The following is a 143,847-nucleotide window of genomic DNA, read 5'->3' on the forward strand; positions in this document are numbered from 1 at the left end:
TTTCAGGAGATGCGCCTGTTCTGCTCCCTGGACTGGCGAATCCTCTCGCCCGTGGCACCCCTGGCCGGTACCCCGGCTTTGGTGTGATTAAATAAATCTTAAAAAAAAAGACAAACTTTGGGTCGCGCGCACTCATCTGAGCATGCGCAGCTGGGCAGTATAAACAACGTGTGCTAATTACGAGGAGGCTTCTGAGCACCTACTGTGTGCCAGGGGCCCACCTTGCCCTCCAGAGCAGCAGCACTAGCTCCTAGCATGGTTTTTGAGCAGGAACCTGAGGCTCAGCGAGGGGCAGCCAGGAGGGGGCTCAGGTCTGGGACCCACAAGCCAGTCGTCCCGGCCCCTCCCCGCCTGGCAGCCCAGAGCCCCGCAGCCGTCGGGGCGGGCAGGAGGCCCTGTAACTCCAGCCGCCTCCGCCTCCGCCCCCGGCTGCTGGGCTGCCCACAATGCTCCCCATTCAGCGCTGCCGCCGCCGCTGCCCACCTGGGTGTGGGGCGGGCGCCCGCGGTGCCCCAGCAGGGGCCGGGCTGGACTCGCCGGAGAGTGCTGCGGGCCGGGCTGGCGGGGTGCGCGGCATGGAGTGGTGAGTCTCTGGGGGACGCTGAGTGGCCGCAGACAGGCCCCTGCGCCTCTCTGGGCCTCGGGTTCTCGAGCGTGTCCGGGGGCTCCCGGGAAGGCAGCGCGTCTCGGCTGCTCCCGGGGGCTGGTCTCGAGGCTCGCCCCGGACCCCTGGGCCCTCTGAGGCGGGACGCGCATCCCCAGGAGGACCTGCCTGCCCCTTGCTCGTCTCGGGGAGCCCACCGGCGCCGAGGGCCCAAAGGAGACCACGGAACAGATGGCGGGACCCACAGAGCGCAGAGGGGGGCGCCCGGCCGCGGGGGTGGTCGCCAGGGAGGGCGGGGTGGGCTGGGGTGGGGCAGCTCTGCCCTGGCATGGCCAGCAGGGCCCCGGGGGTGCGGGCAGCCTCAGGCCGAGAGGTCGGAGGGTTGTCGGTGGGGGGTCGGGGCCGTCCCTGCTTTGGAAGGGTCCCCTTGGGCTGTGGTCACGAGGCGAAGGCGGCTTCCGGGCAGGGCGGGGGACGGCGGGACGGCCAGAGACGCGGGGTGAGCGCCGGCCCACGGGAGGTGCGCGGGTCCCGCAGGAAACTCGGCACAGACCGCCCTGGGCACCCCCACCCGGCGCAGGCCGCGGGGCCCAGGCGGGGACAAGGGCGGTGCCGGGCGGCCCTGACCAGCCAGCAAGGTCCTCCGGGCTCCCGGCCGCAGTTCGTGGGCTCTCGGGGTGCGCCTGGCCCTCCGCCCCCCGCTGCCAGGCGGTGCTCTCAGGACCGGCCACTTGGCTGCCTGCCCCGGGACCCTGCTCTCTCCCTGCTGCCTGCACCGGGGACGGCTCCCCCAGACCCGGGAGCCCCCCCCCAGCAAATCCAGCCGGTGAGAGGGACTCCCCGGGGAGCCTCCGGGAGTCGGGGCCGAGGTGCAGGGCCAGGGCACTTTCCCGGGGCCTGGGGGGTCTTCCGGGAGCTGCGCCGAGCGGGCGCGGGCCCCCGTGACGCCCGGACCCCCCTGCCAGGCCCCGGAGCCCCGCCCCTGTCTGGGTGCTGCTGTCTCTGCTCCTGCCGCCGGGGCCCGCCCAGCGCTGCCCACCGGCCTGTCTCTGTGACAACCCCCGGGGGCACGTCGCCTGCCGGCACCAGAACCTCACGGAGGCGCCCGAGGCCATCCCCGAGGTCAGGGGGGGGGGGCAGGAGTGGCTGGGGGAGCCCTGGGCGAGTCACTGCTCCTCTCGGGGCTCAGCCCGCACAGCCACAGAATGGGAATAATCCCCAGCGGCGGGGAGCCGTGTCCTCAGCAGGCGGGCCCCGCGCGGAGGGCGACCTGGCGTGAGCCCCGGTGTCTGCCAGGCGCGCCAGCAGCTCCGGGAAAGGAGACCGTCCCCGGGCAGGGACGATTCCCCGGACAATGCGGGGGGGGGGGGGGGGTGCCCGGGGGGCAGAAGGACTCCCCGGAGGAGGTGTCAGGCAGCAGGACAACGAGCCTGAGGGGAGGAGGGGGAGAAGGCGCTCCCGGGGCGCCCAGGCCCGGCGCCTCTCAACGCCCCCTCCCCCGGCAGCTGACCCGGCGCCTGGACCTCCAGGGCAACGCGCTGACGGCGATTCCTCCAGCCGCCTTCCGAGACCTGCCTCACCTGACACGCCTGGACCTGCGGCACTGCCGGGTGGAGCGGGTGGCCGAGGGCGCCTTCCGGGGCCTGGGCCGCCTGCTCCTGCTCAACCTGGCCTCCAACCCCCTGCGCGCGCTGCCCCAGGAGGCGCTGGACGGGCTGGGCTCGCTGCGGCGGCTGGAGCTGGAAGGCAACATGCTGGAGGAGCTGCGGCCGGGGGCCTTCGGGGCGCTGGGGGCGCTGCTCACGCTGAACCTGGCCCACAACGCCCTGGTCTACCTGCCCGCCATGGCCTTCCAGGGGCTGGCGCGCACCCGCTGGCTGCAGCTGTCCCACAACGCGCTCAGCGTGCTGGCCCCGGAGGCCCTGGCCGGGCTGCCCGCCCTGCGCCGCCTCAGCCTCCACCACAACGAGCTGCAGGCCCTGCCGGGCTCGGTCTTGTCCCAAGCCCGGGGCCTGGTCCGCCTGGAGCTGGGCCACAACCCGCTGACCTACGCGGGCGAGGAGGACGAGCTGGCGCTGCCCGAGCTGCGGGAGCTGACGCTGGACCACGGAGCGCTGCAGGCCCTGGGCCCCCGGGCCTTCGCCCGCTGCCCGCGCCTGCACACCCTCGACCTCCGAGGCAACCAGCTGGCCACCCTGCCGCCGCTGCAGGGCCCAGGGCAGCTGAGGGGCCTGTGGCTGCAGGGGAACCCCCTGTGGTGTGGCTGCGGGGCCCGCCCGCTGCTCCAGTGGCTGGTGCGGGCCCGAGTGCGCTCGGGCGGCATATGCCGGGGGCCAAGGCGCCTGCAAGGCGAGGCCTTGGACGCCCTGAGGCCCTCGGACCTGCGCTGCCCAGGAGACGGGGCCGAGGATGGGGAGGAGGAGGAGGAGCTGGCCACCGCCCGGCCCCGTGGTCCTCCCGGCGCCCCCCGGGACGAGGAGGGGGTGGCCCGGCCATGCCCGCGCGCCTGCGTGTGCGCCTCGGCCACCCGCCACAGCAGCTGTGAGAGCCGCCAGCTGCAGGCCGTGCCCCGCGGCTTCCCCGACGACACACTGCTCCTCGACCTGAGGCAGAACCACTTCCCCGCGCTGCCCCGCGCCGCCTTCCCAGGCCTGGGCGGGCTGGTGTCGCTGCACCTGCAGCGCTGCGGCATCCGGGAGCTGGAGGCCGGGGCCCTGGCGGGGCTGAGTGGCCTGCTCTACCTCTACCTCTCGGACAACCAGCTCTCGGGCCTCAGCGCCGCCGCCCTGGAAGGGGCCCCCCGCCTGGGCTACCTGTACCTGGAGCGCAACCACTTTGCCCGGGTGCCGGGGGCCGCCCTGCACGCCCTGCCCAGCCTCTTCTCCCTGCACCTGCAGGACAACGCCGTGGGCCGCCTGGCCGCTGGGGACCTGGAGGGGGCGCGGGCCCTGCGCTGGCTCTACCTGAGCGGGAACCGCATCGTCCACGTGTCCCCTGGGGCGCTAGGCCCAGTGCGGGAGCTGGAGAAGCTGCACCTTGATGGGAACCAGCTGCGAGAGGTGCCCACCGGGGCCTTGGAGGGGCTGCCTGCCCTCCTGGAGCTGCAGCTCGCAGGCAATCCGTTACGGGCCCTGCCAGACGGGGCCTTCCGGCCCGTGGGCCGCTCGCTGCAGCGCCTCTTCCTGAACGGCAGCGGCCTGGAGCAGGTGGGCGCAGGGGTGTGGGGCTGGGGCAGCACAAGGCCCCACAGCTTGTGTCCAGCAGCGCCCACGGCCTGCTCTGCAGCGCCAGGCCTGGGGCTGGGGACCCCGAGATGAACCAGACCCCACAGCTGTCAGGCCTGTCGGGGTTGGGGGGGCAGGATCCATGGGGTTACCCACCAAGGGCAGATCTGCACCCCAAGAGCTTTGCCACTCTGGGCTGAGAACATGAACCGGGTGTTGGGTGACTTGCAGGCGGCGAGGGTTCTGGTGTCCCCAGGCTGGGTTTCCGTGCGGGCACTACCCTTCCTGCCACACCATCAGGGCTCTCCACTCCCCTTCGCTGGGGGGCAGGGGGCCCTCCCAGGCCCGGGGATGGGCCCCATAGGAGCTCACACTAGGGCCTGCACCTCCCCGCAGATTTCCCCCTCGGCCTTCTCGGGGCTGGGGCCCAGGCTGCAGAGCCTACACCTGCAGAAGAACCAGCTGCAGGCCCTGCCCGCCCTGCCCGGCCTCAGGCAGCTGGAGCTCATTGACCTCAGCGGCAACCCCTTCCGCTGTGACTGCCAGCTACTCCCGCTGCACAGGTGGGCACGCCCGCCCTGCCCGGCCCCGCTGCCTCCTGGGGCCCCTTGTGCGCACCGGGAGGGGGGTCCTGCCAGAGCCGGCGCCCCTTCCTGGGGAGCCCAACGTGCATGGGGTTGGGGGGCTCATGAATGTGTGTGGGCACCTTCATCCGGTCTGAGAAAGCAACAAGAACCCCCAGAGGCCCAGTGGGCTCAGGTCAGCCGCCACGACGGTCTAGCTTGGGCCACGCGACCTGGCCGTGCTCTTTCCTCACCTGTTTGGTTACGTCAAACCAGCGGGGAGGTTGACTCGCGGGGTCTGGCCAGCGGAGGCTCTCTCCCTGCTCCCCTTGCAGAGACTTGCTGGGGTGCCGTGACTGGTGAAGGGTCCAAGGCTGCCCCCAGGCTCCCTGGCACCTCCTCCCTCTCAGGGAAGCTCAGCAGCTTCTTGGAATCTTCTTCCTCCTCAGGTGGCTCTCTGGGATGAACCTGCAGGTGGGGGCCACCTGTGCCTCCCCACCCAGCGCCCGGGGCCAGAGGGTGAAGGCCGCGGCTGCTGTCTTTGAAGGCTGCCCAGGCTGGGCTGCCAGGAAGGCCAAGCGGACGCCAGCCCACAGGCCGGGTGCCAGGAGAACCCCCGTGAAGGGAAGAAGGCAGGGAGCAGACAAGGTTGGCCACCGGGCAGGTGGGGGAGGCCTTGCTGGGTGGGGCAGGTTCCAAGGCCCCGGGGCGGGCAGGGGTGGGGCTTCTGGGTTCTGGAGCTAGGCCATGACCCTGCTGGTTCCGACCGATAAAGCCCATCCTCGCCGCCCCGCCTTGGGCTGGGCCCAGGCCTCTCGTCCTGCGGGGCAGTGGCCTGAGTCTGCCTGGACCTGGGTGTGTCCATAAATCTGTCCTGCTGGCCCCTCACTTGATGCTGCTGACCACTTCCCAGCTGGCCTGGGGCCGCCCACTCCAGGAGAGGAGGGCAGGAGTGAGCAGCATCTATGGCGCCGCCCACTGCCTGTCAGCCAGGGTCAGGGGCCACTCAGGGCACCCCAGCAACACCTCTGAGAAGAGTGAGTGAGATCTGGGCGCCCCTCCCTGTGGAAGGGACGGAACAAGTGGGCACTGGGAAGCTGGGGGGAGGGCTCTGCTGCCCCTGGCCCCCCATTGGGAAGACTTGGGAGCCTGGGTGTGGCGCGGGCAGGCACAGGGCGGGCAGGTAAAGCAGCGTCCTGGAGGCCACAGGGGCTTTTTCAGGCTTTAATGCTCTTTCTATGCCAATGGTGGGGCGGGCGCGCCGGCTGGCAAGGCAGGCCTCCCAGCCCCGGCCCGCGCCTCTCTCCGGGCTCTCCTGGCGTGCTCTCCCCGCCACGCCGCCCGTCCAAGCGCCGCCGCCCTGCTAGCCTCCGCTTCCGGGCTCAGGTGTGCACTTACGCACGCCCGCCACACTCGGGTGCGCCCCAGGCGTGTGTGCCCGCGCCCACGCTCCCAAGCTCCTCCGCGTTCGAGGCCACAGGAGACAGCCGCGGAGCGCGGCGGCGTGAAGCCTGGGCGTCGTGGTCTCCCGACGCTGGGGCCGTCCGTGTTTGCACCAGCGCCCAAGCTAGAGCCGCCGCCGCGGCCGCCGCCACGAGGGGCTACAGCCCGGCCAGTGGCTGAAACAGGAGCCCTGGAGGCAGCGGTCAAGAGCCCGCGTGGGCGGCCGCACACTCCAGGCCTCTGGGGAGGGCCCTTCCGGCCTCTGGTCTCTTCACATCTTCCCGGCACGGCTGTCCATGTCCACATCGGTTTCATCAGGATTCATCATTTTTTTAAAAGATTTATTTATACAAGCACTGGGCACAGTCAGAAGCGCGGGAGGGTGAGAGAATTCACCAGAGCCAGAGCGGGGAGCAGAGCAGGCAGAAGGACCGAAGTACACTGCTGAGGGGAGCAGCGGGCGGCAGGAGAGGTCTGCGTGCCATGCGGGACCCTCGCTTGGCAGCCGGGGATCGAACCGGCGCTGTAGAGACTGTGGGCAGCTTTGCAGCTCAGCGCTCAACAGCTGCGCCACCAGGGGAGGCCCAGAATTCATCATTTGTTTTTAGAAGAACTGGGGTGTAGGCCAGAGGTGTGGGGAGCCAGAGAGAGTGGGAGCAGAACAGGTGGATCTACTGAGATACACTGCTGAGGGGAGCAGCGGGTGCGTCAGGAGAGGTCTGCTGCGCCGTGTGGGCAGCTCCCTGGCTGAATTGGTCTCGGGCCATCATGGTAATAGTGCTGAGACTTAATCCCTAGGCCACCAAGGAGGCCCCCAAATTCGAGTCATTTGAATTGGGAGCCCCTGATGACTTTCGTTGACTTGGTTGCCTCCGTGATGACCTGATTTCTAAACACGGCCTTGTTCTGAGGTACATCTTTTTGAGAGGGATACATTTCAAGCCCTAACAGCGTTGCTCGTGGAGAGGCTGTGAGGACGAAACTGCCAAAAAGACCCCAAGCTGAAGGTGACCGGCGGTTCTGACAGGTCCGACCCGGAGCCGGCACTGACAAGAGCAGTGTTTTCCCTCAGCTCATGGGCCCGTGCGGTGCTCTCTCCCACTTCACAGCCCTGGGCTCCCTGTGGGCCTTGAGCTGGGTGCAGGGGCCGGGGCGCGGGAGCCCCACCTTTTCTGCTCAGTGGCTGTGCAGGAATCAGGGTACTCCAGACCATTTCCGCCAGCCACTCTCCCTATCAGAGACTCCCCAAAGGTGTTCATCTTTGTGGGAGGCGGTGCTTCCAGGCACACAAAGAAATGGCCAGGAACAGGCTACGCTCTTGAGGGTCACACGAGGCCTTGAGCCCTGGCAGGGTGGTCTGGGCCGGGGGAGCCTACCTTGCAGAAAGGCACAGGGTGGGGGCCCCCACCTTTAACTGGGCGTCCGGCAGGTGGAAGACGCTAACAAAGCAAACGAGCGTGTGCTGGCTGCAAAATGGCAGCCCAGCCGGGCCTAATTGTTGCTGTCATTAAGTAGCCAAGTTACTACGCCACAAACCTTGCTTCTTCTCATCTGACAAATGAAATCCACGTGCACCCCACAGGGTTACTGTGAAGAAACAGACCGTGGAAACAAGCTTAACTTGTCCCGGCGTGGGGGCCTTGCTTCCTGATCCTCAGGCAGCGCCAGGGCCTGGACTAGGCGGCAGCAACGGTGTGGGCTGCAGGCGCCTTCCCAAAGTGTGATCTGGCCTAGTCTAGACCGGCAGCAGCAGCAGGTGGCCAGGCAGGGCCTACAGGCTGGGCCCTGCAGGCCCACGTTTCAACCACTCCCACCACAGCCCACCCCACTGACTCCCAGTCACCAGTGCCCTCCAGGGGTACAAGGCTCTTTCTACGCTGGGAGTAAAAATGTCCTGGCAGTGACGTGCTCTCACGTCACATACCCTAGTGGGGCCAACCTGTGTGTGAGCCGTGAGGGACAGAAAAGACAGGCTCAGCCTTGGGGGCACCCAGGGATGGGGAAAGGAGAGCGCAAACGAGACACAGATGTGGCGGCCTTGAGACAGCTCGTGGCGTCTTTATTCCGTGGCCCTCACGCGTGCACTCACCCACCTCCACTCAGGTCCTCAGGACACGCTCTCTACGGAACAGCACCTGACAGGCTGGACTTCGGCAAGTCAGAGTCCAACGGTCTCACGCCAGGTGTGGGGAGGCCAGTCCAGGGCTGGAAGGGCGGCTCCTTGTCCTGCAGCTCTGCCGCCGGGATGGGGGCGTTAGTGCCGGGGCCTCAGGCCTCACTTCTCTAGTCAGGCAGGCGGAACCACGGACCGTGGCACGTCCAAGCCGTTTTCCCAGGAGCTCTTCTCCCAGAACCGGATCCCAGCGAAGGGGTTCTGGAAGGTGGTGGCCCAGGCCAGGCAGCAGTTCCGTGAGCAGGCAGAAGGGCACCCAGGCACCTTCCTCTCCTGGAGGGTGAAGCCTCTGTCCTGTCACTGTGAATCCAGGGTGTGCGATGGGGGGAGGGAGGGGGGCGGGGAAGGGCCAAGGCCCTGCATCCTGAGGAATGCCCCGTCCTTGGCCTTCACATTGGTCCAAACTCAAGTCACTTTTTCAGTTTGTGGGGAATTCAGGCTGCACCAACACTGCTTTCTGGGCCTGGTTTGGCATGGGTGGCGCTGCCTCGTGCCTTAGCATGGGGTGAAGCTCTCCCTGAAGTGGGTGGAGATCAGCTCCCTTCAGGCTATCACCCCTTCCCTGGAATGACACCAGACAGCCTTGGTCCTGAGCAAACCCATATGCAAGTACTGGCCCCAGCAGTGCCACCTCTACCCAGACACAGAGCAGGAAGGAGTGAGGCTGGCAGCCCGTCTCCTCTCAGGGCTCCGGAAGAGGGTATGGAAGAGCTAGGACTGAACAGTCTCAAGGCAGCTGACAGAAAGCAAACTCCAGAATGTACTTTCAAAGCGGAGCAGAATCAAAATACATTAAGGGCTGGAGAGTGAGGAACAGGAAGCCCGGTACCCCTCTTCACACTCCTCCGGAGGCGCAGGTGGGGAAGGTGCCGCCTCAGCCAGCGGGGCTGACCAGCACAAGGTCCCCGTGTTGAGGCCCACGACCCTGTCAGGCCCTACCTGACTGCTTAGCAGAAGGGACAAGAACAGGTCCCAGCCCAGCTGGCTCCAGAGCAGGCCGCGTCCCCGCTCAGGTGGGCCGAGCCCACCTCCACTCTTGCTGCCCCAGCCTCCTCCTCCCCCCAACTCCCCCCAGGTGGCACAGGGGCTGGTGTGGTCTTTTCCTATCAAGGCCCCTGCAAGCCTCCCTACTGGGAAGCAGACTCCGCTCATGCCCCGTTGCTCCTAGGAAGTGGAGTCTGTACTCCAGGCAACAGGAAAAACGGGTCACCAAACCCACATCCTGCTCATGGCTTCCTGGCTGCCTACCTGAGCTGGGTACCTGCGGGTGGTTCCCCAGCACCCCCCCACCGCCGGGGCACAAGGGGATGCAGAGCAGCAGCCTAGGAGGTGAGAGGCCACTGCACTTGCTCAGTTTTCAGGCTGAGCCTGCACCCTCACACACTGGCTGTCCTGAGGGTCTCCCCTCAGAGGGCTGCTCCAGGCCTTTATTCAGGACTTGCCTGGGTGCATGGACACACACGGCAACAACTGTCTGGTCTTCCAGTGTGACTGGGGGCAGCCCCCACCCTCTGGCAGAGGAAGGATGTGATGGTGTGGAGGGAAACTTCTGTGAGGAGCAGCTTTGGGAGCTCTTGCTGGAGAGGGCAAGACTCACAGAAGAGAGTTTGGGGGCCTCAGGTGCCCCAGCCATGAGGCTTCACCAAACAGGGCAGAGGCAACAGCGTGGGTGAAAGCAGACCCCAGCTGCTCCTCAGTGCCTGGCCCTCACAGCACCAGGCAGGTTTATACAAAACAGCTCAGTGTCCAAAGTAATGGGGGTTGGAGGGGTGGTGGCAAGAGAGGAGCCCTGGGCTGGCTTCCGGGGGCGGCCATGCTGGGAAAGCTCAGTTGTCTGTCTCCTGTTTGATGCTCTCAAGGGGGACAGGCAGCTCTGGACTCGGGGCCTTGGCGGGTGTGGTTATGTCGAGATGCTCTTCCTTCACGCGCACGGCGATGACTGGAGGGGAGGGCAGGGGGCTCAGGATCTGGGGAAGGGACATGGCTTCCTACAGATGGGGGCCCTCAGGATGTGGTGGGCAGCAGCAGAGGGGTCCCGGGGCACACTTGGGCAGGAGGAGCCAGAGGCGTGGCTGCACGGGCCCGGCTCCTTGCAGAGCTGGGGGCTCGGGATGATCTCTGGGTCCACGGGCCGAGGGCTGCTTGGGACACGGAAAATTCCTTTCCACCTTGACTCTACTCTTCTGTGCCCAGGTGGGGAAGGAAAGGGGCCGCCTCTGAGCATCGGACCCTGCCCCCACCCTGCCCCCGAGGCTTACTGTCTTCAGGCTCTGAGGAGATCTTCTCTGCGGCCTGCGGGTCGTCCTCCAGCAGGGCCTTCTTGGCGCCTTGACGGAGGGGACGCGACTTGGTCGGCGGAATTCTTTTCCCTTTGAATAAAAGCGGAAATCAACCCAGCATTTGACTATATCCACGGGGGGCTGCAGTCCGGGTCCCATCCAGAGGTCGGGCAGAGGGGACAGGGCCAACTTGGGGGACAGAGGACCGAACTCGAGCTTCACCCCTCAGGGCTGCGGGCCTTGAGGCTCAGCGAGGTTCCCTCCACTAGGGGTCACCACTGTCCTCTCACGCTAAGCTTCCCTTCTCCAAGCTGTACTTTCTTTAGCAGCAAAGGGGGACCTTCCCAGTCCTATTGTTTTGAACTACACTGGGACCCCCTCTTGATCAACTACGTATCCTGCAGCATCCAGCCCTGAGGCCCTGTCCCGATCCTTCCTAGCCCTGCTGCAGGACGTCTGTGCCTGGCCCGGGCCGTGGCTCTGGGGACAGCTCCCCCCCTACAGCCGCGGTCCTGAGAACGGGGCCCAAACTGGGCTCAGGCTCTTTCGACAGTGGAAAACGACACCCACACTGGGGGGCTGCCCTGCCCAGTCCCCAGCAGCCCAGAGGAGGAGGACCGCCTCGGGAGCAGCGTCCACGCCCTCTCCTTCCCAGCACTGCAGCTGCGCGGCGCTGAGGCGGCCAGGTGATGCTGACCAGGGGCCAGCAGAGATGGGCCCCCCCAATACAACCTTGTCTCCTCGCCTCGGCATCCTCACTGTTGCCAGGACTACAGATGCCATTTATGCTCTGGGCCCCTAGGACAATGGTGGTGGGCACACGGGGTCAGAGGATGGGCCAGGGAGACGGGCAAGCCATGGGGAGCGCTGAGTGGGGAGGCCCAGCCTGCACCACTTACTTTTCTTCCCAAACTGTTTCTTTTTCTTCTTTGTGGCCTCTTTGGCCTTCAGAGGTGTGGCTGGCTCTGCTGTTGAAACAAAGACAAAGAGATGAAAAGGGTCCTGAGAGGACAAGTGGGCAGGGACGTCGGAGCGCCCTGCCTACCCCTCAGCAGCCTCCCCTTCGCACGGGATGCCCCAGGAAGGAAGCCGCAGTTGGGCTGTGAGAATGGGGGCGGTGGGGCGGGACTGGAGAACAGCGGTCCCTTCTTCCCACCCTTGCCACCAGGGCTGCTCGGAGGGCCTGGTTTACCTGGGCGCACAAGGGCACGCGCATATGACAGAGTGGCAAGGTCAAGGAAGGAGCTCTGCAGGCCAGAGAGGGAGACAGAGCAGTCAGGCGGGGGAGGGGCAGGCGGCCAGGAGACTTCTCCGGCTCGTGCCAAAGAACAAGGGGGGCCAGGGAGCATGGGCAGGAAAGAGAAAAGGAAAGTCAACAGACCCTCGGGACCCCGAGAGCCCAGACCTGTGGCCACGGGTGGCTGGAGCTGGTAGCCAGTGAGCTCGCACCAGCCGACGGGGTAGATGTCCGGGGACTCGCAGTCCACCCACTGGTCGTACTCGCTGTCCCAGCCGTCAAAGTGGATGCTGAGCAGCCGGTGCACCACCCGCTTCACCGTGGCCACACAGATGAGGCGCGGCTCCATCAGGTCCACAGCCTCCAGCTTCATGCCCACCTTGAAGCCATGGTTGGGGCAGTCCTAGGGTGGAGAGGACAGTGGCGAAGCAGCCAGCGCCCTGCTGCAGCGGGGCACAGTTGGGGTGCGAGGGTGGCTGATGACCCCACAGCACTTGGACCCAGTGCCCGAGCCCCTCTGGAGAGGCTGGCCGAGCCGAGGGTGGGCAGAGTGCCTCTGCCAGTGCCAGGGGTTCCTCTCCCGAAGGGCTGAGTGCAGTCACCCTCACAGAAAGAGAGGGTTGGAGAGGCCACCCCACGGTCCCGAGCCCGCCTCAGGCCCCTGGCTCCCTCCGTGGTCTTCTCACCATGTTAAAGAGTCTTGACGGAGCCGCTTTCGACTTGGTCTTCTCCAAGTAGGCCTCCCAGTTGAATGTGTGCATCTCGTACCCTGGGGGAGCAGAGTGGGTGTGGGGAAGGGGTGGTGGGGGTCAGGAAGGAGCACACAGCCAAAGGGGCAGGTGCAGTGTGGCCCTGTGCAGCCTGCCGTGCCCCCCGCAGCCCTTCCCTCCTCCCCAAGCTGCCCCAGGACATAACCCTGCTGCAGAAGTTGCTGCCTGCCCCAAGGGCAAGTGGGAGCTCTGCTCACCACACTACTCAGCAGCTGTGGGGCCTGGCCAGTGGGGCCCTGGGGCCTGCCACCTCTGCAGTGCCCCCTGAGGCTCCAAGCTCAGGGGTCTGGCTGGGCTTGCAGCCTCATCCTGCCCCTCCCAACTGCAAAGCCAAGTCTTACCTTTTGGGGGTGTGAGTTCAATGTCATTCTTCTGGCAGAAGGTGGCTGGGAAGATGGCGTGGGAAGAGGCATGATAGCAGAACCAGTCTGAGCCGTCTGTGGAGGGCCCCCCGTCTACACAGATCATCAGATAGCCGTCCAGGAGAACCTAGCCAGCGTCGGGTGGGCCAGGGAAGATTGCGGAAAGTCTCAGAACCTCCCAGGTGGCGCAGGAGGACGCATCTAACCGTCCTCTTCTGGGACAGGCTTGCGAGCTGATTTATCTTCACCAGACAGCAGACGCGTGCCAGCAGGGACGGCGCCTGTTGCCCGTGTCCTCAGGGGTGAGCACCCAAAGATGTGCTGGGTAAACAAGATGGCATACCCCCAGGAGGGCAGAGGCCTGCGGCCTGTAGCAGTCAGCCCGGCTGTGGCTCAGCCAGGCCAGCGCTCAAATAAGGCGGTGGAAAGGCCCCGGTGAGGGACCCGAGGGGCCGACACCCGACACAGAACAGGCTCCGGCGAGGTGCTCAGGAAACACCCGACCAGGGTGGCTCATCCTGACGTGATGAGTCTGAGCGAGGAGCAGAGCAGCGCAGTGCTAAGCTCAGGTGCTCCAGGAGCAACCAGTGTGTGGAGGGAAGGGCATGGCAGGCCAAGCTCTCCACTATCTGTCCCCTCAAAAAGCCAGACTAGGGGCTGGAAGACAGTCCCAGGCTCACCTTGCAGATGGTCGCCACACAGATGTTGCCCAAATTCAGGGGGTCAATGGCCTCCAGCTTCATCCCCTCTTCAAACCAACCACCTTCTGTGTAGACGGCTCGTACCTTAAAGGAATGGAGCAGCTGAGGAATCTCTGGGCTCACTCAGGTGAAGGGGGAGCAGGCCTCATCTGCTTGGGAAGCAAATGAAGGACAGGGCATCCAGGCAAGGAGCCAGGCCCCTGACAAGAATGGCTGACAACCAAGGTGAACAGTGCCCAAGGGCCGTGCCTCACCTTCTTGAACAGGTAAGGAACAGCATCACAGTAGATTTTCCGGAAGGTGGGATGGTGGGCCATGTCGCTGCGCCTCTCTTGTGGGGAGGTGGTAGAGCGGGGGAAAAGAAGGGAGTTGAAGGCGGCTGAGGGGGTCACCACGTCTCCCTCAGAAATGTGGGGGCTGCCCTGCATATGATCTCATCTGCATCTCAGCACCCCCACCCCACCTAGAAGACAAAACATCGGGCTCCAAGACCCAGACTCGCCCACAGGATTTTCCCATTTAGGTATGAGCTGAGTGACCTGGGTGAAGTCACCCAAGCTTTCTGGGCCTCAGATAGGCCACCCGCAGGTGGCGATGGTCATCGCTGCCACACACACCTCGTTGCAGCATGGAGAGAAGGACCCTTCTCGAGGCAGAAGAGCCATGGACACCCTGGCCTGGGGCTCCACTAACCTGACAGCTTGATGCCGTGGCCGACACGACGTGACCAACCCACTGGGTGGATGAGGGGGCTCCACATGTGACACCAGAAGTCATCGTCACTGTCCCCATCCTCGTAGAGGAGCCGCAGGCGACCCCCGATCACCGTGTCCACCACGGCCATGCGAGTCCGTGACACCTGGGACTTATCCACCACCTCCAGCCGCATGCCCTGCCGGAAGGGGTACTTCATGCTCTCCACCATCTGCAACGGCACAGAACACAGGCTGCTGTGTTTGCAAGGACCCCCACTTGGCTCCCTGCGCTGTCTCTTGAAAGCAACTAGGGTACAGGGAGGGTGGGGTGGAGTCACCCTGGACACTAAGGCAGCCAGTGGGCAGCTGTGCCTCCCATGCTGCCAGGCCCAACCCTGGCCCCAGTTCCTGGGACAAGGCTGAGAAGGAACACAGCTTCTAACACGAGCACAAGGGCGCCAGCAGCAGTGCCAGGAACCACACGACCCATCTCTGGTTAAGGAAATGTGCCCACCAGGTCACCGGCTTGCCCAGGGACACAGACTCATTAGTGCCAGACGGGCCTTAAACCTGGTCCCAGGTTCAGCCTTGTGTTCTTTCAGGGCCCTGCACTGACCCCACAGGCACCCCACACTCCCTTCCCTGCTCCAGCCCCTGCTGATGGCACACGCAGCCTTTCTAGAAGAGCCCCCTTCCATTCAGCTCGGAGTTCCCAGCTGTGGCAAAGGATGGCTCTCAGCACCTCAGCACTAAAGTCTTTCCCTGCGGCCTAACCAGAACAGTGACTGAGCTGCCCACAAGCCCCACCAGATCGGGGAGGGGAGATTATTCTGCTGTGACTTCATGGTGTCCTGCCTGGTGCAAGGGGATGGGGAGGTGAGCTCTGTGGGGCAGCGGCAGGGCACAGCTGGCTCAGGGACAGTCAGCGGGGGTTAGGCACCGTGGGAACTGGGCCATGCTGCAAACCCCACCAGCAGGGGGAGCTTCTCAGAGGTCACAAAGCAGCTACCAGGAACAGCTGATGGTCCCACCTGCTGATCCTTTAGCCCTCACCTCAAAGGACCCCCATGGAGATTGCCTGACCCACTTAGGAGGGCAAAGCCTGGGTTGGGGCCCCCTTAGGCCCCCGCCCTCCACCGAGCCTTTGCTGACACACACCTTTCCTCTGTGCCTGTCCAGTGCAGCCCACAGCCCAACACCACATCATCGCCCTTGTCTGTGTACGGGGCACTCGGGAACTTGACTTCTGGAAGGGCAGAAGTCAAGTTCACTGCTCACTTACTTAGAGCCTCAGCTCTAAGTACAGAACAAGGCACAGAGTTAGTGCTCAGTTCATGCTTTTTTCCTTAACTCAGCAAACACATGGGAAAGAGCAGCTGCATTTGACCCTGGCTGATGGGTCACTCATTCAAAGGCAAAGCTTACCATCTCGCTGGAGGACAAGGAAACACAATTAATGACCTACCTAGAGAGCAACGACCAATGAGTAGCAGCCTGGAACTCTGAATGAGGGAAAAATCACTTCTCCATTAGGGGGGGAACCCAGAAAAGGCTGCCCCAAGGGGCTTGCACCCACTCTTAGCTCTCTCCCAGTTAAGGCCCTCAGTGTGCACAACCTTCTCACCTGGCTGGCATGCAGGGTCTTGGGAGAGAGCCCCGACGGCCACCCCATTCTTATTTTTTTTATTTTTATTTTTTGGGTTTTTTTTTTTTTTTTTTTAGATTTATTTATTTATACAAGCACTGTGTACAGTCAGAAGCGCGGGAGGGTGAGAGAATTCACCAGAGCCAGAGGGGCGAGCAGAGAAGGCAGAATGATGAAGTACACTGCTGAGGGGAGCAGCGGGCAGCAGGAGAGGTCTGCGGGCCATGTGGGACCCTCACCCGGCGACCGGGGATCGAACTGGCGCTGCTGAGGCCGCGGGCAGCTTCACAACCCAGCGCTTAACCGCTGCGCCACCGGGGAGGCCCCCATTCTTATTTTCTATGCCACCCAGTCCCTATCCATCGAATGGGTATCTGAATGGAAGTCAAATGCCAGTTTCTTGGTGAAGCCTTCCCTAGCCTGCTCCTCCTGAGGCCACAGACCACTTCAATCGTGGGTCATGGCCGCCCCTGCCCTATTCCCCCTTCCTGGCCCCACTGCTGTGGCTCACTCAGGAGGGGGAGTCTGCACATGAGGGGGAGAGTAAATCCTCCTGTACACCCTTTGAAACCTTTTGGATTTTACCATGGGCAACTCTCTCTCTTCCTATATATATATATATATATATATATATATATATATATACACACACACACACACACACTAATTAAAATTAAATGCCACACAAATGATTCTGAGGCACATCTCTGGTTCAGAACTAGGCTATTTTACATCTATTCCAGTGCCTGACTTCATTTCTTTTGCCAGAATGGAAAGGCCTAGATGACAGGGCCTGGCCTCTGTGTTCCCACCATGCCTTGTATACAAGTGTTTAGTAACATCATCTGAATGAATGTGCTATCAGCAAAGGGAAGGGGCTGAAAGAGCAAATGGAAGACAAAACAGGACCGACATGGAACTGCAAGACTAGCAAGCACAGGGAGTACTAGGAGAAATGTTCCAATGAGTTGCAGGAAGGAGAGATAAAACAGGAGGCGCAGGAAGGAGACCTGTTAGGACACCTAAAGGGTTCACTGCCAGACCTTGATATGGAAATCCACAGGCAGCGTTCTGGAGCCCACCAAGCGTTTCATGAGGTAACCCTTCCAGTCCGTGAACTTGGCATGGATGGCTGTGGAGACACCAGCAGACCCTGGTTAGAGACTGACACTCCCACCAACAGGCTGCCTAGCGGTAAGTGGAAGGGCCTGAGTAACTTACTTCTGCCCATCAGGCCAGCCATCACCCACCTTAGAAAACCACACTCCAGGATCCAACTTGGATCTGCCAGGGGGCTCTGGGGCAGGGGAGGACAGGAAGCAGGAGACAAGTGGGTTCTGTTCTGGCCTAAACTAAGACAGGGGCCACCCCCTTCTACCACGGGCCCTAAAGCAATCAGGGCAGGGGCCATTATCAACTCACTCCGAGGGGGCACCAGGATTTTGCTGTTGACGGCGCACCAGCCAATGGGGTGAACATCCACTGTTCCCAGGTTGCACCAGAAATCATGACTGGCGTCATTTTCAAAACCTTCATACCGGAGCAGCACCCGATACCCTGGAGGGAGGGAAAGGGTGCCAGCGAGGGGCGGGGAGGAACGGGAGAGCGTATTTGTAGCCTCTCCTCTCCTCTTGTCTAAACTGCACTTCCTGCTGCCTATTCCAAGGAGTTCTTCCAGGCGAGGAGGGCCCCTGCCATCCACAACCGTCACAGCCCAAGCAAACTGGCGCTACCCATGTGGAAAGCAGGATGGCATGTGGTAAGAATTAATTTCTATGGCCTGATCATCCCTGGAAGAAACTTAAACATCAGAGTTTCAAAACTCACCAGGCTCTATGGTCCCCTCTAAGGTAGGCAAGGTAGGCGCATCACCAGAAAGGAGGCAGAAAGTCCAGTGGGTGGACTTTTTTATTTTATGAGGCCAATTTCCATCTACAGCATTGCCCACCCGTTGAGAGGTGTCCTTCTGCAGGCCCTGGGCTGCCTGGGCCTGGGGCCACTCACCTGCTGCCTGGATGACGGAGGCGATCCAGTACACGCGGCTGGGGAGCACAGCGTCACTGTTGAGCACCTCCACCTTCATCCCCTTCATCACATCCTCCCACTGGTCATAGAGCGGCACCTGTGTGGGGAAGAGGAATGTGAGGGGGGGCGCTGAGGTGCCTGGGTTGGCAGGGAAGAGGAGCTGGCCTCCTGGGTCACGGCATCCTTCTCTACACCTCAACTCTTCACATCGCTCACTGGGCGCAGGAAGTCAGGCATGGAGAGGAGCAAGACCTGTCCCATGTGGCTGAAGAGCGGGGCCATGGGCAGGCACATCACTCCTGCACCGGCCTGTGTCACAGGAATGACACCTAACACTTTCTAGGCTACCATATGCCAGGCACAGTTTCTGGCACACATACCACCTCCATAAGCCAGTGGGGTACCCCATTCCAGCTCTCTGGCCACAACGATGGAGTACAGCGCCTAGCAGTGGCTTAGCTGCCTGTGCACAGGGACAGGCTCTGACAGAGCGCATGAAAGCCTGCGTCCAATCAGCATGATGTACTCCCTGCAGTGAAAATGAGGGACTGCGAGAAGTCACGGCAAAAGAGATCCCCCCACTAAGAAATCTGTGGGGCTTCGCCAGCAATTGGAGGAGTAAGAAAGTGCCAAGTTTTCATGGTTTAGGGCCCTCCCCAGAATTCAGCAGCTGTTCAGTGAGGTTAGGCGTGGATTTATCCTGGTTAGACTGAGACTTCTCTGGATCTTCTGGGGCTTAAGGACCTGGAAGACAAAGCTGGGCCCCTGGGGCCGCAGGCTGCCCTGGGCTACAGGTCCAGCCCTGAGGATTCCACTCAGCCCCGCCCTCTGGCCCCGCCCTCTGGCCCTTTCTCATTGACTGGGGAGCCAGGAGCCTTTTGCAGAAGGGGGATCCAGGAGTTATCCACGTCTGCCTCCCCGGAAACCACAGGGCAGTTCGGCTTTCAGTGGGAAAAAACACAAGTGGGAAGGGGACCAAAGGGCTTCAGAGCCGGCTCTTTAACATCAACTAGCACAAAGCTCCACCCCGGGAAAAAGCAACGCAGGGGCCGCAGAGGCGGGCGTGTTCGCAGGGTGCTTCTCTTTTAGGTGGACGGAAAGAGACTGGGCAGTGGTAAAGGCAGGCCGGGGCCGCAGGCGGCACCCCGGCTGTCTGTCCCGCGCCCGCGCCCGCGTCCAGAGGCGGGTGGGAAGGGCCGTGCGCAGTAGGCTCTGCAGTCGGCTCTCGCTCGCTCAGCTCCGGGGCACTCACGTGTTTGAAACAGCTGACAGGCGCAGCCTTGTAACTGTGGTCCTTCAGGAACTTCCCCCAGTCGAAACCCAAGACCAGCGCTGCGGGGCGGGAAGGGGCGAGCTCAGGCCGGGAACCAGCGGCGGCCAGGAACCTGGAGCCGGGGGACCCGGTCCTTCCCCACCCCACCAGTGTTCTCAGCCCCATGTCCACGTGGAGGCCACCTCTCCCCAGCAGCCCCATACCTGCCCCACCAGTGGCCATCGGGGCGGGAGACCTTATCTAAAGCCGGCCAGATTCCCAGGAGTAGAGGAAACATTCAGACAGACGTGCCTGACCTTTCTTCCCGAAAAGAAAAGAAGGAAATTCAAAGACCCTTGAGCTAAAATTCCTCAGACCTCCCCCAACTTCTCATTGGTCAAAGGCGATCTGGTGGGCGGGAGGCGCACGCACCTAGGCCCTTGACCCGCTGGCAATGGAGCTCAGTGTGGGCTGACTCAGACCACGTCGAGCAATAGCTGCGTGCCGACATTTAATTGGCTATGAAACTGCACATACTCAGAAAATGACAGAGGTTTCCTCACCCGCCATACCTCTCTCCACTGCCCCAGGGAAGAGACGCCTTAGGGCTATAAGCCTTGAAAAACAAAAGAAGCAAGTTCTTGGCTTTTCCATTATCAAGAGTAGGGCTTCTGGCTATTTCAGTCCCCAGACTGAAGACATTTCTGGGGGTGATTTCGACAATACCCTCCAGGTGAGGAAGATGCAGTCCGTTTAGCCTGGCCACCTTTTCCACGCCTCCGTCCTAGGGAGGCCACCCCAGCCCAGACCCCCCACCCCCACCAGCCCTCTGCTGTCTCACCGTCCTGCCCGGTTGGCGTCCCATCTGCTAGCTGCCCTGTCCCCTGGGAGTGGAGAAAGGCTCCGATTTTGGCAGACCAGGCCGCCTTGTGCAGGACTTTGGCTTTCTTAGTCGGTGGCTTGCCCTGGAAGGAGAGAGAGGACGAGTGGACCCAAAGGCCGCCTGTGAGGCTCCCAATTTGAAGCGCTTGAATTTAAATCTTGGTGTGGATGCAATTAACCTCTCTGGGGCTTGTTTCACTTGTAAATCAAGATGATAATAACAATGCTAAGCTGGGGGAGGATGCAGGGAGGAGAGAGACTCTAGGGCCCGGCCCTCCGCCCTCCAACTCCGCCCTCCAACTCCCGGCGCTCAGCTTTGGTTCCATTGGGGCGGAATGGGGTCAGCGGAGCTGCAGGTTAGGAGGGATACCTGTTCTGTTTTTTGTTTGTTTGTTTTTTAAGATTGATTTATTTATGCATACAGGAACTGGGGTACAGGCCAGAGGTGTGTGTGGGGTGAGAGGATTCACTAGAGACAGAGCAGGGAACAGAATAGGCAGATGTACTGAAATACACTGCTGAGGCGAGCAGCGGGGCGACACAGGAGAGGTCTACACCACAGGGGATCAAACTTGTGCTGCAGTGGCTGCGGACAGCCTCATAGCTCAGAATGAACCCCTTGTGCCACCAGGGGGTTAAGTTGTTTTAAGCCTCTTCCAGAAATGTCTCCCCCATGACTTCAATTTTCAGCCACCTCTCTCTGCCCAGCTCCTACAGATATATGGCAGAGAAAGGGTCTCCGGACCCTGAGTCAGGTGCAACATTTTGTAATACATGCATGTTCTGGGAAGAGGGTCCATGGCTTACATCTGGTGCTCACAGGAGTCCCCACTCCCCCAATGATCTGATCTTAAGCATTAATGAAAAAGACCTAGAACAGTATTAATGGATCAGAAATGTGTATTTAAATCCCAGACGGACTTGGGGTCCAATCCCAGTTCTTTGATCTTTATTTGTGTACCTTTAAGTTGCTAAAATTTTTTTAATTCTTTAAGTAGAATTTTTAAAAATCCATGTTTTAGGGCTCATTGGGTTAGACTGAGACTCAGTCCTTAGCACCTACCCTCAAGCTGCAATTGTAACAATAATGTTAGGTGCCTAGGAGAGGGATTCTTTTGTGCCTTAACTAAAATCCACAAAATGAGGGAAACAACAGTCATTGTCTCACAAAGCCAAGAGATAGTATAGGAAGCATTGAACTGACCCTGACACCCTCAACTTCAGTGACCACCACAGCCCTGGTTCTCAAGCTTTACAATCACCTGAGAAGCTCTTGAAAGCTACTCTTGTCCAGGCCACACGGCATTTTTGGGAGCTGGATCCAAACATCATAGTTTTAAAACTTTCCAGCTGAGCCCAGCAAGCGTCAAGTTGAGAAGCGGTGGGGGTGGTGTAGAAGGCGGCCATGGCTACCACGAAGTGACACGAGGCCAGGCACCTGCGATTAGGGTCCAGCCTTGGCTCTGCTGCTCTCCTCGAGCCCCTTTCTCAGGTGAGACGCTGCCCACACTCTGGACCACTCTCTCAGCACACTTGTCATTAAGTGCCTGGTTTAAACAACACATTCTAAGAACCCTTCCATTTCTAAAAAGTCTATGCATGCTAAGAATTAAGTAACAATTGGTAAGACTTTCTATGCAGCTGCCTATGACACCGAGTCAGGGATGCGGCACCAACTTCCTAAGCCCAGTGGGCTGGTGAACCACAATTGTGCCCATTCCCAGCTTCTTCTCAGAGCATTTATAGTAGGGTGGTGTGATGACTGGGGGCATGAGACACCCCTGAATTTCTTGTTTAGCCCCTGGTGGCAAGGGTTAAAGTCTCAGCACTATCAAGCTATCCGCAGCCACTGCAGCACGAGTTCGATCTCAGCCAGGGAGCTGACCCACATGACACAGCAGACCTCTCCTGTCTCCCCACTGCTCCTCTCAGCAGTGTATTTCAGTAGGTCGCCTGTTCTGCTCCTCACTCTGTCTCTGGTGAATCCTCTCACCCTCCACACTTCTGGCCTGTACCCCAGCTCTTATATGCATAAATAAAATCTTTAAAAAAAACCTTACTGAACATAATAGACTCTAGAGGTGAGAGGTGGAATGGAGGGGAGTTTCAAGAATCTGCAATTTAAGGAGCTCTGTCCTCTACGTTTGAGAGCATAGTAAAATACCAGGAAATTCGTGACCTCTGCAGCCCACAAGCAAGGTTCTTCCCAAGCCCTCTTGGGCCCTTGCCATCAGGCAACAGATTGTTGTGTCTCAGTCCCGAGCCCAGGAAGGCTCTCCCAAATGACTGCTTCTCACCTGTAACCTGGCCAGGATACTGGCTTTCTTGGAGTTGGAGGAGTAGCTCCTGGAACAGGAGACGCTGCAGAACCTCTTGGTCTTGGAGAAGAAGGCCTCCCTGGTACCCACGATACCACACATCTCACAGACAGCTGGGAAGAGAACTTCACTTAGCATATGACTCACCTGCTACGGTCACACACACACACACACCCCTGAAATCAAACAAACAATGGACCCTTCAAAATCTGGGGCATGGCATTAACCAAGTGATCCCCCACTAAGGACAGAACTAGAACAGGCAGAGGGAGTTCTGGTGTGTACCTCTGAATCTGTTTCACCCAAGATAAGAGACTTGGCATCCCCATGGCTCTCTGTGTCAACAGTGGGGCTAAGGAAAACCCATGAGGACTGGGGAAACAGGAAAGGCTGGAAACTTTGCAAAGAAAGAAAAGAAGTGGCCAAGTCATTAACTTCCATGGCTCTCTCAGCTCATCTCGAAAGAGACCACACTAAATCAGTGTTTCCATCTTGACTTTACGTTAGAATCACTTGGGGAGCTTTTAAAAATGCCCAAGTCTAAGACTCTAATTGGCTGGTCTGTGGTGGGACACTGGTATGTGCAGTTTGTTAAAAAAACTCTGTCCCAGTGAGTCGAATGTGCAGCCAGGCTAGAGAATGCCTGGAGTAGGTGCCAAGGACCAGGAGTGTTCAGAGACAGTACACTGCATAGGCAATCCCCTTGCCGGAGGTCTTGACGCTGGTCTAGCAGCTGTCCAAGCGTCACTTCTCTGAACCCATCTGGCTTCCAAGTGATCAATGGATTCTAATCTGCCCACCCCCACCCTAATCCTTTAGCTAGAAATCACTTTATTCCATATTTCCTCCCCCTCACTTCAGCCCACTAGCTATTTCTTGTCTTTTCCTGGAGAGCAACACTTCAGTGTCCTATATCTCAGCATCCAGGCTTAAAAGCCCATCAGAATTCATACAAAGGAGCACCATGTCAGTGAGTGGCATCTAACATGTGCTGAGGAAGCAGCTGTATGAAAGGAGAAATTAAATCACAATTTGAAGTCAGACTGACAAAGGAAATGATGCCTGGGGTTACCTGGGGTGATTGTCTCCCCCACAGGTCTTTAGATATCAAATAGCCCTTAATACCTGCATAGCTCTACCCACATGGCCTATATCCCCCACTTCCTCCATAGCCTCCCAAACCCTCCTCATCTTCAGGGGACACTCTGAAGGCACCTGGCTCAGAACCACTGCCGTCCAAGGAGCGGGGAGTTCCAGGATTGAGCAAATGCAGTGGGGAAGTGGGTAACTCCCCTGCTTCCCGATCCTCATTTTCTGCTTCACTTGATTCTTCAAGATAGGAGCTGCTCTCACTGCCCGCACTGCTGTTATAGCTCCGGAAACTGTCGTAGCCTCCAAAGAGCTCCAATTCATCCTCTTCCTCTTCCTCCTCCATTGGTTCTGAAGATGGAGTCTCCTAGTGGAAAGATGACACAAACCAGGCAGAAGGAATCATGGCTGGCTTAGGTTATGGGGTGGGAGATAACGGATCTGCTCATCTGTTCTTTATCAAGTCAACACTTTCGTGTAGAGTTGCAAACAGAATCAAGTAACCCTTTTGCAAACACTAGGATCATTATTCTTGTTTATACAGTTCTTAACCACAACTCAGCAGAATAGTTAACAAAATAGAAAACATGTATCAGGAATTCACCAAGCTCCTTCAGTGGATTTACAATTGATGGTACTTTGACATGATTCAAATAGAATACAAAGGGGCCTCCCTGGTGGCGCAAGGGGTTAAGACACAACCTATGAAGCTGTCCGCAGCCACCGCAGCACGAGTTTGATCCCCTGGCCCGCCAGGGAGCAACCCACATGGCGCAGCAGACTTCTCCTGACTCACCCGCTGCTCCCCTCAGCAGTATACTTCCGTCTATCTGCCTGTTCTGTTCCCCACTCTGTCTCTGGTGAATCATCTCACCCCCTGCACCTCTGGCCTGTACCCCAGCTCTTGCATGCATATATAAATAAATAAATCTTAAAATAGAATACAATGATGTAAAAATATGCTACATGACATGTCTCGTGAAGACTTTATAGCAAGATGTATATTAGAAACTTGTTCTCTTTTCAGCATATACACATGAATACAATTTCAACTCAAAAAACAAATCAAGTCAGAGAAAAATTAATTTGTGACCTAAACTGTTCTAAGAAGGTCTTGGCAGGCAGATAACATGGACAGCTATGGCAAAGTGGTAGAAACCATAGCTTTGGGATCAGCTGTACCCTAACTTGCTATGGGTTCTTGGGCAAGTCATTTAACCTGTCTGGGCCTCAGTATTCTCATCTATGAGAAAAATATTTGGGGCACAGAATGTGAAATGTGAGACACTGTATATGAATCGCTCGAGTATGTATTAGAAAATGTGAGAAGAGTCTGGCTCTAGGCCAGGACTCAAATACCACCTCTACTGGTTATCAGCTATCTGACCTGCAGCAAGTCCATCTCTCCAGGCCTCGGCTGCCACTCTGTAAATAGGATAATACCCCCTCTTTTGTAGGCTTTGGGGGAGAAGTAAGGGTCAATACAGGTAAAGCACTCTGAACAGTGACTTCTACCTACTAAGTGCTCAAAAATTTTGGTAGTTATTACTGGTTAAAAGCATGGGCCACAAACCAGGTTTACTTGGGTGTGAATCCACATTTACTAGCTGTGATTTCTGCAGGACATTTAAGCTGACTGCTCTGTCTTCAGCACAGAGACAAAAGCAAGCTCTTTTTGTAAAGGATTAAGATGGAAGGCCTCCTTCGGTTTCCACTGTTATGGACAGCTCTAAAATTGGGAACTAATAGTTTGTTTGTTTGTTTATTTATTTATACATACACACACACATACATACATACAAGCACTGGGTACAGTCAGAAGCGCGGAGGGTGAGAGAATTCACCAGAGCCAGAGCGGGGAGCAGAGCAGGCAGAAGGACCGAAGACCTCTGCTGAGGGGAGCAGCGGGCGGCAGGAGAGGTCTGCGCGCCATGCGGGACCCTCCTCTGGTGGCCGGGGAGCAGCCGGGGATCGAACCGGGCAGCTTCGCAACCCAGCGCTCAACCGCTGCGCCACCGGGGAGGCCCGGGAACTAATATTCTTCACCTTATTCTTCTCCTTCTCCCCTGGAGAGTTTTTGATTATTGCGCTTTACATTTACAACTAAACACTCAAGTGTGCTAGAAAGACGACGGAATTCAAATATACGGTGACCAAGAAGCCGGATGACTAAAGGGTGGCTGGATGAGACTGGAGGGGAGGAAAAGCCTCACAGGTGGAGTTTTGGAGCCTTTCAGACTAGGTGCCTCCTTCACCTCACAGCTGGGTGACCATCCCCCCCTGCCAGCCGTGCCCCTGCCTGTGCCCCAGTCGCTCCGTGACCAGGAAACACTAACTGGATTGCTGAGTTCACTGGGAGACATTGCCCGAGGACGCCCCAGGCACGGAGTAGGTTGTATTGAGTTTCCACCTCCTCCCTGGCCACCGGCATGTGACAGGCCTCACGGTCCCTCAAGAACACGACCTCGAGACAGAGAGGGCAAAGAAGATGCAAGAGCTCTGAGCTGGCTCCGAACCCGGTGCCTCACCCCGGGCCTGGGAGGCTGCACCGCCCCGAACTGCCCGCGGGCGTCGGGCCCCAGCGAGGGAGCAACAGGCAACGCCCGGGCTCCGCGCCACACCTCAGTTTCCCCATCCTCCCCCTCCATCCTCCAGGCGTCGCTAAAATGCCTGAGGGGTCCCCCGAACGAGGCTTTCTCGCAGTTCCCTCCCCCCCTCACAGGTAAGTCCTCTCACTCTCACCTCAGCGCCCCGCGGCTTCTCCATGAGACCTAACAGTCTTCAACCGTCACCAGGTGCGGGAAGCCATGTTGGCCTCGCCGCTGTCCGCGGGCGCGCTCATTGGCTGCCTTCCGGAGCCACCGACCAATCCCGCGGCAGGAAGGCGGAAAAGCCCGTCCCGCCCCCTCCTGGCACCCTCCCGCCGCGGGGGCTGGGCCGCGGGCGCTTGTGGGGGTTGTAGTTCCCGGTGCGCGCGCGCGGAGACGCGTGGCCGCCGCGACCCGAGCATTCCCCGGCGCCGGCCGAGCGGCGGCTAGCGGGGGCGGGGACTGTCCTCCGTTCCAGCCTCTTCCCCTGGTCCCCACTGCGTTCTTCATTAAACGGTTATTGAGCACCTACGCCAGTCAGGTGCTGTTCCAGGCGGGAGGAAACCTCACCTTTTTCCCGATTAGAAATGGAAGGTGTTCTTGGACCAGGACGCCTGAGTTCGGGTGACGCCTGTGGAGAAGAGGGCCAGAGGCAGCTGAGGGCGACCCTTGTGGCGCAAGCTGTTAAGACGCAGCACGACGAAGCTGTCCGCAGCCTCTGCAGCACGACCGCCATCCCCCGCCGGGGAGCTGCCCACAGGGCGCAGCAGCCCTCCCCCGTCTCCCCGCTGCTCCCCTCAGCAGGGGATTTCAGTAGATCCGCCTGTTCTGCTCCCCACTCTGTCGGGTGGGTCCTCTCACCCCCCACACCTCTGGCCTGTACCCCAGCTCTTGTATGCATAAGTAAATAAATCTTTTTTTTTTTTTATAGAGGCATGTTTATTTCTTTATTTATTTGTTTTGTTTGTTCTGTTTACACAAGCACTGGGTACAGTCAGAAGGGGGGGGCGGGGGGGTGTTAGAGAATTCACCAGAGCCAGAGCGGGGAGCAGAGCAGGCAGAAGGACCGAAGTACACTGCTGAGGGGAGCAGCGGGCGGCAGGAGAGGTCTGCGCGCCATGGGGGACCCTCCTCCGGTGGCCGGGGAGCAGCCGGGGATCGAACCGGCGCTGCAGAGGCCGCGGGCAGCTTCGCATCCCAGCGCTCAGCCGCTGCGCCACCGGGGAGGCCCACAGAAAATTTTTTGAATGAACAACTCTTGAACTCTCTAATGTCAGCTTGTTACCCTGCGCCTCCGCAACGGCCTTCTACATCAGCGGGGGAGGGTCAGACAGCAATGAGTGACATGATACAGAAAAAAGCATCCAGTTTGCGAATCTTTGATGTCGGGGAATTAATTGACCCACTGTTTGGGTAAGAGAGGAAGCCAGCTAAGAGGCGTCAGTGGAATCCACAGGATAGTGGTCTGGATTTAAGTGTGGCAGCAGGGACAAAAAGAAGCCAAAATTGTGCCTCCCTGGGGGCGCAAGGGGTTAAGTGTCAGCACTATGAAGCTATCGCCAGCCGCTGCAGCACGAGCTCGATCCCCGGCCAGGGAGCTACCCACAGGGTGCAGCAGACCTCTCCTGTCTCCCCACTGCTCCCCTCAGCAGCGGATTTCGTTAGATCCACCTGTTCTGCTCCTCACTCTGTCTCGTGAATCCTCTCAACACCCCAACCCCCCCCCCCACACCTCTGGCCTGACTTCTCAAAACCTTCTCAAAACCTACCTCAAATATTTCCACTTCTTAAAAAAAAAAGATTTAGGGCCTCCCCGGTGGCGCAGCGGTTGAGCGCTGGGTTACGAAGCTGCCCGCGGCCTCTGCGGCGCCGGTTCTATCCCCGGCTGCTCCCCGGCCAACGGAGGAGGGTCCCACATGGCGCGCAGACCTCTCCTGCCGCCCGCTGCTCCCCTCAGCAGTGTCCTTCGGTCCTTCTGCCTGCTCTGCTCCCCGCTCTGGCTCTGGTGAATTCTCTCACCCTCCCGCGCTTCTGACTGTACCCAGTGCATGTGTAAACAGAACAAACAAAACAAATAAATAAATCCTAAAAAAAAAATTTCTGTGTGCTCAGTGACCTGCGCATGGTGGCTGCAATGCTGAATGGCGGACGGCACAGTTCCTGCCCTCCAGGAGCTTCCTTCCTGTATGGGCCCTAAGAAAGAAGAGCCACACTTTCTGGCCCCTAAAACGCCCCCATGCACCCCTCCTCGGCACCCCGGAAGGTGCTGACGTCTTCAACGCCCCGTCTGCACCTGGGCCCTGAGCCACCTCGGTCAGCCGCATGTGCAGAATGAGCTCAACGCGGGAGCTCCCAGCCCCGGCGCGCGGGTGGTGGGGGGTGAGGTTGGGGAGGAGCGAGCGAAGCGCGGCGCCACACCTGCCCGGCGCCGGCCCCGGCCCCGCCCCACTCCTGGTGCAGGGGGCGGGGCCGGGAGTCACGTGGTCGGGCGCCGACTCCGGCTGCCCGACGCCCCGCCCCTCGCCCCGCCCCGCCCCCGGAAGCCTGCCCGCCCCGCGGGACAGCGGGCAGCGCGGCGCGGGTCGCTGGGGCCTGGGGGTCTGGTTTAGGGAGCCAGTGGCGGCGTGGATGCGGGGGGCGCGGGGGGCGGGACGGGAGAGCCCGCCGCGGGTCTGGCGCCACGCGAAGGGGGAGGGCCCGGCCCGCCCGCCCGCGTCCCGCCAGCCTCGGGTGAGGGGCGCCGCGGCCCCCCCGCTGCGAGACCCCGCGTCCGGCCGGGCTGCGCCCCGCGGCGGGGAGGACGGCGTCGGGCGTGCGCCCCGGCCCGCCGGGTTACTGCCGCTCGAGCCGGCGGGGCGCACCTGCGGCCGACCCGGCGGCTCTCTCCGGCCCGCGGGCGCGGCTCGGGGGACCGCGGGGGCGAGCCGGGGGACCCCCGAGCGCCGCCAGGCCCGGGAGCACGTGGCGCTTTCTCGGCCACTACTTTAAACAAGCTGGGTCCTCCTGCCGGTCCCCCACTATCAAGAACCGTATCTCAGCAGCCCAGGTCGCCATGGCAGCAGTTTTAATCATTTTTTTAAATTTTTAAAAAAGATTTATTTATGCATACAAGAACCAGGGTACAGGCCAGAGGTTTGAGGAGTGAGAGGATTCATCCGAGACAGAGCTGGGAACAGAACAGGCAGACGGACTGAAATACACTGCTGAGGGGAGCAGCGGGGGGCCAGGAGAGGTCTGCTGGGCCCTGGGGGCAGCTCCCTGGCCAGCTGCAGAGGCTGCTGATTGCTTCATAGTGCGGTGCTTAACCCCTTGCGCCACCAGGGAGGCCCTAATGATTATTTTTAAACGTATTATTGTTTAATAGTTCTTACTGAATCTGTTATAGGACAGGGAGAGGGGCAGCCCAAACCCCGCAAACCTGCCTATTCTAAATGGGTTCTGCCATCCGCCGCATCAACACAAAACATAGGAGACTTTAATGGGAAGGAACTTTAATACAACTAGGAAACAATACAGGAAAGGCAAAGAGTCTAGTTTCTAAATCAAGCACCCAAAGTTACCCGTCCCCTCGTGGGTAAAAGTCCATCCAAATGGGATAGGCCCAGAGCAAGGCCCCAAAGCCTGCCATGAGTCTAAAGCACCTTCCAGTGGGGACCCACAGCAAAGGGTCAGAAACAGACAAGCCCAGAAGGAAAAGAGCAAAATCAACATCAAGATAAAAGCTGCCATTGTCACCTCCCCACAGGTCTCACCCACATCTGTGTCACCCAGTCCACGACCAAAAGACAAGCGCAGTTTCTTCACATGTCTCTAGGCTCCATGCGCCTCCTCCAGGTCTCCTGGCTCCATCCTGCTTCCTTCCTCAGTCTCTTCTGCAGCTTCTCCTCCTGCTCAGCTCCACCCTCCCTTGGGTGGGGCAGGGAACGTGGAACCTCCCCCTTTCCTGGGGACCACCCTGTTACAGTTCCAGCTGAACCAAGTATGAGGCGTCCTTTAGGCCAAATCAGAATTGGGAGTTAGTTGGATGGGGGTTGATTGACTCCTTAAAATTCCAACTGAATATTTTGGAGTTTCTAAGTAACAATTCTTTTGAGGGCATAGTGATAATTTTTGTCCTAGCTGTTGACAGGTCTACCTTCTAGCAAATTATTGGAAGGAACATGAGAAATGTAAGTAGGGATTTTGAAGTATCAGTTAAAGGAATAAAGTTTACAGAAAAATGGCAGTTAATTTGATACCACTTCTGGATGTGTAAAGTTAATTGGCACATGCTATCAAATGCCCATTTTTGAGGTGTGTGTATACATGCAGGGGGGCTATGCAGGTGGCAGCCTGTTACCACAAACACCTGGAGATGCATGCTGTTGTTTTTTTCCCCCAGTCCTCACAAGCCTGTGAAAGGGGAGGCAGTAAAACCAGTTCCTGTTACCTGTGATGTGTGCCAGGTGGGCTCAGTATCCCTCCCCCGCAATCCTGTAACATTGACATCCTCCTAAACTTAAAAGGCAGCAGGAGTTCTTATCCCCTTTTATTTTTTTATTTTTTTTTTATAGAGGCATGTTTTTATTTATTTATTTGTTTGTTTGTTTGTTTGTTTGTTCTGTTTACACATGCACTGGGTACAGTCAGAAGTGCGGGAGGGTGAGAGAATTCACCAGAGCCAGAGCGGGAGGCAGAGCAGGCAGAAGGACCGAAGTACACTGCTGAGGGGAGCAGCGGGCGGCAGGAGAGGTCTGCGCGCCATGTGGGACCCTCCTCTGGTGGCCGGGGAGCAGCCGGGGATCGAACCGGCGCCGCAGAGGCCGCGGGCAGCTTCGCAACCCAGCGCTCAACCGCTGCGCCACCGGGGAGGCCCCTTATCCCCTTTTAGAAACATGGAGACTGGCTCTTAGAAAAGTTAACTAAGCCCCATAGGTGCCAAAAAACTTAAACTTTTCACTATTGTCCCTCGCTTTTACATTGTCCATCCAGGCTCTGAGTGAACAGATATTGAAGGAACATCTATGTATGCCGGGTACTTTTGAGTATTTTACTGAATCCCTGTGCAACCCACCATTGCCTGTTGCTCTTTTCAGCTGAAATGAATTAGCATATCTTAGAAAAAAAACAGGATGGGAGATAAGCACTTTAAATCCTCAGGGAGGTCACAGCTCCCTTTCCAAATGTGATGTGTGCTGGGGGGACAGTGGCTGCAGTTCCTGCAAGGCGAGCCTGACATCTCAGAGAATGTAAGACAAAAATGGGCACCTTTTGTGACAAATTGCATTACAAGAGCATTTTCTTCCACTGATAATCCATTAAATATGAAAATGTCACTGGTTTCCTATCATAAATGCATGTAATATTGATTAGTAGGACTAACCATTGATCTGGCATTTGCACCATCTAGATGTTAATTATGAGAAAGCAGCACATGGAAAAAAAATTTTTTTTTTTTTTTTTTGTGGGACCCTCGCTGGCAGCAGGGGAACAAACTGGTGCTGCAGAGGCTGCGGGCAGCCTCGCAGCCCAGTCAGTGCTCAACCCCTGCGCCACCAGGGGAGGCCCTGGAAATTTTTTTTAATAGTATGTAGAAATTCTTTTTTTTTTTTTTTAAGATTTATTTATGCATACCAGAGCTAGGGTACAGGCCAGAGATGCGGGGGGTGAGAGGACCCACCAGAGACAGAGTGGGGAACAAAACAGGCAGATTGACCAAAGTACACTGCTGAGGGGAGCAGCGGGCGAGTCAGGAGAGGTCTGCTGCGCCATGTGGGTTGCTCCCTGGCCGGCTGGGGATTGAACTCGCACTGCAGAGGCTAAGGCTTGCTTCATAGTGTGGTGCTTAACCCCTTGCGCCACCAGGGAGGCCCCAGCATGTGGAAATTCTAATGTAGGCAGTTAAGAAAGATGATTTGTAGATTGTTGAAAGGCCTTCAGATACTAAAATCTGAGCATCAGGGCCTCCCTGGGTGTGCAAGCGGTTAAGCGCAGCACAATGAAGTTATCAGCAACCTCTGCAGCAAGAGTTGGATCCCTGGCCGGCCAGGGAGCAACCCACATGGCGCAGCAGACCTCTCCTGTCTCCCCGCTGCTCCCCTCAGCAGTGGATTTCAATCTGCCTGTTCTGCACCCCACTCGGTCTCGGGTGAATCCTCTCACCCACCACAACTCTAGCCTGTACCCCAGCTCTTGTATGCATAAATAAATCTTTTAAAAAAATCTGAGCATCAAGGGGAAAAGGGACTGAGGTTGTCTTCAATCTTAATCCCCTTCTAACTGATCTTTGCAATCTGAGCAACTTTTTAAACATAAATCTTCTGAGGGCATTTTTTTGTTTCTGCCTTTAGTGGAAAGGTACACTTGTAGAGTCAGGAAGGAGATCTGTGTTGCCTGGGGTAGAGGTAGGAGCTGGAAATTACTGCAGACAGACCAGAGATGACATTTTGGGATGACTAAAATCTAAGTGGATTAAAGTGATGATTGCACAACTTTGTAAACGTACTAAAAATCACAGAATTGGGCCTCCCCGGTGGCGCAGCGGTTGAGCGCTGGGTTGCGAAGCTGCCCGCAGCCTCTGCGGCACCGGTTCAATCCCCGGCTGCTCCCCGGCCACCAGAGGAGGGTCCCACATGGCGCGCAGACCTCCTCTGCTGCCCGCTGCTCCCCTTAGCAGTGTACTTCAGTCCTTCTGCCTGCTCTGTTACCTGCTCTGGCTCTGGTGAATTCTCTCACCCTCCCACGCTTCTCACTGTACCCAGTGCTTGTATAAACTAAGCAAACAAACAAATAAATAAATAAAACATGCCTCTATAAAAAAAAAATGAAATTTAAAAAAAAAATCACAGAATTGTACACATCGAGGAGATGGATTTTCATGGCATGTAAGTTATACTTCAATGAAGTTAAAAAAGAAAACTCCTTTGGTTCCCCATCTCTTACCCAGTCAAGGCCCTGAGCAGTCCACCCCTCTGGCCTCTCCCAGTGTGCCCAGCCCGTCTCTTGCATGCAAACCCTTCACAGCTGGTTGCAGGTTTTTGGATGAAACCTCAGTTACCTCGATGCCTTTGCACATGTTGCCTTTCTGCCTGGGGACACTCACTGTCACTCTCATCCTGTAAGGCTCAGATTGAACTTCTCCTCTGCCAGGAAGCTTTCTCAGTGCAAATGCCCAAGGCCTGCTCATTCCTACACATGATGCTTCTCCCCAAGGCTTGGGAGCCCATAAGAAACACAAGAGGTTAAGTCGTAGCACTATGAAGCTATCCGCTGTCACTGCAGCACAAGTTCGATCCCCCACCAGGAAGCTACCCACATGACTCAACAGATCTCCCCTATCTCCCCACTGCTCCCCTCAGTAGTGTATTATAGTCAGTCTGCCTGTTCTGCTCCCCACTCTGACTCTGGTGAATCCTCTCACCTCCCGCCCCTAGCCTACTCCCCAGTTCTTGTATACATAAAATAAATAAAAGTTAATAAAAAAATTTCAAACTTAGGTGAGAGTATTGTATCACTACTCAGCATTAATTTTTTTTAAAGATTTATTAATTTATACAAGAACCAGGGTACAGGCCAGATGTGTGGGAGGGTGAGAGGATTCACCAGAGACAGAGCTGGGAGCAGAACAGGCAGACTGACTGAAATACACTGCTGAGGGGAGCAGCGGGCGAGACAGGAGAGGTCTGCTTTGCCATGTGGGATTCTTGCCGGCAGGCCAGGATTGAACCCACGCTGCAGAGACTTCGGACAGCTTTACAGTGCAGTACTCAACTGCCTACGCCACCAGGGAGGCCCTGAGTATTTATTTTTAAAGTTAATTATTTTTTTTCTGATGTCTCTTTCTTTTTTTTTAAAGATTTATTTATTTATTTATTTATTTATGCAAGCACTGAGTACAGTCAGAAGCGCCAGAGGGTGAGAGAATTCACCAGAGCCCGAGCTGGGAGCAGAGCAGGCAGAAGGACCGAAGTACACTGCTGAGGGGAGCAGCGGGCGGCAGGAGAGGTCTGCGCGCCATGCGGGACCCTCCTCTGGTGGCCAGGGAGCAGCCGGGGATCGAACCGGCGCCGCAGAGGCCGCGGGCAGCTTCGCAACCCAGCGCTCAACCGCTGCGCCACCGGGGAGGCCCTGATGTCTCTTTCTATCAAAAGATTAAAGGTGATCTTATAGGTCTCTCAGTTTCTTCCTTTTTTCTTTTTCTTTTTTTTTAAGATTTATTTATTTATACAAGCACTGGGTACAGTCAGAAGCGCAGGAGGGTGAGAGAATTCACCAGAGCCAGAGTGGGGAGCAGAACAGGCAGACTGACGAAAGACACACTGCTGAGAGGAGCAGCGGGCAGCAGGAGAGGTCTGTGCGCCATGTGGGACCCTCGCCCGGTGGCTGGGGATCGAACCGGCGCTGCAGAGGCTGCGGGCAGCTTTGCAACCCAGCACTCAACTGCTGCGCCACCGGGGAGGCCCTCAGTTTCTTCCATTCTGTAGAAACTCACTAAATCCTAAGATGGGTCCTACTTATGCAGGGACAAGTTTTGCTTCAGTTTCCAATTCGGAAGAGGTCTCCCTCTTCATAGTCCTTCAGACCCAGAGTGTCTGACCTCAGGGTCTTACATGCAGGCTAAATATCTGTAGAACTTGAGGTGGGGCTCTTGGGAGGTGGCCCCAAATACAGCACTGTCAGTTCATCAGACAATTGGTTTGTGGCCTCCTTTTTAAACTGAGATATAATTTACATATTATATAATTCACCTTTTAAAATTTTACAATTCAGTGTTTTTTAGTGTATTCACAGAGTTTTGCAACCATCACTATTATCTAATTCCAGAACATTTTCATCATGCCCAAGAAGGACCCCTGGTCCTTCACTGGCTCCCCTTCACTGGCTCCTGGCAGCACAAATCTACTTTCTGTCTCTGGATTTGCTTATTTCCATAAACAGAAGGATACATATAAGGTTTTTACTGTCTGACTTTCACTTAGCAGAGTTTTCAAATTTCATCCATGTCACATCAATTGGTACTTAATTCATTTTAATGATTATTTTTCTTTTAAAGATTTATTTATGCATTCAAGAACTGGGGTACAGGCCAGATGTGCGGCAGGTGAGAAGATTCACCAGAGACAGAGTAGGGAGCAGAATAGGTGGATCTACTCACATACACTACTGAGGGGAGCAATGGGGAGACAGGAGAGGTCTGCTGCACCATGTGGGTCACCTCCCCGGCCTGGAATTGCACTCATGCTGCAGTGGCTGTGGACAGCTTCATAGTGCTGACATTTAACCCCTTGCACCACCAGGGAGGCTCCAAGAGAGTAGGATTTTTTTTTTTTAAATTTATTTTATTTTTTATAGAGGCATGTTTTATTTATTTATTTGTTTGTTTGTTTTGTTTATACATGCACTGGGTACAGTCAGAAGTGTGGGAGGGTGAGAGAATTCACCAGAGCCAGAGCATGGAGCAGAGCAAGCAGAAGGACCGAAGTACACTGCTGAGGGGATCAGCGGGCGGCAGGAGAGGTCTGCGCGCCATGTGGGACCCTCCTCCGGTGGCCGGGGAGCAGCTGGGGATCGAACCGGCGCCTCAGAGGCCGCGGGCAGCTTCGCAACCCAGCGCTCAACCGCTGCGCCACCGGGGAGGCCCAAGAGAGTAGGATTTTTTAAAGATTTATTTTATTTATTAATGTATACAATAACTGGGGTGCAGGCCAGAGGTATGTGTGGGGTGAGAGGATTCACCAGAGACAGAGTGGGGAGCAGAACAGGCAGAGCTGCTTAAATACACTGCTGAGGGGAGCAGTGGGCGAGACGAGAGGTCTGCTGCACCGTATGGGTACCTCCCTGGCTGGGGATTGAACTCGTGCTGTGGATAGCTTCATAGTGCTGAGACTTAACCCCTTGCACCACTAGGGAGGCCCCTGGGAGAGCAGGATTTCTAAGCAACGCTAGGACTTCTGATCCTTGAACATGTTTTTATTTACTTAAGCCTTTACTTTTTCAGTGTTTTGTAGGTTTGTTGTAAGTTTTGTATTTCTTTTGTTAAGTTACTCCTAATTATTTATACATACAGATTTAATATTTACTGTTTGTATATATCTATATCTTTTTTTAATAGAGGCATGTTTATTTATTAATTTATTTATTTTATTGTTTATACATGCACTGGGTACAGTCAGAAGCGTGGGAGGGTGAGAGAACCCACCAGAGCCAGAGCGGGGAGCAGAGCAGGCAGAAGGACCGAAGCACACTGCTGAGGGGAGCAGCGGGCGGCAGGAGAGGTCTGCGCGCCATGTGGGACCCTCCTCTGGTGGCCGAGGAGCAGCCGGGGATTGAACCGGCACCATGGAGGCCGCGGGCAGCTTCACAACCCAGCACTCAACCGCTGCGCCACCGGGGGGAGGCCCTATATCTATATATATCTTTATCTGTTGTTGGCGTGTGTGCTCTTGAAGCAGGGCGACCTCACCCTGCACTTACCAGCCCAGGCGCCATCTGTGCGGTCAGCTCCTGGGTTGTGAGATCAGAAGCCCGGGGAGCTTATCTTTTGAGTCCTGTTCTTTTTATTTATTTATTTATTTTTTTTTAATTTTTTTTTTAATAGAGGCATGTTTTATTTATTTATTTGTTTGTTTGTTTGTTTGTTTATACATGCACTGGGTACAGTCAGAAGCGCGGGAGGGTGAGAGAATTCACCGGAGCCAGAGCGGGGAGCAGAGCAGGCAGAAGGACCGAAGTACACTGCTGAGGGGAGCAGCGGACGGCAGGAGAGGTCTGCGCACCATGTGGGACCCTCCTCCGGTGGCCAGGGAGCAGCCGGGGATCGAACCGGCGCCGCAGCGGCTGCGGGCAGCTTCGCAACCCAGCGGTCAACCGCTGCGCCACCAGGGAGGCCCTGAGTCCTGTTCTTTTTAGTTTTAATTTGCCGAGAGTAGGATTCTTGGGTCATACATATTTGTTAGCTCCTGGCCAACACTAGAGCTTCTCTGTAGTAAGAGAGAGAAAAAAGCTATGAAGAAAGGTCTTGGAGTTCAGCCGACTTCGGTTTTCTGGTAAGCTTGTCACTGACTGATCTCGAGCAAGTCGCTTCACCTGAGCAGCCGTCTTCTCCGTTGAGATTGTTTTTTTTTGTAAACAAGTGGAAGCACCTGGAATACTGGCCTCTGGGCCCTTTCCTAGACTTTTCATTGTGAACATTTTCAAACACACTGGACTCACTTGTATACTCCTGATAGTAACCTTAATCTTTCCCCACCCGAGGACCACCTCTGGCCTGAGTATGGTGGGTTTTAAAAAAATCTCCCCATTTAATTTTCTCTCCCCTGCCCTCTTCTTGCAACAATGCAGCAGCAATGTCTATGACTCCATCTTAGTTAACTTACCAGAGGCTGAGTTATGGTAACTGCGAGTTTACTGCATAGAAATAGGTAAACATTCTTAAGTATTTCCCTTTGGGGACTCAAATCATTTGAGGGGCTCCAGTCCTAGGTTGCAGAATGGGGCTCTTTCTTGTCCAGGCACTCTCCACCTTCTATAATCCTTGTCTCAGTCAAATCTGTTTTTCCAGGGCCTCCCTGGTGGCACAAGGGGTTAAGACGCAGCACTATGAAGCTATTTGCAGCCACTGCAGCACAAGTTCCATCCCCGGCTGGGGAGCTACCCACATGGCGCAGCAGACCTCTCCTGTCTCCCCACTGGTCCTCTCAGCAGTGCATTTCAATCTGCCTGTTTTGTTTCCTGCTGTCTCTGGTGAATCCTCTCAACCCCCCACCCCTCTGGCCTGTACCCCAGCTCTTGTATGCATAAATAAAATCTTTTTTTTTTTTTTATAGAGGCATGTTTTTATTTATTTATTTATTTATTTGCTTGTTTGCTTGTTTTGTTTATACATGCACTGGGTACAGTCAGAAGCGCGGGAGGGTGAGAGAATTCACCAGAGCCAGAGCGGGGAGCAGAACAGGCAGATGGACCGAAGTCCACTGCTGAGGGGAGCAGCGGGCGGCAGGAGAGGTCTGCGCGCCATGCGGGACCCTCCTCCGGTGGCCGGGGAGCAGCCGGGGATCGAACCGGCGCCGCCGAGGCCGCGGGCAGCTTCGCAACCCAGCGCTCAACCGCTGCGCCACCGGGGAGGCCCCATAAATAAAATCTTAAAAATGTTTTTCCAAACAGAATCTGGTTCTTCAGCCTCCTGGGTGCGGCACCTCTTCACTCCTCTCCACCTTTTCCAGTTCCCAACCCCATCCCCTCTCATAGTTTAAAATACAATTTTTCGGGTCTCCCTGGTGGCGCAGCGGGTTGAGCGCAGCGCTATGAAGCTGTTCGAGCCTCTGCAGTGCAGGTTCGATCCCGGCCGGCCATGGAGATGCCCACATGGTGCAGACCTCTCCTGTCTCGCCTGCTACTCCCCTCAGCAGCTTATTTCAGTCAGTCTGCCTGTCCTTTCACCCCAGTTCTTGTATAAATAAATCTTTAAAAAAAAATACAATTTTTTTTTATTTTATTTATTTGTTCGTTCGTTTTTCATTTATACATGCACTGGGTACAGTCAGAAGCGCGGGAGGGTGAGAGAATTCACCAGAGCCAGAGCGGGGAGCAGAACAGGCAGAAGGACCGAAGCACACTGCTGAGGGGAGCAGCGGGCGGCAGGAGAGGTCTGCGCGCCCTGTGGGACCCTCCTCTGGTGGCCGGGGAGCAGCCGGGGATCGAACCGGCGCCGCAGAGTCCGCAGGCAGCTTCGCAACCCAGCGCTCAACCGCTGCGCCACCGGGGAGGCCCAAAAAATACAATTTTTCCAGGAACTTTCTCAGTTCCCACCAAAGCTTCTCCCTTATTCCATCTGCCTCATGACTGTATCACTTTTTATTTATTGAGTAGAACTGGGGTGTAGGCCAGAGGTGGGGATGAGAAGATTCTCCAGAGAGGGCAGGGAGCAGAACAGGTGGATCCACTGAAATGCAGTGCTGAGGGGAGCAATGGGGAGACAGGCATGGTCTGCTGCACCATGTGGGTCTGCTCCTGGCCAGAGACAGAACAGGCCATAGCTGTGAAAGGGTGTGAAAGGGTGCTGAGCCTTAACCCCTAGGCCACCGGGGGGGGGCGCATGACTATACCCATTACCTCTTGCTCTTTGCTGACATCCCCTCTCCTCTAGACTTGAAGCTGGCCGGCTTAGGGGAGGGCTGCATCTTGTCCTCTGTGCACTGCCTGGCCGCTCAGCTCACCTGTTACTCCACTGACCTGAGACAGCTGGAAGTGGACACATTTTCTAGGCGGGCTCTCTGTAAGGTGTACGCAGGTTCACTTCACATTAATGGGCAATCTTTGTTGGGACAGAGTAGGCTTGTAAATGTAGCTACTTCAAGAGGATTTTCTTAAAGCCCTCAGTGGACTGTTACTGTGAAGCGCTGACAAAAACCAGGAACATGAAAGCCACATGAAAGCCGCTGTCTTCTTCCCGTGGTTAACGCTTGTTCAGAGTCAGGGCCAGTCCGAAGGCCAGCAAGTGCTCCATTCTCTTCACACCTGGCACATTACTGGGCCTTGTCTCCTCAGAGCTCCAGCTTTTCTCTACATACTTGATGCGCCCAGCTGACCTCCTGGTTGGCAGGTAGCGAAAAACGCCCAGGAAAGTGCTGGTTTCCCGAGCACAACCTGTATCCCAGGCAGGTGTCACTCCTCTGTATTCATTCTCACCTGTGAAGTGAGGGCCACCAGCAGGTCATGAGGTCTCATATCAAGTTGTTAAAAGCTACGACCAAATTGAATTGACATGCAGTTGGTACTTGTGGCTTCCCCTGAATTTTGGGAAAGTGATCACAATCGATTTGTAAACTTACCTGATAAAGTTAGGGAGGCTGCTCACTAGTGCTTTTCTGTCCTGAATCCTACACAACAGGTGTATTAACTGATGCCTTCTAAGACAAAGACGTGACGCCAACAAGTGAAACAAAATCCACGTGTCTGTCTCACACAGTTTATTTAACAATAGGTAATAAGAAATCAAATTTAACAGTCTATACAGTGATCCAAAGTTCATATTTATAAGTAATCAACTTTAATAGCATGATTTACACGGCCAGCTTCTTCTTCAAGTTTTACAGAAAGTGTGTATTTGCGTGAGAGCACATCAAGGAAGATGCAAACAAGCAAAAAGTATCCTCGAAGACTTGTTGCATTTTAAAATTACTTCAGCAGAATTATTATTGTTTTTTTTTCATTTTTTTCTTGTTAGATGTAAAAATAACGAAAGAAACTTCTTCGCAGAAACAGAACTGCAATATATAATACATCAATTTGGCAGCTGCCCCTGTATATTTTGAAAAACTCATTTTCTTGCCAGATGTACAAATTATTTTAATACTTGAAGTTTTAACGCTGACTTAAGGAATAGAAAATTTTCTAGAACACAAAAGTAAGCCTGGAGGGGAACAGGAATTTTTCTTACATTTTTAAAAGAACATCTTTGTACCCAGAGAAAAAAACTGGTATTTTAATATATATTTATATATATTTATATATATATATATAGAATGTAATTTTAAAGTAACATTAACCCCTTTTGTCCTCTGGTTTTAGAAATGTTCTTTTTTAACTCTTACATAAAGTGAGGAAAATAGGGAAAAATGTCAACCATCTGCACCAGTAAATAATAACTATTAATATTACATATTTTCATTAATTTAAAAAAAATAATAAAACCTATTAGAGGTGCAAGGCAGGTGCATTTGGTTGGCTCACAGACCTCAGCCTCCTACCAGTGCACACTTGAACCACACACACAAGGGAGAAAAAAAGGCTGGTGGGAACCAGCCATAACAAAAATATATTCTTTGTATTCTATTATCCCTCAGGTTCATTTTGCATGTCTGCTTTAAACCACAAACAGCAACTGCAAAGTTCTTATGTGTTCCAAGGAAAATTGTCTTTTAGGGTAAGAAAGATTCAAAAAAATTGTTTTCAGTACAAAAAGTTCTTGTTAAGAGAAAATAATTTTTTTGCTCCCAAAATACTACAAGGTGTCTCTAGTGTATGTCTAGTGTACTCTGTGAGAGGTTTGCATTCAAGTCTGAGTTATCGGTGCTGAGTCCCAGGTCTGTGGCACTTGCACCATGGAGGTTTGCCATGCCTGGATTGCTAGCGAGCTGAGAAAGCATCGAATTCTGGTCTGGGCTGGCAAAATGTCCTTGTTCCATGGGGTTGGCTTGGGCAGCTACCAGTCCAGGATGTGGGGAACTGGTCTGTGGGGAAACGTGGTGCGGTGAAGGCTGAGGTTGCATCCTCGGGGAAGGGCTGGAGTGGGGGGGCTGGGACTGTGGCCGTGGAGAGGGGACGGGTTGAGGAGAACGCACTTGATTGGAAAGAGAAGAAGGGATCTGCTGGCCTTGTAGGTGTGGGGACTGGGCCTGATTTGGGAGCATATGCTGCTGGGGACTCATAGGGTTGGGCTGAGCAGGGGACCCCATCTGTGGTTGAAGGAGTCGCTGCTGATAGGCCTGCAAACTGGCTCCTGGTTCTGCCCCCAAGGCCTGCGGGAGCTGGCCCATCTGTCCCATGTTCCCTTGTTGCATCTGTTGCATGTGATGCTGCATCCGCTGCTGCTGCTGCTGCTGCTGCTGCTGTGGTGGTGGAGGCGGGTAGCCAACTCCCTGGGGCTGCTGGAACTGGTTATGGTTGGCCATTCCGGGACCAATTCCTGGCCCTGCTCCCTGTTGCTGCTGCTGTTGCATGAGCTGCTGTCGCCTCAGGATGTCTCGGAACTGTGAAGGCATGGTGTTGTGATTCATGTTCATTTGCTGCGCTTGGGGGCTCATCCCTCCCATGGGTGGCTGGAGTTGTTGCTGTGGTTGCTGCTGGGGCAAGCCAGCCCTCTGGACACCCGCTTGCATGGGATTGATGTTCTGCATGGCTGGACTGGAGTGGACGCCCTGTTGAACTGGCATGGCAGGTGGCTGTAGCCCAGGCTGGCCTGGGGGCATACCAGGTTGCCCAGGGAGGGGTGGGTTAGAGTTGGCATATTTGGCAGCCCGCTGCTTGATGAATGCAGCCAACAGCTGGGGGTTGGCGTGAAGGATACTAAGCACCTGTTGCTGCTGTAGGGGAGAGCTAGGAGACCTGAGAGTCCGCAAAAGGTTTTGTAAGGCTTGTTGAGACACAGTGCCTGGTTTGAGAGGGCTCACACCTACCTGGCCCAATCCAGGTTGGGGAGCCATGTTCAAGGGCTGACCATGCTGGGCCACTGACATCATGGCTGGCCTTGGCATCCCAGATGGTAGTTGCTGGGGCTGAGGCATTCCTCCTTGGGCCCATGGTGGCTGTTGTTGCATCCCTGTAGGCCCCATCCCTGGCTCCAAATGTCCACTGGGACCTCTGGCCATGGGGGGTGGGTTCATACCCATGGGGGTCATTGGAGTCATCTGGGGCATCTGGTGCTGGATTGGCCTTTGAAAAATTTGCACATGGGCCATCTGGCGCTGTGTCTCAGCTGCCCTCTGAATCTGCATCGCCATTTCCACTGCTGCAGGTGGGGGCCCAGGAAGGGGTTGCTGAGCAGTCTGAGGGGGAGTTGGAGGGGTCACCTGGCCTGCAGCCTTACCCTGGGACACAGGGCCGGGACCTTGAGTCCTGGGCATGTAGGGTGGCATGCTGTTGGGAGGGGTGGGCTGGGGCTGAGAAGGAGGCTGAGGCTGGGGTGTCTGGGGGGTGGTTGGCTGTTGGCCTGTCGGCGTGGTTGGAGTGGCAGGAGTTGGGGAGGGCAAGCCCTGCTGCTGCCCCACCACACCAGTCCGCTGCATGCTGGCCATCCTCCTACGAAGCATCTGGGCCTGCTGGAGCCGGTGCTGGAGCTGCTGCTGCCGGAGCTTTTGCTTGATGTTGAGACAGAATGGCACAGGGCACTTGTTCTCCTGGCAGTGCTTGGCATGGTAGCAGCAGAGAGCAATGAGCTGCTTGCAGATGGGGCACCCTCCATTGGTTTTCCGCTTGCACCCCTTAGTATGCTGCACAACCCGCTTCATCTTCTGGCAGGAAGGCAGGGAGCAGTTGGCATTTCGGCACTGGCAGGCATGGACCAGAGACTGGATGCAGCGCTGGATGCTCAGGCGGCGCGAGTCTCCTGGGCTCTGGGTGGCCGCCGCCTGCTGGTTGTTACTTTCATCATCCAAACCGAGACCCAGTTTTTCCATTTTGTGTTCATGGTTTTTAGTGTTATAGCAGGTGATACACAAATCATAATCCTGGGGAAGGGAGGGGAGAGAAAAGCACAAGTGTAAGTCAACTTCCCAAGACTAAATTAGCCTCTTTAGCTCCAGCACTCAAATACGGGGCCAGGCCCCTCCCACCTAATCCTGCTCCTCACCAGGAGCACTGGAGCCCAGGAAGGGCTCATAGGTCTGACACGTCTATTTGCATGGCCGTTCAGGTAATTGGACCAGCCCCCTCCCCACCTTGCCTCCCCACCCCGGTGGCTACCTCGCAGACAGTGCAGTGCCAGCGCGTCTCCACGTGGTGCTTGCACTCATTGCAGGTGTAGACGAAGCGGTCCTGGCTCTGGGTGTGCAACTCCACCAGCATGCACATGGTGGACCACTGGGCTCTCCGAAGTGAAGAAAACTCCAGGTGCTTGTCCCTTGCGAGGGTGAGAAAGGCATCCCGCCCATCCATCAGGTCGCAGGGGATGAGGGGGTCAGGATCAATGATGGGAGGCAGGGAGTTGGCAGTAGGGCTGGCGATGAGACGAATCACAAAGAAGACCTGCAAAACAGACAGTCTTGTAGACTCTGGAGCTGGAGTCCCAGTGGTGCTCCAGAGCTGGGCAGGATACTGTGAATACTCGAGTTGTTTCACTACCAGGCCGTAAGGTTAAGACAGAACTTTCCGGGCCTCCCCGGTGGCGCAGCGGTTGAGCGCTGGGTTGCGAAGCTGCCTGCGGCCTCTGCGGCGCCAGTTCAATCCCCGGCTGCTCCCCGGCCACCAGAGGAGGGTCCCACATGGCGCGCAGACCTCTCCTGCCGCCCGCTGCTCCCCTCAGCAGTATACTTCGGTCCTTCTGCCTGCTCTGCTCCCCGCTCTGGCTCTGGTGAATTCTCTCACCCTCCCGCGCTTCTGACTGTACCCAGTGCATGTATAAACAAAACAAACAAACAAACCAGCAAACAAATAAATAAAGCATGCCTCTATTAAAAAAAAAAAAAAAAAGACAGAACTTTCCTGCTTCGCGTAACTCTGGTCTTTTCTTTGGGATTGGCTACAATGGGAGACACAACCTTTTTTTCCCTTCACCCTACCCCATCTAATAAGTCCTTCAAAACAAGACTGGCCTCGGTGAGGTACAGCACATGCACAGTGGACTTCTGCCACAAAGTCCCCACACAAAGACGCGGTCCATCATTTTATGGATCTAACCTCAGGGAAACTTATCAACAACAGCCTTGGACTCTTCAACTAAACGGCTACATCACAAAAGTAACAAGGCTGGGAACTGAGAGACACAATGCAAAAACCCTGACCGGTACACGAGGACCAGCCAATAGGCAGTGGCTCTGGGTCCTATCTTCTGCGTGTGAAACCACAGTGTTATGCAAAGGATGACTTCTTTCTCAGAAGGCGTGTGCTGAATTAGAGATAAAGAAAATGTGGCAAGATATTCACAACTGGTGAATCTGAAAGGCTGCGAGAGGGGGACTCTATGCAACTTCTCTATAAGTTTGGGGGAGTGGGGAGTTGGTATGGAAGGAGGATAGAAACAAAACTTCCTAAGTCCTTGCTGTGTAAACAGCAAATTTTTGTCCATTCTGTTGTTTGAAAACTTACAACCATGAATTCCTGTATCAGTGTAAAGCATGCAAGAAGCCCTGGTATTTATGTATTTGAAATCAGTACATAAACTATACAGCTTTATCATTAAAATATAAAATGGGGCCTCCCTGGTGGCACAGGGGTTAAAGTCTCAGCACTACAAAGCTGTCTGTAGCCCCTGCAGCATGAGTTCGATCCCTGGCCAGGGAGCAATCCACACAGCACAGCAGACTTCTCCTGACTCACCCACTGCTCCCCTCAGCAGTGTGTTTCAGTCAGTCTACCTGTTCTGTTCCCCACTCTGTCTCTGGTGAATCTTCTCACCCCCCGCATATCTCTGGCCTGTACCCCAGTTCTTGTATGCATAAATAAATAAAATAAATCTTAAAAAAATAAAAAAAGGCACTTTCAGGAGAGCAGGAGCATGTGAGACACTGCGTGTCACTAACTATATTAAGATTGAAAGTCTGTGAAACTGGCAACGATATCTGCAATGTAACTGGGCAGCAATGTTTGCATAAAACAAGTGTCTTTTAAGTTAAGACAGGCTTCTAGAAAAGGCACATAGGAGGAGAGAGTACACACTGAATAGTGTCACACATAAAACATGGAAAGTTAATTAAAAGTTTTCAACTCTGGGCCTCCCCTGGTGGCGCGCGGTTGAGCGCTGGGTTGTGAAGCTGCCTGCGGCCTCTGCAGCGCCGGTTCGATCCCCAGCTGCTCCCAGGTCACCGGAAGAGGGTCCCACATGACGCACAGACCTCTCCTGCCACCCGCTGCTCCCCTCAGCAGTGTGCCTCGGTCCTTCTGCATGCTCTGCTCCCGGCTCTGGCTCTGGTGAATTCTCTCACCCTCCCGCGCTTCTGACTATACCCAGTGCTTGGATAAATAAATAAATAAATGTTAAAAAAAAAAGTTATCAACTTTGTAATACTGGATTTAAGATTCTGGCTCAAAGAAATAAAGCAAGAAAGAGCATTTGGAAAAGGTGATGCACTGGGAAGTACTTACTCTAACAAGTGGGAAATGCCGGTAACAACCCAGTCAAAAAGGCAAAGAGAACCACCAGCAACTGCCCCTTCACTGCAGCCCACTCTCCAGTAAGAACCGCCAAGAGGCATCTTGGATCTGTGTGCCTTAGATCCTAATTCCTAAGAGGTGACTAGCCATCTCTTCTTCATAATAAACAAAGCCATAGAATGCATCCTCAATTTACATCAACCTATTAAAATATATTCAAAGGACATTTCCCAATTGGTCTTTCATGCTAGAAAAAAGTTAAAATATTGCTCGAAGAAGCTAGTTAACTCTTAAATAAGACACACAGAGAACTCTGGAACCTTCCATTTCACTAGCATGGTTGAGGTGATTGGTATTAGGTTATCTCGCTGACCTTATAAGGTTCTTCAAGCTTAAACAAAAAAAGAATGGGGCCTCCCTGGTGGCACATGGGGTTAAGACACAACCTATGAAGCTATCTGCAGCCACTGCAGCGCAAGTTCAATCCCCGGCCAGGAGCATCCCACATGGTGCAGCAGACCTCTTCTGACTCGCCCGCTGCTCCCCTCAGCAGTGTATTTCAGTCTGCCTGTTCTTTTCTCCACTCTGTCTCTGGTGAATCCTTTAACCCTCCACACCTCTGGCCTGTACCTCAGTTCTTATATGCATAAACAAATGAATCTTTAAAATAAAAAAAAAATAAAAAAGGAATGGAAAAGATAATTTGAACATGTTTACAGATAGGCATAACTATAGTAACTAACTGTAGAGAAGAGTTCTGATTAACTATTTCTCTCCCAGGGAGACTTAATCCATTTAGCTGTAAATTCCATACCTAAAACTAAGCCTTCATTTCTTCCCGATACAATAGCTACTTTCTGTAAGTTTATGTCTATAGAGTCAAACTGAAATTAAATAAAACTTAATTACATAAGATACCCTTCAAGATTCCTCATCTTACAATGATGTCTGAAGGAAATAAAAACCCCAACACACCCAGTTATATTCCCTAACTACCTCCAACAAACAAGCAATTTAGATAATGAAGTATTTCAAAATTTAAACTTCTCTGAAAAGGGCTGACAAGTGCATACGTATCAACTTTTCTCCCAATTCACTTTAGGAAGACAATCAGTATTTTCATTTGTCTTTTTCAAAGTGCACTGCCGGGGCCTCTCAGGTGGCGCAGCGGTTGAGCGCTGGGTTGCGAAGCTGCCCGCAGCCTCTGCAGCATCGGTTTGATCCCCGGCTGCTCCCCAGCCACCGGAGGAGGGTCCCACATGGCGCGCAGACCTCTCCTGCTGCCCGCTGCTCCCCTCAGCAGTGTACTTCGATCCTTCTGCCTGCTCTGCTCCCCGCTCTGGCTCTGGTGAATTCTCTTACCCTCCCGCGCTTCTGTCTGTACCCAGTGCTTGTATAAACAAACAAACAAAATAAATAAATCTTTAAAAAAACAAAAACAAAAAAAACCAAAGTCACTGCAGACAAACCAGAATGTCCAAGAGAGTTCTAAGGAATTTGATTTATAACAACAAATGAACAGATACAAACAGCAGGACTACACAAACTAGTACTTTAACATTGTAAGACAACTCCACATCATCTAGATTTATGGCACAGGCCAACCTTAACATTTCCTGCTCTTACCACCTTCTTATCACTGAATTGATTTCTTCCTCCTCAATTTCAGACAGTTTGATGCCTGTCTCCCAAATGCCAACACCAGTGGGCAGTGTGAGAAGAACTACCCTGCCCCAAGCGAGGTGCCACCTCACCTCCTTGTGCTTCTCCATGGTGGCATACAGTTTCTGTGAGAGGTCGTTGGAGACGTTGGGCATGCCTGGCTTCTTCTTGTTGCCCCTACTGAGGCTGCTCTTGTTTTTACTGGTTTTCTTGTTATTCTTCTTCTTAGCATTTTTGCTATCTCCCTTTGTCACCTGCAGGTTAGCACAACGGGGACAAGAAAGTGTTAAGCTTTGTAAGTAATTTGGAAGCAATACTAATGGTTAAAAGACTCTCTTTTGAAACTAGAGGACTTTCACTAACTGCTCTCTTCACTTACCCGCCCTTGATCTTCAAAGCTATCATTTACGGTAAACTGTTGGCTGAGGTTTTACACTATCTTCTGGGGTGAAGAATCCCTGCACTAAGCCCCTTTGTGAGAACAAGGGCAGCCTTGTCTGTATGACCAGAGACCCTCAGATGGGCCCACTCTACCCCAAATTTGAGGATAAGGAACAAAGAGTAGTGGCTATGCGGGAGAGTGAAGACTGCACGCAAGTGGCGTGCAAGAGACCTTGGCTTCAGTTTACTCCATTCACATTCTAGAATTTTAAGATCCTACTAGTAAAATAACCCCCAAAATCTTGAAAAAAATTCGATAAATTCAAATAAGGCTAGACAGAGTTTTTAAATAGGATATTTAAGAGTAACTTCAGTAAGTCTTACTTAATAAAGACAATTCTAGATGATTCCCCTACAAAGCCAAGTTCTGAGTGGCAGACTGATAGATTCTGGCTAAGCCTGGTTAACCAAACTGTGGTTAAGAACGGTTTAAGTCTGGAGATAATATTATGACCTCCTAGAAGATCAAAATATTCATATTTTGAACCTCTACAAAAGTAGAATTTGACACCCCTGCTATAGGTAGGTAATTCTCTATTTTTCTGTGTTTTGTTTTGTCTCAGTAAATGGTCCCCGTTACTTAAAGCCCAAGGTCCCCTTTCAAGAGGGGTCTAGCACTAACAAGGTTTGAAATCACCACAGCAGAACCACTGACTTATCTAAGCCACAATTTTTGGTCCAACTTAAGAGCTCTTCACAGATAAATGTTTTAAGATCAAGTTCAAAGTTTCAGCTCACTTCTTGATTATATGTAACAATCAGGGTAGAAAATGAAAGGAAAATGCAAAGCTCTTACATCTGTGCTCTCATTGCTGGTGTTTTCCTCTCGCTTTCTCTCTTCCTCCTCCTGTTCCAGTTCCTTAATGCTCTCTTCCAGAACATTGGGCCAGAAATCACCCTCAAAGTAAGGCAATTCCTTTGCACTTGTTAATCGATCTTCAGTAGCTTGTTTAAAAATATCCTGTGAAAACATCCATATTCAAATAGGAAATTCTAATTAAAAAAAATAAAAGCATTTACAGAAGTGGCATTCATAGAACACTGTATTTGTGCAGTTTCTGGCTTGGGGCAGCACTCCCTCTGCCTACCTGTGCCTGTGCAGGTGCTACTTTTCACTAACTCTCTCCCTTCTGCAGGGCAGCACTTTCCTGCCTGTCCATGACCTGTCCCATGCTGGGGCTTCTCCTTACTGACCTCCCTCAGCACAGGCAGCTCTCCTCAGGGCTGCACGCCTGCGACCATGCAGGTCTCTTTTAGCAAACATGTTCCTTTCAGGGCAGCTCTTTCTGCCCACTGGTGTCTATACAAGTGTCTTTTACTCTTCTGTCCCTATCCCTAATAAACCTGCCCTTTAAATATATTAAAACAAAACAAAATGAAACAAAAACATTTTCTGAAAGGTGGCAGGGATTTTATACTAATCCCCAGGCCTGGGGAGACACTGTCATCAATAGTGAAGCGACCTGCCTGGCTTGAAGGCATTGCTTCTGGTTTTCTCTCTTCTCGATCCATGAGGATCAGGTGGATTATCTGCCTATTCATAACCAAGCTGAGAATTAACCCACTAGGCCCAGCATTAGGGGCACCAGCATTTGGCCCATGACTGCCATCATGCCTGGTGACAGAGGTTGGAGGTTGGGCACACCTGCCGATGCACCCATCCTTGGGATCTCAGCATCCCCCACTGAGAATTATGTACAATTCACCCAAATAAGAAATACTGCTAATGGTATGGTCATAAATTGACTTGCTTTGCTGCCTGGGAAAATTTTCAGTTGAGTTTTCTTCTTTCCATGAACAAAAATAAACATGAAATTTAGTAGGTAAAATTCTTATGAGATACCCTATGTTCAATGGCTATTAAGGATACATTGGGGGGGGGATTTTTTTTTTCAGGCCTCCCTGGTGGTGCAAGGGGTTAAGCACAGCACTGTGAAGCTATCTGCAGCTTCTGTAGCACGAGTTCAATCCCCAGCTGTCCAGGGAGCTACCCACATGGCGCAGCAGACATCTCCTGTTTCAACCACTGCTCCCCTCAGTAGTGTATTTCAGTCAGTTGGCCTATTCTGTTCCCCTGTCTCTGGTGAATCCTCTCCCTTTCCCCTGACCCCACACCTCTGGCCTATATCCCCCCAGGTCTTGTAGGCATAAATAAATGTAAAAAAAAAAAAAATTTTTTTTGACACATTTTTTTAAATCAGGGATTGGTTGATCTATGACTTTAAAAGCCTAATTTTTCTTACTTTGAAAAAATTCATACTGAAAGGGAAGAAAGCATTTTTTGAATAGAACAGTTAGGGGGTTAATTCTGTTCCAATTCTAGCCCCCCATCTCTTCTTACCTTATAATCATGGACAATCCTCTCTGAGGCAGCCTTGTCCAGCATCTTCTTGTACCACTCCTGCAGGCGTTTGGGCTTGGGTATCTTCTGGTCAGGAGGATGGCAATGGAAGATATAGTCGTCTCCCTCACTTGGGGGACAAGCCCAAATATGACCGGTTGTATATCTAACAACACAAAGAGAAGGACTGTTTAAATGAATGGCGAAAGGCCATCCATTCTAGAAAGAATGCTTCACTTGAGGGCCTCCCAGGTGGTGCAAGGAGTAAGATGCAACCTATAAAGCTATCCACAATCACTGCATCATGAGTTTGATCCCTGGCCAGGGAGCTACCCACACGGCGCAACAGACCCCTCCTGACTCGCCCACTGCTCCCCTCAGCAGTGTGTTTCAATCTGCCTGTTCTGTTCCTCACTCTGTCTCTGGTGAATCCTCTCACTCCCGACCCGACCCCCTGCATCTCTGGCCTGTACCCCAGCTCTTGTATGCATAAATAATATAAATCTTAAAAAACAAAAAACAAAAACAAAAACAAAAACAGGGCCTCCCTGGTGGCACAGTGGTTGAGCGCTGGACTGCGAAGCTGCCCGTAGCCTCTGCAGCACCAGTTTGATCCCTGGCCGCCAGGCGAGGGTCCCACAGGGTGCGCAGATCTCTCCTGCTGCCTGCTGCTCCCCTTAGCAGTGTACTTCATCATTCTGCCTGTTCTGCTCTCGGCTCTGGCGAATTCTCTCACCCTCCCGCGCTTCTGACTGTATGTACCCAGTGCTTGCATAAATAAATAAATTTAAAAATTTTTTTTAAAACAAACAGAAACAGCATGTTATCTATTTGCTTACCCCAACTTCTTGACATACTCCAAATATCCAATTAGAATTTCATGATAGACTGCAGTCCTCAAGCCCTTAGGACGGAAGAAATGAACACTATCGAGATATGATATGTACACTCTCCTGTATCAAGCAAGGAGGGAAAAGAAAGGTCACATGGTAAACTCATACATTCCTGGCTAAAAACCATTCTCTCATTTATGCTCTTTGCTCACTTCAGAGCAATGCTCACTACACAGTGGCATATTGGGTAAGTAAACGGTGAACCCTTTAGGGGGGTTCATTGAGCTAATGGGGCTGTATTCTAGTCTCAGTACCTAGCAATGCCTGACACAGAATTATGTCATGCAATATTGATGGATCCAAATGTATTCCAGCAACTTTCTTATTCTGGTCTTTCCTATTATTTGGAAACAAATTCTAAATCATATCCTGTACTATGAATGACAGTCCCTTCTATATACCTCCCAGCAAAGTACTTCACACAATCGACACTTTTACCCATTTCTGAAAAGCAGTGAGTTTATTTTCCATTTCCAATTTGAGATTGCTGTTCTTCCCCATATTGTGAACAAGGAAGAGTGCTAATAGGGAAATACTTTGTTTTACTTAAATACTTAACCAGAGAATTTGCATTTCTACACCAAGCACATCAAATACCTTTGTGCTCATGATGCTTTTTCACCTATTACAACTGCAAACTCCCATGCAAACGGAACACCAACCACAATAAGTCTTACCTCTGGTTGGGTGGAGGGCAGTCGGAGCCATATTCTTGAACATGCATTCCAAAGAAGCATAAATCAACACCATCGATCTCTTCAAAGGCAAAGAGGGCCTTGGTTCGATATGGAAAGGATTCTGCCATCTCTCCACTATCTACAAACCTACACAATTCAGATTGGAGGGAAAAAACACAATGTCTCATTCAGATGAGAATCATCAACGGTAACTCGGTCTGAGCAACTGTGGCTCCACAGGAGAAGAAAGGGGAAATGACTGGATACCTTGCTTTCATGCCTGGTTTGACTTCCACAGTTTTGTCAGAAGCATGAACGACTCGAACAGTGACCTCCCCAGACTCATGGTTATTACTCTGTCGTTTCAGAAAGTCATTAACTCGATTCTCCAGAAATGTGCCAAGTCTGGTAGATGGCAACCCTAGAAAAGTAAAACTTACAAGTTCAGTAGGAATCAAATTTATTACTATTAGATTTAAGGTTCAACATCAAATCTCATTTATGTTTTTCAATATAAACAGTAATAACTGGGGGATTTTAAAAAAAAGTCAGCAATCTAGCTAACACTTCAAAGAACCTTTACCTTTGCCCCCAATAAGTGCCTTAAATACACAAAAGAAACCAGAAAAAAAAATTCCTGTATTTTACAAATCTTGATCAGATCCTTGGTTTCCTTAGATAATGAACTTCACACCCAAAAGTACATTCCAGTTCAACTTCCAAGTAGTTTATAGAAAATTATTTGTATTTTACTTTGGCTAAATATGCTAAAATTATTCTTGTATAGTTTATTCTAAACTGATCATCAGTGAAGTTTTGCCAAGATCTACCTGTACAAGAATGAAACTTACTTTTAGCAGAAAACTTATTTTCTTTCCGAGTTCGTGCAGTTTTCTTTAGACAGCCATCACAGATAAATCTAATGGGGGGGGGTGAGAGGGGGAGAGACTCAGATTAAGTGTCTTCATGGACAAAGATTCATTCTGGCTATCCAAGTCTTCAATCAAAGATGTGCAGTCTGGGTAAGCACACGAGAAATTTTCAGAGCGTGCACAAGGGGCCTGTACGCTGGAGTCTTGTATCAACACTTGTGTGCGACCCTGCCATTCGAGTGATAAGAGCCACGTGACTTAATGCCAGGCCTTGCCGCCCCCCCCACCCCCCACGATGGGGGAATCAAACCCTAAGCAGGGCCAGCGGGGCCACCATTTACCGCATGATGGTTTCTCAGAGTTATGAACCGGTGTCCCCTTGGCACCTTCACCCTGTACCGTCTCAATTTTTTTTAATGCAGCGTAAGTAAGACTCAAAATACAGCAAATTTAATACCTCCCCGCTACTTTCCAGGCACCAGATATTTCTTGTTATCCCCATTCAGTAATCTTAAAAGTATACTTTTGATGTATAATGATCACAAAAAACTTTAAACTAGAATATTTGCACATGCATTAAAAAAAATGCACACATATTTTGGGATTCTAGGTTACTTAATGTTTTAAAACTGAATTGTATGATCTTTTCCAAACACAAAGAACAATTTTTATAGACAAATTTAGAAGTTCTATTGCTGCACAGAAGTAAAAAATTCACTAATAGTCAAGATGAAGAAAAATTCCTAATAATAATAGTGATTTTAAGTCTCACCCATTTGGCCAGATCATCTCGTGATGGAGGACACATATCTGATGCATCTTTCTTCCACATTCTGTACATTCAACAAACCTGGAAACGCAAAGTCAGAATATCAAGAACAAATAAAGAATCCACTATTTTCCAATTTCTGACAATTCAAGCTAGCCAAGGATAATAAACTGAAATAATAATTTAAAATGTTTTTGGTTTTTAAAAGGTTTTTAGTGTGACAATTTAGTTCAGTCATTAAATGCAACAATTTAGTGTGACTCCCTTCGATCCCCGGCCAGTGAGCTGACCCACAAGGCGCAGCAGACCTCTCCTGTCCCCCTGCTGCTCCCCTCAGCAGTGTATTTCAGTAGATCCGCCTGTTTTGCTCCCCACTCTGTCTCGGCTGAATCCTCTCACCCCCTGCATCTCTGGCTTGTACCCCAGTTCTTGTGTGCATAAATAAATCTTAAAAAAAAAAAAAAAGTGAGAAGAGAAGCTTTGAATACTGACCCTAATACTATAACCAAAATAAAGTAAAAATGTGACTCTCAAGAAAATGCCTTCCTGCCTGAAACTTTCCTTTCTGGAGGAAAACAAAGATGCATTTTTCAAAATGTTGGAGCAAAAAAAAAAAACAATCCCCATAGAATTGGTGTGTTTAAAACCGGTGAATTTTTATGCAGATTATAATCTTTACTAAATAAGCCTGCTTTGGAATTAAAAAAAAAAAAAAAAGTGATTGAAAAAGCAGTAACAAGTAAATGATCACAGCTACTTTAACTTTCAACTGAGCCTGCCACCAGTCTATCCACTCTAGGAATACTAGCACCTGGTATGAATACTAGTAATATTTCGGTGTTCTGAAAGGTCTCACTGCAGACTAGGGGATTGTGAACTGTGTGAAAATGCAGAGGATGGGAATGGAGTACTTGGCATGATGCAGAGGTAGCTTGGTGCTTCACTTGGGTCTAAGATCACCAAAATACCAGGTCAATTTAGTGACATGTAAATGAGTGCTGTGACATAGACTCCCACGTATCTGCTGTCTCTGTCAGATGCATATTATGTAAGTTTATTTAGCCTAAAAATACAGAATCATCTCATTGGCTGTGCAAACCAACAGAATGGAAGGAAAAAGGAAAAGCAACAGTGTACTGACTATAGGGGAACTACTTACAGTTCAGGATCCAGTGTGTCATTTTTTCTCTTGGAAAATTGTTCTTTATTTATTGTACTAAGGAGAAAAGAGGGACACAATCAGAAAAAGTGGCATAGGAAGATGAGCAATCTGATTATTGTTCTAACACAGAAGAACAAATCTCTTAACACTAAGTGGATTATCTATATCTCCTAAGAATATACCGAGGACACATTAAATATGTACATTTTTAGCTCACACAAAATACACATTTATGCAAAGTAAGGCTTGCATTTTTGGAAAGGACTATTTACAATAAATCTATTTTCCCTTATAGGAGACAGAGAACTCATGAACCTAGACAGAACTAGAAACACAAGTTTTTTCTTTTTCTTTTGAAATTCTGCCTACATTTAGTGCCAGATATTGTAACTTTTAATAGTTTTATGTCCCTGGGATAAGCCATAAAAGCTGGTGTGACCAGAGGTAGTTAAACCATTACTTAAAAATTAGACTCTCTTGAAAAATTGAGTATTATCATTTTTTATATTAGGAGAATTTCAATAATACCTATTTCAAGCTACCTATAGTTAATGAAGATAAAAATTATTTGACTTTATAGAATTCATTTTTAAGTTTTCAAACGGCCTCCCCTCCTGCAATCTAGCATACCATACTGCCCAGAGCCTCATAAATACAGAACGCAATCATTTTAATCCTTAATCCTTCTCTCTATGATCAACTTTAGGGAACCCATTGATGGCCACATTTTTACATTTTAACTGTTTCCTACTAGTTACAACCTAGGTATTCATTTGGAAGTGGCCTGAAGTCTTGTTATTCAGTGTGCTTTGAAAGCCAGCAGCACAGGATATAGAGAGCTTGTTAGAAATGTGCATAGCACAGACCCACAGAATCAGAAGGGGTTTCTACAGTCTCAGAGACGCACTGTCCTAAGGGCCAGCACATGTTGTTAGCCACCGAACAGTAGCAATAGTAAAGTGGTCGCCCCTTCTTGCATCTCGAACTCTGGCTAGAGCTGACTCCCAGGATTTAGCCAACAGTCAAGATCTGTTTAAGGCTTCAGAGGACCCACGAACTATTCTGCACATCAGAACCTGACACTGCTAAGTTTATTGCCATGGTGACTGGAAGGAAAAGTGCAACTTCAAAACCCTGTTTGGAAACATTAACCAGTTTTTCTCAGAAGCCAGTAACATAACAATTCCGTATTTTGGAGAATGTTCTGAGCAGTTTGTTGATTATAAGCTAAATCAGAAAAAGTGAGGCCTCCCTGGTGGCACAGAGGTTAAAGACAGTGCTATGAAGCTACTGCCAGTCACTACTGTATGAGTTCAATCCCCAGCTGGCCAGGGAGCAATCCACATGGCGCAGCAGATCTCTTCCTTTCTCACCTGCTCTGCTGTTCCCCTGAGCAGTGTGTTTCAGTACATCTGCCTATTCTGCTCCCCACTCTCTCTGGTGAATCCTCTTACCTCCCGCACCTCTGGCTTACACCCCAGTTCTTGTATGCATAAATAAATAAATCTTTAAAAAAAAAAAGTCGAATTTTTAGAAGTACATATACTTTCTTCCTAAAATAGCCCAAATTTGAAAAATAAAGTGTCTAACTATATTTTAAGAAACTAGAAGTACTCCATGGGCAGTTTAGCACATTTGACAATTCTTGGTATTTACAAAACAAGAGCCTGTGAAGTTATAAAAGTCCAATCCAGATTCTTTCTAGCATGTGATGCTAACAAACTTCTAAATCCCGAATGTTAAATTACATTCATACTGCAGGGATTCTGATATTAACTTACACCAGAAGGTTGAGAGGTGGTTATCCGACCAATTACACTAAAAACTGCCGACTATATCCTCACAGAAGGAATGTATCTAAGATGCCACACTGTGTGTCCCCCAGACCAGCAACTACAGGACTTGCTGTTCTAATGGAAATGTTCTTGGTCTGTGCTAGTCAATATAGCAGCAACTAGGTCTAATTTTCCACTAGAAATGTGGAAAATTCAAGTGACAGAATACTTAATTTCATGTACTTTTCAGTAAACTGTATTTCAATAGCCACACCTGTGGCTAATGTTACCATATTCGACAGCACAACCCTTCACCACTTAAAAGCCTATGTATACACAATCACCTAACAACAAACTGAGAAATAAAACTCAATAATGCGGTTACTTACGTTTGAGGCTGGGAAGGGTCATCCCCCAAAGAAACGCTCTCCCCTTGGATTTCATTGAAACACTTCTCACAGAAATGATACCTGTCGGCAAGAAGGCCATACTGGGGTGAACTGTTCCGTTCACACAACACAGCCCAAGCCAAGCAACGAAGCCACCAATCACAGCAGGCCAAGGAGGGGGACGGGAGCAGAGAGCAGGTCATCAACGGCGACAAGGACATTCAATGATGCAGATTTATGGGCCCCACAGATTGGGGTTTTTTTTTTTTGTTTTTTGTTTTTTTTTGTAATCAAAGCCAAGTGCAGACAACGACAAGCATGAGGGAGAAAAAAAAAAACACAAAACAAACAAAGAAATGAGGGGTTGCAGGACAACAAGAAACATAAAAGCAAGACAAGACAACACAAAGCAGAAAGCCAAGGCAAAGCACAGATTAGCATTAAATATCTCAAATGGGATCACAAGTAGCAAATGATTACAGTAAATCAAACAAAAAAGTTTCACTTACACAGACCTACACTTTTAATTTTAGTAATTAATACTACTTGATGCAAATAATCATAAGGCGAAAGAATAAAAAATACCGGGGAGATCGCCATTTAAATAAATACAAATTACCTAAATATGGTGATTATAACCCTTCTCATGTTAAAAAAAAAAAAAAAATTCTGCCATGGATACAGTACCAGGAACCAATCATATAAAAACAACTGTCAGATGGAAAACGTAGTATATTTCTTTTTGACACTAAGGAAGCCAAGAGTAAAAAAATTTTTTTTCACCGAAAAGACTGCATAAGGAATCAAATAATGACTGTAGTCATCAACTAACAGTTTAAAAAGAAAAGCATGCAGGTACATATTACGTATTCCTTGGTACAAAGAGTAAAACACTGTAGGACTGATGTTAAAATCCAAAAATGGTAACGTCAAAATTATAGCATCAGAATTTTTATGCTTTTTTAACCATAAGGTGTTTATAACAACTTTCAGACCCACTTTTCCTAGATTTTAATGATTAAAAAGCTATGGATTCTTATCTACAAAGCATTAGGAGAGTTCACCTAACTTTTAGAAAATAAAAGTTCATGTGACGTTTTCAAAGGTAGAAATGCATGTTGCACACAAGTTCAATAAAAAAACACCACCACAGGCTTGGTTTCATAAAAGGGTACTGAGTGCTCAGTCTTGTCATTACTGTCTCAGTGTCCCAAATAAATGTCCGATGCCAATTACATAGTAGGTTGATTACTAAAAATGGGAGACAAATCACAGTTAAGATAATTTTAAAATGCAATTTGTGTCATTACTGCTGGGCAAGGGAAAACAAGGGATTCTCTCTACCTGAGTTAGAGAGAGACCCTTGCTCTCCACCCTCAGACACAGTATCTGCAGAGAACAGTTTGGCACGGGGCCATTTTGGGAGGTGCTCCTTTTACTTAATAAAGGCAAATCAAGCACTCCGTATACCTCTCTTTTCATGTACTCCAAGAATACTTCTTAGGCAACATAAAAAGGAAACATTTCCAAAAAGAGATAGCTGGCTAACAATTTTTCAGTTAAGAGGTTTTTCTGGGTCATTCTGGGGAAAACAGATAGCCAGCAGCAATTTCATGGACAAGTACAAAGAATAATTAGTTTGAAAATCATCTGTTTTGCCTAAGGTTGTGGTGAGCTATAAAAGAAAAAGAAGTGGAACTTGGGATGTGAGCCCACCTATGCCACCAACTCACAAAGTGGCTTAGCATCACCTGCACTGGATCCCTGCCTTAGAAAAACAAGGGCTGAGACAACCGATGCAAAGCTAGATATAGCTAGAAAATTGTCTAATTCTGCAACCAAAGCCAGAAATCAAAAAGCAGAACTTGTGCTGTACAGTTGTTTTAAAGCAGGATACACATGAACCACGACTGTGCGTATGCTGGCCCATCAGCATGCACTCCCTAGACAAGAGGACACATGGGCCTTGGGCCACACATGGCAGAACTTACCTGTTCTGGTAACTGTAGTAAGTAGCATCCCGAGGGATTGTGCACAACTGTTTGCCATAGCAACAGAGTGTCTGTGGAGAGAACTCCAACTGCAAAAGAAAGCATTTGTTATATAGTACAGAGGCCCAGGGGACAAGTTAGGACAGCACACTGGCAAATCAGAAACAAAGGTCAGCGGCGTCTTAAGTCTCGTTTATGTTATTTATACTGGGCTAATAAGCTTCTAATTTTACCAAGCTAAAACCACTCCAGTTTGTGACCGTATTATTTTACAATGTGAGGTAGGCTCAGCAGTCAAACCCTTCCACCATAATAAACAACAGGATGAATGGCTTAATGAGAACTGGCACGAACAAGAAAAGCAGCACATGCCAGAAACTGTGCCCCCTCAAGTGAACACGATCAACTCCCTGCTCCAGATGAGCTAACAACCAACCCGACGATTCAGGGTTCGGACTGGTTCAATTTTTATATACATTTTTTTATCTCTACAAAAATTTCTTACCTTTCTCCCACAACAATATCCCAGGCTTTGCATGACGGGGTCAATCTCTTGTTCAAAGACCTCAGACAGCTTGGAGCAGTATTTGTATACCCGTGATGTTTTCCGATTATATAGCCAGGCATTATTGAACATAAGCCAAATGTCATCCACATACTGCCAGGGTTCCTGATACTGTCCAGTGTCTAACTTCCTCTTAATAGTAGAAAGATCCATAGGGCTCTTCACAATATCAAAGTAATCCTAGGGACAAGTGGCATCAAATATTACTACATGAATTTCCTCGTGTATTTATTAAAGTAGGTGGTGTTATTTTCCTACCATTACCATCAATTTTCCAGCTAATGGTGAATGTTTGACCTGTCTACATTTCCAAAGGTTGACTGATGCCCATCACTTCTTTACCTCTTTAGTCTAAACAGGTAAGGGGCAGTTTAGAGGACAAAACAACAGCTTCTACAGACTTTCCAGACACCAGGCTGATGGCCCACTGGAGTGCTTTCAAATGCCTTTTTTCTTTTTTAAATAGAGGCATGCTTTATTTATTTATTTGTTTGTTTGTTTGGTTGGTTATACATGCACTGGGTACAGTCAGAAGTGCGGGAGGGTGAGAGAATTCACCAGAGCCAGAGCGGGGAGCAGAGCAGGCAGAAGGACCGAGGTACACTGCTGAGGGGAGCAGCGGGCGGAAGGAGAGGTCTGCGCACCATGTGGGACCCTCCTCTGGGGGCCGGGGAGCAGCCGGGGATTGAACAGGCGCCGCAGAGGCTGCGGGCACCTTCGCAACCCAGCGCTCAACCGCTGCGCCACCGGGGAGACCCTCAAATGCTCTTCTATAGCTTAAGTGTGGTTAATTTAAAAACCAGTAAGTAAAACATGCTTAACATTTTAGTAAAGTTTATTTTATACAATAGAATATTCTGGGACATGAAAAGGAATTAAACACATGTTACAACATGGATGAGCCCTGAAAACAATGAAAATGAAAGAGATGACACACAATGAATGGACATGCTGAATGCACAGCGACGAAAATATTTAGGATTAACAAATTCACAGACAGAAGACTAGACCAGCTGGAAATACGTTTGTGGATGCAAATATTTATGATTATGGGGCTTTTTGGGGGGAGGAAGGCTGACGAAAATAATCCAAATCTGACTATGGTGTTAATTGTACACTAGTCTAGGAATATACACGAACCATTGTTCTATACACTTTAAGTAACTTATACATCTTAAGTTATAGCTGAACAAAGCTGTCAAACATCACAATAAAAAAATCAGAAGTACCACCACATACTTACAGGGATTCCTAGAAGCTGAGGGTCCACAGGCTGACGAAAGGGAAGGGATTCTGGATCCTGTCGGTAAAGTGCCTCCAATGTTGGCATCAGTGCCTGCCGTAACTCTTCTGGTTTGAAAACTTAAAGAGTATATTTGAAATTAGTTATCAATAATACAAAAAAAGGGGGAGAAAACATTCATGCTGAAGCTGTGGCAAGAATCACATAACAAGGCCTCCCTGGTGGCACAAGGGGTTAAGCACCGCATTATGAAGCAATCCGCAGCCTCTGCAGCATGAGTCTGATCCCTGGCCAGCCAGGGAGCAACCCACATGGTGAAGCAGACCTTTCCTGTCTCGCCTGCTGCTCCCCTCAGCAGTGGATTTTGGTCAATCTACCTGTTTTGCTCCCCTGTTTCTGGTGAATCTTCTCACCCTTGTGCCTCTGGCCTGTACCCCAGCTCTTGTATGCATAAATAAATAAATATATATATATATATTTATAGAACCACAAAACACACAACTGCCTGCACGGCCCTCAGGAAGTGTCACTGGTGGAGTACTGGCTCTCTCTGGACGCCTGCCTGGTCTGCTCAAGGCAGCACCTTACAGAACTGTGTCCAGTCATGTTTAAACACTCTTCAGGGCTCAGCAAACTTTTTAAGTCAAGTTCAGTTTAGGTATTCTTGACTAAGTAGAAAGAGAATCCCAATCATTACGAAAATATGTGAGAATACTTAATATGATACAAATATTTAACAAGGGGTGTCCCTGGTGGCACACGGGTTTAGTCTCATCACTATTAAGCTACCGAAAGCCACTGAGGCACCAGTTCAATCCCTGGCCAGAGAGCTGACCCACAGGGTGCAGTAGACCTCTCCTGTCTCACTCGCTGCTCCCCTCAGCAGTGTATTTCAGTCAGTCTGCCTGTCCTGCTCCCCACTGTCTCTGGTGAATCCTCTCATGACCAGGACCTCTGGCCTTGTATGCATAAATAAATAAATCTTAAAAAAAAAAACAAAAAAAAAAACCCAGGGAAAAAAAACCCAACAAACCCCAAATATTTAATAAGTCAGAAATTAGACTTGATGTTATCCTAGCACTAAAGGAATCAGAACCACTGAAGAAAAGAAATCCTCATTAAAATGTTTGGTGTGGGTTTCCTAGTGGCCTAGGGGTTATAAGTTTCAGCACTATCACCACTAAGGCCTAAGTTCAATCCCTGGCCAGGGAGCTAACCCATATATGGAGCAGCAGACCTCTCCTGTCTCACCTGCTGCTATCCTTAGCAGTGTATAATCCTCTCTCTCCCCGCACCTCTGGCCTACACCCCAGTTCCTTTACACAACAAACCAAGTAAAACCCCCAACACAATGTGATAGAATGGTGAAGTAATAAAATTAATCTTTAAAAAAGAAAAAGTTTGGTGCTGTAGAGCTTTGAAGGAAGTGATATTTACTATTGTAATGGTAAATGTTTAATACTAAAGGAAGAACTAAACTGTTACCTCAGCTGATCAAGCAATATCCAAATGGTTTCAATGTTTCTCAAATACCAGGCAAGATTTGCTGGTGTGTCCCAAATGGAATTAATTTATCATTCAAGAAGCTAGTTACTGAGGGTGTATGGTTATGAGTTTTACAACATACTCTGAGCAGAGGTCTGATTATTTCTTTTACTTACAAATTAACTCTAACTTCAGGAGGGTACTATATGTTAGTATTTTATTTATGTTTCACTTCATGGTATTGATTATCATGAGTAGGGGTGGGGAGGGAGAGGAACTATACAAAACGTATGTGAGAGGCTTCTTTGTATTTCACACTTGGTTGCACCCAAAATAAACTTGTGAGGCTATTTTAGAGAGATCCCTAATAGTAAGATTGAGTTTTCTGTGTAGCGTATTATTAAAATAACACTTCAGTATATGCAAACCTTATCTTCAAGTGAAAATAACTTTTTATTTTATTTTATTTTTAAAGATGTATTTATTTATACAAGAACTGGGGTACAGGCCAGAGGCACGGGAGGGCGAAAGAACCCACCAGAGACAGAGCTGGGAGCAGAACAGGCAGACAGACCGGTAACACAGCTGAGGGGAGCAGTGGGTGAGACAGGAGAGGTCTGCCACAGCATGTGGGTCTGGCAGGCTGGGAATCGAACTGGCACTGCAGAAACTGCGGACAGCTTCACAGCACTGCGCTCAACCTACTGTGCTACCAGGGAGGCCTGAAAATAACTTTTTAAAAAAGACTTGTTTATTTATGCATACAAGAGCTGGGGTACAGGCCAGAGGTGTGAGGGGTGAGAGGATTCACCAGAGACAGAGTGGGGAACAGAACAGGTGGACTGACTGAAATACACTGCTGAGGGGAGCAGCAGGCGAGTCAGGAGAGAGGTCTGCTGCGCCACGTGGGTAGCTCCCTAGGTAGGGATTGAACTCGTGCTGCAGTGGCTGCAGATAGCTTCATAGGTTGTCTTAGCCCCTTGTGCCACCAGGGAGGCCTGAAAATAACTTTTTAACCCCATTTTAACATTTGAAAGTACAGTGTGTTAATGGAACATTTTGACAAATATCACCAGCAGACTAGCAGACTAGGGGCTAGCAGACTCCTCCAAAAGATTGAGTCCCACCTATGTTGCTAACATGGTCAGTAGAGGCACAAGAAGGTCTAGTCTAAAACTAGTTAGTAAATTGATTACTGTGGGAATTATTTAACGCTGTGTGATACAGCACAACTTACTGGCTTAACATAGCAGAGTGGATCAGAGCAGCTACAGAATCAACCTCTCTGGTTCACTTACCAGCTGAGTCAGTTACTTAATTGTTCAGTCTCAGTTTTCATGCATTTAAAACAGGAAACAATAACCTTAAGGAGCTGTCATGAAGCTATCAGATGAGACTACAGGTGTGTGGACAACAGCCTGGCCCACAGTAGGTTAACAATGAATGTTACTATGATTATCCCTCTGTTTTCTGCATTTTATTACTGTTTATTTTTCCCTCTGCTTTTAAGGGGTTAAATAACAACATCTCTCCTCTGAAAATGTTAACACTGAGATTGCTAACTAGCCTGAAGGTATGACAGGCATGACTGAGCCAGTGACAGCAGGAAGCAAATTATGTGAGCCAAAGGAAAACTCCTCAACATCAGTAATAATTAGGACACTAGAGCAAGGTCTCTGAGCTTAATTAACATTAAAGTCAATTTTTGAGACTGAAGTCTGATTCTAATCTAATCAAGGTCTTTGGTTTCTCCCCTTGCAGGAACACAGAGGCTGAGAAACTTACTTTTCTTCTTTGACTGTCCTGGGGCTGGAGATGACTGGGTAGCTGAAGTACTTGGCTGGTCTTCCTCCTCTTTTGTTTCAGTTTTTAATGAAGTGCCTCTCTCTTCTGTTTCTGTAGGTTCCACTTTACAGTCTTCTGCTTTAGTCTGCAAGGTAGGAATTTCTAGTATTCCACAGATACACAACTGAGAAGCAGTAAGGTCATTACCTTATTTACTGTTCCCTGTGATCCTATCTGAAGACCCTTCCTCACAATGCAATCAAGAACTGAGACCTACTTGTCAGAAAAGTTTCTGGAAGTATGTTTAACTGGGTTCCTAGATTTGGTTCTAACCAAATAACAACCATATTCTCACCTCAGGAACATCCTCTGGCTGAGAATCTGCTGGTTCTGGTTGATCCACTTCCATTTTAACGTCCATTTTCACTTCCTGTGAAGGCTGCTTTTCAGGAATGGTCTGAGAATTCACTTCTGTGCTGCTAGCAGATGGAGGATTTGAGACCTGCCCTTCAATACTTACAGCTGGCTGGGAAAGCTGGGAATAAAGGGAGGAGGGACACATAAAAAACTGCCAATGATATAAAAGGAATTTATGCTAGACAACAACATGGCATGATTAATCACTTATTTCTAGACTACTGTTACCATATCCCTTCACGGTGCTTTCTTTTATCCACCTCTCTCAGCTCCTTGAAGTTACTATTATTGAAGAACAGGAATCAAGAAAATACTGATTGGTCCATTCGACATAAAAAAACCACCAGCAAAATTTTCTATGTAACTATTACTCTGGGTACGGTTGTCAGAGGTGAGGGCTTCAGAGATGACTGACTTAGAGGAGCTCACATTTACGGAGAAATGGAAAGAAAATAAGGTTGCCTGGCTATCTTTTTTTTTTTTTTAAAGATTTATTTATTTATGCATACAAGAGCTGGGGTACAGGCCAGAGATGCGGGGGGTGAGAGGATTCACCAGAGACAGTGGGAAGCAGAACAAGCAGATCTACTGAAATCCACTGCTTAGGGGAGCAGTGGGCAGGACAGGCGAGGTCTGCTGCGCCATGTGGGTCAGCTCCTTGGCCGGGGATGGAACTTGCGCTGTAGTGTCTGGTGATAGCTTGACAGTGCTAAGACTTTAGCCCCTGCGCCACCAGGGAGGCCCTCATACTTTTTTTTTTTCACACTGCTGAGGGGAGCAGCGGGCATGGCAGGAGAGGTCTGTGTGCCATGTGGGACCCTTGCTGGTGGCCGGGATCAAACCAGCGCTGCAGAGGCTGCGGGCAGCTTCGCAGCCCAGCGCTCAACTGCTGCGCCACCAGGGGCGGCCCTCTTACTTATTGTATCTTAGGTTGTCATTTTTTTAAACCTCAACTAAGACCAGAAACTCATAAACCCAAATCCATGTTTTTGCTCATTTAAAGTACTATAGGGCCTCCCAGGTGGCGCGGCGGTTGAGCGCTGGGCTGCAAACTGCCCGCAGCCTCTGCAGTGCCGGTTCGATCCCCGACCGCTGGGGATGGTCCCACATGGCGTGCAGACCTCTCCTGCCACCCAATGCTCCCCTCAGCAGTGTACTTTGTCAGTCTGCCTGTTTTGTTCCCTGCTCTGGCTCTGGTGAATTCTCTCACCCTCCCGCGCTTCTGGCTGTACCCAGTGCTTGTACAAATAAATTAATTTAAAAAAAAATAAAGTACTATATAGCTCACACTATGAAAGAGATTCTTTAAATCTATGTAAAATTTATGCATTGTACTAAATGTACTGGGGACTTCTCTCTTGTCACCCCTAACTCTCATGTCTTCAGGCCACAAAATACAACATGAAACATACCATGGTCCGCTTCAAACCTAAAGAAAACCACTGAGCTTCTTCTACATTAGGTACTACAATAGGAATAAAAACGGAAAGAAGAAAGTTTCTAACTACAAAGAGATTCCATCCAACTGTGAAGATGACAAAGAGATAAAACAATCAAGACGAAAAACAGCACAGAAGTAACAACACTACAGTATAGTTGAAACGATTCTGCCTAAACCCAAGTCTCTGCTTACTGGTGTCGCAGGCTGTGGAGGCAGCAATGGTGCCGTTGGGGTGGGAACAGAGGCGGCTGTACTCTGCTGTGAGAGAGGCTGCTGTTGGGGTTGGTCAGCAGGAGCAGTAGGAAGTGAAGGTTGCACTTGGGGAGGAAGCTGCGTTGGTGGTGGTGTAGGTGTTTGTCTTGGAGGTGGATGAAGAGCCTGGGACTGTGGCCCAGGTGGTATGGCTGGGGGTGTAGGAACAGGGGCTGGAATTGCTGTTGCTGGTGGCTGCTGAGCCCCTATGCTTGGGGGAGTATGGTGAGGGGTAGGGGTACGACTAGGTACAGGAGAGGGTGAGTTCTGATGCAGAGCTGACTGAGGGAGAGGGGGACAGTGAATGTGGCTCCCTTGAGATCCTGGAGGCATTATCGGAGAGTTCACAGGACAGGAAGAACTGGACATTTGTGCCTGTGAAATGAAAACAACAAAATGGCAATTCAAAACAATTAAATATTTACATAGGCAGGTTACATGCATTTTATTTTAAGACAAACTGATTAAACAGGAATTGGCAATAAATGCCTGTACTCTGAAAATTTAGCAGAATGGCTTTAGCTACTACAGTGGAGTACACGGCGTTCTCTGGCCATCCTGTCATTTCTTCTATACTGTAGTTCTAAGACTGTATTTAAAAAACATTCCTTACTTAAAAAATAGTTGAAGCATCAGTTTAACCTATTTCTTAGGTTAACAATTGTAACAATTACCACTGCTATCTTAACAGAGTAATTTTTCTATTTGAAATACTCAATGTTCAAATTAAAAATTTAAAACCCACGTTTTCACCCACTATGTGCTGCTACCCTTCCCTGTAAAAACCTGGATGGAGAAGTTTCAAGAATCACATGAATAAGTGAAAAATCCACTTGTGAAACATACTTGAGACACCGGTGCTTGACCGCCAGACGGAGCCAAAGGCATATTCGTTACATTCATTCCTTGTGTTGAGAACTGAGGCTGAGGAATGAATTGGCTCTGGCCGGAAGGCTGCTGCATGCGAGGTCCATAGCCCATAGGCTGCACAAAAAAAGAAAAGGAAAAAACCCACATAGAGCACAAAATTGCTTCATTACAATTACCTAATAAAGCTGGAATCACCTAATGTTCTAGCCCTGCTGTGATGAAGGTGGAGCAGAAGAGTAAGAAAGTGGTGTAGCAGTGGCTCCTGTGTCAAGAAAATGGAGAAAAGTCTCAAGGGGCCTTCCGGTGACATAAGGGTTAAATCTCGGTGTTATCACTACTGTGGCCTGAGTTCAATCCCAGGCCAGCAGACCTCTCCTGTCTACCTGCTGCTCCCCTCACCAGTGGATTTCAGTAGATCTACCTGTTCGTTCCCCACTCTGTCTCTGGTGAATCCTTTCACCCTCTCCACCTCTAGCCTACACCCCAGATCTTCTATGCACAAATTAAAAAAAAAAGGTTAGAAACAAATTCTTTGGCTACACAAGAATCCCTGTGAAGAGAGAGGTAACTATATCTTTTCATACTGCTTAAGTGAGGAGAGTGAATCACTGCTTCATCCTTGCTTGTGCATAGTGGTCATAATGTTAACAAATCCTTTGAAAATGTAACATTAAATTTCTAAAATTGGGCCTCCCCTGGTGGCGCAGCGGTTGAGTGCTGGGCTGCGAAGCTGCCCGCAGCCTCTGCAGCGCCGGTTCGATCCCCGGCAGCTGGCTAGGGTCCCTCATGGCGCACAAACTTCTGCTGCGCCCGCTGCTCCCCTCAGCAGTGTATTTTGGTCCTTCTGCCTGCTCTGCTCCCCGCTCTGGCTCTGGTGAATTCTCTCACCCTCCCGCGCTTCTGACTGTACCCAGTGCATGTATAAACAAAAAAGAAACAAACTGTGCCCAGTGCTTGCATAAATAAATAAATAAATGAATCTTAAAAAAAAAAAGATAGCCTTTCAAAAAAAAAAAAAAAAGAAAAATTTAAATTTCTAAAATTGTTTCCAACAAAATATCCTTTAATAAAGGAAAGAAATAATGCAATAACAAAAGACAAAACCATCTTTAAGCTAAGAAAGGGATGTGTTATAGATTAAAATGAAGACCAAAACATTTCATTAAGGGGCAACACCTAAGAGGAAAAATCAAACATTGTAGAACAATGAACGACGACGTGAAAATATATAAATAAAAACAAAAGAGGGCCTCCCTGGTGGCGCAGCGGTTGAGCGCTGGGTTGTGAAGCTGCCCGCGGCCTCTGCAGCGCCGGTTCGATCCCCGGCTGCTCCCCGGCCACTGGCGGAGGGTCCCACATGACGCACAGACCTCTCCTGCCGCCCGCTGCTCCCCTCAGCAGTGTACTTCGTACCTTCTACCTGCTCTGGCTCTGGTGAATTCTCTCACCCTCCTGCGCTTCTGACTGTACCCAGTGCTTGTATAAATTAAATAAATAAAGCACAAATGTTAAAAAACAAAACAAAAGAAAAAGATATTTAATTGAACATGATGGACTAGTGCCAGGGTATTGTGCTAGAAAATTCCAGAGAGACTAAAAGACTGGAGATACCAGCTAATTCTGAAACAAAGGCTCAGGGTTGGGTCAGTGTGGAAAGGATGACCGGTTTAGTTTGTATAAGCATACAAAGATGCTCAGAATTCCTCATTTCCAGTCTCTACAATCTGGCAATACCCCTTCCATTACTGCTGCAAAAGACCAACAGCTCCCTGCCTGGGGTGATTCTGTGTTTGGGCAAGTGACGGAACTGTGTCAAGGACAGCAGGATACTAAACGTGGAAACTCCAGGGAAGAGGAACTGGCTGCTTTTAGTACTGTGCCTGTGAATTGTACAAGCAAACAAATCTTTTAGTGTTTGCTCTATACAGAGTATAGCCCAGAGAAATCTTAACTATACTGGATCATATTATGCATATACTCTGGAAACCTGTTTTCTTCCATTTTTTTAAATATAAGAATTGGGGTACTGGCCAGATGTGTGTGGGGTGAGAAGATTCACCAGAGACAGAGTGGGGAACAGAATAGGCGGACTGACTGAAATACACTGCTGAGGGGAGCAGTGGGTGAGACAGGAGAGGTCTGCCGCTGTTGAGGTCTGTTCTGGGAACAGTGCAAAAAAAGACTACTGACAGCCAACAGCCCCGCAACTTTACCATTTCAAGGCCCCAGGGTTGTGACCTTCACAGTCCACATATAATCCACTGATGGGTTGAGAGTGGGCACTTGTACTCAGTTGACTCAGGGAACACAGGTTTTCCCAGTGAGTTTGCTGCACCATGTGGGTAGCTCCCTGGCCTAGATTGAACTCTTGCTATAGTGACTGTGGACAGCTTCACAGGTTGTCTTAACCCCTTGTGCCACCAGGGAGGCCCTTGTTTTTTTCTATTTAAAACTGAACAGCTTCCATGTTGTAAATTCTGAAAGCATGGCTGACATAGTATTCCAAATGACAGATGTACCATAATTTAACCACAGCAAATCCTGCATAGTACATTAACCCCTTTTTTTTCATATCACATTTTTTCAAAGCAAGAGTATGTTAACACCCTTAATGTGAATGTTCTTCAAATGTTATCCTACTGGTATCTTACTATTCCTATAAGATAAACCTCTAAAAAAACCCAACAATTTGCAGGTAAAAGAGGTAAGTGAAAATTAAGGATTTTAATATTTGCTGTCCAATTGTGACAAGATTTTGTTTTCTCCACTTAAAAAAAAAACAACACAACTACTTACTCTCATCTTCAAAGCATACACAATAATCGTTTAATCAGGTCTATGCATTAGGGGCCAACTATATCAGGATTACATCAACATTAAGGGTTAGTTACTTATAATTTGCTGTTGAAACAAGTATGAGAACTTTATATGAAGTAGAAACAAAGGAATTTTTACAATGTCAGGTAAGAATCAAGAACGATGCTCAGCGATCAAACTTACTGGGTTGAGTGCTCCAGGCTGAGCTAACTGTCCATGGTGCTGAAGAGGAGAGGTCTGCCTGGGTCCAATTGGGGGCTGGGGCATACTCATCTGGCCAAATTGATTCAAACCTGTGAAATATGTGTGAAAAGTTAGATCTAAACACCTCTGTGGACAGGCCTTCCCAGTGGCGCAGGAGTTGAGGGCTTGGCTGTGAAGCTGCCTGCAGCCTCTGCAGTGCTGGGTTCGATCCCTGCCACTGGCAAGGGTCCCACAGGGCGCTGCAGACTTCTCCTGCTGCGCCCACTGCTCCCCTCAGCAGTGTATTCAGTCAGTCTGCCTGTTTTGCTCCCCGCTCTGGTGAATTCTCTCACCCTCCCGCGCTTCTGACTGTACCCAGTGCTTGTATAATAAAAAATCTTTAAAAAAAAAACAAAACAAAAAAAAAACAAAAAACAAAAACAAAAACAAAAAAAACCTCTGTGGAATTGGGAGGAAACAGTTCTTATTTCTGATTATGTGTCACTGTATCAGGATGAATAAAAGAACCTGCTTTCAACCTTGTAATTACATGAATCTGCTTCATTTACAGTAGTCATAAAAGAGCATTATAAAGTAATATATGGCCTCTGAATCAAATTTTATAATCTGCAAAAAGCCTTATCTTGGACAGCTCATTTTATTTATTTATGCATACAAGAACTGGGGTACCGGCCAGAGGTGCAGGGAGGGGGGAGGATTCACCAGAGACAGCGGGGAACAGAACAGGCAGACTGACTAAAATATACAGCTGCGGGGAGCAGCGGGCGAAGACAAGAGAGGTCTGCTGAGCCATGTGAGCACCTCCTTGGCCTGGGATCGAACTCGTGCTGTAGAGGCTGTGATAGCTTTACAGTGCTGTGCTTAATTAACCCCTTATGCTACTAGGGAGGCCCTTGACCAATTATTTTACACAGATGCGTGAAGATTTAATGTCATTTGCCCTGTGACCTTCCAGTCAACCTGCTTTTCACCCTTTCTTCCTGGACTCCATCTCCAAGTTGTTCTTTGATTTCTCATAAAGGTAGTTATACTTGCTGTTACCTGAGGCACAATCAAAGTGACAGACTATCATGGTGCACCAGGGATTCTGCTTATAAAGGTCATGATTAAGTACACGATTTCCTTCACAACTTACCAGGTTGTGGAGTTATCCGAGGCATCATCTGGTTTGGCACACTGCCACGGATCATAGATGGATCAGGTAGAGGACCGTCTAAGTAAGGGTAATGGAGAAATGGTTAGGAAAGTATCTTTCAGTGAGTTGCCCTTCCCTTTAAATGAAAACCACAAAATATTTTTAATAATATCTTAAAGAATTTGCCCTAATTCTCAAAAGAATAAAAGCTATGAACTAAGGCACCTGAAGAAAATGTTAGTGCTGGAATATAGGAAAATGCTTCTAAATGATCTGAGTATATCACTTTAGTGTTGACAAAACCTTTAAAAAAAAAAAAAGGCGTCACTCCAGGACCTCTCTCGTGGCCTAGGGGTTAGGTATCAGCACAATCACTGCTATGGCCTGAGCTCGATCCTAGCCAGAGTGCTAACCCACATATGGTACAGTAGACCTCTCCTGTCTTGTATGCTGCTGCCCTTAGGAGTGTATTTCAGTCAATCCATCTGTCTCTGGTGAATGCTCTTACTCCCTGCACCTCTGGCCTGCACCCCAGTTCTCCTACACCAAAAATAAAATAAATTTAAAAAACCTACTCTAGGGCCTCTCTAGTGGCGCAAGGGATTAAGACGCAACCTATGAAGCTATCCGCTGCCTCTACAGCACAAGTTCGATCTCCAGCCGGTCAGTGAGCAACCTACAAGGCACAGCAGACCTCTCCTGACTCGCCCGCTGCTCCTCTCAGCAGTGTACTTTGGTCAATCTGCCTGTTTTGTTCCCCACTCAGTCTCTGGTGAATCCTCTCATCCCACGCACCTCTGGCCTGTGCCCCAGGTCTTGTATGCAAAAATAAATAAACCTTCAAAAACAAAACAAAAACCCTGGGCCACCCTGCTGGCGCAGCGGTTGAGTGCTGGGTTGTGAAGCTGCCCGCAGCCTCTGCAGCACTGATTCAATCCCCAGCCACTGGGCGAGGGTCCCACATGGCGCACAGACCTCTCCTGCCGCCCACTGCTCCCCTCAGCAGTGTACTTCGTCAGTCTGCCTGTTCTGCTCTCTGTCCTGGCTCTGGTGAATTCTCTCACCCTCCCGTGCTTCTGACCGTACCCAGTGCTTGTATAAATAAATAAATCTTTAAAAAAAAAAAAAAAAGAAAAAAGAATATGTCTCTGTCTTCTACTAATAAAGTGTTTTGAACGGAAACGGGAATGGACTGGATTTAAAAACAAAACAAAACGAAACGAAACAAAACAAAAACCCTACTCCAGCACATTAGTAAGCTATTGACTAACTCTAGGTGGTATGTTTTTGTTGAATGAGGAGCCTTGGTTTTCATTTGACTCTGTGAGATACCTTGCTTACTTTCAGAGTTTTTGGTAGTACTCCATAATTCCTTCCATTCACGAAAGGCCTGGATTTTTTTTTTTTTTTAAAGATTAGGGCCTCCCCGGTGGCGCAGCGGTTGAGCGCTGGGTTGCGAAGCTGCCCGCAGACTCTGCAGCGCCGGTTCGATCCCCGGCTGCTCCCCGGCCACCGGAGGAGGGTCCCACATGGCGCGCAGACCTCTCCTGCCGCCCGCTGCTCCCCTCAGCAGTGTACTTTGGTCCTTCTGCCTGCTCTGCTCCCCGCTCTGGCTCTGGTGAATTCTCTCACCCTCCCGCGCTTCTGACTGTACCCAGTGCTTGTATAAATAAATAAATCTTAAAAAAAAAAAAAAGATTTAAAAAAAATTAAAAAAAAAAAAAAAGATTTATTTATTTATGCCTACAAGAACTGGAGTGCGATGGGTGAGAGGATTCACCAGAGACAGACTGGGGAACAGAACAGGCAGACTGACTGAAATACACTGCTGAGGGGAGCAGCAGGTGAGAGGAGATGTCTGCTGTGCCATGTGGGTAGTTCCCTGGCCAGCTGGGGATTGAACTTGTGCTGCAGAGGCTGCAGATAGCTTCACAGCACTGCGCTTAACCCCTCACACCACGAGGGAGGCCCTTCTTTTTCATTTTTGAACACTTGGTTCTCCCACATACTCAAAAGAACCTATGTTTTCCAATCCCAGGGGGTCTTGATGTATATACCGTTCTCTCTGCCCAAACACTGTTGCTCTTCCCAACTATTTTCACATCATGACCTAATAAGAAAAGTATCTGGGAACAGTGCAATAAAAGACTACTGACAGCCAACAGTCCACCAACTTTACCATTTCAAGGCCCCAGGATTGTGACCTTCACAGTCCACCTATAATCCACTGACGGGTTGAGAGTGGGCATTTGTACTCAGTTGACTCGGAATACAGGTTTTTCCCAGTGAGTCTTTCTCACATCCTCTAATTAGCATGTTTTCCTGACTACTGCATTCCCAACTCCATATTCACCTCTTGAAAGTTAGCAGTGAACAAGGCAATGCATAATAATCTTGACTATATGGGTCACTCGTTAGGGTGAGAACGCTGCTATAACCTGAATGCTGAAGCTGTCAAGATGAATTTCAAATGATGCTTCTAAAAAATGCTGTTTTTAGTTGTTAGATATACTACGTCAAGGTTTTACATTACTTATATAGTAATGTAAGTAACGTGATATTATATAAAGGATGTATGAAAGCTGGCGGGGCCTCTGAACCAGCTTAGCAAACATCTATTGGCCGCCTACCACATGCAAGTCAGTAAAAAGACGTGGGCTGTCACTTTCCAGGTGTCACTATGAGAGGAGTACTGGACTCTAAGAACGACGCTGGATTATCAAGACATGTTCAGTACCACGCCCAGAAGCCTTAAACATACAGGGCAGCTACTGTTTTTACAAACAGTGGATGAATTCTTTTACTTGCATAAAGGTACAGAGGTCATTTGAAAACCAATGCAAATTAATGGGCTTTGGTTAGAAACCATTTTATCACCAATTTCTCCCCACAATAATTACAACAAAAGGCACTTACTAGAAGCCATTCCTGGTTGTGGCTGCCCCATGTTAGGTCCTGGGTTCATGGGCACTGGCACCATGCCTGTAGTATTTGGTAGCATATTCTGTTTCTGTAATCTTGTCCTTCGTTTTTCCTCCAGTTCTTTCTGGATCTTATAGATCTTCTCAGCCAGCAAATGGTAGTATTCCGCCTTTTTGAATTTTGGAAGTAAAAAAGAGAGGATGGGAAAAGAGGAATCACATTAGGTATCAGGAAAAAAATCAACTAAGAGCAGATCAGAGTTTCATTTAAAAAGGTAGGGAGAAACTAAAGGCAGGAAGCACCTGTGTGGGACCTGCAGAGACAGAGTGAAGCATGACCTCTCAAAATATTGATAGGTTTACAAAATACACATTGGTGATTTACAGCACGTGGAAACAATACGCTACATTTTGGAGAAGTACCAATTTAGAAAAGAAAATTCGACTGATACAGAAACTGGAATACTAGAGATGAAAATACTATAAGCAGCTGATTCACCATATTCTAGTGAAAATAGCACAGCGCTGGTAACAACTTAATCACTTTGCAAGCAGACAGAAGGACAGCCCTGATAAAGTGCCGCATGTGTGTTCTGTATTACTAAGAGGAAAAGCGATTCTTGATGACATGTATATACTTTTTAAGAAAATTGTTTTGTTATTTTGACTGTACTCAGTGAGAATAAAGGATACATATCCTCTGATGTATACTACTTACACATGTAGCAGAGAGTAAAATAAGCCACCAAAACAAGTTCAATTAAAACCTTATATAGGAAAAAAATTCTTGGGGTTAAAAAAAGGTGGCTCACTCGGTTATTTGCCGATTCATACATGTCTCCTTCCACTTTCCGCGCATATGCCACGAGGTTTTCCATCCGCCTGTCTTTCAAAGCAGCAGGATCCGGAGTAGGAAATATGGCTTGAACACTAAGAAGAAAAAATCCCACCATTATTATACCACGATAGCTTTTCTTTCACACCTCATGGAAACATACAATATTTTAAACCTTTCCCTGATTAGTGTTTTCTCATTTTTACACAACAGACACATTAGGTTAAAAAAATGAGGAGTGGGATATACTCAGATATAAAATACTGACCAAAATAAATTGTCTGTGGTAAAAACAAATAAAAAGGGGAGGGGGTCCTCATTAGAATATAAATGATTTGATAAAAATACTCTCTGGTCAACATCTGTAAAATGTTCAGAAAAAAATGATACCGTGCTATTGGCATAAAGTGAGGAAACCTTATCTTTGTCGTAGTATCGCAGTAACAGCCTTCATCTATGTTCCACAATTTATTCAGCTTCGTAAGATAAAAAATAACCACAACAATATCTTACAAGATCAAAAACTTGAAGTGAAGGGAGCAAAAGGCATTGATTCTTTTATTTTCTACCCAAAAGAACCTGGCACAAGTGTGATTTCTAGCCACTAATTCTATTATTTGGCAACCTTGTGGTTGAAGGAATGAGATGGGGGAGATAAGTTTACAAGAATATTTGAGTTGGTAAAAATCTGTAGAAGCGGACTTTTTTTTTTTTAAAGATTTGTTTATTTATTTATACAAGAACCGGGGTACAGGCCAGACTCACAGGAGGGTGAGAGGATTCACCAGAGACAGAGCAGGGAATAGCACAGGCAGACCGACAAAATACACTGGCTGAGGGGAACAGCGGGCGCCAGAGGAGAGGTCTGCTGCGCCATGTGGGACCCTCAAGTCAGATGTTCAATCCCAAATAATCTATAATCTCTGTCCAATAAATAAGCCCCTAAGCAGTCACAAAATAAGTTAGTTTTTGGTTATTCCTTATTAATTCATTATATTAAAATCTCAGTTTTTTCCCCTCAAATTCCGTTTCTAGTCCTATCATGTTAGCAACCCTACATGAAGTGTAATTGGTAAGCTAATATAACAAAAAATAAATTAAAAAGATCAGCTAGGGGCCTCCCGGTGACACAAGGGGTTAGGCAAAGCACTATGAAGCTATCCGCAGCCACGGCAGCACAAGTTGATCCCCGGCCAGGGAGGTGACCCACAGGGCACAGCAGACCTCTCCTGTCTCGCGCCTGTTCCCCTCAGCACTGTATTTCAATCTGCCTGTTCTGTTTCCCACTCTGTCTTTGGTGAGTCCTCTCATCCCGTGCACCTCTGGCCTGTGCCCCAGTTCTTGTATGCATAAATAAATAAATCTTAATAAAAAAAATCAGCTATATGGTTCAACGTCAATAATAATTAAAAAAAGGATAAAGTCACAGTGATTTCTTATTGGGGAGAGAAAAAAATTAGCTTTCTCCAAGAAAAAAAGAAATGCTGCATGTTGTCTTAATTTTAAGTTCTATAGCCTTTATGATATGGCCACACTGCATCTTACAACTCTGTACCGCCCCTTCTTTAATCTGACAAGAAGTCTTTAAATGAGACTGTCTGTGATGCAGAGTTAACTCACAAACTACTGAGAGGTGCACACTTGAAAGATCACCCTAGCAGACTTAATTTATCAATATAATAGAAGTTTTACCAGGAATAACAAAAATACTGCCAATTCTAGTATAGTTTTTCTTTAAGATGTGAGCATTGCAAAGGCCAAATGACACTAAAAATGAATTGTTTAAAAATAGTGTACTGATTACCAGCACTAACAGAATAGTTGAAACACTGTTAAAGCTGAAAAGATTCTACAAAATGATGATGGAAAGTCTAAGAAACAGTGAAAAGGAAGAAAGTCCCAAGAGCAGAAATATTAGCAGCAACAGCCCAGATACAGGAAAATCACTAACATTCCCCCTGTAGTGTAGTGCATGGTAGATTGGGAGTATGCTGACTCAAAAACTTTGTATGAATAAGGCAAGCCTACAATCTTACAGTTTGTGAACAAGATGATTTCGAAGATCCTGAGTAATATCTTCATGCCATTGTTTCCGAATTCCAGTACTGGATGGCTGAGCTGCTGTTGGCATAGGACCCAGGTTGGCCACGCTGGCATTTTCATTCATCATTGGGCTTATTTAAAAAGGAGTCATGAAATACTTTTAGTGAAGAAGGATAGGATAAAAAATTTTATTTACACAGAGCTGACAGTGATGACAAGAGGTCGAATATACAATGACATGTCCACTTACATAAAGACATCTGGGGGAAACTGTGTATGTGCTGGTAAATGTATGAGGAGGGAAAGAACCCTTATTTCATCATGCAGAGGAGAGGATGAAGTTTTGGGTTTAGAAGACCAAATACCATGATTTCAGACCAAACTGTCACTTTGACACAGCTAATCCCAGGAAACTAATTCTGAGCAGCGGAATATACTAAGCAGCTGCAAACTTGGAATTTCCTACTGTTTGGGAAGGTTTGGGTGACCTTAGAGACAATTTCAAATTACAGAAAGCCTAAAGTATTGACACAAACATACTTTTTGTCTTAACATTCAACAAGGCTATCTTGGGGAAAAAAAGAAACTAAAGCAATTCAAATAATGAATTCTAACAAGTATTTGAAATGTGACACAAGATAAAAACTTACTTTTGAGAGTTTATGGCTGAATGCAGCATTGAGTCAGAAAGAAGATTTGATGTTTGAACACCGACACTGCCATTGACTCCCATAGGACTAGCAGCTAGGTAAAAACAAAACAAGAACCTTCTAAAAGCCAGTAACAAAAAAGTAGGGAGTGGGAACAGGGAAAAAGGAAATAGAAGAAGGAAAAGCTACAAAAGTACAATAAAAGGAAACATAATAAATTTTATCCTTTCAGTGATCTCAACCTTAGAAGTCATAGAACGTTTAGAAGTATGAGTGATAAATAATCACCATAAATAACATTGAGACAAATAACAAAGTGGAGGGAATGGGGTACTAGCAGCACTTACAACAATGTTAGCAATATAATTAGCAACATATATAAATGCTAATACACAAAATACTTCGATAAACCATTAAGAAAAAGATGAACAATCCAATAGGAAAGGAACAAAAGATACATACACACAAAATTCTCTGCACTTAAGCGAAAACTTAAAATGTACTTTAATTTTCATATATGAAATTATCAAAACTTTTTTTATATACACTGGGAAAGGACAGGTATAACAGGGAAATGAAAGGGGATGACGTTGACACAGACACAAGCAGGCAGAAAAAACTGCCTTTGTTGCTCTGCAAAGGGAAAAGGTTCATGCGCAGTCACTGGCTGGGTGGGAGAGCTGCTCACACAACTTTTAAAGGTTTGAGATTGCCCAGTATTGAGAAGGGTATAGGAAAAGCAGCATTTTCAACCAAGATGCATAGGTGTGTAAACTGGTAAGACAGGGACTGTGGGTGGAGGGGGATAAGAGGGGCCACAGGACATCTGGCCAAGTGTTAACCAAAAAAAAAAAAAAAAAAAAAAAACTTTGCACATATTCTGACTTAAGATTTCCACGCAATTTACAATAGGTAAAATATGGAAACAACCCAAATGCCCAAAAATAGATGACTGGATCAAGAAGATGTGGTATATATACACAATGGAATACTATTCAGCAATCAGAAAAGATAAACTCATGCCATTCACAGAAACATGGATGGAGCTGGAAGGGATTTTGTTCAGATAAGCCAGAAGGAAAAAGAAAACATCAGATGGTTTCACTTATAGGAGGAACGTAGGAGAACTAAATAAGGGAGTAGGGAGAAAAAAATAATAAATTAAAAAATAAAATAATCAGAAAACTATTCATCAGACACTCTGCTGGCCGGGTGGTGGTGGTGGTGGGGGCCGACTCAAAACAGGAGAGGGAATGTGGGCTTGCACAGGGGACTATGGGTGGTGCACGCGTAATGTGGTGGTGGGAACTCTGCGGGGACAAGAAGTGGGAGGAGAGAAAGCATGCACTGTATTAAAAAAAAAAAAAAGACTTTCACACTTGTTTTTAGTTTTGCATGTATGGACAGATACATGTACAATGATGTTGAAAGAAGTAAACTAAAACGGAATGTTTAAGGACCTAGACCATATACATCTCCAGGCTTTCATTTACACACACCATCAATATCACACCCATCACTAGGAGGACACAACTTACTCATATTGCTCATGGGTCGCATGCCTTGGGGAGACTGCCCAGACTGCTGATTTTGCTGGTTCTTCGCTTGTACCTGGGGCTGTGCTGGCATCTGATTTACTTGATAGGGTAGTCCGAGAGCTGCGTAGGCTCTTTCTATGGAGCTGGGATCAATCTGACTAACAGTGCTTAGGTTGGGGGTAGACTGCTGACCCACCCCTAGAGAGCTAGTATTGCCCAGTCCAACTGGTGCTCCAGTCAGAATTGCTAGAGAGAGAGGAGACATGGTATCAAAATGTTAAAAATGGTGAGGGAGGTGGGGGAAGACCAGTATATTTGAAAAGTGAATTTGAAAAAACAAAATTATTGTGGGGAGCAGGGGCCAAGACAGGAGAGGTCTGCCACACCACGTGGGTTTCTTCGCGGTCGGCAGGGATCGAGCACCACAAAATTATTGTGATACAAACACGAACACCTCAGTACATGCATCCTTTCCCATTGTTTCTTTGGAAGATTTTCTAGGTACAGACTTGACCACATTTAAGTCAAAGGTTATCACTGCCATGAAATGCTTTTGAGCCAAATATCCAAAAGCCTCCCCCAGAATATATTAAACAATGCTTCCTGCCCCAAGAGCAAATAGTGCCTGAGACAAACACCAACACCAGGTGGCATCATGTCCGGCAATTTGACAGGAGAGAGATGGTACTTTTTTTTTTTTTTTTTTTGATAGTGAACCCTTTAGTACTTCCTTCCTCAATGAATTATTTATTTCCTAGTCTCAATTTTCTATTGGTCCATTTATGGAATTTAAATTCCTTTCTCACATGTTGCCTATGTACTCCCAAAATTTGTCTTTTAATCCTAAAGGTTTCATGTTTTGTGTCTAGAAAGAAGGTGTGGAAGCTGCACTTAGGTCTTTTTACTTATGACTTGTCTTTTTTCTAAGAAAATTCCATTTCAGGCTTCTAAAAATAATTCTCAAAATTAAAAATTGTTATTTCTCTTTAATTTCAAATTACCTAAATATTTAGATCAGAGGTATAAAAGGAATCTGCCCAATGTCAAATCAGTATGTTTTAAGGTCTCATTAATTTTAAATAGAGCATATTCAACTACTGTCATTTTTATACAAAGTGACTATGTATTAGGTCTCCCTGGTGGTGGAGGGGTTCAAGTCAGGCTATTAAGCTTTTGCTAATGACTGCATGAGTTTGATCCCCTTCCAGGGAGCTAACCCACATGGGGTAGCAAATCTCTCCTGAGGGGGGCTGCTGCTCCCCTCAGCAGTGTATTTCAGCTGTTCTGTTCCTCACTCTGTCTTTGGTGAATCCTTTCCGCACCTCCCGCCCCCGCCCCTCCGGTTTACACCCTAGTTCTTGTATGCATAAATAAAGTAAAAATCTTAAAAAAAAAAAAAAAAAAAGTAAGTGACTGTTAAAAGTTCCTGGATTTTATTTTAGCTAACATACACTTCAATTCTAACCTCATTAACATGAAGCTTTTGGGCAGGAGAACAAGGTAGCATGACAGACCAGTCAAAGGAAATTCACACAATCAAGAAGTTATTTAAATTCTATCAAACTGAATGTGTTAAAGAGTCTAAGAATACTTTAGGTATAAAAGCTTCGAAAGATTTAATTACTCACACTGTTGATTTCTCTTATCCCCAGCATTTTTAAGGGGGAGACACACAGGACAATCATGCCTTGTACAATTTTTCCAGTGCGAAATGATTTGTCGAGATGATGCACAGTGTGCCACTAGAAAGAAGAAAAATTACTTTTTTCAAATGCAGGTTATATATGTGCATTGGTATCAGCAAATTTAGTCATCATTAACAAGGGCTAAAATGTGAACTTAGGTGATCTTTATGCACTCAGAGCTCCTATTACATAGTTGAGAAAACAAAATCAAATAATTTAGACAAAAATCGTAGTACCCAAAGTGGGATTCAAACTCAAGGAATTTAGCAGCAGAGCCCAGATTTTTTACCACCAACCCGTGCAATCTAATTTATTCTAGAAAAATCTATTAAAAATAGGTATCTAATGACTCCATAAATACACAAATTGTATTAAGTTGGGTAATATTTCAGTGTTTGCCTAGTGATAGCCAGAAAATGCTCATCAGTATTTCAAATGTGCTCTGTGGTGCAAGTCAAAGTGAGTAAGATCATCAGAAAAAGGGAGTCCTTTGAAACTCCCACCCTCTCCTACCACATCGCTAGACAATCACAAAACAATACTGTATTTTATCAAATCTTTATAATATAGAGTAAGACATCAGTAAAGGAGTCTCAAAATAAACTTGGTCACATTTTATGTCTTCTCTCTGACTGCAGTATTAATCGCTAAGCACACAAACCCCTTGCACCAACTCACCTTGGCAGGACTTGCCCGACTGGCAGTGTGTCATGTGATTAAGGACGTTCTTCATTGTGCGGCAGTGGGGAAGGTTGCACTGCCTAACTTCCCCATTAGCCTGCTCCCTGCGCTGGCACTTGTGAGCATGCAAAAGGAGAACGAGTTGCTGCTGGATAAGCTTGCGCTTCTCTGGATCAGCTGTGTGTGCTCCGGAACCCATTCCCTGGGCTACTGGAGTTACAAGGCCTGGCTGCTGAACTGGTGGGGCCTGCTGTTGGCCCTAAGGAATAAAGTGATAAAGATACATTTAATGTCACGTGTCATGAAGTGCTAGGTCTTTACATACTCTATGGAGCTGGATATTCAACATGGAGTTGGAGTTTCAATGAAAACCTTTATGGACAGTCTACTTTGTATATGAGTCTGACCAAGGCATTCCGAGATATAAACGATGTTCCTAACATTAAGAGGCTCATTTTTTAAAGAAAAGAAATAACACATCACCAAGTGATATAACCAAAGTACATATAATACACAGACAGCAAAAGAATGAGAAAAACACAAGCCAGGAGGAGTCCACCAGGAAAAGAAAGGAGCACTGTCCATGTACGGGTTTGAAGAACAAGGAAAAGAGCTGCAAGGGCCCAGAAGGGGCCTTTGGCATGGGGGAAAGTAATTTTCATAACCTCTGGAACAAATGCGGTATCAATAAAAGGTAACCATTTCTAGACTGCCGTGTTTTTTATGTTCATCTTTGTATCACTAGTGCCTGTTTAGTCAACTTTATCTCTCTAGTACTTAGCAGAGTATCTGAAATAAATGCAATCAAGTGAATACCTGAAACAAAGTCAAAAACTGAAACATTTGAAAGAGAAAGTTCCCAGAGGACAATTTTTTTCAATAGTGAATGTGGGCTGCTTGACACATTAACTAGAAATAGTTTTACTTTAGAAACCAAATACTTTCATTGTAGCAGCCCCAACTGGCTCCTGTTTGGACCAGTATCTTACTACTCTTACTATCACCAGTAACAATATACTGGTGAAATGGAAGGCTGGCATAAGCCTCTGCGCTCACAGGAGCCATTTTGCATCCTGGTGTGTATCAATCCTAGTGTGTAGTAGAAGGTATCAAAAAGTTTAACACAATTCTTGTTAAAATGCCAGTCTGAAGACAAATTTATGAATAGTTTACTACCTACCATGTTGGGCATTCCTCCACCAGGAACTGCCTTTTTGTCCATTGCAAATGGAGATAAGCTATTTGGTAGTACAGGCTTTGTCTGGATCTGGAGACCAAGGCCACTGGCTCCAATCTGCTGCCCGGAATTCTGAGTGTACGGCGACCCATAAGGGTTAGGGTTGTTCATCATTCCCATCTAAGAAACAAGATAAATTGTATTCCCCACATTAATAGAATATTTCTATTTCCCATCCTTTTCTTGTTTTTTTTTTTTTCCCCCTCAAGATTTATTTATTTATACAAGAGCCGGGGTACAGGCCAGATGCACGGGAAGGTGAAAGGACCCACGAGAGACAGAGCGGGGAACAGAACAGGCAGACTGACAAAATACGCTGCTGAGGGGAGCAGTGGGCGAGACAGGAGAGGTCTGCTCGCCATGTGGGCTGTTCCGAGGCTGGCAGAGGCTGCAGACAGCTTCACTGGGCTGCGCTCAACCGCCTGCGTCACCAGGGAGCCCTTTCCAATTCCTAACTTACAAAGACAATTTTAAAGGATATCCTCTGCATAAATGACTTCAGAAAAGTATGCTCATGGAAACACATTTTCATGATTAAGTTTTAGGGGGCCTTAGGTGAGGTGAATTTACAGAGCTATTTTCAGTAAATTATTTGAATTTGCCATTAACGTCCATTTTAATGCCTTACACGTTCATTTAATTTACGAACTACAACTTTGTCATCTAATCCCGAGTTTTATGTCTGGTATGTCAAAATATTTGAATCCTTATTTTAGCATTTTCTTAAAAGGCAGAAAACCGGCGATTTGGAGGATGTGTTCTTTTAGACTTAGAGACAGAGTGCCATGGTGATTTTAAACTTTTTGAATCTGAATCCTTTAAGATAGAGCATGCAGGGCCTCCCTGGTGGCGCAAGGGGTTTAGCACCGCACTATGAAGCGATCTGCAGCCTCTGCAGCACAAGTTTGATCCCCAGCTGGCCAGGGAGACACCACATGGCGCAGCAGACCTCTCCTGTCTCACCCGCTGCCCCCCTCAGCAGTGGATTTCAGTCAGTCTGCCTGTCCTGCTCCCCCACTCTGTCTCTGGTGAATCCTCTCACCACCCACATCTCTGGCCTGTACACCAGCTCTTATATGCATAAATAAATCTTTATAAAAAAAAATAGCAAGAAAGATAAAGCATGCAAACGCCAGAGCTCACATCATTCCTTTCTGTCTTAACCCTAGCTGCATTTCATTTAATTACCTGCTTGGTTCTTAATGAAATTTGGATTTCTTTGCAACACCGGCCTATTTTTAAAAGTAGGTTTTCCCTTGTGTTTATGTAAGTCCATCTAGAGCCACTGTACTGTATAACATGAAAATGTCTTACTGATGACAAAGTTGCAACTTACAATTCTATTCTTCCACCTAGGACCCCAACAATAAGTCAGTCATCACCTTCCAGAAACATATAGTCAAGGACTCAGAATAGAACTAAGGACACTACAGAGAATGCCCAAAGAATAAGAAAGACTTACAGATTCCTATTTTCATAGCCAGATTCAATTCTATCAAAGAGCCCCTCAAATTCTATTTCTAAGTAATACCCCTCCCAAATTCTTCCCATGCAGTCAAGCCCTTCATCAGAGCTTACACAGACTGCAACCAACAGGTTTTTGTGCTTTATTGTCCCTAATATTTCTATTTGGGGGCGGGGGGTAAATGGTCCACCAGAGCCTTCATGATCCTCCCAAGTCCTGACTATCTCCTAAACCCATGAACCTGTAAAACTTGAGGATAACAGGCTTGATCTGCTAACAACTGCCTAAAGCTTTCCCCCCACATAAAACTAGATAGTGCCAAAACTCCCTTTCATAACTGACTCTTGAATACTAACCTGTAAAAACACACATAAAAAGGTAGTCTAATTCTATTTTTTTTGCTTAGTTGATACAACTGTAAGAAGCAGTTGCAGATTTTATTCAGCCTTTAAGATATACTTCAGAAGTCACCACCTCAATGAGTGTCTATTATCATAGATAGCTAAAGAGCCTTTTCTTTCTGCTCTGCCACAAACGTTTGTCTTAATAACACTGATAAAACTGCTAAAAGGTGTGTCTCTTCTATGTCCAGATGATACACAAAAAGAAAAAAGAACTGTATTAGTTCACTTATCATCTCTGTAGTCCTACCACCCTAAAGCTGATCAGCAATATAACTTGTTGACCCAAGAAAACAAATTAGAAAAGTTACATGAACTCTGTAAATAAAATTCAGTTCTTTAAATCAGATGTAGAACCTATACAGTGCACATTTAACAGAACTTCCTCAACTCAAAGATTTGCCTAGAGCAGAAACCAAAATAGTATGAAAAAGGCTTTGTATTTTCCAGATGAGATTAGAAACTAGTTAAGTAACCTGCCTGAACGCAGACAACAGTTAAGAAAGACAGAAGCAGCCTGGCCTGGATGAAAGCATCAAAGAACGGGGAAGCCTAATGGGAAGCCTAATGGGAAGCTCCCATAGCAGAAACCTCATTCAGATTCCAACAAGGAATTTCCTAAGTGAAATCTGGCCACTACGATTGTAGGGACTAGGGACGGGCAAACAGAAACAGACTTACAGTTTCAAATGTAAGTTACAGTGTTGCTATGACGTATACTTTTTTTTTTAAAGTTTTATTTTATTTATACAAGAACCCTGGAAGAGGCCAGATGCGCCATGTGGGTTGCTCCGAGGCCAGCGAGGATCTAACCAGCACTGCTGAGGCTGCGGACAGCTTCACAGTGCGGCCTGCACCACCAGGGAGGCCCTATGATGTATACTTTTAAAGGACTAGCACTGGGCCTCCCTTGGTGGTGCAGGCGGTTGAGCACAGTGCTGTGAAGCTGTCTGCAGCCTCTGTAGTGTGGGCTTGATTCCCAGCCAGGGAGACACCCACACGGAGCAGCAGACCTCTCCTGTCTCACCCGCTGCTCCCCTTAGCAGTATATTTTGGTCAATCTGCCTGTTCTGTTCTCCACTCTGTCTCTGGTGATCCTCTCACCCTCCCACCCCTCTGGCCTGTACCCCGGTTCTTGTATGCATGAATAAATAAATCTTAAAAAAAAAAAAAAGGACTAGCATTTATACTAATGCAGTTCCAATAATATACACCTGGAGGGGGGGGATAGTCCACTTAATTGTCTTTCCTATTAGAAACAAAAGTTCATGACAGACACAGGCCGATAGAACCTGTGTGACAGATGATAAAAATTCAATAGAAAAAAAATTCTGTTTTTGAGAATTTAATAGTCACATAAATAAAATGCTGGGATCTGTAAACTGCCTTGATATGTGAATAAACAGAGTCTTGATTCAAATATGTCCCAGAGGAATCTGGTTCTCTGTGTATGGTCATATATATACTGCCTTGGCCAGCCTAGATAAACGGAATCTCAGTTCCTGACATTGCTCCCTCAATCACAACACATTCTTACCTAGAAACTGCAAGTTCACTCCACAGTAGACTATGGTCTCAACTACACAGACTGCACTGATTGCTGACCAGCAATAACTCATTCCCGACACTTCTGGTCAGTGACACCAACGAAGACTGGTTTTTCTGGTCTCCCTCAGAATTCTGCTGCCAGAGTTAGAAAAGAAAATACAACCTCCCTATCCCTACCCTTCCTTTCTCCCCAACCCTCTCTATCCCCCCACCAAATACATTGGGAAGGAATACAGGGTACTTCAATTCTGCTACACTGTTAGTTATTTGATCTTGCTCTCTTTTCCATACCTAATGTGATCCAGATGTCTACCCACCACTGAGCTGGACACCACATTAACAGACATCCACCTGCCTGAAAGGCAGAGGACTAGGAGAGCCACAACAGTTCTAGACAGCTAAAACAAAAGGAATTTGCAGGGTTTTTCCTCTTTAAGGGGAAAAAAAAAATCTGATTCTACAGGTTGTTTGTAAGTTCTCAAAATATTAAAAGCAGAAACTTATGAACACACACAAAACAACAACAACCCCCCCCCACACACACACACACTCAGGATCTCTCTGGTGGCGCAGGGGTTAAATCTCAGCACTATCAAGCTATCACCAGCCACTGTGGCATGAGTTGGATCCCTGGCCAGGGAGCTGACCCACACGGCACAGCAGACCTCTCCTGTCTTGCCAGCTTCTCCCCTCAGCAGTGGATTTCAGTAGATCCGCCTGTTCTACTCCCCACTGTCTCTGGTGAATCTTCTCACCCCCATCCACCTTCCTGGCCTACACCCCAGTTCCTGCATGCACAAATAAATAAAATCTTTTTTTTTTTTTAAATCACACACGACTGTGACAATCGTTGACAAATAGCACAAAGTAGTGCCCCAAAATATAATAGTTTAGGAACTTTTGACACAAGGACAGAAAACCTCACAGGTCATATAGCAAGACATGCAAGCACCACAGTAACACAAACCAATACTGTATGTATGAGGTGAAGATTCATCAAACAATAAAAACAAAATTAAGTGACATCTAGACAACCCCCACTACCTACTGGTTTCAGTAAATAACAATGTTCTGTATCTGCATCCACATTACATGCCAGGTCCTATGTATGTTAAACATGGGGGTGCGCAGGTAGAGAAGACTGGAACCTATCAGAACCTATACCAGACTCCAAACGTTATTTCTCACGCATTCCCATTACTCACACCACTGTCTTAGTTTAGGAGGTGTTACCACCTCAATAGGAGCCATTCCTCTTACACTGATATTGTACACCTAAAACCATATCCATATAGATTGTAAATTTTGGGCACAAGACCCTCTTAAAACCCTTCAGAATGTGACTCTCTCTCAACAGGGATTCTTCCTTCCTGCGCTATAGTCAGTGCCTCCACTGCTGCAAATACAAGCTCCGTCGCGCTCCATCCCTATCTGAGATCACCCCAGCTCTAAAACAGACAGGCAACACATCTTACTTTAAAGCTCATACTTTAAAATTTGACAGGTTATATCCTCTTTAACATCACATGTCAACCACCAACACACACTGGTATTAATTTTAAGAGCAGCTCCAAAACAGATATTAGCATTCCTACCTTAAAAAAAAAAAAAAAAAACTAAAAGGGAAAAGGGGAATTTAGTCCTAAAGCCAATACTCATTTGAATGAAATTCAGCTTTTCTTTCTTAACACCAATTTCATCAGTCACAAAGCAATAAAAAATCTGGATACTCAATCCATCCAAATGGTAACAAACTTCAGAGTAGGTGAGGACAGCGACAGGAAAGAGGGCTTGTTTCTCAGATCTCCAACTACGGAGTAAAAACGAAAAAGCAACACATAGATATGGTCCCAGGCCGTGTCTGCAAAATCCAGAGATCACTAGGTAGGACCGCAGCACACAGGCGTGGCTTCTGTTCTCCAGGCTTCAGTCCACTGAAAACCACTCCCGGAAGTTTCCAGTTAAGTCTGGAGGTAAATGCTGCTGCAGCAAACCTGAAAACCCACTGTTTGCTGCCCACTGGCAGGGAGATCCGATATAGCCAAGAGCTACGTTTCTAGATTAACTACATGAGCTCGACCTCTCCTGCAGCATGTCTGAAAAGCAGCACCAAATAGGAATTGTAATAATATGGAGCTCTGCCGCTGTGCCTCCTCTAATAGTCAGTGCCCACCACACGCCATTCACAATGTTTATTTATATTAACTGCCTTAGTTTTCCCACAATCCTGAACACCTACTCTCACTATTCGCATTCCACAGATGGGAAAACTGAGCAGGCAGCTAAGCTACTATGTAAGCGGCCAAGTCCATTTTTACCCGAGGCAGTACGGCTCCATAATCTATAGTACTCACTATATAAAGTTTTATCAGTTATTTCAACTCTTCCCTCATGAAGGGTGACTATTAGAAAAAGGCTTTGCAAAATTTTTTTAAAACTTTGTCACATTTTATGAGGGCAGATACATAGTCTTGTAAGTTTATTAGAGTAAAATTATTTAACCAAGAAGATTCACAGCATGTGGTTGAAGAGGATGATTATGGCACATCCTAGATTCTAACCCTGGTTCAAAATCTGTTATTCTGCCCGTCTCAACGAATCAGTCCAAACACTTGAAACATTTCATATTTGATTGCTTTATACTGACTCTAATTTTTTTTTTTTCACTCTAAAGACAAAGGATAAAGGGAGTATGATTCAAATTTCTTTCCATAAACCACCTTTTGGACTGTTATAGTAGTAATACCACAACTTGCCTGCAGCTTTTGATTCATCCAAAAGAAGCACTATATACAAAAGCCACGGCCATTGTCAACAGGGTTCAAATTATCAAGTCCCACGGAAAAGTCCTTGTCTTAAGTCCTGATTCTTCAATATCACCAGAGCTCATAGAAGTTTTGAAAGAAATTTAGTTAAGTACTACTAACCCAGGTTCAAAATCTGTTATTTATGAGGTAATTTTAGAACCTGGTACTGTAAAGGGCAATTGCTAGCCAACAATTTCAACACTGATTTCAACACTTATTTTATTCTCTAATAGGAAAATACAGAAAAGGTTATTTTTTAAAAAGATCTATTTTATATATTTATACATACAAGAGCTGGGGTGTAGGCCAGAGGTGGGAGGTGTGTGTGTGTGTGTGTGTGTGTGTGAGAGAGAGAGAGAGAGAGAGAGAGAGAGAGAGAGAGAGAGAGAGAGAGGATTCACCAGAGACAGATTTGGGAACAGAACAGGCAGACTGAAATACACTGCTGAGGGGAACAGCAGGCAAGACAGGAGAGGTCTGCTGCACCATGTGGGTCAACTCCCTGGCTGGGTAGTTTCATAGTAATGAGATTTAACCCCTGCACCACCAGGGAGGCCCAGAAAAGGCTTTGTTCCCTCCCATAAAGAGAAAACCAGTTTTTGTTTTTGTTTTTTGTAAAGATTTATTTATTCCGGGGTAGAGGTCAGATGTGCCCGGGGGTTGGGGGGGGGGGCGGTGAGAGGATTCACCAGAGACAGAGCAGGAAAAGAACAGGCAGACTGACTGAAATACACTGCTGAGGGGAGCAGTGGGCGAGACAGAAGAGGTCTGCCTCACCTTGTGCGATTCTTGCCAGCTGGCCATGATCGAACCTGCACTACAAAGGCTGTGGAAAGCTTCAAAGCGCTGCGCTCAACCGCCTGCACCACCAGGGGAAACCCAAAAACTAGTTCTATAAAAAAATTTGACTTGTAGTGGGCCTCCCTGGTGGCCTAGGAGTTAAGTCTCAGTGCTATCACTGCTACAGCCTGAGTTCGATCCCCAGCCAACAGCTAACCCACATATGGTGCGGAAGCCCTCTCCTGGCTGGCCAGCTGCTCTCCTCAGCAGTGTATTTCAGTCACTCCTGTTCTGCTCCCTACTCTGTCTCCAATGAATCCTCTCAACCCCTGCACCTCTGGCCTGTACCCCAGTTCTTCTACGCAAAAATAAAAACAATTGACTTGTATATGAATTGGGTATATCTCATCTTAGAACTCCTTAACTACAAAAACCTCACATTTAGAGCTGTTATTGTGTCAAGCATGCTTTAAGTGTTTCACAAATATATACTTCTAAATAGTTGTAACTCATAAATATAGGCTTCTGAATAGTTGGAACTCATAAAAACAAATTAGTATTTTAGTAATAAAGTATTATTTGACTTCCCCCTACCAATGAAAAGCATAAGCTCCAAAAAAGAACAGAGACTGGGCCTCTCTGGTGGGGCAAGGGGTTAAGCACAGCACTGTGAAGCTGTCCACAGCCTCTGCTGCATGAGTTGGATCCCAGCCAACTAGGGAGCTACCCACATGGCACAGCAGACCCCTCCTCTTGTGCCTGCTGCTCCCCTCAGCAGTGTATTTCGGTCAGTCTGCCTGTTCTGTTCCCCACTCTGTCTCTGGCAAATACTCTCACCCTCCCATGCCGCTGGCCTGTACCCCAGTTCTTGTATAAATCTTAAAAAAAAAAAAAAAAATTTTGTGTTTTGTTCACTGCTATATACATATATATATATGTATATACACATGTATATATGTGTGTGTATTACATACACAGTCCCTGAAATAATGGTGGTATTAAGAAATTTGTGATTTAGATTAAGTATCCCACTCTCAAGCTAGGCATTCTTTCAATGAGCAGTTCCTTACGTTTTCTTCACAGCACTTATCTTAAACACAACAAATTTTACAGCTAGTATGCTCATATGTGCACACTTGAAAGTTCTACAAAGTAAGTTTGGTCATGGCTCTATCTCTAGCATGGAAGTTATAATAAACACCTAGAGGGCAGGGACACTTCACAGCTATGTTCCTAATACTGAGAAGAGGAACCTAACAAATATTTTACCTTTTTGTTTCTGGTTCTGACTCCAAATGCTCTAAGTAAATCACAATGACATAGCAGCATAACAAATGCCAGAGGAGGAAAATCTAAAGTAGGTAGGGGTGCTGAACAGAATCTTTTCCTACATTAAGATGCTACTGTCCTTTAATGGGGAGAAAAAAATAGTAAGGGCTTTTGTGTATCTACATGGAACCTAAGTTCCCTCAGTCCAGATTCATCCCTTCGACTTAATTTCTTCCTTGAGCTCTCCCTCACCCGTCATGAGTCTCAGGAACACATAAGCCATAATGACTGCTAATATTATTCCTCTTACAGAGAAAGTCTGCTCCTATCCTGATTTCTTGTGACAATCTTACCCACCTTCCAAGCATCATCTCTTTCATTCAACAAATATTTACTCACTACATGACAGGCAACCACAACTACATAATGATGCCATTTTAAGAAAAAATAAATATAAATATCAATGAATAAGTATCAACATATGCTTATAGTATCTTAATTATATACAGAAAACACACTGAAAAGGTTTTAAAAAATACACACATATATATTTAGCATTCTCTACCTAATAAAGCCAAAATAGTCGTTAACTGCCTTTCACACAATGACCAAGTAACAATCAAGTTATTTGGACACCTGGAATGTCAGTTGAGATTTCACAGTAAACTAATGCACATCAATTTCAATCAACTAATTAAAAAATTTAGGATATATTTTAGAACAGAAAAGTGTATCTTAAAAATTAGGATATTTCAAGCAGGAGGAATCACTTAGAACTGTAAAGGTACATGATACCAGCCAGTTGTAAAATAAATGCTTTACTTAAATTGAATGTAAGAGCTTCATAAATTTTTGACATGATACATCGTATGTGGGAAGGGTACGCAATGTTAAGATTAAACACGAACAGTAAAGAATGATAAGTAAAAAAAAATAAAGCTCTGAGCTTCCCCGGTGGCACAGTGGTGAGCGCTGGGTTGCAAAGCTGCCCGCAGTCTCTGCAGCGCTGGTTCGACCCCGGCCAACGGATGAGGGTCCCACAGGCGCACAGACCTCTCCTACAGCCCGCTGCTCCCCTCAGCAGTGTACTTTGTCAGTCTGCCTGTTCTGCTCCCCGCTCTGACTCTGGTGAATTCTCTCACCCTCCTGTGCTTCTGTCTGTACCCAGTGCTTGTATAAATAAACAAATAAATCTTTAACAAATAAAAAAATGAAAGCCCTCCCTTTAACACTGAAACACTCAAAAACATGCTGGTAGTACATACAAACCAAAACTGCACTTACCTTAAGAGGTTGGGGGCCTCTCAGTCCTGTTTGTCCCCCCATCTGGGGAGAGCCTTGCTGCAGTGGCTCAGTCATTAAGTTGCCAGCATTTCCCATGCCTGGGTTTGGGTACTGCATATTTGGTCGCCCCCGGCCTGCTCCAATTGAACCGTTCATGACTTGGTTAGGCATCATCCCCTGTCCATTGCCTGCAGTCAACATTCCAGGATTCATGCCAGCATTCATCCCTGTGTTCATTCCCATGGCAGGCTGATTTACTGGACTGTTCATCATACCTGTTGCGGATGGCGTGGGACCCTGATTTGGCCCACTAGTGCCCATCCCCATGTTGGGAGACGTCAAGCCTGCCTGTGTCATTGGGCTTTTGACCATGCTATTTATCAAACCTAATCCAGGACTGTTCTGTTGGGTCTGGCTGGCCATGCCTTGGCCTGGGCCACCAACCCCCATATTGAGGTTAGGGGAACTACCAGACCGTAGCAATTCTGACAGCTGTTTATGTTTAGAGGCTGCATCTTGTACTATGCCAAGACTTGTCTGAAGCTGACTAATATCACCACCATTGGTTAATCCCAATTCTGTAGAGTTGATTAGTTCATCTGGTAAGTCATGCTCCAAGTCAAATAGAGAGCCAAAATCTAGAAGCAAAGAGGAAAGAAAAAGGTTAGTTTTGACAGATTCCAAACAAAATCATTCTATATTTTGTTCTTGATTAGCACTAAATATCATTCCAAACCTATGTTAACGTAAATCCTTTTAACCAAGAGATACATATTTAAGTATTTCTAATGAAATGGTATACCTAAGATTTTCTTTAAGATACTACAGCATTCCAATGCTTAACACAAACAAACGAAAACAAAAACCCCACACTAAACTAAAATCTCCAGGATTAAAAAAAAATAAAAGGGTAATGACAGGTGAAATGCTGGTAACCAGCATTAACAGGCACATGGGCATTTCTTACACTATTCTATTAAATTGAAATTCCCCATTTAAGAAGTTTAAAAGGAGACACAGAAAGCGTGAATAATTCTACTACTTATTAAAGAAAATGGAATCATTAATCTTTCCATAAAGAAAACAGCAGATCTAATAGAAGAACATTGCAAAGATCATACATAGCCAAACACAAGAATGTGAGGATGAACACAGAAGTGTGACTGTGCACACACATGCATGTACACGTGTACATACAAGCAAGCCAGATGTGCGTGTGTCCTGAAAATAAGCCGGGATAATCTTAGAAATCCAGCAGGGGGGTCTGCACTAGCACCTTAGAACGTCTCTAAAAGTCATTCACCATATTAACAAAGCAGACAGAAAATGTATGATTCATCTTACAGCACCTCAAATGGACTAGATACAATCAATTCCCAATCACAATTTAGGAAACAAACGCAAAATACAGCAATCAAGAAACCGGCAGAACTTCTTTAAACTGATAAAAAAGGTTTCTTCCAAAACCTAAAAAATGAAGGGCAAATATGCATAATGAACCAAGATTAAAAGTAGTCTCTTTAGTATCAGAACAAGAAAGAGATACCCACGTGAACTATTTCAACTTTGTATTGGTCTATCTAACCAAAGCAATAATACAAGAAAAATTTTAAGTAAAAAGACTAGAAAGAAAAAACACAACTTTTTTTTGGCCTGTAACTAATATAACTGTCAATGCAGAAACTGAAAAACAGAAAACTGAAGTCGTGAGAAGTCAGCAAGGTGACTGAAGACACCACAGATAAAAACAAATTAAACTGCATTTTATAAATTAGCAACCACAGTTTTTGAAATTCAATTTGTAACAAATGGGAAATTTTGGGGGAAAAAAAAAACAAAAAACAAACAAACCCTGACAAGTTATTATGAAACACAAGTAAATGAAGATTATTATTAGTCATTCATCTTAAATTACTAGAATATCCTAAACATTTGAGTATAAACCTTTTTACTTGAAGACATCATTCTCTCATTTTATCAATGTAGTAACTGATGTGTCTATAGCTGATGAAGTAATGCTCAGTTCCCTAAAATTATACTATTTGTTAGGGAATATGGGTCTATTAAAGTCCCTAGGATTCTAATCCAATGCTGTATGTAAGCAAGCAGACTTCACTTTCAGCAATTGTTTCAGATTATTGAATATTATGAGAACTGTAAGTTTTCTGAGTATTTTTAAACTGAGAAAACAATTTTAAAATAAAATTTAAATAACATTTTCAAACTAAGAAAAACTGATTCAAGCTGTGAACAATCAATTCTATGCTGGTATAGGGTTAAGAGTGTTTTAGGCTCAAAAACCTAGTATGTGGATTTCATTTTAGCCATCAAATCCCAAATCTTTTCCCATTAGGTCTTTCTGTAAAGGCTTTCCAGGGAAAAAGAAAAGGCAAAAACTTGGTATTAGGTTCATGAGCAGTATACTGTAAAATACTTATAAGAGACTATGTTTTTAGCCAGTTTGTCATTAACTACAAATGAATCCCAGTGGTCTAAAGCTAAAAGCAGTATGCAAAAAGAGGCAAAGGAAAATATGAAAGTTAAAATGCCACAATTTAAACAAATCCTGTTTAACAATGGTTTTTTAGTACTGACCAGCCTCAATTTCATGCTTCTTACTAAGCTCCTCAGGTTCTTCTTTTTCATTCAAATAAAGGGTTTTAAAAAGTAAAGGTTCACATAAATCATTTTCTCAGGCTCCCATCTAACTTGCCATTCACAGGGATTACTACAGATCAGTTGAATAAAACTTAGATGTCCAAAAAAATAAGAAGCTACCTAGAGGGTCTTGTAACATAATAGTTTAGGATTTTTATTCTAGAGAGAAAACTGATCTACTTAAAAATTTTAAGCAGAAATATGATATGAACAAATTTGTATTTATTAGAGTCCACTCAGGCAAACAGGATAAAGAGTGAGATCAGACAGACAAGCCCAGAGTTAGGGGTCCGGGCGGGAGGCTGCTGTCTGAGATAGGAAAGCTGGCGCTTACACCTAGTGCAAAGTGCTAAAGGAAAGGAGGCATCAAAGGGGCCAATCACATGAACCTAGTGCAAAGTGCTAAAGGAAAGGAGGCATCAAAGGGGCCAATCACATGAACTCTCGGTAACTACAGGTAGGGGGTTAAGAGAGTGTTAAAAAAAAGGACACAGATGAATCCTCAATTTCTGTCTTGAACATCCTAAAAGGATAGTGGTAACCACTACTCAGATAGGCAATCAGAGGACTATCCGGTAATGAGAAAAGAAATGTGGGACTCAAGTCAGACGTTAAGGGAACTGTCACAAATGCCAGAATTTAAGGTACAAGGCTCTTAAACTAGAAAGGATGTTAGAACCCCTAACTCCCCAATCCATTCACCAGAAAACCCGAAAGCAGGCAGCAAAGGGGAAATGTTAGTGGTGTTCCATGTTGCAGAGAGAATGCACTGAATGTGGGTAACAGGAGATATTTTGTAATCTAGGCAAGAGCAGCTTCAGCGGGGTTCAGGGTAAAAAGGAAAAGGCAGACAGCAGTGGATTAGAGAAGCAGGAGGTAAGAAAATAAGAGATAGCAGAAGTTTTTTTTTTTCCCCCTGGATGATAAAGAGAGCTCTTACATATTTAACTTGCTTGCTTCACCTGCTCTTTCTCTTTGATAAACAAGTTATAAAACTAGTTTGTCCATTAAACTACCTTATGGTAAATGTTACAAAACTGTATCACAACTATGGAAACGAATGACCACACGCACCATCTCCACTAAGACATTTCCTGCTTACTTTCTAAAGTATGAACCACGCAACACCAGCAGGCTGCTTCTAGCAAATAGTTTCTTGACAAGTTCCCATATTCTTATTGTGATGCTCAAATACAAGATGATTCTGAGTAAAATGTTTCTTCATCTGAGTGTACATTCAGTCCAAACGCAGTGATGCAAAATGTGACTGACAGGACAGACTGAAATCTGATTTGAACAGTTTAGCATTATACATGAGGTTTATCCAATGAACCATGTTTAAATATGACAATTCGGCTTTAACATGTGGGAAATGAGTGCTGAGTCAAAACATTCTTTTGTTTTTACATATTGATTCTGTAGGTCACCTTTGATGTCTCCTATATTGCTGTGGCCATGTAATCTCCTGTAAAATAAATACTAAGCTCAAGACTTTGTGAAAATGAAAAGATCACAATAATTCCATGATACATAAAGAAGTAAGACAAACACTACATACCATGAATAATACAAATGAACCATAATAAAAAGTACAGCTATTAACAATATAATCACAAATGCTACACTGTGAGCATAAACACAATTTTTCCTTTGCAATTACTAACTAGGATGTAAAACTTAAAATTTAAATAGTTCTGGTTCAAAATCTATTTCTGCATAAACAGTATTGCTTCCAGTTACACATTTTCTTCCACTTAGAGGGGCTTAAACATTATTTGGTGAATAGACAGGATTATTTTTGTGCTTCAGAGCTGAAATCAAACAAAAACTCAGTTTTGCTTTTAAACTGTACACAGGAAGCAAAAGAGCCATGCCGATTATTCTCACACTAGTCATTTCTCAAGTGTCCACTTAAAAGTCAAAATCTATTCATTGATTCTCCTCCTTTCAGTTAGTTTTCTCTATGGAGCTAAAATGCCTTTAAAACTTAACACTCCAGATCGCAAAACTTTTCTTTCATGGAATTCAACATTAGGTCCGAGGATGAGTAGGCGAAAGCGGAAGAGAACAAGATTAAGATACAAGAACCACCTCAACATTAGCCAGTTCGGTGCTGTGGTTGGGGGGAAGGGGCAGGCAAAGGGAGTGATGAGATGGGCAGAGATCAGGAACTCTTAGAGGCCTAGTCCCAGTGAGGAAGATTTGGGATTTAAAAAGTTGAGAATGAGACAACAGTTAAATTTACAGAGCAACTGTATGACTGAAACCCCCACTCTCCGCCAAGACCTGTCCTCGTGCCTTGGGCACTCCTACTCTTGTATTAACTCAGCTGTTTGGGGAAGCACCAGTGCCTTTCAAGGAGGCAATTTTGCAACTTCATGAATTCATTAGGTTTATCAACTTTTCTAGCATTCATTCAGTAGTTTATTTTAAAAAATAGTATCTTAATAGCAAGTAGATGAAGCAGAATTAATCCAATTATTCTGACAATCCACCTATCAAAGAAGCAAAGATGTACAGACACTATTAACTACTTAATTGGAAGGAACACTAAGAAAATTAAATGAATCATTTATGCTGGAAAGACACGATAAACACTAGAAATGGTCTAGCTATATACAAATCTGATAATGTTAAATTATACAGGATTACATAGCTATGCATGTTGGCAGCTGTTGAATTTAGAAATCCAATAGTCAAAGGGCAGACATGCCAGCAAATTTCAGAGCATGCACTCTCACAGCTTTGTCCCACAATCCTATCAAAAGGTGTATCTATACTTTGGGAAGAGACTGACTTGAAGGTGAATCTTAACCTGAAAACATTTAAGTCTCAAATTTTAAACAGAGATGGGATGCGATGACTGATTAAGATTGTGACCTTGGGTCCGCTGAGAAAGATTTACACTGACCATCTATCTGCCTTGTTCCTTATCCATTTATCAATGCAGCAAAACTACATGGCGTGAAATTAACTATAAGCTAGGATCCCATCTTTAAGAATCAATGCAATGATATAAAAACCCAAACTTGGGCCTCCCCGGTGGCGCAGCGGTTGAGCGCTGGGTTGCGAAGCTGCCCGCAGCCTCTGCAGCGCAGGTTCCATCCCCGGCTGCTCCCCCGCCAACCGGAGGAGGGTCCCACTTGGAGCGCAGACCTCTCCTGCCGCCCGCTGCTCCCCTCAGCAGTGTACTTCGGTCCTTCTGCCTGCTCTGCTCCCCACTCTGGCTCTGATGAATTCTCTAACACCCCCCCGCCCCCCGGGTTCTGACTGTACCCAGAGCTTGTTTAAATTAATAAATAAATATTAAAAAAAAAAAAAAAAACCCACCCAAACTTCATGCTTAGATTTTGAAGATTCTGGTGCACAGTGCCACCAGACTGGGTGTTTCTCTTTTCCCTACCATGTCCTTCTCCTGCTTATAAAAACTTTATCTTGACAGTAAGCTAAATGTCAAACTCCTTAGCATATTTCTGTCTTTTAATAATAGGACCCCAAGATCCTTTGCCATGTGTCTTCCACAAAAACACTTCACAGGACAATCTGTGTTCCAGCCACACTATAACCACCTGAATTTGTCCCACCTGAAATACCTTTCCAACTTTTCCTTTTAATAAAAGGAAGTTTTCTTCAGTCTCCCGCCCCTTTCAAACACACATTCTTCTGTTAGATTTTTCCCCAACATGCCAACTCCACCTGTCAGAAATCATCCCTATCCTCTGCTTTTATCAAGAACATTTTTGAAAGCTTATCAGAATAGAACTTATGGGAAACTGTGTACATGTATACTAGCCCTACCAGGTTCTAAGGCCTTGGGAGCAGAAACTGCATGATGTTCCATCTTTATATCCCAAGGAGCTAACCTTGGAGGGTTTTCAACATTTGTGGGCTAAAATGAAAGACACACCAAATTAAAACAGACTATTTTAATTCAGAGAATCACACCTCAAAATGTCCAAAAATTAATCCATCGACCTCCTTCTAACCCGACCCCATACACAAACACTGTGTTTACTAGTTTTACTTTCCTATGTTTGCTAGCTTAGTAAACAGGCATCCTTACCAATCTTGCTACCCAAACACGAAACTCAGGAATTATTCTTGATTCCCCCATGGCACTCTCTCTCGCATCAAATCCATCACCAAGTTCTGCTGACCACCTACCTTCTCTCAGATCTTTTCATTTCCATCTACTTACACAGTCCCCCTCCTCCCAGCCTGAAGCAGTCCTCTTGCTGATCTCCCTGCTTTTTATTTTCCCAGTTTCTTTCCAAGCCATTCTTCATTTTCATTAATAATCAAGGTATGATTCTGACCCACCCACTTAAACAAGTTAAAATGATAAGTCTGAATGCCAATCCATGGGGCCTTCCTGGGGGTGCAAGGGGTTAAGCAAGCACCACACTATGAGGAGGTCAGCAGCCTCTGCAGCACGAGCAGACCTCTCCTGTCTTGCCCGCTGCTCCCCTCAGCAGTGTATTTCAGCCAGTCTGCCTGCTGTTCTCCACTGTCTGCCCTCATCTCTGGCCTGTACCCCAACTCTTGTATGCATAAATAAATAAATCTTTAAAAAATAAAATAAAATAAATGCCAATCCATTACATACCCTACCCTAACTGATGGGCCCCTTGCTGAATTCCATGGTCATATTACTTGCTACCCCCACAAGTTAGATCCTGAACAGGCCATATGCTCTTGTTCCTAGCCTGGGCTCACTCAATCTTACCATGCACCTATCCTTCAATATCCAAAATCATATACCAATTCTTCAAAGACAGTCAGCAAAGTAACAGAGTTACAGCAATGTTGCTATACTCTCCTTAACTAAGCCCCAAGAAGGAAGGGGTCTATGTCTGGATTACCTGAGCATTCCCTGCACTAAGGATAAATACCAGCATACGGAAAAGGTTGGTCCAATACAAGACAACCATGAGCTTGTCAACTCTTCTAAGTATTTTTCAAATTGTGGGTGACAGGCCAACAGTGGGTCATGAAATCAATACAGCAGGGCAAAACCAGCAGTTCAAAAAAATGAACTGCAATAGAAAATATCAAAGTACACTGCAAGCAGTAAGGGAAAAGCATTGTCTGTTCATTTGTGAGACACGGTCTCTGGTTCCCATGTAAAACACAGCTTCTTACTTCCAAGTGGTCAAAAATAAAAAAAATAAAAGCAAAGTCCTGTACTGCTCCTTCTACTTCTTTTCCTCCTACTTTACAATACAGTCTTCTAAGACCCAGACAAGCAAATTAGAAAAAAAGAATAGTATGCAGCCACATAATTCTTTAGCAAAAAGTCATTCTTTTTTTTTTTTTTAAAGATTGATTTATTTATACAAGAACCGGGGTACAGGCCAGATGCGCAGGAGGGTGAGAGGATTTACCAGAGACAGAGTGGGGAACAAAACAGGCAGACTGACGAAATACACTGCTGAGGGGAGCAGTGGGCGAGTCAGGAGAGGTCTGCTTGGCCAGGTGGGATTCTTGCCGGCCTGCTGGGATCGAACCTGCGCAACAGAGGCTGCGGACAGCTTCACAGTGCGGTGCTCAACCGCCTGTGCCACCAGGGAGGCCCACAAAAAGTCATTCTTAACAGGAGCATTTCTAATAAGATTTCTGATATCTCATTATGCCTTAAATATTTTATTTTCATTTCAAATAACTTACATAAATAGGACACCCTATGTAACAGTATATAATAGTATTTTTATTCCTGTTTTAATCTGTGGCCACACCCTTCTCTCTAAAACAACAAAAAACAACAACCCTAATCTTAGTGGAAGATGCACAGGTTAACTATGTGTATAAGCCTTACTTTGCACTAAATTCTGAATTTCATGTGCCTGGCTTTCTCCTTATCTACTCCATCTATAGAAACATTAAAAAGGTTACCACTGCTGGGACCTCCCAGGTGGCACAAGGGGTTAAGAAGCAGCCTATGAAGCTATCAGCAGCCTCTGCAGCAAGAGTTCGATCCCTGGCCAGAGTGCTACCCACATGGAGCAGCAGACCTCTCCTGACTTGCCCGCTGCTCCCCTCAGCAGTGTATTTCAGTCAGTCTGCCTGTTGTGTTCCCCACTCTGTCTCTGGTGAATCCTCTCACCCCCTACACCTCTGGCCTGTTGTACCCCAGTTCTTGTATACATAAATAATCCTTAAAAAAAAAAAAGGGCAAAGTAAAAAAAAAAAAAAAAAAAAGGTTACCACTGCCTTTTACAAAATGTATTTAGTAGTAAGATTAAAAGCAGGTAGCACTTATCAATGAGCAGATACTAAGCTACACTATCTTAAGCATCTAAATTATCTTTTATTTCTCAGTACAACTCTCTATGCTGGGCACTACAGGTGAGAAAGCTGATTTCAGGTAACTGGTGACAGGTTCATGTTTAACCACTCTCAACAGCTTTCATTTTTTTTTTTTTCCCTGTGAACAAAATTATTATACCTCATTGCCTTTTTGGACATTTATAATAAAAGATCTATATCTAAAGTCAAAACTATATCTAAATTGTTCAGAAGAGACTTAACACCTCAATTAATATTGAGGACTGGACAATAAATATTTCCCATTATATTTTCAGAACTTTCTGCAAAAGCCAATGTTTAAAATTTTTTACACTCTGTATAATTTAAGTTTCACCTTGCCCATTAATTTCTGTTTGTCACACTCAAAAAATTCAAGCGAAGAAATCCTCCAAGGAGAAACCATAAAAACTGAACACAAACACAAAAGCCTGACTTATTTTTCCACTAAGAGATGGGTGTATGAATTGGCAAAATAATTCCTGAATTGCTTTTGTAAATATACTAATAAGCATTTTACACTCCCACTTGTATCTGCAACATTCTTCCTACTCTTTTTTTTCTTTCCTACTTTTACCTCTCAAAGTTCCTACCAATAGCACTTTGCACTAATTTTCAACTGTTAGTTCAATTTTCTCACCCTTTATACAGGACAAAGAAAAGGTAGAAATGGGAGTAAAAGAGAGAAAATAATGCCAAAAGGAAACCAAGACAGAAAAACCCTTTATTCCCTTCCCAACTGATCCATTCATGGAACATGCCAATACAGTTCTTACCTCTGCAATAGAAATGAATTTGTTGGAAAGGGCACCCACACTGTAACACTTATAAGATACACAACTTAACAAAAGGTACTTTAACTCACTATCGACCACAGAGTCTTCTTGAATCCTTATAAATGAATTTACAAAGCCTTGAAAAAAACTCAACTGCAGGGAGTTCAAAGCTTGGTAAAATGTTTTGCAACTTAACACAGAGGTTAGTAATACTTTGCAGAATCTAGGAGCCCTATCTGAAAAAATCCAGAAATCCAGAGGCAGAACTCTAATGTAAGCACCCATGCCTAAAAAATAAATTTAAGACATAATTATCACTGGTTTAAGAGTTAAAAAAGTAATGACCTCCATCAAAATATTCGGACTAGGATAAACCAATAAACACGACGGTGTAGCTCTTCTCTATTGTGTATATTAACCTGGTGGTCAAAATATATAAGCGTATTTTATACCTTTCACCTTTTGAAATGAAAAATATCAACAGGCATAAAATCCAAGTCGATTCTGGCACAAGTACACAGCAGGGTCTCAAAACTGTACCAGGAGCAGAAAGATCCTTCCCCTACACCTAATATGCCAGTTCCAAACACTGCTCCCATCTTCCCGGAGTTTGTTCTTTCTGTGCACATAGCATTAAGCGATTGCAAAGCAGTGAAAGAACATGTTCTCTAAGCAAAGGAAGGCAATGTACCCTCCTCATCACTCCCTCCAGTACAGGAAATATTTCCATGACTTACCTGTTGGTTAACTGTTCTGTTCAATAGTTGTACTAAAAAAAAAAAATTTTTTTTTGCAAATGTCTTTTTTTGTGGGTGAAATGGGCAGAATAAAAGTCCTTTATCAAATAGTTTTGACCTAACCATACTAAGTTAAATAAATAAAAATTCCAATGGATCAAGTGCAAAAACTGAAACAGATACAAAAGCTAAAAAACGAAACTCTTCTTCCCTATCCATAACATTTAATTCAAGTTTTGAATCCACCTGAAAATTTTCTAAGAATCTTTGAACACTAAGTCATTTTTATTCTGCATTAGTGTCTAACTATAGACATTTACTACTTGGGATTTAAACACTGATTTGTTTTGTTAACATTTGGCATGTCATACCCACTAAAATTGTAGCTTTCTTTCCTCTCTAACTGGAACGCACAAATACTCTTGATAAGTAAGTACACTACTCAAATCTAAAGCCTGGATCATCTGTAACAAGTTTCTGGGATCTAGAATATTGGGATCATTTTGACCACTTCTAGATAAAAATCAGGACCAAGTGCCAATGAACAATTTTCTCTCATTTTATAAAATATACTGCTTACAACTCAGAAATCAAAAGATGTTAAAAGTTACAAGTTTGAAATTTAAAGTCTTAAAAATCAAAGTGCCTCTATTAAAAGCTGTCTGCACAGTCGTATTACACACAGCTGGATGCAAAAAAATTAAAAACACAACTAAGTTCTGTGGGGAGAGTATTTCCTTAATCTCAACTTCCTCAGCCCCCCACCAACAAAAAACCCCCGACTAATTAGCATTAAAATTTGGACACCAAAGAACTCCCGGAGTAAAAGCTTGACAACAGGGAGACAAAAGTCAGCACCACCACAAAACTTAGAGTAAGGTAACTAATATTAAGATTGAATAAATCGCAATGTGAGGGTTTGTTTTACTACAGAAACCCAGCTAATACATTTAAGACTCATAATTATTCAAAGAGATTCCAAGTGAAAAAGCAGTCTTTGTCTATTAGGTGAGATACTACCAAAACGACTTAAAAGTTATCAAGTTCACAGATCTAATACCGAGAATGTAGCCATACACCTTAACAAAGTGTTTGAACAGAGCACAGCCCTCCTCTTGGGCTTTGCACGACTCCCAAACTAAGCTGCTCAAATCAGGAGTGATCAAAATGCATATAAAAAGTTTTCCCTAAAACACCAAGCCAATTCAAATGTAAAATCCACTATGCATTACACTAACACGAAAAAGCCAGAACTATCACATTACACAAAAACTAAACAGACACAAAAATAGGTGAAACGTGTCAAAAGATGAGCTAAAAATCCTCAATGGCATTCAGTAAGAGCAAAGGAATATAGTGCTCAGGATGTGTATGAATTCTTAAATAAAAAGAAAAAAATTCCCTGAAAACCACAGAAACTTCAAGTAATAAGAACAGACTAAAACACCGGACGCGGAGACACTTTCCCAGGTCCCGACTTCCCAATCTTTGCAGATTATCTTAAACTCAAGAAAAGCGGCGACCCTGAGGCCGCTGCCACAGCCTTACATTGTCACCCTTTGAAACGAAGCCTCCTTAGAAACACACTCAAGAGTTCCCTACCAACTCCAAGGGTGCATTTAACTCCATTATGCACTCTCACTGGCAGACGGAGGGATGACGTCGAGCCCGTCCCCGGGAGGTGAGGAGATGCTCGGGGCGAGGGGAACGTCCTGCGGACTGTCAGATGGCCGGCCGCCCTTCCTCTTCCCGGCCTGGCACCCCGAGCAGCTGGGACCGCAGAGGGGCGGTCAGCGGCCACCAGGACAGCACCACGGAGCGGTAAGAAGAAGGGGAAGATGAAGAAGTCTCCCTGACTTGCTCTTCACAGAAGGGCTAAGTCACAACTAAGGGAAGAACCCGCAGAGTTTTTAAAAACTGAAATCTCGATTTCTGTTTAAAGAGTATATGGACAAAACACACACAAACACAAAATCTAATACACACTTGAAACTTTTAGATAATCAGTTCAGGTTTGCAGTTCCTGACAGGAACGCTCTGAACCTCTGATCTTGATTTCCAGGTACATAACTCCACAAAATCGTTTATCATTTCTCTCTCCCTGCCCCGAGAGAAAAGTGACCACAGACTGCAAAAAAAAAAAAAAAAAGAAAGAAAAGAAAAGAAAGAAAAAGAAAAAAAATAAAAAAAACCCAAACAAATTAAAAAAAAAAAACACTAAAGACCAACAAAACACAACCACCACACACACACACAAAGAAAACAAACAAACCAGCCAACCAACCTGTGCTCTCTCCCAACCTAAGAACCCAGACTTTCAGACATTTTGGTCTCGCCCCGAGCCGCGGAGCGCAGCGGTGAACTGCGCTCCATATTGATTCTTAAAGCAAATAGGGAGCTGGGGGCGAGGGCGCCGGGAACGGGGAACGGGAGGTGAGACATTTCAAATCCAATTTCGGCTCTGACAGGAACCGTGAAGTCCCGGAGAACACCCCAACAAAAAGCACAATTTCCCCCCCACCCTCGTCTTCAACAGAAAAACCCTGCCAAGGGGGAGAAAACGCCGAAAAGGAAAAGTGGAAAGTGGAGGAAACAGTGGGAGCCGCCGCGGAGAAAGGGCTCGTCATTCCTCCCTCATCAACGACAACAAAAAAAAGCCCCACAGGTCAGGCTGCGCGGGGCGCCTCGCACTCGGCGCGGCGGCGCTTCCCGGGCCGGGCGGCTCGGGCCCTGCCCGCAGCGCCGGGGGCTCCGGCCCGGGGCGCCCGGCCTGACGGCGCGCGGCGGGCGGGCGGCCGAGAAAATGGTCGGGCGCCGGGACGGCCTCGACCGCCCATTCAAACCCCTCCGAGCCGGCGCCGGCCGAGCCGCGGCGCGGAGGGCGAGGGCGGCGCGCGGGCGGGGGCCCGGCGGGCGCGGGACTAACCTGTGCCGTCGCTGGCCGAGGCCGAGAGGGCCGGAGACGAGAGTTTAGGCCGCTTCGCCGAGGGCGGCCCGGGTTCCACCACATTCTCGGCCATTTTTGATTCTCTCGGAGCTGCGGGCGAGGGGAAGGCGACTCCGCGGCGCTCCCTCCGCCGGCCGGGGTCCCCGCCCGCGCCCCGGGGTGGGCCGCGGGGGCTCCGCCGCCCGAGCGCGGTGGGGGAAGTTCCTTTTTCTCTCCGCCGGTCGCGGCGCCGGGAGGGATGCGGGCTCGACGGGGAAGGTCGGGGCGAGTGGCGGGGCCGGGCCCGCGCCCAGGCCCAGGAGAGCGCTCAGCAGCACGAACCCGCCGAGCGCGTCCGCTGCGGCGAACCCCGAGATCTCGCGGCTCTAGAGGCGCCGTCCCCGGCCCGCCGCGGCCGGCCCCTGCCCAGCCGAGGTCTCTCGGAGCTGCGCCGCCGCCATCAGCCTCTTCCTCCTCGGCGCTGTCCTCCTCCTTCTCATCGCCACCAGGAGGCGGGGGCGAAAAGGGGGGAGAGGAGGAGGCGACGAGACACACTCACCTCCTCCCGGTGCCCCCTCCCGGACCTGCGCCCCCACCCTGCGCGCCCTCCTCCCGCCGCCGCGCTCCGCGCCGCCGCCGCGCCGGCCCCTAATGGCCGCAGGGAGCTCGCCCGAGCCGAGAGCCAGGCTGGCGCCGCCGCCTCACATCGCGCGGCGGGCGGCGGAGGCGCGGCGAGAACGCCGGGCGCGGAGCTCGCCGGCGCGGAGGCCGAGGGGGCCGGGCCGAGCCCGCCGAGGAGGCCCCGCTCCGGCGGGCGGCGCCGGCGGCCTCTCCTCGCGCCGCTCGCCGCCTCGCCCGCCGCTCCCGCGGGGGAGAGAGATGCGGCCGCGCCGCGGCCCCCACCCCGGCGGCCGGGAGCGCCCGCCCCCCGGGGCTCCGCTCGGGGCCGCCCTCGACGGCGGGAACGGCGCCGCGGGGCGCGGGCTTATGTAATGGTCCCCCCGAGGCGTCGACGCCGGCCCGGCTCCCGGGCCGCCGCGGGGGTGTGTGCGGGCGAGCGGGGCTGGGGGGCGCTCAGCCCGTGCGCCCCCGGCCCCCGGCCACTGTCTCGGGCCCGGCCGCCGCTCCCCGGCGCGGCTCCCCGCCGCACTCCCGCGCCCGCAGTCCGCGCTCAGCCCGGCGTCCCGCTTGCCCACTCTCGCCCGCTCCCTCTCGCCCGCTCTCCCCCCCAGCCCAGCACACAAACAAGATGGCGGCTGTTGTTTCTTCCCTCTGCCGAGTCCTCCTTACAGGCTAGCGGTAGCGGCGGCGGCCGGAAATGAGCCAAGGGGGGGGTGAAAAAAAGGGGAGGGGCCGGGCCGCCGGAGGGAGGCGGCGAGGGGGCGGGGCCTGGGCCCGAGCGGCTCACACAATGGGGGAAGCGGGGCCGGGGGCGGGGCCAGCCCCAGTCACGGGATCCGCCCAAGGCCCCGACGCGTTTGGCGCTTCCGCAAACTCCCCCGGCGTCACCCGGTGGCTCCCTTTAAAGGGGAGGATTTGCAGGGGGGCCGGGGGCCGAGTCGGGCGCTATTTTCAGTCGGTGGACACTTTCGGGGGAAGGTGCCTGGGCTGGGTCCCTGCGTAGGGACCCGAGGCGGCCGCGGGGATCGGCGCCCGGGGGCCCTGCCCGGGAAGGCGCCGAGTCACAGCGCAGGTGGCCGAGTCGTTGCGCGGAGGGGACGGCGCCGCGTCCTGGGCCTGGCCGGTGCCCCCCCCCAACCCATGAGGCCGCCGGGCAGGGGGTGCCCCGCCGCCCGGGGCTCGGGGCCAGAACCGTAGCCCGTCCTCCCTCTGCCACCGCTGCCCCAAAGGAGCGGCTCACACCCCCAAATCACACCGCTTCCGAGTTTGTTCCCATGTTCTCTGAATTTTGCGTTCTTCGACAATAAACATTATTTTGAAAATCAGGACAAATATACCAGCGGGGAGACGTTGCAGGACTAGACCTGGATTTGTTTCTTGCCCACCGTGTGTCCACCCCCCGCTGCCCGGTAGCACCCTCGCCAAAGGGACCTTGAATTATTTCTCAGATGTCTGGGATCTGAGGATACTTTAGGTATTTCTTCCCACCCACCCCCAATACAGCAGCTTAATAAAAGACCACGTTTAGGCGGTGCCTTCAAGATAATGGAGTTATGGAGGAAAAAAACCACACCACGTAAGGATGAGGGAAATGCTTGAATATAAATAAAGTGCGATGTGTGTGACAAGACAGTTTGCAGAGGAGGGCCTGGTGAGCCTGCTTTCACATTCCTACACATTACAGGATTCCCGCTGTGTTTGGCCTTGGGTAAATTGGTACTTGAGGGGGTGGCAAGGGTTGTTAATGCTCTTCAGGGAAACCCCCAAACTGGTATCTATAGAGATAGTTAAAAGTTTTAAAACAGAATTCAAATCTCATGCTCCTTCCGTGGTTGCTTCTTGTTGAGTTTGCTTTGGTTATTGTTTGCTTTTAAAACGAGTGATGAGAAGAGTAAATAAGAACTTGGAGTGAAAATCTTTTTTTTTTAAAGATTTATTTATGCCCAAAAGAGCTGGGGTGCAGGCCAGGGATGGGAAGGGAGGCGGTGAGAGGATTCACCAGAGATACAGTGGGGAGCAGACCAGGCAGATCTACTGAAACACACTGCTGAGGGGAGCAGCAGGACAGACAGTGGGTAGCTCCCTGGCTAGGGATTGAACTTGTGCTGCAGAGGCTGCGGATAGCGTCTTAAGGCCTTGCGCCACCAGGGAGGCCCCAGGAGTGAAAATCTTAATGAAGCAACTCAGGTTTCTCACAAGGAGTGCTATTCGGGAGGTGAATTCCCCTCAAAAGCAGTGGAAAGCTGGCAAATTGAAAAGGATAGCACCTCCTCTTAAAGTTGTTGTGGGGTGCATTCGATGTGTAGAGTTAAGATGAAAACTGATTTTCAGGAATTACTGTTATTTTTAATAATTTTTACCTACATTGGCAGGAAAGGGAAAATGAACTGGGCCACATCTGAAACTTGGTGGGTAATATCCTTGTTGGAGGTTGCTCACTTGATTTTTTGAAGATTTCCTGGCCTTTGGAACAAGATTTGCCTACTTTTGCAGAGTATCCAGCTTGTGTCTAAGCGGAGTTCAAATGCACCTGGCTCACCTAGCCACAATACAGCGGAACAAGGTACAAGGAGCCCAGTGGCGAAGACTGAGGAACAGTCTCTTGAGGTCATTGCAGAGAAGAAGGGGCCAGGGACCTGTTCAGATAGGGAGGGTCAGCTGGAAACAGGGAATTCTGATGCCTGCTTCTGCCGGGGATTCACTCCACTGGCTCTTTCCCCAGGAGCCTGGCCTGATGTCAGCCATGTTGGAAGTGACTGGACAAATAAGGATGGCTCTAATGCAATCAGGAGGAGAGTTCAGATGGTTCAAAAAAGCAGAATTGAATCATCAACCTGGATTATATCTAGGCTAATCAAATGAAAATTTAATCAATTGGGGAGTGCTATGTGCAGATTAAGAGTGTATTCATGAAGAAGGAATTGTCTGCGGGTAGCTGATGCTGGGGAGGGTGGAAGAGGGAGACACATGGACCAGCAGAGACTGCCAGGTGAAAGCAGGGACATGGAAGTCAGTCAGGACCAGCTTTAAATTCTGGTTGTCACTTAGCAGCTGTGTGACTTGTGCAGGCTGCAAAATGGATTTCTTGATTCAACCTACTTTATGATTATAAAGATCAAGCATGTTAATTTATGAATAATGTTTATTACGGTACCGGGCACACAGTAAACACTTATACACCTTAGCTGTTTCTAGTCATCCCTTCTGGCAGGGAAAGATTCTCACCTAACTCAAAAAGTAGCTAGGAGAGGGCCTCCCCAGTGGCGCAGCGGTTGAGCTCTGGGTTGCGAAGCTGCCTGCAGCCTCTGCAGCACAGGTTCAATCCCCGGTTGCCAGGCGAGGGTCCCACATGTCACTCAGACCTCTCCTGCCACCCCCTGCTCCCCTCAGCAGTGTACTTCTTCGTCAGTCTGCCTGTTCTGCTCTCCACTCTGGTTCTGGTGAATTCTCTCACCCTCCCGCGCTTCTGACTGTACCCAGTGCTTGTATAAATAAATAAAGAAATAAATAAATCTTTAAAAAAAAAAAAAGTAGCTAGGAGAATGGAAATGAGATTACTGGAGGCTGGCAGGCGCTCATGGGCCACCACGACAGCCCTGCAATCAGAAGAAAATGTCTCAGGATCATTTCAGACATTCCTAAAAGTTAAAACATCCTTGGGGAAAAAAAAAAAAAAGATATTCTATATTCTTCGGGTGACTAATCCAGATACTTAGTTGCCCTCACAGCCAAAGAGGAAACCCGCTGGAAAGTGGGCACAAAAATAGGACGAAAAGGTATTGCCCCAGGTGATCTGCTTGCATCTGGTCAAGTTGCTACCCATGTAATCCACAGGCACCATCACCTTAGTGTGTCCCTACTCCTTTCCCCTGGGCTCTATACCTTTTGTTTTATGTTCCTTATTCCTAGGAAGTCCTACTGACCCCTTCTTGTCCAGCTGGAAAGCTAGCTGCCATCATGAACCCACATTTCTTTATCCTCCTACCCACTCAAGCCCTACTTGGATTCTACTCTCTGAGTAATCTTTGACATTAAATGGAGATTGAGCCATGTGTATGTTTTACCTATTCACAAAAATTATGTATAAATGAACTCTTATAAGTGAGGTCTCAACAGTGTTTTTCCAAAGCACTTATCATCAGGAAGAAATTGGCTCACAAACTTGGGTTGCTTCTGCAAACTTGGGATTGTGGACATAGCCATACATCCATTACAAGAAATTAGCAGGGTAGGGCCTCCCTGGCGGCCTAGGGGTTAAGTCTCAGTGCTATCACCCCGATGGCCTGAGTTCAATCCTCAGCCAGGGAGCTGACCCACATGAGGCAGCAGACTTCTCCAGTCTCCCTGCTGCTCCCCTCAGTTGATTGCCCTGTTCTGCTCTCCACTCTGTCTCCGGTGAATCCTCTCACCACACCCCCCTGCACTTCTGGCCTACACCCCAGTTCTTCTACAAAAATACATAATTTTTTTTTTAAAGAAATTAATGGTGTAGGGCCTCCCCTGGTGGCGCGCGGTTGAGCGCTGGGTTGCGAAGCTGCCCGCAGCCTCTGCAGCACCGGTTCGATCCCCGGCGGCTCCCCGGCCACCGGACGAGGGTCCCAGATGGCGCGCAGACCTCTCCTGCCGCCCGCTGCTCCCCTCAGCAGTGTCCTTCGGTCCTTCTGCCTGCTCTGCTCCCCGCTCTGGCTCTGGTGAATTCTCTCACCCTCCCGTGCTTCTGACTGTACCCAGTGCTTGTAGGAATAAATAAATAAATCTTTTAAAAAATATATGAAATTAATGGTGTATAGACTCTCCTAAAGTGTTATCAACTTTTGTAAGAATCCTTTTTTACTTATATCACACACTTTCTAAAATCTCTTCTTGGAAAAAAATTTTAGTAATAGCATTGACAAGAACATAGCTAATGGGGGCTTCAGGGGCTGTTAGTGGGGACAGCATGGTGTGAACTTTGAGGTTCATAACCAAATTCTTAGAGACTTTGAAAATCTCAGTATCTTCAGAATGCATTCTACACGTGCACACAGGTATATATGAGAACGTTCCCTTTAGTTTTGGGTAGTGCACCCCCAAAAGTGGAGGGGGGCTGACAAACTAACAATCCATCTGTAGGTAAATGGTTTAAAAAAACCACAACTCTGGATATGATTCCACTTATGTGAGGTACAGAAAGTAGAATGGCAGTTGCTAGGTTCTAGGAGGAACGAGGAAGGGATGTTTAATGGGGACAGAATGTCAGTTTGGGAAAATGAATATTTTCCTGAGGCGGGTGGGGATGATGGTAACACAACAGTGTGGAATTAGCGGATGCCAGTCAGCTGTGCGCTTAAACATGACTGCAATGGTTAATTGCATGCGTATTTTACCACAATTTATGAGATTTTAAAAAATGATTAAAATGATAAATGCTACATTGTATACGTTTTACCACAATAAAAAAAAAAAAACACAACAATGAAGCAGCCTTATTTAAAAATGAGAGGAGATGAGCCCAGCTGTAGAAAGCTGTCCCTCTGTTGCTAAGGACAAAAGGAAAATTATAGACTGAGAAAGTATGGAAGGCTCTATTTTACAAATGTAATTAATAATAGTGAGTTAGAAGCTAAGAAAAGAGGCCCCAAAGTACTGGCCAACAGGGCTGGAGTAAGAGAAGGGGAAGGGACACTTTTCTTCTGCAGCATAAATATTTGCAATGTGTGAAATCAGAACCCCAAACCATCTTTAAAAAAAAAACAACTAGGGCCTCTCCGGTGGCGCAGGCGGTTGAGCACAGCGCTGTGAAGCTGTCCGCAGCCTCTGCAGCACAGGTTCGAACCTGGCGGGCCACGGAGATTCCTACATGGCGCAGCAGACCTCTCCTGTCTTGCCCACTGCTCCCCTCAGCAGTGTATTTCTGCCTGTTCTGTTCCCTGCTCTGTCTCTGGTGAATCCTCTCACCCTCCCGCACATTTGGCCTGTACCCCAGTTCTTGTATGAATAAATAAATAAAATCTTTTAAAAGAACAACTACCTTCAAGGGTTCCTCTTTGCTTTTGGTTCATGTGCAAGAAATGTTCTCTGCCTGTCTATCTTATTTCTCTCATCTTCCTTCCTTGCAGCCCATGGACTTGTTTCTATTCTGCCTCTGATGTTTTCTCTGTTGTCAGGACCCTCGCACACATTCTCCTTCTGTCTGAAACACTCCCCGCGCCCCACCTGATCCCACCAACCTTCAGCTCTGGCTTTTTCACCCTTTTTTCTGTAAAGCCCTGCTGCCCGACTGCCCCCCACACCCGAAGTCCTGGTTACAGATGGCTCCTACGGCAGGCCCCCTTTATTTCTGAACCACCTGGCCATTTTCCGTTGTTATAATCACCTGGACCCTCCTTGGCCTTCTCCTGGGAGCTGGAAGCTGTTGTCCATCTCTCCCCTCAGCTCCTAACTCAAGACCTCATGCAGAGAAGGAGCCCGACTCAAATTTCTAGAAAAAAATGAACGGATACCATTGATTTTTGAGTCTGGTCAGGACTGGTGGGTCTCCCTGCCCTGAGCTTCTCACTCTACCACAGCAAGAAGGCCGATCTGGACATGACATCCACTCTGATGCCGGTCAATCTCCCTTTCTCGTAGAATCTTTGCTATCTTGGCCCAGATTGTTTTTAATCACACCAGGAGAATGTGTGTGTATTAATGGGGTGGGAGCTGGGACCCTCAAGCAAGTAAGATGTCCTTTATGAGACCCCAAACTGAGGCAAAGGGAAAGCTTGAACCCAGATCTTCTGACATCACATCCAGGTCCTCTTACCATTGGACCCTCAGGGCAGAAGCAGGTCTTATGTTTCCTTAAGTCTCCAGCACCTGCTGCAGGAACCGCCACAGAATTCATAGCCAGTAGTATTTTTTGAATGCATGAATGGCTTGATGAATGAATAAATGAATGAAAAAAAGAAGTTCAAAGTTCAGCACATAAACACAGCTTCACAAACATGCACACATACTATATCTTTTTCGTGAAATTAGCTTGCTGATTGTCAAAGCCACAAAAGCAGCCACAAAACTCCTAATTTTCCATGTGGAAAGGCTGAAGGGCCTCACACTCTTTCTTTTTTTAACAATTTATTTATTGGGCCTCCCCGGTGGCGCAGTGGTTGAGCGCAGGGTTGTGAGAACCAGCTCTGTAGAGCTGGTTCCATCCCCGGCCACCGGGTGAGGGTCCCACATGGCAAGCAGACCTTTCCTGCCGCCCCCGCTGCTCCCCTCAGCAGTGTATTTCGTCAGTCTGCCTGTTCTGCTCTCCGCTCTGACTCTGGTGAATTCTCTCACCCTCCCGCACTTCTGACTGTACCCAGTGCTTGTATACATAAATAAATCTTTAAAAAAGAAAAAAACAATATTTATTTATGTATACAAGAACTGTGGTCGAGGCCAAAGGTGTGGGGAGGGGCGGTGAGAGGATTCATCAGAGACAGAGTGGGGAGCACAACAGGCAGATCTACTGAAATACACTGCTGAGGGGAGCAGCAGGGAGACAGGAGAGGTCTGCTGCACCTTGTGGGCCACCTCCCTGGCCGGGGATCAAATTCATGCTACAGTGGCTGCTGATAGCTTCATAGTGCTGAGACCTAACCCCTTGGTCCACCAGGGAGGCACCAGGCCTCACACTCTTTATATTCCAGACCAACCTTTATAGGACACTTTCACTGCATCCAACCTTTTGCTGGGCACAGTAGCTTCCAAGGAGGAGGCACAGTTCCTGTCCTCTTGGAACACCACCTAGCTGGAAAGAAAGCCACAAAGGTAGTTACTTGACAAGGGATTGAAAGTTCCTTCTAGGTGAAGCCACTGTGTCTCTAGCCAGAGGCACCTGGACATGGCTCTCCCAGTGGTGCGCATGCTAACAAGAGTGCCCAGGCAGAAGATGATGCTGACAAAGTGGGCTTTGCCGGCCACAAATGCCCACATGTGCCATGTTGGGGAATTTGGACTGAGATCTAGGTCCTGCGTTTTATTTGGAAGATGCAGGCAGGGGATCTCTCAACGAGCACATATGCACGGCGATCAGTGGCATATTGGAGCGTGTTCGTCGTGTCAAAGATGAAAATGATTGGCTTCAAAATAAGAAAGACCATGACCTAAAATTTGACCCTTGATATTGTAAGAGCGTGCCAAAGGCTGGCAAAAGAGACAGATATGCAAATAAGATGTTTCCCATGCTTTGTGCCCCTGAGCTGAAGCCTTGTGCAGCTATCACCACGATGTGTGGGCCTATCAGACTGTGGCTCTACCTAAAGGATCTCAAAATAGCTCTGCTCTGCTCTCTGCGCAGGCAGGCGTCTGCTCCCTTCGGCAGTAGCTCATTCTTTACTATTGTTGCTATGTGACAAACTATTGGCTCTCAGTGTTAATCCAAGCCTGCCAGAGAAGGGGGTGGGGGCAGAGGGCTTTTGGAGAAGCATCATTTGTAGAATCAATGGAACAAACATGTCCTGAGCCTTTCCTAGGTATCCCACAGTACCTGCCTCTGAACACACAGATACCCAGTTCGGTTCAATGAACATTGATTGAATAGCTCCTACATGGGAGACATTGTGCCTGGCTCCAGGGATACAAAGATAAAGGCAATTTACATGGCTTCTGCCTTCAGCTGCTCACTATCTAGTGGAGAGATAGATTCATAAACAGGAAACTATATTGAATGTACAGCATGTAGTAATAGAGGCTTGGGGGTATAAGGACACTCAGAGGGTTCAGCTTTTTTCAGATGAATTCGGCTTTGGACATGGTGATGTGGGGGGGGGCACCCACGTGGAGATCTCCCATGGACAACTGGACACACGAGTCTATAGGAAAAACCAGACTCAATCCTTGCCCTGGAGGGTCTCGCGAGTAAGTGAAAGAAACAGAAGAGTAAACACAATAGGCCAGTTAACAATACTCTGCAGTGAATGGGTATAGAACAGAAAAGTGATGGTGCAACCTCCCTCTCACAGATAGTGTGGGAGCTAAGTCTTGCATCATTCGGGGTGGCTATCCTGATTTGAGAAAAAAGGAAAGAGCTGCATGAAATAACTAGACACGCTTTCATTTTCAGTCCAGACACAGGCAAAGGGAGTGGCCCAGGGCTGGCACAGCAAATACCATAAAGAATCTGGATATTGGGCCCTGGCATGTGCCTTGCTGGGTCGCTGAAATTATGGCACCACCAGGTGACAAGGTATTTGAGGGTGTTGAGGTCACTAGAGGCACACAAGGCTGTAAACCCACTGTTCCAAGCTTGGCCAATCTGATAAATATCTCAGTCCACAAGACACAGGTGGAACACCTGCCCTGTCCTCCAACCTGAGGCCTCATTACAGGTGTATTCTTTGCACGAATTCTTTGGCTCATCTGGCATAAATCAAAGCAAGAACAAATTTAAGTCAGGTTTGAATCAATATTCTCACCCATCCTTGAACCTCAGTTAAATTCCGTGCTTTGACTCAGTGTAGCTTTCCAGGTAAGGACGCAGACACCTGCAGTCACAGCAACTGCAGCCTAAAGTGTAGAAAAACAGGCAGGAGATTCATGAAGTCATTTATTTATCAAAAATGTGTCAAATTGGGAGCTTAGGTGGCAAGGGTTAATTAATTCATAGAGATCTTGCAAAATGGATAAGGAAAATAATTGGGAAAAAAACTCCCCAAACCAATCAGTTGTAACTGACAAAGCTGAATTACACCCTCCTGGTGTAATTCCCGTTGTAACCCTTGCCCCTTAAGTGAGGACAGAATTTGTGTCTTGCTTCTAACCAGCAGAATATGGTAAAGGTAATGGGATGTGTTATGTCATGCTAAGTAAGCCTCCATCTTAGCAGATTGCATCAAGGTTGTCCGTGCTGACTTAATAAAGTGGGCAGCCACCTTGAGGAAGTCCACATTAGAGACTGGGGGTGGGGGGTGGGTGGTTGTTAGGAACTGCAAGCAGCCAACAGCAACAAAAGTCTAGGACTCCCAGTCAACTGCTAGGAACTGAATTGTACCAACCATCTAAAAGAGCTTGGAAACATTCTTCTCCATTCGAGCCGCCAGATGAAAACTCAACCCAGTCAACACCTTGACTGCAGCCTTGGGAAACCCTGCACTGAGAACCCAGTTAAGTTCTGCCTGTGCTCCTGACCCAGAGGAATTGTGAAATAAAAAGTGTATGCAGTGTTTGAAGCCACTAAATTTGTGGTAACTTCTTATTGATAGAAAACAGATACAGATATACAACAGATCAGGAAAGGGAACACAAACAGGACTTCTTTTTTAACAATGCACATTAGGGCCTCCCGGTGGCGCAGCGGTTGAGCACTGGGTTGCGAAGCTGCCTGCAGCCTCTGCAGCGCCAGTTCGATCCCCAGCTGCTCCCCGGCCACCCGAGGAGGGTCCCACATGGCGCGCAGACCTCTCCTGCCGCCCGCTGCTCCCCTCAGCAGTGTACTTCAGTCCTTCTGCCTGCTCTGCTCCCCGCTCTGGCTCTGGTGAATTCTCTCACCCTCCCTCGCATCTGACTGTACCCAGTGCTTGTATAAATAAATAAATAAATCTTAAAAAAAGAAAAGAAAATACTTGTAAAAAAAAACCAAAAAACCATGCACATTAATTTTATGTTTTTTAAAGATTTATTTATCTATGCATACAAGAGCTGGGGTACAGGTGTGGGGGGTGAGAGGATTCACCAGAGACAGAGTGGGGAACAGAACAGGCAGATGGACCGGAGTACACTGCTGAGGGGAGCAGCGGGAGAGCCAGGAGTGGTCTGCTGTGCCATATGGGTTTGCTCCCTGGCGGGATTTCGAACTCATACTACAGTGGCTGCTGACAGCTTCATTGGTTGTATCTTAACCCTAGCGCCACCAGGGAGGCCCCACAATGCACATTAATTTTAAACTAGATGACATATTAACATGGCTTAACACTCTTCTTCTTGCTTTTGTCCCTTGTCACCCTGTTCCCCACACCAGTGACAAATTTTGTTACCATTTTCTTGCATATGCCTCCAGAATTAATTAGCACAGACTGAACAAACAATGTGTATTTCTTTGTATTTTTATAATTATTTTTTAAAGATTTATTTATTTATTTATTTATTTTTCTAGAGGCATGTCTTATTTATTTATTTATTTGTTTGTTTGGTTGGTTGGTTGGTTTATACATGCACTGGGTACAGTCAAAAGCGCGGGAGGGTGAGAGAATTCACCAGAGCCAGAGCAGGGAGCAGAGCAGGCAGAAGGACCGAAGTACACTGCTGAGGGGAGCAGCGGGCAGGTCAGGAGAGGTCTGTGTGCCATGTGGGACCCTCCTCCGGTGGCCGGGAAGCAGCCGGGGATCGAACCGGCGCCGCAGAGGCCACAGGCAGCTTCACAACCCAGCGCTCAACCGGTGCGCCACCAGGGAGGCCCTAAAGATTTATTTTTATTTATACATACAAGAACTGGAGTACAGGCCAGAGGTGCAGGGTGGGGGGGGGCGGTGAGAGGACTCACCAGAGACAGAATGGGGTGCAGAACAGGTGAATTGACTGAAATACACTGCTGAGGGGAGCAGCGGGCGAGACAGGAGAGGTCTGCTGTGCCATGTGGGTAGCTCCCTGGCTGGGGATCGAACTCGTGCTGCAGTAACTACTGATAGTTTCATAGTGCTGACACTTAACCCCAGGGAGGTTAAGTGCCACCAGGGAGGCCCTGCATTTTTCATTTATATATGTTTTTATATATGCTGTTCTGAACCACTTTTTTGCTTTTTTCTTAAATTGTGAGATACATCATATATCAGAGGAGTGTATAAAATAAATATGTACATAACCGATGCTTCTGTAACCATCACCCAGAAATAAAATGTACTCAGGTTCCTGGCCCCTGGCTGTGTGGTCTCTACTATCAAATATCCTCTGCTTCTCTGAAGATGTAAGCACCACTCTGGCTTCAGTCATTATCATTCCCTTGCCTTTTTTGTTTGTTTGTTTATCCCTTGCCTTCTTCATTTAGTTTTCCTCCAGTGAATGTATCATCAGACAGGTTTGTTTCACCTGTTTGTGAACTTTATATAAACAGGATCAGACTCTGACTTGCTCAACACCTGTATGCAATCAGGTACCTTGATCATGATGCTGTGGACTGTTCCTTCTATGGCTGCTATAGTTTGGTTTAACACTCCCCCTATATTAATAAATCAGCTTATTTTTTCACTATTATGGATAGATATTTAATGTCTTCCATTTTTTGTTTTAATAGGAGCAGTTCTGCTATGATCCTTTATTGGCATCACTCCTCATGCACATGGGCCAGGCTGCCTCGAGAAGCAGAGACACGAGGCCTGGAATCGCTGGGATCTGGGGCATCCGTGCCTTCGGCTCTCCTGAGCACACCCCGGTCCACAGCTGCCAGCCGGGCAGGAGGCTCCTGTTTCTCCATCTCGGATAGCATTTGGTATCGTCAGGCTGCTGCCTTTTTTTTTTTTTTTTTAAGATTTTTATTTATTTATGCACATAATAACTGGGGTATAGGCCAGAGGTGCAGAGGGTGAGAGGATCCACCAGGGACAGGAGCAGAACAGGCGGATCTACTGAAATACACTGCTGAGGGGAGCAGCGGGAGACAGGAGAGGTATGCTGAGCCATGTGGGTCAGCTCCCTGGTCGGGGACCGAACTCCTGCTGCAATGGCTGCGGATAGTTTCACAGTGTTGTGCTTAACCCCTTCCGCCAGCAAGGAGGCCCTAATCAGGCTTCTCACTATCACCCCTCGGATGTGCAGGTGGACTGTCTTGGTGTGATTTTAATTTGTATTTCCCTTAATGCCCATTTGGATTTCTTCTTTTGTGCAGCACCAGTTCAGGTTTGGTTCAAATTTCTGGGTTGTTTTTTTTTTTGTCTGATGGATATTGTTTGCATTTTCCCACTTTGTCATTTGTCCTTTAACTTTGCAAACGGATCTTAAGTATCTGATAGGCCGCTCATTCGCAATTATCAGCCAAGAGAGGCAAAGCGGCTGGCACTCTTTGTCACTATCAGATTGACCAGAGATGAAGGAGTGTGATATACTATGTCAGTGAGCATGTGAAGAATGGGTGTGCTCACTGGCGGACTTGCAAATTGCATATTAACACACTGAAATGCATCACAGTTGGACTAGCCACTTCATTTCTAGGAACTTATCCTATGTGGGTATATATAGTCACTTAGCTACAAATTGACATATTCAAGGATATTCAGGGTAATATTGTTTGTAAGCAGAAAAAATTGAGAACTTAAACACCCAATGACTGGGGTCTGGTTAAATAACTTATGATACATCTTTACAAAGAAACACAAATGCAGATTTTTTGGAAACTGTTTTACATAGACTGAGAAGGAGTATCTTTTTAAAAAGTCTCATTGTTGTTTTTTGAGGTAATGTTGGTTTACAGCACTGTTGGATTATAGGCATAGGTTCACACCTCTTCAAATGTATGTCACCACACCACACCCACCACTGGGGCCCTCCCCCCATTGCTCCCCACACTCCTCTGGAAGCCTCAGTTCTTTTGTTTTCTAGGGTTTGCTTTGATTTAGTTTCATCTGTTCCTTTGTTACATTTCTTTATATTTCACATATAAGTGAAATCATTATATTTTTCTTTATTCTTCTGACTTTTTTTTAAAAAAGATTCATTTATTTATGCATACAAGAACTGGGGTACAGGCCAGAAGTGTGGGGGGTGAGAGGATTCACCAGAGATAGAGCAGGGAACAGAACAGGTGGATTGACTGAATCCACTGCTGAGGGGAGCAGCGGGCAAGACAGGCGAGGTCTGCTGCACCATGTGGGTAGTTTCCTGGCCAGGGACTGAACTCATGCTGCAGTGGTGGATTGCTTCATAGGTTGCATCTTAGCCCCTTGCGCCACCAGGGAGGCCCCTTTCTTTTTTTTTTAAGATTTATTTTATTTTATTTTTTTATGCATACAAGAAGTGGGGTGTAGGCTAGAGGTGTGGGGGTGGGAGTGAGAGGATTCACCAGAGACGGAGTGTGAAGCAGAACAAGTGGATCTACTGAAATAAACTGCTGAGGGGAGTAGTGGGGAGGCAGGTGAGGTCTGTTGCACCATGTGGGTCGCTCCCTGGCCAGGGATCCAACTCAAGCTGCAGTGGCTGCTGATAGCTTCACAGTGCTGAGACTTAACCCCTTGCACCACCAGGGAGGCCAACCTTCTGACTTATTTCACTTAGCATAATCTCTTCCAGCTCTATTCATACTGTTGCAAACGGCAAGATTTCATCTTTTATATATATGTGTATGCACACACACGTACATGTGTTCATGCATGCATATCTGAGTCATACACCATTGCACAGATACACCACATTTTCTTAGTCCACTCATCTGTCACAGGGCACTTAGGTGATTCCATAACTGAGCTATTGTAAACAGTGCTGCAGTGACCATAGGAGAGCAGATATCCCCAACTAGTGTTTTTGTGTTCTTGGGCAGACACCTGGGAGGGGAATTGTTGGATCATATGATATATCTATTTTTAATATTCTGAGAAACCTCCATGCTGTTTTCCATAGGGGCTAGACCAGTCTACTTCCCACAACAGTGTGGGAGGGCTCTTTTCTCTGAAACTTCACCAACATTTGTTGCTTCTGGTTGAAATGAAATATCTTCCAAGATACATTGTTAAGTGAAAAAATGGCCAGGTGTAGAATACTATGTATAAAATGCAGCCACATCCACAGTTTATATGCATATCTACTTGTATTTGCAAGGAGTATCTTAGAAGGAGCTTCAAGAAAATAGACATAGGGAATGGATGGAGAATCAGGGTGAAGACAGGCTTATTTTTTACTGATTGTCCTTTTGCACCTTGGAGGTTTTATATGATATGCATGTGTATCTATTAAAAGTAAATGAGATTATTTTAAGGTGAAGTGCACGGCGCTCCTACAATGCCTGTGCTAGATTCTAGGGGTATAATGCACAGAGCAAGGACTTGCTGTGTGGATTTCCCCTGTAGGGCCATGAAACTGTCACCGGGGTGACCTGTGACAAGGACTGTGATCTGGGTCCTCGAGGCTCTTTGTTGGAACAACTCACACAGCAGGGACACTTTGAAGAGTCTTGGGGGCAGGCAGGCCACCTGACATTTATGTGGAGAGCAAAAAAGAAGAGAGAGCCAACGTCTAGAGGTGGCTTGCAGAGACCAAAGGCCCCAGCAAAGGAAATGGAGTTTGTGGAGGGAGAGCAGAGCTGGTCCAATTGAGGAACTGAAAGAGGTTCAGCCGGAAATTGACATGAGCTGAGCTGGTTTTCAGAAAAAGCCACACTAGAAATATGGAGAAAGAATTGCAAGGGAACAAGAGTGGAGTTGAGAAAAGCAGTTATCAGACAACAGAGGATGGGGCGAGGGGGCAGGATTAAGAGGGTGGCAGAGGGACAGAAAGGATGAGGCAGAGTCAAGAGAGACTGAGAATGTAGGGTCCACCCTGAATGCTGAGATGGGTTGAAGGAGAGAGAATCACCATAACAACAAAGGCTAATATTTGGTGAGAATTTTTATGTGGCAGCACCTGGCCTGCATTTAGCATCATTTTATTGTTGGATATGTCTCAGGGACGAAGCTACTGCCAAAATGGGACTACAGCCTTAAAGTCTGAGGAGGTTAAGGAACTTGCTTGAGGTCACGTACCTAGTATGTGGCAGAACCGGCATTTGAAGCCCTTTATCTGGCTGCCAAGTTCATGCTCTTCACCCATCTCTGAAGGGTGACTCCCAGATGTCAGGCTTGGGTAACTGAGTGGCTGTGATGCTAGTTAGTGAGAAAAAACACAAGAGAGGAACGATATTTGAGAAAGAAAATGAGCATCTGACTCTTTAAGTTTAAGGTTCCTGCAAAACACCCAGGTAGGTAAGCAGAGTAGGCAGATTATATATAAAGCTAAAGAAAGTTTGGGGCTGAAAATTGGGGCATTATTGGCATATAAAGAGTGTGAAAAGTCAAAGCAGTGGATGAACTGGACTGTGACAGACTAAAAGTAAAGAGGATCCTGTACATTTTTTAAAGCAGGGAAGTCACATGATCAATCCTTGTTTATAGAAAAATTCCTCCAGCAGCAGTATGGAAGGCTGACTGGGAGAATTGGATGGTAGAAAATCCAATGCACGCTTTCACACTTTATCAAGGTACCTTCCAACCATTACTGAACTCTGCGTGCTTGGGACACCACGTCCTGGGAACACAGAGACAAGCCACATGCCGCCCTTGACTTCACAGGACTTCAGGGCCAGGAGGGAGTGGGATTTTTTTTTTTTTAAGATGTGTTTATTTATGCACACAAGAATTGGAATACAGGCCAGAGGTGCAGGGCGTGAGAGGATTCACCAGAGACAAAGTGGGCAACAGAACAGGAGGAATGCCTGAAATACACTGCTGAGGGAAGCAGCAGGTGAGACAGGAGAGGTCTGTGGCACCATGTGGGTAGCTCCCGGGCCGGGGCTTAAACCTGTGCTGCAGAGGCTGCAGATAGCTTCATAGGTTGCATCTTAACACCTTGTGCCACCAGGGAGGCCCAGGAGTGGGATTATTGAGGCTTATGCTCTGAGGGGTAGGTAAGCTCAGGGTGTTATGGGAGCATAGAGGAGGGAGTGGAGGTCTAAATCCATCTAGGAGAGGGTGTTCCTTAACAGAAGATGTGGCTCTTGACAGAGAACTGAATGAAGCTGAATGAGCACTGCGGGGGGAGCTAGCAGTGTGGGTGAAGGTACTGCTAACTTAAAAAGACACATTCAGGGCCTCCCTGGTGGCGCAAGGGGTTAAGTCTCAGCACTATGAAGCTATCGGCAGCCACTGCAGCACGAGTTTGATGAGTTTGATCCCCGGCCAGGGAGCTACCCACATGGCGCAGCAGACCTCTCCTTTCTCGCCCGCTGCTGCCCTCATCAGTGTATTTCAGTAGATCCGCCTGTTCTGTTCCCCACTCTGTCTCTGGTGAATCCTCTCACCCCTGCACCTCTGGCCTGAACCACAGCTCTTCTACAAAATAAATACATATTTTTGGAAAAATAGATTAGTATCTTGGGATTTGGCAAAATACCCCAGATCTCCAGCTGAAGGTGGTACCCTCAACAAGAAAAACAATTGCAGGAGAGGGAGCTAGCCGTAGATATTGGTTGACGACCGGCATCAAATCAATCTTCATGTGATAATGCGGCCTGCTTCCGCTCTTAAGGAACCAGTCTGTCCTCACCCTCAGTCATTGTGCTTTGGTGAAACTTCTTCAACCCCCTAGCCAGGGTGGAACATGTGACCCAGTCCTCCCCTTATAGGAACATTCTATATAGTTAAATGCATCGATTGGTTCAAGATGGGGCTTAGACACAAACCAGGCCAATCAGAGCCAGCGATTCTCAAGGTTCTGTCTTTTGTTTGCTGACTTGAAGGAGGAAGGCTAGAGAGAGGGCAGCTTGAGGGCCATGGAACCTAGGCATCCAGGAACGAGGCTGGCAAAGAGGAAGCAGTGCCCTGAGAGGGAAAATGACACAAGTTCCTGGTGACATCACCTGAACTTTGGACAGCCATGCTGGAACAATGCCAAGGAAATATTAATTCTAAGTACTAGAAACCCTGGGGATGAGCCTCCCTGGTGGCATAGGGATTAAAGACAGCACTATCAAGCTATCACCAGCCTCTGCAGCACGAGTTCGATCCCTGGCCAGGGAGCTACCCACATGGTGCAGCAGACCTCTCCTCTCTCCGCTGCTCCCCTCAGCAGTGTATTTCAGTCAGTTTGCCTGTTTTGCTCCCCACTCTGTCTCTGGTGACTCCTCTGACCCCCTGCATCTCTGACCTGTAACCCAGTTCTTGTATGCATAAATAAATCTTAAGAAAGAAAGAAAGAAAGAAAGAAAGAAAGAAAGAAAGAAAGAAAGAAAGAAAGAAAGAAAGAAAGAAAGAAAGAAAGAAAGAAAGAAAGAAAGAAAGAAACCTTGGGGAAAAGCTAGAAAAAGAGTGGCTTAAGGAGGTAAGAATAGTCTAAGCAAGAGTAATGAGGGATTGAAAAAAAATCAGTGACTTTATGTGCTCGCTTCGGCAGCACATATACTAAAATTGGAAAAAAATCAGTGACTTTAGAAATGGATAGAAACAGTGAATGAGAAGCATATTTGAAGACAATGGAATCTGTTGACTGACCTCATACAGGTGATAAAGGAGAGAAAGGTGAAGATGATGACTTGCCAGCTTATAACTAGAAACATTTGGGGAGATGACGAAAGCATTGAACACAAGAATGCAGAGAACGAGGCACACTTGAGAAATAAATAGGTTCCATTTAGGGCATGTTACATTGGAGGTGCCCATTGCAAAGAGGAACAATGACATGGGGCTGTGTTCACATGCTCGCCTGGGGGGAAAGGAACACTGAAGTGGAGCACAGTCAATAGATGGAGAGAGGAGATGGTGTCAGCACAGTCAGGAGTTGAAACTAAGGGTTTTTTCCCAGAGAGATCTGATCAAGTTGGAATGGAAACAGGGTCAGGAACCTGGGAAAACCACATTATTTAATGAGTAATTATAGAGAAATGGGGCCTCCATGGTGGCACAAGGGGTTAAGACTCAGCACTATGAAGCTATCAGCAGCCTCTGTTGGGTCCCCAGCCAGGGAACAACCCCCATGGCACGGCAGACCTCTTCCGTCTCCCCGTTGCTCCCCTCAGCAGTGGATTTCAGTGGATCTGCCTGTTCTGCTCCTCACTCTGTCTCTAGTGAACCCTCTTGTAACAGGGGGGTCCCCAGGAAGGGGGAAGTTTCAGGTTTCCTGCCCCACCCAAAGGAGGGTGGAGCTGAGCAGGGAGGAGAAGAAGCTGGAGAGGGGAAGGAGGAAGGAAGGAAGCAGGATGGAGCCAGAAGGAGCCCTGGACGAGGCACATGGAGCAGAGACATGTGAAGAAACTGCGCCTGCCTTTTGGTCGTGGACTGGGTGACACAGATGTGGGTGAGACCTGTGGGAAGGTGACAATGGCAGATTTTATATCAGTTTTGATTTTGTTCTTTTCCTCCCAGACTTGTCTGGCTGTTTCTGACCCTTTTCTGCGGGTCCCCACTGGAAAGACTTGTGTCAGCTTTCGGGACTTGCTCTGGGCCATTCCCCTTTGTTGTTTTTTTTTTAAAGATTTATTTATTTATGCATATAAGAACTGGGGTACAGGCCAGAGATGTGGGGGGTGAGAGGATTCACCAGAGACAGAGCGGGGAATAGAACAGGTAGACTGACTGAAAGACACTGCTGAGGGGAGCAGCGGGTGAGACAGGAGAGGTCTGCTGCGCCATGTGGGTTGCTCCTCAGCCGATGGGGATGGAACCAGCACTGCAGAGGCTGAGGACAGCTTCTCAGTGCTGCGCTCAACCACCTGCGCCTCCAGGGAGACCCTGGGCCAATCCCCTTTGGGTGGACTTTTACCCACGAAGGGACGGGTAACTGGGTGCTTGATTTAGAAACTATATTCTTTGCCTTTCCTGTATTGCTTACTAATTGTATTAAAGTTCCTTTCTATTAAAGTCTTATATGTTTTGTGTTTGTGCGGCGGATGGAAGAACCTATTTAGAGCAGGCAGGTTTGCGAGGTCTGGGGTGCCCCTCTCCCTGCCCTGTAGCACTGTCACCCCCCCTACACCCCAGTTCTTGTATGCATAAATAAATAAATCTTTTTTAAAAAAGAGAGAAAAGGCAGGACACACCTCTCCTGTCTCGCCCGCTGCCCCCTCAGCAGTGTATTTGGTCTGTCTGCCTGTTCTACTACGCGTTCTGTCTCTGCTGAATCCTCTCACCCTCCCGCAGCTCTGGCCTGTACCCCGGTTCTTGTATAAAAATAAATAAATCTTTAAAAGAGAGAGAGAGAGAAAGAGAGAGAGAGAGAGAGAAATGAAGACGGAGGCCTGGTCAGGGAACCGGGAAGAGTGAAGAGTGAAGAGCAACCGGAGACAAGGAATTCAGGAGTATCCTAAGGTGGAGGGGTCTTTCCCACCACCACCCTCTCCCCTATACTCTGCATCCAACTCATTGACAGGTGCTATCATTCTATTTTTTAAACACAGCTCAAATTCATCCACTCATCTCAGCACACGGCCTCTGCCACTGTTCCACCTGCAGTGCAAGACTGCTTCAGGGTCTCCCGCTTCGGCACCAACCCCCTTTCAAATTTATTCGCCACAGGAAAGTAGAGTGAACTCTCAAAAATGTAAATTAAATCCCCCGTGACTTTCAACTGTGCTTAGAAGGAAGCCAGTGGATCCCCCAGAACCTTTGGATGGCTTTACGGAGGGGAGTGACACAGCCAACATTTTGAAAAATTGGAAAGCGTTTTGGAAAGTTCCTCTAATAGCCGACTGGACGACAGAGAGAACGGAGCAGGGAGTAGTGAGGAGGTTGTCCCAGGGTGGGAGGGAAAAAGGGAGGGTTTGAGGAAGGAAGACGGCCGGTGGTTGCTGGCTGGCGATGAGGGCAGTGGTGCTGTCACCCAGTGGAAAAGATCCTTGTGTTATAGGACAGGGAGAGGGGCAGCCCAAGCCCCGCAAACCTGCCTATTCTACATGGGTTCTGCCATCCGCCGCATCAACACAAAACATAGGAGACTTTAATGAAAAGGAACTTTAATAAAACTAGGAAACAATACAGGTAAGGCAAAGAGTCTAGTTTTTAAGTGAAGCACCCAAAGTTACCCGTCCCCTCGTGGGTAAAAGTCCATCCATATGGGATTGGCCCAGAGCAAGGCCCCAAGGCCTGCCACGAGTCTAAAGCATCTTCCAGTGGGGACCCACAGAAAAAGGTCACAAACAACCGGACAAGCCCGGAAGGAAAAGAGCAAAATCAACATCCAGATAAAAGCTGCCATTGTCACCTCCCCGGGTCTCACCCACATCTGTGTCACCCCGTCCACGACCAAAAGACAAGTGCAGTTTCTTCACATGTCTCTAGGCTCCATACGCCTCCTCCAGGTCTCCTGGCTCCATCCTGCTTCCTTCCTCAGTCTCTTCTTCTGTCTCTCTTCTCTTCCTGCTCAGCTCCACCCTCCCTTGGGTGGGGCAGGGAACCTCCCCCTTTCCTGGGGACCACCCTGTTACACTTGGGGGAAAGCATGTTGCTGGGACAAAGAGTCCAGGGAATATTACACATTTCTCAGGAACACGGGGAAAATCCTATCGATAAGAAGAAATCATGTTTTTCATAAGACTAGACCATGGCGTTGGAAGAAAATTAATGCTACGGTGATAAGGTGAGTTTGCCCTTTAGTAAGTGAGGCAAGGAGTGCTTACAGAGAGCTCAAACTGAAGAGGAAATACCTAAGATTGTACCCTCCGACAGAGTTCTCCTCACCCAAATCTTTTCAGAAGCCAGTGGGCACCCAGCAGAAGGCTCCCCCACATCTAGCTAGATTGGGACCCCCGCAGGGACAGGCCAGGAGGGTTGGGGAGTCTCAAGAGACAGAGGAGGGCCTCCAAGTGAGGAAGGGCGTGTGGAGGAGGCTGGCGGGAGACCCAGAGATGTGAGTGAGGGATGAGGGAGGAGTCCCATGCCAGGAAGGGGAGGCCTTCATCCCTCAGACTCATTTTCTGACTTTGAAATGCTGAGTTGCCAAGATTCAGTGCTTGACCCGCTGATGCCACACTCCATCCCAGGCCTGGCTTTATGACTCATCTCTACAGATGTCAGTGAATGTTTTTTGTTTGCCTCAAGAACTTGAAGGCAGGTGAGCTGGAGCAAGGTGATGTAATGTCCCAATTGTGTCCCCCACGAGTCCCAACAACCAGTATCTCAGAATGTAGGTATATTTGGAGATAAAATCTTAGGAGAGGTGAAAACTGAGACTGTTGGGGTGGGGCCTTAATCCAATATGACTGCCCTCCTACTCGGAAGTAGAATAAACAGCAGGGATTTTTGCACGTAGAGACAAAGGCCAGGTGAGGACACGAGGGGGGCTGTGCTATGTGATGGAAGACGGGAGACTGGGCCTTCATCCTCAGTTCCTGGCACAGCGCTCCTAAAACCCTGCTAGTTTTCTGAGAGCTGGGGCTGAAAGGGGTGTCTTTTGTTATTCAGAACAAGCCCTTTCAAACACACCTGAATTTATGCTAATGAGGTAACACCTGGTGGGGCTCCCCCTAGAAAGCTTCAGAGGGGAGGCCTGGAACTGGGAACCAACCATAGGATGAGAGATGGAACTTTCAACCCACCCTCCCCTCCACTTCTGCCAGGACAGCTAATCACCAACAGCGAGGAGCTCATCAAGTAATCCTATTACCCGAATCCATTGCCCATAATGGAAGCTCCATAAAAACTCTAAGTGATGAGGTTTACAGAGCTTCCTGGTTGGGGAGCAGTCCATGCCCTGGGAGCTTGGCACGCCCAGAGGGGCCTGATGCTTAGGCCCCTGGCATGTCCTATGGATCTTTCCTATTCTCCTGTTCCTGAGTTCACTTTACAATACACCGATAATAGATAATATCGTAGCAAGTAAAGTGCCTTCCTGAGTAATCCATTCTAGCAAATTATCGAACCTGAGGAGGGGTCCTGGGAACCCGCACTTGCCCCTGGCGTGTAGGGCTGGTGTCTGCTGCGAGGGCAGTCTTGTGGGTGGAGTCCTTCACCTGAGGGGTCTGACTCTAACTCAGAACTGACCAGAGTCGTTGGACACACAGTTGGTGCCTGGAGAGTCAGACAATGGTTGGTCAATGTGGAAAGACCCCGCACGTGGCACTGTAAAGAGGTTCAGTGCAGTCATCTGCAAGCCAAGGAGAGAGGGGTCAGCAGACACCAAATCTGATACCCCAATCTCAGACTCCAGGGCTCCAGCACTGGGAAAGGAAATTCTATTATTTCAACCCCTAGCTGTGGTATTCTGTTATGGTCACCTTAGCAAATTAACAGACGATGATGTCCTTGGACAGAGGGACCTGTGGCAGGGCCACCGGGCACCGATGGAGCAGGCAGGGGGTGTGTACAACCCACTGTCACTGTGGGGTCTGGGCTGATAAAAAGATTCTGGGGTTGCCAGGTAAAGTGTGATATCAGCCTGTCTCGTATGGAGGCTGCGGAACATGAGAAGAAAACCGAGCACCGCCTTGTCTTGAGTGTGGGGGTTACTCCTGGTTGATGTCCCAGCCTGACCCCTTCCCTCCTTCTTCCTGAACTGCCTCCCCGTTCTGGGGTTTGCCCCTCCCCCATGCTGCCCAAGAGGATCTTGGGACTTTGACCTCACCCCAGCTCCTGCATTCGAACCTGTGGCAAACATAAGGAATCCTAGGACTTAGGCTTAGGTTGATCTTCTCATCCCTCTGGTCACTGTCATTATTCCAGGGGTTGACATAGACCATAGGGAGCCCCCAATATCTGTTCCTCCCTCAGAACTCAAGTTTTAGCTAGATTTTAGCTCCCCTGTCCAGATAGAGCGCCTTTCCTAGCACTGGTGTCACTAGGTGTGGGTGTGGAATATATTTTGCTCAATCAGTTGTAGGTCAAGTTGGTGAAGGCAAATTCTGGTAAATAGTGAGTAAAGGGGAATGTTTTAATTGTCTATTGCTTCATTAAAATTAATTACTCCAGGGGGCCTCCCTGGTGGCGCAGCGGTTGAGCGCTGGGTTGCGAGGCTGCCCGCAGCCTCTGCGGCGCCGGTTCGATCCCCGGCTGCTCCCCGGCCGCCGGGGGAGGGTCCCACATGGCGCGCAGACCTCTCCTGCCGCCCGCTGCTCCCCTCAGCAGTGTGCTTCGGTCCTTCTGCCTGCTCTGCTCCCTGCTCTGGCTCTGGTGAGTTCTCTCACCCTCCCGCGCTTCTGACTGTACCCAGTGCATGTATAAACAAAACAAACAAACAAACAAACAAATAAATAAATAAACATGCCTCTATAAAATTAAAAAAAAAATTAATTACTCCAGGACCCCCCTGGTGGCCCAAGGGGTTAAGTCTCAGCACTCTGAAGCTTTCCGCAGCCTCTGCAGAAGGAGTTCGATCCCCAGCCAGGAAGCTACCCACACAGCACAGCAGACCTCTCCTGTCTCACCACTGCTCCCCTCAGCAGTGGATTTCAGTCTATCTCCCTGTTCTGTTCCTCACTCTCTGGTGAGTCTTCTCACCCCCCGCACCTCTGGCCTACACCCCAGCTCACGTATGCATAAATAAATAAAATAAATCTTAAAAAAAAAAAGTTACCTGGCAAAATGTCCAAAAAAACTTCACCTTACCTAGTCAGAACCTCCCTCATGGGCCCTGGGTCTGGCCACCACAAATAAACAAAAGGGCCTTCGGTGCCACAAAAAAAAGAAAAAATAATTTCTTCCAACCAACAGGGAGAGGAAGAAGGCACCCAGTTACTGACCAATGGTGTGAGTGGGAGCTGCAGCTGCTGGAGAGGAAAAGCCCAGTGCCCTGGGGCGCCCTCCACAGCAGCTCCAGCAAAGGAGGGAGGCGCCCATGGGCATCTCTCCCTAGTAAAGGCTCTCAGAATGGCCACTCCTCTCCCCCTCCCCCTCCCCACAGTCCCTTGCTCAGGACTTCAGGACTTCCGGGACGGAGTACAGACCACAGCATTATTCCTTCCAGCTTGGGTGGTGCCAGAAGTCAAGGGATTTCACTTGGTCCTTGTGCTGGGTAACCCGGCCCCAGGGCCCGCAGGTGCAAAATTCAGCTGCCCACAGCGGCTCCAATACATATATTGGTGAAGCAAGAACAAGATCACTGCCGTGAAAATGGCCACTCTGAAAGAGAGAGGGTGTGCAACACAGCAGCTGCCCATCCTCTGGCAATAGTGAAGTCCTCTGGGCACGAGAGGGAGGGTTCTGTTTTGCAGCAGTAGATCCGTTCTTGGGTGCATCCTTCGGCAGCTCCTGCTCTGCTCTGGAGGGTCTTCCTTCTCCATTATCTCCCTAGACACAGGAGAGGGGAACAATGGCGAGATGGCCCGTGAGGACGGCAGTTTTCAGTCTGCTTCTTGCTGGAGCAAGTTTTGGAGGCTGGGAATAGCTTTGGGGTTGTGCAGTCACAGATTTTTGCTGTCTAAACTGGCGGTTTCTTGGTAATATGATTTTAAACATTCAGCCGCTTCCAGATTATCTGCTTCATTTGTAAGTAACCACAGCCAAAGATCTATCCTAGATAGAAATATTAAGCCTGGGTACTTAGGTCTTCTACAAATAAGCCTAAACAGGAGTGGGAAAGCAGTGTCTTCTGTCTCATTTTTGTCTTCAGGCTATTCGCCTCCAGGGGAAAATTAGTGTTATCTCTTGCCACTCATTACTGTTGCTTAGGTTTGAAATAGCTAAGTATCCTAGGTCTGGGCACATGATTTCTTCCAGCCCTGAGAGTCTCCATGTTGTGGGACTCCTGGATGAGTTGCATTGTGGGCCCCAGCATCCGCAGCCAGAGCCAGAGAGAAACGCACATGGCGAGGCAGACCTCTCCTGTCTCACCCGCTGCTCCCGTCAGCAGTGTATTTCGGTCAGTCTGCCTGTTCTGTTTCCCACTCTGTCTCTGGTGAATCCTCTCACCCACCGCATCTCTGGCCTGTACCCAGCTCTTGTATGCATAAATAAATCTTTTTAAAAAAAGAAATTGAAAATACAAATAGACCTATAACAAGTAAAGATATTGAATTACTAAAACCTTCCCACAAAGGAGTCCAGTTCCAGGTGGTTTCACTGGTGAATTCTACCAAACATTTAAAAAAGAATTAATACCAATAATGGTAGGCTGGACAATGGTTCCCCAAAGATATACATGTCCCAATCCACAGGCCATTTATATGGCAAAAGGGATTTTGCAGATGTGATTAAGGATCTCATGATGGGAGAGCATCCTGAAGTATGAGTGGACTTGATGGAATTAGAAAGGTCCTTAAAAGAGAGGCGATTAAAGAATCAGTTAGGATATCATGTAAAGAAGGAAAAGGGAATCAGAGTCCAAGGGAGAACTACTCCCCAGCTAGCTTTACCACAGAGGAAAGAGTCATGAGAGGCTTCTAGAAGCTGAAAGAGGAAAGGAGTATTCTCTCCTGAAGGCTCCAGAAGGAAATGGTCCTGCTACATTTTGATATAATCCCTTTGGATTCATTTTTTATTTTCAATCTCCAGAATTGTTAAGGAATAAATTTGTGTTATTTTAACCCATGAAATTTGCAGCAATTTGTTAGAGCAGGAATATGAAACCAACGCACTAAATTTCCATAAACATCTCCAAAAAACACTTCCCAATCATTGTATGAAGCTATTATTACTCAAATAGCAAAATCAAAGACATCACAAGGTAAAACAAAACAAAACCCATTTCAGATGAAAGCACCTTATGGATTTAGACATAAAAATCTTGAACAAAATACTAGGAAACTGGATTCGACAACATATAAAAGGGATTATACACCATGATCAAGTGGGATTTATTCACGGAATATAAGCTTAGTTTACCATCTTGTAGAGAACACACCTTACATGTTGAGTTTGAGGCTTGCTATCTTTAGAAATGCCTACTTGTGAGGTTGGCGATTAGCTGGCATCTGGACATGGATTTCAAGACTGGTAAGGGTGGCTGACCATGCCCGTACAACATGTTCATACAAACATTGTCACTTATGCTAGTACCTGCTGGGAGTCTGGAATTTTATTTTTTTTTAAAAGATTTATTTATGCATACAAGAACTGGGGTACAGGCCAAAGGTGCGGGGGGAGCTGGTGGTGAGAGGATTCACCAGAAACAGAATGGGGAGCAGAACAGGCAGACTGACTGAAATACACTGCTGAGGGGAGCAACAGGCGAGATAGGAGAGGTCTGCTGCAGCATGTGGGTAGCTGCCTGGCCGAGGATTGAACTCATGCAGCAGAGGCTGCAGATAGCCTCAAAGTGCTGTGCTTAACCCCTAGCAGGATTAAGCACAGGATTAAGCACCAGGGAGGCCTGAGTCTGGAATTTTAGCACCTGCTAGGCTGAGGGTGACCACATGACATTCCCTATGAAATATCTGGGCACTGAGTCTCCGGTGAGCGTTCTTGGTAGGCAGCACTTCACATATGTTATTACTCATCAGAGGAATTAGGTGTGTCCTATGTTGGCTTCAGTGAGACAGCAGTCTGGAGGTTGTGCCAGCTTTTCCTGGACTTTGTCCCATCCACTATTTCCCTTTGCTGATATTGCTTTGTAACTTTTCACTACAATAAAACTTAGCTGTGAGGAAGACTCTATGCTGAATCCTGTGAGCTAACCTTTGAATCATCAATTCTGAAGGTGGTATTGAGAACCCCCAACAAACAATCAAAAATCAATATATCACATTAATAGACTAAAGGACAAAAACCACATGATCATCTCAATAGGAGTAGAAAAAAGCATTTGACAAAATTCAATACCCTTTCATGATAAAAATGCTCAAAACCAAAAGAATGGAAGGCAACTTCCACAGCCAGACAAATGAAATCTATGAAAAACCCATAACGAACGTCACACTTAACTATGAAAGACTAAATTATGCTGCCCTAAGATCAAGAATAAGACAAAGACATTCACTGTCACCACTTCTATTTATCACTGTTTTGGAGATTCTAACTAGGGTAATCAGGCAAGAAAAAGAAGTAAGAGATATTCAAATTAGAATGGAATAAGTAAAACTACCTCTATTTACAGATGACAAGACCTCGTATATAGAAAAATTTTAAAGGACTGTTAAAACTAATAAACAAGTCTGAGGGATCTAAGACCAATACACAAAAAAATCAGTTACATCTCTATATGTAGCAATGAATATTGAAATAAAGTTAAGAAAATAATTTTTAAATCAGTTAATTAAAAATAAGGAAAACAGTTCAAGTCAATAATAATAAAAAATGAAATCTTAGCTAAAGAGTTAACAAAAGATATGTTACACTTACACCAGGGAAACAATAAAATCTTGCTGAAAGAAATTAAATAAGATACAAATAAATGCAAAAACTTTATAAATTCATGGATCATGAGTCTTAACATTTTTTTTCCTTTTCATTTCTTTTTTTTCTATTTATATTCCCCATACAATTGCAACCCCCTTATTTTGACCCCAATCCCCCCTCCCCTCCTTACCCCCCACCCCCCAAAAAGTGTCTCTGGTTCATAGTTGTTTGTTGATTTTCATTTTCACTTTCTTATAGTTATTCATTTTCCTGGTCCCTTATTTAAGTTTTCTAGATTCCTGCTATGAGTGAGACCATCCGGTATTTTTCTTTTTCTTTCTGGCTTATTTCGCTGAGCATGATCCCTTCCAGCGCCATCCATGTTGCTGCAAATTGCATGTGTTTATCTTTTTTGAATGCTGAGTAATATTCCATGGTGTATACATACCACATCTTCTTGATCCAGTCATCTATTTTTGGGCATTTGGGCTGTTTCCAAAGCTTAGCTATTATAAACAGTGCTGCTATAAACATAGGGGAGCAGGTGTTCTTTGGAATTGATGTTTCTGTGTCCTTTGGGTAAATACCTAGGAGTGGAATTGCTGGATCCTATGGAAGCTCTATGTTTAGTAGGTCCAGAAATCTCCACACAGCTCTCCATAGTGGTTGGACCAGTTTGCACTCCCACCAACAGTGCAAGAGAGTTCCTTTTTCTCCACATCCTCACCAACATTTGTTGTTGCTAGTTTTTTTAATATGTGCCATTCTCACTGGTGTAAGATGGTATCTCATGGTAGTTCTTATTTGCATTTCCCCGATTACAAGTGATGTTGAACATTTTTTCATACGCCTATTGGCCATTTGCATTTCCTCTTCAGAGAAGTTTCTTTTTAGCTCTTCTGCCCATTTTTTGACTGGATTATTTTCTTTGTTGAGTCTCATCAGCTCTTTGCAGATTTTTGTGATCAGTCCTTTATCATTAGTGTTGGGTGCAAAAATGTTCTCCCAGTCGGTGGGGTTTCTCTTTGTTTTTGTTATTGTCTCTTTTGCTGTGCTCTTTAATTTGATGTAGTCCCAGCTTTTTAACTTTGCCTTCACTATCACTGCTTTGGGTGATGTGTCTGTAATGATGTCTTTGATGTACATATCACGTAGTGTTTTGCCGATATTTCCTTCTATGTATTTTATGGTTTCAGGTCTTATGTCTAGTTCTTTAATCCATTTTGAGTTGATTTTTGTGTATGGTGTGAGGTAGTGGTAAGGCTTCATTCTTTTGCATGTAGCGACCCAGTTTTCCCAGCACCATTTATTGAACAAATTTTCTTTGCTCCAATGCATATTCTTTCCTCCTTTGTCAAAGATTAGTTGACCATAAATTTGTGGGTTTATTTCTGGATTTTTCTATTTGATTCCATTGGTCTGTGTGTCTGTTCTTGTTCCAATACCATGCAGTTTTGATGATTATGGCTTTGTAGTATAGTTTGAAGTCTGGGAGTGTGATGCCTCCATTCCCTTCTTTTTTTTTCAGGAGAGCTTTGGCTATTCGGGGTTTTTGGTGATTCCATATGAATCTCATCAATAATTGTTCTATTTCTTTGATGAATGACATTGAAATTTTTATTGGAATAGCATTGAATCTGTATATTGCTTTTGGTAGGATGGCCATTTTATTAATGTTTATTCTTCCAATCCATGATAAGTCTTAACATTTTAAGGTCACAATACACACAAAATTGATCTACCAATTCAATGTAGTCTCTATTGAAATCCCAGCTGAGTTTTAAAAAACAAATTTGCAATATGATCTTTTTTTTTTTTTTATAGAGGCATGTTTTCTTTGTTTGTTTGTTTGTTTGTTTGTTTATACATGCACTGGGTACAGTCAGAAGCACGGGAGGGTGAGAGAATTCACCAGAGCCAGAGCGGGGAGCAGAGCAGGCAGAAGGACAGAAGTACACTGCTGAGGGGAGCAGCGGGCAGCAGGAGAGGTCTGCGCGCCATGCGGGACCCTCCTCCGGTGGCCGGGGAGCAGCTGGGGATCGAACCGGTGCCGCAGAGGCTGCGGGCAGCTTCGCAACCCAGCGCTCAACCGCTGCGCCACCGGGGTGGCCCTGCAATATGATCTTAATATTTAAATGAAAACACGAGGGGCCCAGAATACCCAAAACAATCTTGAAATGACAGTTCAGAAGCAAACTGTTCATTTATGGTTAAGTGATTTTCAACAAGGATTCCAAGATAATTTATGAAGGAAAAAATTTTTCGAGAAATGGTGCTGGGACAACTAGACATACACGTGCAAAATAATGAAGTTGGACCCCTGCCTCACACCATAAACAAAAATTGCTTTGTAAACTTTAATGTAAGAAAGCCATAAGAACCATAAAAACTCTTAGAAGAAAGCACATATTCATAACCTTGAATTAGGAAACAATTTCTTAGATATAACACCAAACAAAATTGAACTTCACCAAAAATTAAAACTTTTGTGGTTTGGAGGACACCATCAAGAAAGTGAAAAGATATTTGACAGAATGGAAGAAAGTATTTGTGAATTATGTATCCAAAATATATAAAAAACATTCACAACTCAATAATAAAAATAACTCAACTTTAAAATGAGCAAAGGAATTGAAGAGATATTTCTCTAAAGAAGATATGCAAATCAGGCCTCCCTGGTGGCACAAGGGTTTAAACACCATACTATGAAGCAATCCACAGCCTCTGCAGCACGAGTTTGATCCCTGGCCAGCCAGAGAGCAACCCACATGGCGAGGCAGACCTCTCCTGTCTCGCCTGCTGCTCCCCTCAGCGGTGTATTTCAGTCAATCTGCCTGTTCTACAACCCGCTTTGTCTCTGGTGAATCCTCTAGGCCCTGGCATCTCTGGCCTGTACCCCAGTTCTTGTGTGCATAAATAAAATAAAAATCTAAAAAAAAAAAAAAAGAATGAAAGAAAGAGAAACCAAGTTGCCAGAAAAATAAATGCTAAAAAAAAAAAGTAATGAAGTATTCATACATACTACAATATGGATGGCCCTTGAAAAGATAATGCTAAATGAAAGAAGCCAATAGTGCAATGTCATGGAATGTATAATCTTATTTATATGAAATGTCCAGAATAAACAAATCCATAGAGACAGAAATTATTACAGGACAGGGAGAGGGGCATCCCAGGACCCCCAAACCTGCCTGATCTAAATAGCTTCTGCCATCCACTGCATCAAGACAAAACATATAAGACCTTTAATGGAAAGGAACTTTAATATAATTAGTGTGTAATACAGACAAGACAAAAAAATATAGTTTCCAAATCAAGCAAAGTTACCTCTCCCCTTGTGGGTAAAAATCCACCCAAACGGGATTGGCCCAGAGCAAGGCCTGAAAGCTGCCACAAATCTAAAGCACCTTCCAGCAGGGACCCATAAAAAAGGGTCAGAAACAGTCAGACAAGTCTGGGAGGAAAAGAGCAAAATCAAAATCAATATAAAAGCTGCCATTGTTGGCCAACAGGCATATGAAAAAATGTTCAATATCACTTGTAATCAGGGAAATGCAAATCAAAACTACCATGAGATACCATCTCACACCAGTGAGAATGGCACATATTAAAAAAACTAGCAACAACAAATGTTGGTGAGGATGTGGAGAAAAAGGAACTCTCTTGCACTGTTGGTGGGAGTGCAAACTGGTCCAACCACTATGGAGAGCTGTGTGGAGATTTCTTGACCTGCTAAACATAGAGCTTCCATAGGATCCAGCAATTCCACTCCTAGGTATTTACCCAAAGGACACAGAAACATCCATTCCAAAGAACACCTGCTCCCCTATGTTTATAGCAGCACTGTTTACAATAGCTAAGCTTTGGAAACAGCCCAAATGCCCAAAAATAGATGACTGGATCAAGAAGATGTGGTACGTATACACCATGGAATATTACTCAGCATTCAAAAAAGATAAACACATGCAATTTGCAGCAACATGGATGGCGCTGGAAGGGATCATGCTCAGCGAAATAAGCCAGAAAGAAAAAGAAAAATACCAGGTGGTCTCACTCATAGCAGGAATCTAGAAAACTTAAATAAGGGACCAGGAAAATGAATAACTATAAGAAAGTGAAAATGAAAATCAACAAACAACTATGAACCAGAGACACTTTTTAGGGGGTGGAGGGTGGGAGGGGAGGGTTTGGGGTCAGAATGGGGGGGGGGGTTGCGATTGTATGGGGAATATAAAAATAAAATTTATCATTTAAAAAAAAGAAAAGCTGCCATTGTTAACCTCCCCACGGGTCTCTCACCCACATCTGCTCCAACAAGTCCAGGGCCAAGAAGCAAGCACAGTTTCTTCACATGTCTCTCTGCTCCATGTGCCTCCTCCAGGTCTCCCCCCAGCTCTCCATCCTGCTCCCTCCCTTCCGGAATCTCCTCTGCAGCTTCTTCTCTCCCTGCTCAGCTTACCCTTCCTTGGGTGTGGCAGGGAACCTGGAACCTCCCCTTTTGCTGGAGACCACCCTGTTGCAATATCAGATTAATGGTTTCTTAGGACCACTGAAAATGGGGGGGAAGAGGGAAATGACTACTAATGGGTATAGGGTGTCATTTTGGAGTAATGAAAATGTCCTAAACTGTATTGTAGACATGGTTGCACACAACTCTGGGAATAGACTAAAGTCCAATGAATTGTACTCTCTCAGTGGATGAATTGTATGGATTAAAGTTGTTTAAAAATGTTAAGGAGACAGTTGGGTGTGCCCTCTTAGAGGAAAGATTGGAACAGACGAAATAAGTTGGAAGGGTTAAAAATAGAAAAAACAGGCCCAAAATGGAGTTGTTCATGCTGGACACCCACCCAGACTTAGTATTGAATTTCATTACCTAATAATAGGATTTTACCTCTTCCAAAAGTATAATCCTAAATCAATCTGAGTTTCCAGATCAGCTCAGGGAGGTAATCTATGGGATAAGACCACCTGACTGCCCCTGAGGGAAGATGGGTTTACTTGCAATAATCTTTTCTTTTGCTAACAACCTTGTCCCACTCTATTTCTGCTTACAAATATCCTCCATTTTGTGTCAGCCCTCCCAGTATCTAGAGGGAGTGCTGTCCGATTCATGAATTATTTTTTATTTATTTATTTATACAAGCACTGGGTACAGTCAGAGGCACGGGAGGGTGAGAGAATTCACCAGAGTGGAGAGCAGAACAGGCAGACTGACGAAGTACACTGCTGAGGGGAGCAGCGGGCGGCAGGAGAGGTCTGTGCGCCATGTGGGACCCTCGCCAGCAGCCGGGGATCGAACCAGTGCTACAGAGACTGCAGGAAGCTTTGCAACCCAGCACTCTACCGCTCCTCCACCCGGGAGGCCCCTGATTCATGAATTATTAATAGAGCAAAGTAGTTCTCTAAATTTGTGAATTTTGGAAATACATGCGGAGGGGGAAGATATTTGAGGATTGAGACCCGAGGTCAGTCCTGGTTGGAAGGAGGGAAAAAAGGAGGATTCAGAAAAAGAGGCCACATGTTGCCCCCAATGGGGTGGGAGAAAGCCTGGTAACATGGGAGTGACTAGCTAGGCCCGGAGGTGTTTGGGGGAGGGGGAGGAGTCTGGTGTCTCAAAGGCAGCTGAGCAGCAGGTTGGAGAAGTAGGGCCCAGCCCAGACTCTCCTGCCCCTTTGAAAAAGTGGGCCTGGTTGGGGGGAGCCTCCCTGAAGCAGCAGGACATGTAGAGAGACTGAAAGAGCGGGAGAAAGCAGAGTTCCCGCACAACCTCAGCTCTGCCACTCCCTGCCTGAGTGACCTTAGATAGTGAAGGGGGGAGAACAGGGCTGGCCTTTCAGGGTTGATGATGAGATTGGAAACTGCAGCCTCTGTAAACTGCCCAGCACCGGAGCATCGGGCTCTTTAGTTATTAGACCCTCTGGCTCCAGAGACAGGCAGCCAGTGGTGCCAGTTTCCTTAACCTCTCTGAAGCTCAGTTTTCAGGAGGTTCAGGGGAATATTAATAAAATCTACACTGCTGGCTTGTTGCAAACTTTAGAGGAGAAAACACAAGGCAGGGAACCTGGGAACAGCAAGAACTCTGTGAGGAGCCGGGGACTCCCTTCAGCTCGCAGGCCTGCTCTGATGCAGGGGTATGTGTAGGGGGTGGGTGTGCCAAGGAAGCAGCTCCCACCATCCAGTGTCTCTGTAGAATGGGCCGAACTCCTTCCTACTCACCCCTCAGCTCAGCCCTCCAGGTACCAACCCGCCAGCAAGAGGATTCAGACTGAGTGGGGCGTTGCACCTTGGCCGGAGTGGGGTGAAGGTGTCTGTTGGGGGCTGGCCAGGGAAGGGGGGTACCGCAGCCCCTCTTAGCTTACACTGTCTCTCAGACTAGTAACCTGATGGCCTCCTTGACCCCAAGCGAGAACAACTGCTCTGGGGCCACTCTGGGCTCTCCTGCTTCACATAAGGCCGCTTAACCTGGGGCAGCTGCCACGGCCACGCCAACAGCTGGGCCCGGCTGGGCCATAAATCACCGATGACACCAGAGAGCCCCAGGGGTGGCCATCCGGGCTGTGGGGGTAGGGTGGGGAGCAGGCCGGACTCAGAGGGGTCCCTCCCCGCACTCTGCAGCCCTCCTCATCCCACTCCAGCCAAGAGGAAGCCCCAAGCTTGCGGGGCACTCCTCTGGACAGCCATCGGCCTCTTGACCCGCCAGGGCAGGATGCAACGTGGACGGACAGGGGGTGGGTGGGGGGCGACACAGAGGGCACCTGCAGCCCGGGGGACCCGGACGCCCGCCGCCGGGCGCAGACGGCAGAGGACAGCCGGGATTTTTCCCTTATCTGATGCGCGTGAATTCCAGGCAGTCCGTCCACGTGTTGACTTTGCTCCCGTGTGATTTGTCTAGAAGGGTCTGTAATGGCATTTTCCCTTTGACATCGTAATAGGCCTGGGGAGACTGAGCAGCCTGGATGGTTGTTTTGCCGCGAGGTTCATACCGGGAGAGAACCGGCAGGGCCTGGAAGCAAACGTGGGTGTCCCTATATTCCCGCAGTGACAAGGGGCTCTGACATCCTGGACGCACTGGGAAGAGAAGCGCAGAGAACATTTGTTGGAGGCAACAGGGATGCTGCATCCCGCTTGCTGTGGCCAAGTGAGAAGTTTTTTGTGTGGTTAGGACAATGGTTGCCTTGGGGCGTAGTGGTGGCAGGGAGGGGTTTTGGGGGCTGTGGATTGTTTCCTGGGCATGTTCGCTGTTCACCGCGCTGTAAACTTCTGATGTGTGCACTTTTCTATATGCTCCATGCACATAAAACCTTTACTTTTTTTTTTTTAAGATTTATTTATTTAGGTCCTTCCTGGTGGCGCAAGGTGCTAAGCACCGCACAAGGGGTTAAGCACCGCACTATGAAGCAATCCACAGCCTCTGCAGCACGAGTCCTGCTCCCACTCTTTCTCTGGTGAATCCTCTCACCACCCCCTGCATTTCTGGCCTGTGCCCCAGCTCTTGTATGCAAAAACAAATAAATCTTAAAAAAAAAAAATCCAAGTGAGAAAAAAAAGATTTATTTGTGGACTCACCAGAGACAGAGTAGGGATCAGAACAGGCAGAATGACTGAAATCCACTGCTGAGGGGAGCAGCAGGGAGACAGGAGAGGTCTGCTGTGCCATGTGGGTAGCGCCCTGGCCAGGGATCAAACTTGTGCTGCAGAGGCTGCTGACAGCTTCATAGGTTGTGCCATCAGGGAGGCCCTAAAACCTTTACTTAACCAGTGTTTGTGAATAACTTCTTTTTGTGACAATAAAATATTTTCAGAGGTATTCAGAGGGTGAATGTTACTTGAAGAATGATCTTGTCCAGCCCCACTGCTGTATGGATGAGAAACCAGTCCCAGTGGGCACCAGAGGAAGAGACACGAGCCAGAACCCAGACCTTCCCTTCCAGAAGCAGGTGACCTCTGCAAGCCCGGATTAAGGAAACAGTTTCGGGGTCGAGATTTTATTCATTTTTTTAAAGGTGACAACAGTTTTATATCTTTTTAAAGAGCTGTTATTTTATGGAGTCTATTTTTAATTGGTTCTATGTGCAAAAACTACAAAATTCAAAAGGTATGGAAAAGGCGTAGTGCTCAGCATCCCTGCCATTGTTCCTTAGGGGCAGACACCGCCTGGATGCTCCCATCGAAACTTCCGTACATGGCGGTGGAGATAGACTGTTCCTGATAAACACATTCCTTTGTTATTTGCAGAAGGAATAACCTACAACACTGCTCTGCACCCCCCATCACTTAATACATGTGAAACCCTGTCCCTTTTAATATGCTTCTACCCTGTCCCCAGGCTTTTTTAATTCAATTTTTTTCTAAAGCAAACAAAAAAAGACAACAAGAATCCCCACCCTTTTGAAAAGCTCCAGAACACTCCTTTGTATGATCTATTTGAACAAATCCCCTATTAGTCGACATTTAGATTGTTTTCTGATCTTTTGTAATTACATCAATGCAGACAGAAGGAAAGGGGGGGACTGACTTTATATACGTTATTTTATGAAATAATATTACTTTGCATAAGTGTAAATAGATCATAGGATAAATTCCTAATAGCAGAATTAGTGGATCAAGGGTGAGTTCACTTGAAAATTTAGTTAATACTGCCAAAGTGCTTGCCACAAATTGAAGTATTTTAGTCTCATTTCATCAGCAAAGTATGGCTGCGAGTTTCTCTACATTCTACAGTCTTATCAAACCCTTTGGCCCTTGCGAATCTGATAGATTTTAAAGAATATGTCAGGTTAATTATGACACAAGTTTCTCTTCTGAGAGGCTGAACATTTTCGCATTTGTTTGCTTCATTTGTTTTTTCACTATGAGAATTGTCCAATTCCTTTGTCCATTTTTTTTCTACTCTGTTTTTGTATTGGGTTGTTGATTTTGCATTATCAAATGTTTGTATAGAAATATAATTTATAGAATGCCTTTCAGCACAAAAATCACGATTATTTTCAGTATGGTCTGTGGATGATTTTTTCCATAGACAAATATTTTTTTACATAGTTACAGAGAAGTAATAATAATATCTACCACTATGGGGGCCTCCCCGGTGGTACAACGGGTTAAGCATAGCACTATGAAGCTATCCGCAGCCTCTGCAGCATGAGTTCAATTCCCCATCAACCAGGAAGCTACCCATATGGCACAGCAGACCTCTCCTGACTTGCCCACTGTTCCCCTCAGCAGTGTATTTCAGTGGATCCACCTGTAATGTTCCCCACTCTGTCTCTGGTGAATCTTCTCTGGCCTGTACCCCAGTTCGTGTATGCATAAATAAATAAATCTTTAAAAAAAAAAATCTACCACTATGGAGTGCTGCTTGGGTCCCAGGTGTTGCGCTAAACAATAGTAAGGGCAGTGAAATTTCTAGTTCTGCTTTTTGACATAATGTCGCAGGAGTGGTTTATCACGTTGCCACATTGTCTTTATGGCTATTTGTAATGACTGTTTAACCTGTAGTCAAGAAAATGGATATATTCTCCTGTGGTTAGCTGTTCCTAATTGCTAATTTTTCAGTTGCTTTTACTGCTATATAACTTCTGATTAGTAAATCCCTCAAACTTATTTTAAAAATTGAATTTTATTTTTTTAAGATTTATTTATTTTTATACAAGAGCTGGGGTACAGGCCAGAGAGTCGGGAGGGTGAGAGGATTCACCAGAGACAGGCAGATCAACTGAAATACACTGCTGAGGGGAGCAGCAGGAGAGACAGGAGAGGTCTGCGGCGCCATGTGGGAATCTCCCTGGCCAGCAGGGAATCCCACGCTGCAGAGGCTGTGGACAGCTTCACAATGCTGAGCTCAACCCGCTGCGCCACTGGGGAGGCCTAAAAATTGAATTCTTCTCTTGACATTGTAAGTTGCCCCTTAATATCAAATATCCTTGAAATATTTATAAGTATCCCATTGTAATTACCATATTTACCTTATGAAATATGGGAAGATG

The 143,847-nt window shown here is 47.7% G+C and overlaps 3 protein-coding genes across 4 annotated transcripts; 1 reads left to right on the forward strand and 2 right to left on the reverse strand.

Moving 5' to 3' along the window:
- Positions 1-575: 575 nt before the first annotated feature.
- Positions 576-6,014, forward strand: CHADL (chondroadherin like; the record flags this gene model as incomplete). Its single annotated transcript, XM_084254891.1, has 6 exons — positions 576-583; positions 1,570-1,726; positions 2,110-3,810; positions 4,225-4,391; positions 4,841-5,039; positions 5,778-6,014. 6 exons carry the CDS (start codon positions 576-578, stop codon positions 6,012-6,014), a joined length of 2,469 nt encoding a protein of 822 aa, XP_084111017.1.
- A 3,819-nt stretch (positions 6,015-9,833) lies between these two features.
- Positions 9,834-26,031, reverse strand: L3MBTL2 (L3MBTL histone methyl-lysine binding protein 2; the record flags this gene model as incomplete). The annotated part of the gene is given in 17 exon segments (XM_084255334.1): positions 9,834-9,946; positions 10,266-10,376; positions 11,186-11,251; positions 11,692-11,926; positions 12,210-12,292; positions 12,635-12,782; positions 13,336-13,440; positions 13,611-13,682; positions 14,048-14,281; positions 16,740-16,828; positions 17,119-17,253; positions 17,701-17,818; positions 18,974-19,053; positions 19,815-19,938; positions 22,153-22,286; positions 23,389-23,629; positions 26,005-26,031. Coding segments are annotated over 17 exon segments (2,112 nt in total). The 5' UTR covers positions 26,029-26,031.
- A 14,812-nt stretch (positions 26,032-40,843) lies between these two features.
- On the reverse strand, positions 40,844-105,459 carry EP300 (EP300 lysine acetyltransferase; the record flags this gene model as incomplete). Of its 2 annotated transcripts, XM_084254544.1 has the most annotated exons (31): positions 40,844-43,054; positions 43,290-43,571; positions 47,390-47,551; positions 48,535-48,699; positions 50,080-50,245; positions 50,919-51,032; positions 51,650-51,796; positions 51,917-52,070; positions 52,501-52,568; positions 53,294-53,371; positions 54,450-54,506; positions 56,617-56,697; positions 58,608-58,696; positions 59,113-59,352; positions 60,416-60,534; positions 63,686-63,830; positions 64,041-64,220; positions 65,736-66,170; positions 66,642-66,779; positions 69,666-69,775; positions 70,822-70,899; positions 73,738-73,912; positions 74,555-74,672; positions 76,614-76,751; positions 77,271-77,364; positions 78,809-79,054; positions 80,437-80,550; positions 81,172-81,433; positions 82,355-82,531; positions 91,966-92,603; positions 105,366-105,459. In XM_084254544.1, the coding sequence occupies 31 exons, from the start codon at positions 105,457-105,459 to the stop codon at positions 40,844-40,846; spliced, it is 7,275 nt and encodes a 2,424-aa protein (XP_084110670.1). The 2 variants fall into 2 exon arrangements, with proteins under 2 accessions (XP_084110670.1, XP_084110671.1); XM_084254545.1 differs by lacking the exon at positions 70,822-70,899.
- Between the last annotated feature and the right edge of the window lie 38,388 nt (positions 105,460-143,847).

Source organism: Talpa europaea (assembly GCF_964194135.1).
Source record: "Talpa europaea genome assembly, chromosome: 15".
Taxonomy (NCBI): domain Eukaryota; kingdom Metazoa; phylum Chordata; class Mammalia; order Eulipotyphla; family Talpidae; genus Talpa; species Talpa europaea.